At 41.0% G+C, this 144,179-nt stretch overlaps 4 protein-coding genes across 4 annotated transcripts in view; 1 reads left to right on the forward strand and 3 right to left on the reverse strand.

Moving 5' to 3' along the window:
• Positions 1–4,431: 4,431 nt before the first annotated feature.
• Positions 4,432–92,433, forward strand: xylt1 (xylosyltransferase I). Its single transcript, XM_038714232.1, has 11 exons — positions 4,432–4,774; positions 54,345–54,927; positions 60,151–60,323; positions 60,480–60,682; positions 65,526–65,606; positions 66,969–67,185; positions 67,622–67,798; positions 71,799–72,064; positions 76,446–76,644; positions 82,321–82,654; positions 89,281–92,433. Exons 1-11 carry the CDS (start codon positions 4,505–4,507, stop codon positions 89,601–89,603), a joined length of 2,826 nt encoding a protein of 941 aa, XP_038570160.1. The 5' UTR covers positions 4,432–4,504; the 3' UTR covers positions 89,604–92,433.
• A 29,817-nt stretch (positions 92,434–122,250) lies between these two features.
• rps15a (ribosomal protein S15a) lies at positions 122,251–126,444 on the reverse strand. Its single transcript, XM_038714233.1, has 5 exons — positions 126,361–126,444; positions 125,327–125,464; positions 125,024–125,103; positions 124,524–124,609; positions 122,251–122,380 (listed from the first exon to the last, which is right to left on the reverse strand). Exons 2-5 carry the CDS (start codon positions 125,457–125,459, stop codon positions 122,287–122,289), a joined length of 393 nt encoding a protein of 130 aa, XP_038570161.1. The 5' UTR covers positions 125,460–125,464; positions 126,361–126,444; the 3' UTR covers positions 122,251–122,286.
• Positions 126,445–127,396: 952 nt separating this feature from the next.
• Positions 127,397–134,082, reverse strand: notum2 (notum pectinacetylesterase 2). The gene is made up of 11 exons (XM_038712693.1): positions 133,769–134,082; positions 133,526–133,578; positions 132,828–132,923; positions 132,647–132,707; positions 131,751–131,863; positions 131,530–131,632; positions 130,935–131,123; positions 130,651–130,751; positions 129,553–129,700; positions 129,375–129,422; positions 127,397–128,600 (listed from the first exon to the last, which is right to left on the reverse strand). The coding sequence occupies exons 1-11, from the start codon at positions 134,080–134,082 to the stop codon at positions 128,297–128,299; spliced, it is 1,530 nt and encodes a 509-aa protein (XP_038568621.1). The 3' UTR covers positions 127,397–128,296.
• A 10,039-nt stretch (positions 134,083–144,121) lies between these two features.
• coq7 (coenzyme Q7 homolog, ubiquinone (yeast)) overlaps positions 144,122–144,179 on the reverse strand; it is a 3,737-nt gene continuing 3,679 nt past the window's right edge. Inside the window, exon 6 of the mRNA XM_038714235.1 lies at positions 144,122–144,179. This exon is cut by the window's right edge and continues 157 nt beyond it. The gene's annotated coding sequence lies outside the window, so the exon portion shown is untranslated.

Here is a 144,179-nt window from a genome sequence, read left to right on the forward strand (position 1 = left end):
CATGTATCTCCTCGCTCATTCCTCCCTTCCTCTTCCTCATCTTTGTTGTAGCCAGGCTCTCTCTCCCTCCTCCTGTCCCTCACTTTCATTGATGAAGTAAGAATTAACATTTATAAGATGCTCAAATATCTTAGGAGTGTCTGTGAGCATATAAAGACATTTCGAAATTCAATGCTACATTTATCTATCAGTGGTCTGCAGCCTTATCTCTGCAGCGCTGGCTCTTTTTGCCTGCAGAAATACCACCAACTTAATCATTTGCCAAAACACTAAGAAAGCTGTGTGATGAAAATACAAATTAAACACTTGCACATGGATGGCAGAATGCTTTAGAAACTATCAACTCTTCTTTGTGACAAGTGCAGCAATCCAACAGCAATATATTCCCGCCTACCCGGCTGTATGATAGTCTGCAAAACGGATAAACAAATTGCTCCCTCTCATTTTGCTAAAGTTTGGATAGACGTGCTCTACTGCTTCTTTGACTCTTTGATGGGGGAGAAGTGTACAGGGATAAGCTTAACAAACGGTTAAGCTGAAAATGAGCAGCTATTGTAAAAGGCCCAGATGTAATTCCGGGAATGTCTAATTGCCGTGTTGACTGAAGAACCACAAGGTCAGCGGCTTGCAGTCTGAGAGATATAGCCGCTTTTGTCTCCTACAGAGCTGTTGTTTTGGGCTTTGCGTTGTTATGCTTTGTCTGCTCGTCAGTCGAGGCATTCATGAAGATGAAAACCGCACTATGGTGCTCACAATGATAACTTCTTTATCTGTGTGTTTTCCAGCAGCCACTACAGTATATAATTCACTTCCCAATCCTAGACTTGATATATGCAAAACCTGTCTGTTGTTCACATCCAGCAATTTTCTTGTTTTCCTTCCCCAATTATCTTATTTTTGCCCATCATTCAATATATAACCAGCTATCAATGTGTCAGAAAGCTACATCTACTGCATGTGTCAGGTCTAATATCTTATTTATTCACCTCAATGGCTTGTTGCTCCAAAACAAAGAAAAAAGACCAAAATGGATTTGACCATGAATGGCTTTCATGAGAGTGTCTCTTTCTTCAGCGTTGTTAAATAAAGTGTGTGTGTCCTCTGTCTTTAGTGTTAAATAATACTGTATGTTGTGTCCTAAAGGTTTCTGAGTCTTGGTTTGCAATTAGCCAGGAGCTGAGTTCGCCAAGGTTTACCTTTAAACATGAATCAAAGAAAAGCGAGCTGTAGAGAGTACATCAATTCAAAGTTTCTGCAGTCAGTTCAAACTCTTTAAATTTGGGCTTTTTGTTTTTGATTGGGTAATAGTCATTGCTCCCATCTGCCGACTTTAGTAGCCTAAAGCTCAATCACTTATTCAACACCATAGAGTAAACATGATAAATGCTTCGTTTACCAATTCACAGAGTCTGATGTAACTATCCCTTGTGGATCTTGGTAAATTAAAAACACTCCCCTCGCAGAATGGCGGCTTTCATTATAAGCTTTAGTTCTTGTCTGAATATAAGGCAGATGAAACTATAACCTTAACATCAGACAAGGCTCTGTTTTGAGTGGTAAGGCGAACCAATATTGCATTTGGTGGAGCTTTTCCATTAGCAGGCTCAACACCTTTAGATCGATGGGTCTTGTTTATCACAGTGTCACAGTTGTCACTCTAGCTTCCTCATGGGGTGTGTATAAGCTCTAAAGCTGCACTAATATTTGTATATAAAAATGGATCAAAAGACTACATGTTACATGAAAGGTGTTGCTCTTAGTGATGAACCAACAGACAATTATCCCTAACCCTGCAGTTCCCCTCATCTCTACAAAGCATTTTAGCATCTTTCATTTCATTGTTTTCATCTTCTGACCAACTGTACTGTGTCTGTAACAGACTGACAAAGTTAACAACTAGCTGGTGAACATAGTGGAGCTTTTAGCAGCTGCTGAAATTTAGGTATTAAGGTATTAATTAACATACTGTGGTTACTGGCAAATACAGCCTGTTCCAACTAATTAGTGGAGGGATAATATTACATATAGGTATTCATATTGCAAATTAATAGTTAGACATTTCTTTCAAACTATCATTTCTCTATGACATTAAAAAAAGGTTTGGATAAATCATTTTGCATTATGCTTATTTAAATTTAGAATGAATGCCACATGTTGTTAAGACATCAGCATATAAACGATTTAAGAGAGCACAAAATGTTCAATAACCCAGTTAGTAGTCATCCACAGACTTTCCAATGCAAAAAAAGATGTTTTGGAAATGTATGATGAAACAAAGTTGAGTTAAGTTAGATGGTCTGTCCCACACCAGAGCTCTTTAGTACATCTTTGTGCACCACCAGATAAGTTGGCAAGCTAACACAAAGTACACTTAGCCAATCTTGATTGGACACTTGCTGTATAATAATACATCTCTCAATGAGAAATTAGTTGTTTTTTTTTCATGCATGCACACAATGCACTTTTGACCGGCCCTCCACAGATATTTATCACTTACATTTGAAAACATGGCTTTCTTTAACTGATTCAAGTCTAACCTAATCATTATTGTCGGCAAAAGTCTCATCATACAGTATAAACGTTCTTATCCTTCAATTTATTAGATGAACATTGGCTATAATGAGTGATGAGTGGGCTTTCAGAGGTGTGCACTAAACCCTGATGAATGGTGTGATGCAGCCCTGACACATAACCTTTGGAGGCCTGCGATTGGCTGATTCAGTGCTTGAGGGAAGAGCATTTTTGGTAGACATCACTTTTGTCCTCATTTAACAACACTCAGGAGTCACTGCCGTCAGTATTTGAGTCAGATTTAGATGGAGCTGTAAGTTTATTTTAGCACATACACAAAGTGCCTAAGCCCTATTTTTGCGAAGAATTTCTCGACTCATAAGTCAAAGTTTAAGATTATTCTTCGTGTGTTCTTAAGGTGTTTTCTATTCATTTTATAGCTGGCTTAGGTCTTAAGCTTGGCAGCATCAACCTGTCATCATCCTGTTACTATACAAACCAAGCAAAACCCAAATTACCATCTTGGTGTAGGTGAGGTGTTGTGCTGTGTATCCGCCAGAGAAGCTTTCTGTCTCTGTTACTCATTGCGTTTGCATGTCAGTGGAGCTCAGGAAGCGGTTTTTAACAAGCATCTCTCTCTCATTCCTAAGAAGTTTGATTGGACTAAAAATATTCCCACCTCAGAGTACGAGTTGAGAGTTATTTATGAAGCTTCCTACACAAACTCTTAGCAAGTGCTAGACAGTCTCCTTTCAGTGTGAATGAAATCATCATTTTAAGATGTCTTGTAGTTTTTCTTCATAATTACCATGCACAGTTAAGACCAACAGACAGCTAGTGCATAATCTGATGCAGAACTTTCATGTTTAATGTATGTATTAAATGTGCTTATAAACCAATAAAACACAGTTGCAAAGGACCCAAAATCCTCACTGTTGTAACTGTGTTTCCTTGTTGCCAGTTAAACTTAAATTTTAAGAATTTGTTTTCTGTAGAGCAGACACAGCATTGTGGGGCCAATACACTCTCTGTCCAATAAATTTGAATCCATTCAATATCTTTGAAGATGCTTATTTTATATCAAAATATCTATAGCCTATTATGTATTTCCACACATTGTATGAGTTCAATTACCTCTGCTCTCTGATCATGTCCAAATAAGGTCAGCTAAAAAGAGAAAGTGAATGAATATGTGAAAAATGTGATGTGTGGATGTTGGCAGGGGGAGAAATAATACTGATGCCAAACGCAAGAGTCTTTCCAAGAGGACTGAAGTGGGGGCCTTTACAGTGGCTTGGATCATTCAAAAGAGCAAGAACAAATGACCAGGCACACCCAGCCAGGGAGGGGCAAATATCTGAATTCATAGCAGCGCTACCACACAGCTGTAACTTACATCATGGGAGGCAGAGAAGAAAGCATTTTCCTTATTGGATTGCAGCTGGGATCCAGCAATTGGGGTTTAAAATTGAGATAAAAATATTTCCAAAGGCGAAGGCCGTACAAAAATTCAACTGGGATGTTTGAATTAGCTAAATGGTTCCCGGAGGCAATATTAGCCTATAGGCCTATCAGGGGACCCAGAATTCCAGGCTACGCCCCTGTTGGAGATTATCTGTCACCCCTGGAGGCCAAGTAACACAGCTAATCTGCCTTAATAATGATATTGAGCATTTGAATATTCAGCATTTGCAGGTATTTTGTTATTATCAGAATCTTGGAAAGATGAACATTTAGGGTGAATTTCTGTCATAGAGAGAAAAGACACGAGTCCAGTAGCCTGGAGTATCAAGTCTGTCGCTGAACACGCGTTTCACCACATGGTGGCCCTGTGCTTCTCCTCCACGATGCTCCTCCTCGCCTCCGCCACCATCAAGCTCAGCCTCCCTCCCTCCCTCCTCCTCCTCGTCCTCTCTCTACTTCCAGTCCTTCCTCCCGTCGCGCTCTGCAGAGCCACAGACGGTCCTCCAGCTCCGTGCAGCCCGGTGCGAAGATGGTTGGCGGCGTGTGTGCTCGCAGGTTGGCCCGCCGGTCGCGGTCCGCCCTGATAGCTGCCCTCACGGTGCTGCTGGTGCAGACGCTGATTGTGTGGAACTTCAGCAGCCTCGACTCCGGCGAAGACAGGGAAAACGGAGGCTCCAACGTGCGGGAGAAGAGGGACAACAAAGCCGCTGGCAGCGATTTCCAGCACGGGGTCCACCAGCGGCAGCGGCAGCATCTTCCTCCGCCCGGGAAGGGGACGTCTCGCCACATACAGCAGCCGGTAAGACAGAGGTGCTAACGATGCATTCACATCACATCCCCGCTAAAAAGACACTGTCTCGCCGGGGATGAAGCCCGGAGGGGTTGGCAGGCAGGTCAAAACATCTCCAGTTTGCGCTCTTTGGGAGCTCACGGCCGGGCCTCAAAATTAATTCATGTTTGAGTGTTGTCTCTTGAACAGAGGCTGCCTCGCAGGGAGATGATAGGATGTCTGAAGCAAGACAGATGTAAGCGAGCCCTTTTAACTCGAGCATCCTCCGCCGAATGCGTGCTGAGGACAGGAGCCACATTGCGCCGTTTGAATGAACGCACTCCGGTCCAGACTCCAGTTTAAAATGCCAAAGAGTATGAAATCTGAACTCAGCGTGTAGTTCACACTCCAGGGCAGAATGATAGCATGGCAGGGCAAATCCTTTCAGAAGGTGGTAGCTGAGGAGGTGCCTGAATAGCAGAGTTCGCTGACTCGGGTTGCAGCCTATAGCTGTCACGGTCTATTTGGTGTTTTAAGTCAACAGTAGCTGCGTGCCTCAGCAGTACTGTCTGAGCAAGGCCAAATTGAAACATAACCTAATTTGCAGAGTTGTTTTTGATGAGTGTACAAAGATTAGAGTCATCTGTTGTTTGTGACAACACAAACAGTTTTATTGGTAGTGGCAACATGAGACGCAAAGGTCAAGTCAGATGTGATTATGGAGCCAAAGCAAACAAGCAGACCTGCATAATGAACATCTTGCACACAAAATGAATAATTTAATATTAAGACAGCCTGTGTATCTGTGTCCATTCAGGAAGTAGATGAGCCAATGCGCTGCTTTGCTCACTGAAAATGTACGAATTTGCTCCCCCCCAAAACTCAAATGTTTATTTGTAGGCTCCACTGACTGCTCCCTGCGCCCCGGAGGCTGCACAATGAGCAGGTTTTGTATTTGTACAGTGCTCCTGCGCCGCATGTGATTAATTTTCACAACCTGATGGCTGGAATTAAATTCTCGAGCTTCTTGCTCGCATGGTCTCTCAAGCAGTTCGGCTGCCCTAAAGAAATTGGACGCAGTTGTTCTTGGCAAACATGCAGCGCTTTCCCTTCACAAAGCTGCCAGCCATTCAAGTATAGCCTACTCTTCAGCCACTATGCAACCGGTAGATAACCGGCTTTGATGTAGTATGATACACTGTGGCCTCTGCGCTCAGTCAGTCACACTGAGCAGTGCACTGTATCATCTGTCTCCTCCGCAGATTTTACAGTGACTCACTCACTTCATCTGGTAGGACTGTTTGTCCCACCTGCCGGCATCTCCGCAGTACAAAGTCATGCAAAGGACGGGTTATATTCGAGTCTATTTTTGGATAGTTGGAGAATCCTCTAACAAAATATCATTCTAACAGTCTACCACTGACTCAAAGTGTGTCTTTAGTGCTCCATAGTGGGTTTATGGTATACCACTTTACTACTGTTATTATTTGTTGAATGGATTTACTGCAATATTGCGATTAGACTTGTACTTAAATTAGTTATGCAGTGACATAACAAGAACTGTGGTTCTGTTGGATCAGAACCTATTCACGCTGCGTCAACACCGATTTGTCCAAATGTGTTTCACTATTAAAACACACAGTAGATCTGCACCGTGACCTTTTAAAGGAGGGCTTTCATCCCTCATCGCTGTTAGGCACTTCACGCAGCCTGTATGCCAGTCAGTCCACCAGCCAGTCAGCTCGCCTTCTGCTTGCCTGTCAGATTGTCGACTCACTCCCTACAGTTCTGTGGCCCCTGGACTTATAACATTCAACTGGTCGTCCTCAGCCACATGCATTCCCCCTCAAATGGTTAATTACTGCATTTTCATTCTTTCTTCCCTTGTGGGTGGTGTGTGTGTGTTTGTGTGTGTGGCTTGGTGAGTTGTCCAGCCTAAGGGTGACGCATAAGCGCCAACTGATGCTATATGAGGCACCACGTCTGAGAGAGGGGAGAACAGCAGATCCAGAATAGAATGAGCCAGAAGCTAAAGTGTGACAATAGCAGAATTTCTGTGATAACTTGACTGAATGGAAACATTATGCATAGCTTTGGATGTGTCATCCCAGCAGGCAGGAGCTACATTTGTCATTAGTGGTTGTCTCCTGTTGTGTCTCTTGAGGGAAATTCTGCTGGAGAGCTTAGATGTTTTCTTCTTTAGTCCAACAAACACCACAGCTTGTTTTTCGCGTCTTCATAGCTTTATAAATCTGGATATAATCATATGAATGATATTAGCTGTGAGAGTTAAGACGGTGGGTACCTGTTGCAGACTGCAACAACCCATCAGAAGTGTCCACACTTATTAATTAGTCTGTCTTGTTTTGCCTGACATCAGTTTATTACAGGAGATAGCATCACAATTATTATTAATAGGTACTTATTAAGGCGGTCCTGGTGATGCATGCAAAAAACTGTTAATTTGCCAGAATTAAACCAGGCTACTTTCAGAAGGAGAGGCGTAAAGCTTTGAAAAGTGTCCAGCTCCTTCACATCTGGTCGTCAGCGTTTTCTTTCCATCTGCCGCGGTAGTCATATACTGTCATGATCCCCATGTGCCCAGTGGGTGTGCAGCTCACACATGTTGTAAAGACTTTCCCTATTAGTCATGCTATTACATGTAACACTACCTCAGATGTACACTTTTTCCATTGCACAGAGTTTTCCTAATGTTTTCCTATGGCAAAGATGGTATTATAAACCATCTGAAAATGCACATTTTCCTCTGCCTTTATTTTATACGGTTTCCCAGGATGGTGATAATATATACATGATAAGTGTACCCAAAATAATATACCATATACAAAATATTATATATTATATTGTATTATAAAGATGTTCACCATAGTTATTTTCCCAGAGTGGCTTACTTGGCTTTGCTGCAAACCTAATATATACAAAGAAATGAGATATTACATTTATTACATTTACATTTATTCATTTAGCTGACGCTTTTTATCCAAAGTGACTTACAATTGCTATACATATCAGAGGTAGCACAACTCTGGAGCAACTAGGGGTTAAGTGTCTTGCTCAGGGACACATTGGTGGATGGGTTACAGTGTTAAGTCTCAGACTCCTGTGTCATTAGCTCATAAATAACCTGATATTAATGTTTGTATGTAACTTTAAATAACACTTCTTACTCTCATATTGTGGGGACTACTTATACTGACTGCAGTCAAAGTCTTTGAAGCTGTTGTTTAGGATTTAATGAGAATAAATGAGCCCTTAGATGTTTGTCAAAGACTGTCAGAATGAACATTAAAGGGACTGAAAATGAAATAACTTAGCAAACACTCCAGTCATGCTGGGATGATCATTTAAATTGTAATCATGTACAGTACAAGAAACAATGGACTATACATATGTTTCGCATTTAGGAGTTTTGCTGAAATCTATTGATGCTACCAGTCTATTTTCCAACCACCGCCACAACCACAATGTGATTCATCCCACTGTGTCCAGGATCACAGTGCTGACTCACACAGACACTCATACTGTACACACACAAGCACTCACACATACACCCAAAATTATGTATTTACGTACATAGATGAAGGGAAGCAGCTCCACACAAATGCACCCACATACAAATAAACATTTATAGTTACACACACACACACACACACACACACACACACACACAAAGTGTGAGGTTTCCTTTTTTGAATCGGCACATAGTGCTACGACATAGGTTGTGACGAGGGCTTTGGACAGTCATAGCTAATGCAGTCCTATTAGCTGCAAGTTGTGTGTGAGTGTAACTTGTCTGTTTGTGAATATGTATTAGGGCTGTCAGCTTGAAATCTAAATTTTGAATGTAGGAACAAATCAAGTATTTTGTTTTTTTAATGTTGTGGTTAATTGCCAGTTTCACAATATGTGTGAGAAAATGTTCTCCATCCACATTCACGGTGAAAAATGAGCTTCCATGCTCAAGATTTAACAAAAGGCCATGTCTTGTCCTCCATCAAGGGGCTTTTGGAAAATGCACAGTCACTCTTATCTATTGTATTATATACCCTGCTGCCCTCAGAAAAATGTGGCTATTGTTGCTCGCTTTGCTAACGTAAAATGGAGTAAACTAGCAGGCTGAGAAGTAATGTGAGGGAAGAGGATCCCATCTTCCTCAACAAGGCATAAGAAAAAATTAACAACGACATAATGAAATACCATTGCCCGTCAAGGAAAGGCCATACATGTCTAATTGCAGACAGATCACAGAGGTCCGAGTCAGCCAACACATCTTCTCCAAAGATGAGAAATACAATGAAGATTATATTAAGTACAGATTATATTGAGTGACATCATCAAAAGAGGTGATGTAGAGAAAGCTCAGGATGATGGACTTCATGGGGAGAAATGGTTTCCACATCATGGCATTTATCACCCAAAGAAACCAGAACAATTGTGTCTTTTACTGCTCAGCTAAGTAAACTGGCTCATTGGAGCATAGAAAGGGATTGCTTTACATTCAACATCACACTGAAAAGACCAACTTTCCACACAGCATGGAATATTATCCGGTGTTGCATCTATTTACAACCTCCTGGGATCTATTGCCCCCTATCTTCTCAGTGGGAAATCTTCAAGAAATGTGTCATTGAAGTGTTGGTTGGGATGACCTGCCTGAACATCGGAGACCACAGAAAAAATCTCCTCCATCTGGGGAAAATACAGATATCCAGATGTTATGTGCTTGCCAACCATGGAAGGGTGGTGAAAGGGGAGCTGCATTATTTCTCAGATGCAAACACATTTGAGTATGGACAGTGTTCTTATCTGAGACTTAATAACAAGGATGGATGTTCACTCGGTTTTCATCATGGGAAAATCTTGCATGTCTCCCATAAAAGTCATCACTATTCCAAGGTTAGAAGTGACAGCAGCAGCAGTCTCAGTCAAAGTGAGTAACACAATCAGAGAAGAGCTAGTTTATAGAAATGCGAAAGAGTTCTTATGGAAAAACTCTGAAGTCATCCTAGAATATTGAAGCAAGGCATTTTTACACTGGTCCCTGGCGATCTGATTGTGTGCAATCGATAGCAGCTATGTACAGCATACTAACCTCGACAACCGAGCTATATACATGTGTTAACATACAGTTATCCTTATTAGCTAGACTCCTTACATGCTTGCTTATAACTTATTTGAAGGTGGGTCTCCAACATTGACAGCATTGTGTTAAGAAAATAGATAGACTGACTTCTCAGAGTGAACCTGAATGCATTATTTTTTCTATAAACAAACAGCGAGCAAGCAAGTGGAGGTGCTGAGCGAATCTATGCGCCGTGCGCTGCTCCACAATGAATTATGATTTTACCAATATTAGATCTTATATACTATGTGGTGGTCAGCGTTGATTGGCATGGCGTGGCGCCACAAATAAATCAATGAATGGAAAACACTGCAGTGTGGTGCAGATTCTAGAGATTGTTTTTATGTCATCTTAGTTCTGATAGTGAGTTAGTTAAAATTGCCTTAATATCGCTGATCATCCCTTTAATCGTCAATATTCGATCCAATCGGCACAGGCCTAATCTCCACCAATGAAAACCCTGCAGACAATGCGTTCTGGGGAATAACAGTGAATGAGCTGCTGTCATCCAATTGGCTCATGGGTCCCAAGTTCCTGTGGGAAAGGGAAATACACCCTCCAGCAAAAGAGAATATTCTGGAACAAAGACTGCTGAATAAGTGAGTTGGTAGCACATCTCTGACGGCGACTCCCAAAACACAAATGAAGTGCGCACTCTACCTTAAATGAACATCATAACACAGAGCTTGTGATCATCAAAGACCTGCATATCAAGAAGAAATTAAGACACTAAGCAAAGGGAATCTGCTGCCAAGTAAGAACAAGCTATATCATTTTGATATCTTTTTAGATAGAGATGCTGTGCTCATGGTGGGAGGAAGACTACATTGTTCAATCCTTCCTAGCTCATTCAAGCACTGACAGTCATCCCCAGAGAATATTATATCATAAAACTGACTTGCATGCTACCAAGAAGGTTTGAACACCAGGACAAAGGCTGTACCATCTATGCAATCCAATCCACTAGCTATTGGATCCAAGGATTAAGCAAATCTGTTGCAACCTACATTCACAAGTATGTGGTCTGTCGGAGACTAAGGAGACCTGTGGAAGGATAGAAAATGAGTGATCTCAGTGGAGAACGAAGAGAACTCTCACCACCTTTCACATAAAGGCATAGATTGTTTCAGCCCATTTATGACCCAACAAGAAGATAAGAACACAAAAGATATGGCCTGTTCTTAACAAGCTTTTGCTCTCGTGCCATTCATGTTGAGATGCTAGAGGATCTGTCAACTGATGTTTTCATCAGTGGTCTGCATTGCTTTATTGCAATCAAATTAAGTGTGACCAAAGTAGGTGCCAAAACTGAACTGAATGCAGCTCTACAGGAAGTTGATGCTGAGAGAATGGCAACCTTCCTTGTAGAAAAACTATATGATTTTGTCTTGAGCACACATCATTGAAGTCACACTGGTGGAGTGAACAGAAATGTCCTCAACTCTACATTGTCACTCTACCCTGGTAGACTCAGTGACACTTCACTAAGGACTTTATTGTATGAGGCTATGGAAATGGTAAACAGCCGCCCTCTTACACAGACAGCCTGATTGATCCAAATAGCTTGGAACCATTCACTCCTAATCACCTCATCACCACAAAAGCCACTACTGCCCTACCACCCTTGGGCAAGTTAGAGAGGACTTGTATGAACCAAAAAGTTGGTGCCAAGTGCAGTATCTGGCAGAACAGGTTTGGAGCCGTTGGAGGAAGGAGTACCTCCATCACATCTAGGTCAGACAACGAGGGCACATGCCTGAGAGAAACATTCAACCAGGTGATGAAGTGATAGACACAGATGAACCACAGTCAAGATCTGTGGAGACTTGGAAGGGTTTCAGAGACTGTATTGGGCAAAGATGGACTTAGAAGATATAAATTTAAACAAAGGAGATGAACACACAAGTGAACACAAAGTATCTTCGGTAGAACGTCCAGTTCATAGGTTAGTTATGTTATTAGAGGCTTCTTAAGTATAAGGGGAAGTTAAATACAGCAAGGATTTCTAATATACATAGCATTCTATAAAATGTAGTTATTATAGGAGGAAATCATTTGTGTTTTAAGTTAATTTGTTTATAAAACAATAATTTGGTGGGGCTGTAAATGAACCGATGCACAGTGTGGTTTACACGTATGGAGTTTGAGGTTGTTATGTATTTGTTTTGTTGTTCTTATTTTGTTAGTTCCTGTGAATAAGGAAGTTTGGTTTCAAAAGACGCTGTATGCATGAATGGAAACTGAACGAAAACAGATTTAACGGCATTAGACCATCAGTCAAAGCTTATAATATTTCAACTGGAACACTGCAGGAAGCATTTTGGATTCTATACCATAGATATAAAAATACAAATAATATTGTGGATAAAGGCAAAGGCTGTTAGACTGTAAAATGCAACTTCCTTATGGTACCATTAGCTTAACGTCACTCAAGTGGAGCAGCAGAGTAACCATGTCAATTCTACAACATTAGTTTAGGATTAGGCTATGTGTTTTGCATTTAAATTACAGTTTATGTGTTAGTTGATTTTTTTTAACAGTGATCTAATATGTACTGTACATGACTACTACTACTACTGTTGTGTGATGTGATATTTTCAATGGTGCAAACATTTTGTTCTGATTTTTCACTGGATTCGCTTTACATCAACAAAGTGTTACTTTAGTAATGAGTGAAAAGTGAAGTACAGCCTGCCCATCAGTCCATCCATCTGTCATGATTTTGCACACAGAGAGCTTCATTTTAAAGTGCCGTTAGTCTCCGAGAGAGGTGGAAACATATTGAGATCTGAGGGGAGAAGCGTGCACCTCAGACTTGAAAGAGACACATCAAAAACTGAAGACACTTTGATGTTTAAGTGTAATTTGTATACATGACGCCTTCCTTCTTCAAAATCTCAACGGGAAAACATTTTATTATTATCATAATGTAGAATAAAACCTGGTCATGTTATTTCAGTGAGATGATCCTACTCATATGTGAAATATCAGTGTCAATATGGTATCTTAAAACTTCAGACTATGTATACTTTGTAGACTAAACGTTTGGATATCCATGGCAGCTTAAACATCACCACACAGACACTTACCTGCAAAACACTCCTTCTAACACAGGTGCTGAATAATAATAGAGTAATAGAGGCCTCTTCAGTGTGGTATCCATGTAATCTGTTTACAGAAGAGCCAGTAGCCTGTCTCTCTCTGCCCCCCCCCCCCCCCCCCATTTGCCTCTTTTTGCTGACTTTGTGTAGAGGAGGAATAGCCATTTAACTATTCAAGTGTCACGATGTTAGAAATACTAAACATACACTCAGGAGCAGAAAACTCTCTGGCATGATTCATACAGCCAATTATGTTGACTCTTGCTTAGGAGATGAGAGTAGAGCAAGTTCCATTATTGTATTGTATTTAATAGGGCAAATGGATAACTGCATCATCAAGTAAATAGCAAAGGGTTTAACATCAGCACAGTATGGAAAGTATTCTACTTAAAAATGGCTCAGAAAGTAATGCACTCATGAAGAATAGGCCTGGTGATGTTTGAAATTTCAGCATGGGAATTCCTGTTTGATTTAAGAAGAAGAAGACAAGAACTATGACCAAGCAGTCATTGTCCCTTTACACTACTACACTAGTTTTTGATAGTCTTTGCTACAGACACAATTTAAGAAGGGTATTGAGGTGTAATATACAGGGTTACAATGGGATGGGAATCATTTGAAAGCCCAAATGTTTATCACGAAGATAGAATGTTTCTCTTTATTGATGGCACTTTTTGCCGCTATAGACGATCAGCAGAAAATGAATTTTGGCTAAGGCATTTAACAAACAAAAAAAAGCCAAATATTATTTTGTCCCAGCTTCAAAAATGTGAGCATTTGCTGCTTTTCTCTGCTTTATTTAATTGTAAATGAAAAACCTTGGGTTTTATGCTTCTGGTTGGGCAAAACAAGCAATTTGAAGATATCATATTGGGCTTTGGGAAAATCTGACAAGTATTTTTCACAATGTCTTATTGACTACAAGATGGACCAGTAATCACACAAGCACTGAAGCACCATTTGCAGGGTTTGAAGAGAGTCAACATGGAGCTTTTCTGTCACAGAGAGCTACAGATGGGTGACATATGAAACTCTGAGTGAAGTCTACATAAAGGGTTGTAGTAAAGTGTTGGGCCACCACAAGCCTCCTGAACAGCTTCAGGGCCCTGCGTCATAGATTATCCAAGTCTCTGGTTCTCCAGGGCACTAGGCAATGATCACAAAAACCAGTATTCACTGGAGGCAAGTTGGCTGAGAGTTACAATCTGGCAACGAGTAGCAGGCGAACAATCGTATTTGAATAGGAAAGAGACACACACATACACAGGGATAGACAAAAGAGAGGAGGGGAAAACAGGGTCGGAGTCACCCTCACACTCAAATAGAGCTCCCTTACCCGCGAAGGGTATAAAAACTGCAGCCAACTTTCGGACGAACTACCCTCTCCCCCCAGCGTAAATAGGATCTGATGTTACCGCTGCACTCGCTGCTATAATATAATAATATGTGTATCAAACAAACAACAGTTAGATGTTGAGGAAAAGCTTGTTTTTTGCAATAACGAAACTGAAAGAATTTGTCATTCATGTTCTGTTTGTGTTTGTGTTTGTGTCGAATATTTCTTTAAGAACATGATTTAGATTTTGCGAAAAATAAATATTATTTATTTTATTATACAACAGTTGTGTTATCTATCAGACAAAAGCATTGTTTATTAAACACAATATAACCTTGGGGCTACATTGTTAACCTGTGAATGGTGATATGAAATTTTAGTGTAGTTTCAGAATTTAAAAATCCTACATGTTTAAGGGCGTAGTCACACGGAACTCACATTTGAAAAACAGTCCCCCTTCGTGCAACAAACTAGTTTACACACCTTCAACAAGCTGGCAGAGGTGCTCACTCGGCATTGGAGGGTTTAACAACCCACTACCATTCCGCCCTCATTCGGATGGCACTCAATCTGGTGGACCCTCCACATGAACGCGCAAACGGAGTGGAAGTAGGTAGGGAGAGGGAGAAGCAAGAAGTTTCAGAAAGGCCCAGTGAAAACACTGGACTCACAGCCAGAGCTTTGACACTATATAGCGTACCACTAGTAAAATAGAGTTAGAGCAGTGTAATTTTTGTGGGTTGTTTTCAGTCATTAAAAATCGTACATGAAAAATGTGTTAATGCTAAGTGCTAACTTGTCAAATAATAATAACCATTTGTGCATAACAATGAGCTCAACATTTCAAAAGTTCACTGTAGCGCGTCAACTTTTTTTTTATCTCCTGCCCCATCCAGGCATTGAATTGTCAGTTCACAAAAACTGATGTTGACTTTATAAAAAGTTTATATACACGTTGCCTCTCCATGTCAGACTGGCACCAAGCCTTTCGGTTTTTAAATCACGACTTAAAACACATTTTTATTCCTTGGCTTTTAATCTGGCATGATAACTGTATGTTGTATTTGTCTGGTGTTGTATTTTCTCTATTTTTTGTTTCATGTCAATGTACAGCACTTTGGTCAACCTGTTTTTTTTAAATGTGCTTTAGAAATAAAGTTTGATTGATTGATGTTCCAACAAAAGTACCCGATATAGCTATATGGCCAGCTAGCCACACCCAAACCTTGCATATCTTATCCGTATTGTCTTCTGTCTTATAGCTTCATCTTCCAGTGATGCATCTCTCTCACTCTTGTTTGTGTAACGGGCGCCTCAAGCGGCCCACAGAACGACAGGCCCTCCGGGATTTCTCCCGGTGCTCCTGATGGTCAGTCTGACTATGTTTTGAAGCAGGGGTGGTAGGGTCGCGGGTGGTGAAAGGGTGAAGGGCAAGTGAAATACTCACATTATCGTATATGACCCCTCATATCTTGTATGGAAACAGTGGCATTTGCTTTTCCACTCATCTATACAGGTCTTTCCTTTAATTTGTCACTTGTCTGCATGTTGCTGCATGTAAGCCCAATACCCATTTTATACAGATATATGAACATGGACATGTTACGGATGCCATGTCTGACAAGTAGGAAGAAATCAACTCAGAGACTTGTTTGACAGTAAATTTACAGAGTAAAGTGCATGCCTGAAAGGGGCTTAACAGACACACAACTTAATATCCTTTCTCCTCTGTTAGACTGTGTATATTCCTGCATGTCTGCTTGTGCTTTGTGCACAGCTTGATGCCTTTGTATGCCTCAACTGTAAAACTGCAAAATCAAAGATCATAACTACTGTTCATCTCTCTCCTGTCAAGTCTATTCAAACAAACCTCACCATTACAACCAATTAGAGCGGCATCGCTCTGTGTCAACTCACCCTCCACACACACACACACACACACAACAAAAACATCATCAACACAACTTCATCTCAGCCGTCTCTCCTGCCTCTGTGAGACAGCCCCCCCCCCCCCCCCGCAATCCTCCCATCATCCTCTGCCTGTCGTTACAGATGGTTTCATTCCCCAACACATTAATAACGCATCATCCAGATGAATGAAGCTATATAATACCTGGCGTTACCAATAATCCCAAAGGTAAGAGGCTTAGCAGACAGCCTGAGAGAGAGACAGAGAGGTGGGGGGGCTGAATTAGTTTTATCTGAAGTCGGGTATCCATGTTGATATTTAGCGCAGAGCTAAAAGACTGCACACACATGCACACACAGGTTTGGACTAGACAGTCACCATATGGTGGGGTCATTACGCCAACCACTCAACTCCCTTGCTGTTTAGTATATGTGGGGTTATCCCTTTAAATAGATCTGCTGTATTTTAGAAAAAGAGCTCAGAGCCAACTGCTGTAAAACACTGTATATCCTTAAAGAAATATCACCATCACATTGAGCTACTCAATAAAAAGAAATGTTTTTAACACATTTAACTCAAAGGACACTGTGGTAAATTTATTGCAGTGGTTTGAATTTTAATCAGATTATTGTGGATTTAAACTTTGATCTGTCTCTTCCTTAGTACAGATTCAAAGATTCAGTGTCTGAACGTGGGAGAATGAATGGGGCCAGTTGCAGATAGGATATGATTTTGGGTGCCCAGGTACAATTTTGAGTTTTTTTTTTTTTTTAAATAGCTTAACTAAGACTCACAGTACTGCATGATCAGGTTTTTATTTTTAAGCCCATGCACACAGCATGTGTCTCAGAGCCTAATGTGAATTCAGAGCACCTGAAAATGTCTTTTCTCAGTCAGCTACTTATTATGAGCAACGGTCCTACACGAAGCCTGCCAAGTTGTGTAGTGTGAATGGCACGGCCATCGGCTGACACTGAAAGTCGTGAAGTCTGCACGAGTATTTTAGCATAACTTGAATAGCACTCAGGTGATGTTTGTTTTTGTGTAAAGCAGCTGTCTGGTTGTTGGTCTGATGTTTGCTGTATGACACACTATGAATTTCCGAAAGGACCTATCAGTATCTATCACCTATAAACATGCACAGCTGATCCTGTTACGCCGCCGCCGCCACCAAGCAAAAGTACTTCTTAAACAACGCATCAATGAATTGTTAAAATAATCTATAGAAGCTTTGAATACTTAAATTATCGTTAGCTGCAGCCCTAATCTTGACCCATACAAGGCACTAAAAATCAGCGATGAGTGAAAGCTAAATTTGAATACATTTATTTTCAGGTCATTAAGTTTAATTTGTAATTATGGCTCACAAACTCAGATTTTGAACTAATGTATTCAACAAATGATGTTTTAAATTTCACTGACTCCTTCTGCGCATGAGACATGGAAATTTCTACAACCAAAATAAATCTCTGGTGACACTAACCTTTGTTTATAGCCAGTGGAGGGGCAATAAGTTGTAAAAAGTGTAGTGTTTTATTGATTGTTTTGATACACAAATTCTGTGAAGACTTGTACTTTAGGGAAGATTTGTTTTCTATAATGGATCATAAGTGAATTTTCTCTTTATGGTGTAATGCTGCCAAGCTGGGAGGTGTGACATGATGAGAAGCGGCACTAGCCTGTTCCCATCGGGTAAGATTGCCTGGTAGTCACCTTTTCAGTCTTGGTCACATTGAGTACTGTATCTAAGTAAGAGCCTAAGTCCCTCCCCTTCCGGTGCAATTACCATTAGCTAGCCTTACCGCGGTAACATGTTGGTGACGTATACTGTGTGAGATGAGAGATGTAGTTTATTTAACAGTTTTCACACAAAACGACATGTAACTTTTACGGATTTATGACCACAAACTGCAACTTTCTTGACGGACAGAATTATCTTTTAAATTGACAAACATCATGTGTGTAATTCAGGACACAGTTCAAACAGGATAAAAAAATAAGTAGTCTCGTGCCATTGACTACTGTACATATTCTTTCCGAAATAAGGTCCCATGGGCCGGAAGCGGAAGCGAGTGACTTATAGCTCTTACTGCTCTCTATAGCATCTGTAGTGTACCCCCTGCAGCACTCACCACGAACAGACTTCTGTAGGGCATGATTAGACAGTAGGGAGTGTGTGTGTGTGCGTGTGTTTGCCTCCATAATGGTCACATCACACTGAATAACACTTGACAGCCTTGTCATTGGGGAAGCATACGGGAGATTGCCCACTTCTCTGAAATCGCTGCCGTGCTGCAACACAGACATGCAACATGCTGATCCACATGTAACACCCAAATGCACATGAACATGTATTCACACCCACACATACTAATGACACTGAGCATGAGCCACTGCCTTGCTATCTCCTCCTCAACACACCATACACTAATCCCCACGAATTGTGTTATTCTAATAAGACAGCGGGATATGTGACAGAAAGAGAAAGTAGTACGTGCCAGTATGGTGAGGACACAGGGTGATGACACGTCGGCAGGGTAGAGATAGGGGTGATCCGGCCTGTCAGGGAAAGCTTTTGTCCTTCCAGTCCTGTGGAGCACGAGGAGAGGAACTGACAGCAGCGCTCTTCTTCTTCTTCTTCCTCCTCCTCCTCCTTTTTTTCTTCTTGTCACTGCTGGAGCTGAATGCCAACAGCCCAGAAGACTTGTCTCTATCTGTGATTAAGAGAGAAAGTGAGGGGAGAAAGAAAGAAAGAGAGTTAGAGACAGGCAGAGAAACAGAGACAGATATGCAAGACAGAAGAAAGCTGGAGGAAGAAATGTTGGAGGGGGGGGAGATAAATGTCTCATCCCTTCTATAAATCCGACGTCGACTCAAATCCCGGCGTAATCCTCAGGGGAACCCGGTTTGGTTTGAAGGCTTGTTAGTGTAGTTTGGGCCCGGCTGGCAAAGACTTTGTGGTTGGAGACCGTTTCTGGAAACTAACCTAAGTCCAAATGGCCTCCACGTATGCAGGGATCAGGTCTGTAATTTTCCCCTCTGTTGGTGAAGTTAAAGGTAAGCTGGAAACACTGATCAAGCTGGTTTTATCAAGCATCTCTTAACAGGAGCTCTGATTTAGGGTTACACTGAAGAGGATGGTTGAGGGAATCTGACCAATAATCCCAGTTCTCAACTGCCACCTAAAACAGGTTGGGATTCCTTTGGTTTGATTGTTCACCCTGATGGATATTTGTTTCTGTTAGATATGTGTTTGTATTACCCACATCTGAATAGCATTTCAGTGTGGCCCATGCTTTAGATTAGGAGAGAATTTGTTATGTTTCATAATACTATTCAACACTAACACACTCTTAGACAATGATATATATATAATAATGATCATCGTCGTAAAGGCAGAGAAATACATAGAAAATTATGCAAAGGGAATTTATAATTTACATTTCAGCTCATGTTTTTTTTGGTAACAACCACATTGTGCTAGTAGCACAGTATTGGTGTGCGATCTCTAACATATATTGCAACTGTAAGTCGCTTTGGATAGAAGCCTCAGCTAAATGAATAAAATGTTAATGTATTTAAAACTGTCAACACCATGATCAGATTGTTCCTGTTCCTGGAAGTCTACTTGTTTGGACAACATTTCATATTTTGAGTATGACTTCTTTAATGAAATTTCTTATTTAAGTAAAATATTAAACCATTTTGTTATTGGTACCAACACTGGAATTGTTTTTAAATGTTGCAGCCAAAACCAATTGGATTTGAATGTTTCACGCACAATGAGGAGTAAATATAAATAGGGATATATACATCATGTCAGAAAACATTAATTGTCGCCTTGGGGGCACTGTAAACGCAACCTTGACGCATTATTAAGTTGCTGACACATCCAGCACACACCCAGAAATGTTGAATTCTTTTGGAGTTGTGTTTCTGGCCACCTGATGAATGTAAGTCCAATAATCACTCTCCTATTAGCTCTGTTTTTGGTCTCCACCATCTCCTTATCTGGCTCTAAAGTTGCTAAATGCTCCACAATGTTAGCTAGTCACTAAATTTGCCTGTCTGCTATTTGTGCTGGGCACATAGCGACTAACGCATTCATCAGAGCTTTTGCGCTAAAAGCAGCTGCCTGCTGTTTCTGGAAACGAGGTTGAAAGACACTAAAATGCTCAGTAGAGCAAAGGGGAACTGCAGAGTTGGGTGATAATAATCTGTGGGTTCGCCACTACAAGCAACACCTTTCACATTACACTGTCATTTCCATTGTATATTTGAAAATATTCTTTAGTGTTGCTGAATAAAAATATGTTTAAAGGAACCATTGGTAACAATAGGATTCAAGTGGTTTATATTTCCTGTAAGAATACCTTAAATGTGGTAATAGGGTGGTGTTTGACTTAGAAGGTCATAGCTACACAATTACCTAATAGTTCACTCTTTACATACTCATGACACAGTTGCCAGTACATTGTATGTGAGAGAATCAAGGTTTGTGTTCATGGTCACGGTCATGTATTCCCATTGCTAGGAGGTCAGGAAGCAGTTCAGCTGAGGTTGCCTTTGCCTCAGGGGAGCTACTGTACGGGATGTTGGAAGGAACGCTGGAGACAGTCAGGGCTTACTTGATGTACACACCTGCAAACAACCCACACAAATGCATACACGTGCATACCCACTCCGACGCACTCTTCAGTGTTCCCAGGGTGCTGAAGGCGCCCACCTACAGAATGCATAAAATCATAAAATACTCTTCCTTCCTGCGTTTCAAAAAAACACTCACCCACACAATCTCCCTCTCACAAACATGCAAGTACAGAAAGGTCTCTCTCTCCCTGCTCCTTGGCTCATGCACGACACACACACACACACTCTGAGGGTAAATAAAATTATAAAACACTCTGTGCACCACATGAATTGCTGCTCTTCAGTATTCCTGTTAAACCACCAGGACCAGCCAGAGAGCTCCTACACATTACTGAACAGGTGTTTTTCTCTGTCAGCAGTGCATTTAGATCCTGTCTGTCCTTCCTGCCTGCCTGCCTCCACCAAATGCCTCAAGTGCGGAGCTTGTGAGGCCTGAACATGGAGAGACACCTTAATGCTGTCACGTTTGCATCCTTCTCCTAGACTACTTCCTCATCCTCTTCATCCCTGCGTGCTCCCACTCCTCCTCTTCCTGGTCTTCCTCTCCTGCCTTCTTTTCTCCCATCTCAAGTGGGGATGTCTTAGCGCACCGCTGGGTTGCTTACTGGTCCTCCAGACGCCGCAGGCCTCCCAAATAAAGCTTCAATGAGGAGCCCTGCAGAGGCTGTCGCTGCCAGGGAGAAATTGCGCTGTAATTGAGCTGCTTGATAATAATACGTTCTTCTCTCTGATTTCCTACAAGCGGTGAATCATCAAAACCATAATCATCGTGCCGTCACATCAGCAACGCTCCGCAGACGCTTCCACGCCGCCGCCGCCGGAGTTGACCTGCTGTTTCACACGACTCTCGCTGCCTCTCGCTCGTCAATTGCTCTCGTTCCACTTATTTTATTCCCATTTCCTCTCTCTTTCACTTTCCTCTCGCTCTGTCCTCACCACTACTCCCTCCTCTCATCTGTCTCCAACCATCCTTCCCATTTCTGTTCCATTTCATTGGGTGGCATGCCTCAGAGGTATACAGAAATTACAATGTACGAAAAAAAAACGCGCGCGTGCGTGTGTGTGTGTAGAGGGAGGGGAGGGGGGAAGAGAAGATAATTAAGATGCGTGATTGTGTGAGCGCAATGTCAAATGCCTTTTTGCTAGGTACTTAAGGCATTCATGGCAGGAAGCGGAGAGGCTTGATCATTTTTGTGCAACAGTTTGAGTTTCCTTTTTCGAAAATGATCTGAATTTTAAACATTTTGAACATTTAACCCATGAGTGGCCGCTTCTATTCTTTCTCTCTCCATTCTGCAAAATATTCTCATGTTCCTGCATACACATAAAACTTTAATAGCACATGAAGGCCTCTGTGTTTCCCTCCATGGCATTTGCAGGCAGTTTGTTGAAGGTGAGGAAATGTGTGTGTGTGTGCATGTTCATGTAAATGTGAGAAAGGATGAGATTTGGATGAAATTGTAGCTGAGCAATATTGGAAAGGAGGAATATAAAAAAAAGGCTTTGTGGCATGAAGGAAAAAACTGAGACAGAGGGTTAATCGACTCCCAGACAAATGAACTCAGATGTAAAGAAAAAAATGTTTAAACCACTAGGAAAAGTGAAGCTCTTGCCAAGACAGGTTCTAGACTTGTGTGTATTTTTTGTGTGTGTGTGTGTGCTGGAGAGCTACAGAACTAGTAGAGGGGAGTGAACGCATGGCTTTCAGTGCTTTAACCATCCTCATGAGAATTGCCTTCCCATAGATGAGAACCATTAGAAAAATCACTGGCTGCTTATTGGTGTCAGCACTCTATTCGTGTTTGTGTGCGTGTGTGTGTGTGTGTGTGAGAAAGCTCAAACAAAGAACAATACTACTCTTTTTTCTCACTCACTCTCTCCTCCGAATGACCAGTTTAGCTTTTTTTTTTTGAGGGGGGGTTTGACTTCTCTCTTTGTCCTCAAGTTTCCCCCTTAACTGCTATGAGTGAAAGCCGTTTTACTCCGGCAAATAGGCCTACAGCAATCTTTTTATGTAACTCTCATTTTATCCTCAGGATGGATGAATACGTCTTTTTTCACAGAGGCCCGAGCCGGTCTCACAGCACTCCTCCAGTAACTTTCATACATGCTTTTGAGAGGCTATCTCTGAACAAGGCTTGGCTGCTTCTATGGGGCTGAAATGTGAGGACACCGACCACATATCATACCTGTATGCAAAATAGTAGCAAGTAGCTGGTTTACAGTATAAACTGCATCTATCTTGAGTTAGTGTGTTTATTAATATTAGCCTCCTGCACACATGCATGTGTTCCAGAGGTATATAGAGTACGTGGACATAATTGCCTTAACTGCTGAGAAAGAGATTTGGTCACGGCAATTATAATCCAGCCAGGCCACATCTGCTTGCTTAGCACTCAGTCTATTTGCCTAAAAGACACAAATGACTGCTATTTAACAGCAATAGAGGAGGACTGTAATGAGTTGGTAACTGTTTGCTTAATGTGAGTGTGTTGCTTTAAGGTGAGAAGAACAATCAAAGGAATAGGACTATATTTTCTCTGGCTTTAAGTCCAATGGCAGCAATGAAGATTAATGAGCATGAGCTTTTTTAGTGTCTCAAAACTATAATGCTACCTTTTTCATTCTGAATTTTCTTGTTTCCTTAAAGGTTAACTTTGGTATTTTTCAACCAGGACCCTATTTTCACATGTTTTTGTGTCTATGTGACTAATCGGGACAACATTTTTTAAACTGGTCCAGTATTGAGCGAGCGCACTGCAGTCGGCAGCAAAGCGACAGGGATGCAAAGTAATCCTTGCGGGTAATTGCGCCCCATCAAAGTCCGTCCACTAAAGTGCTTGTTTTTGCCACTGACAGGCTCAGATTATTAAGTGTCTGACAGTATTATGGAAATGATCACTACAGAGATAGAACTTTTTTTTTTAAGAGTAAGATCCTTTTTGTTTAGCCAGAAATAGCTGCTATAGCGATCTTGTCAAAGCCAACTGACTCCCTTGACAAAAATAGAAATTTTACCTATCTGGTCAACCAGTGCCGCGATTGGTTAGTTTGTGTTATTGTGTGACTTTGGTGTTTTTAACCCTTTAAAACACCAAAGTCACACAATAACACTAACAAACTGTCCAACCAAGTTGGCGGTAGACCACCAGCTTTATTCTGCAAAGTAAAATTTTTTTTTTTTATGAATGGAGTCTGTTGGCTTTGACGAGAGCACTATAGTGGCCAGGGTAGCTATTTCCTCCTGTTTCCAGTCTTTATGCTAAGCTAAGCTAACTGACTGCTGACTCCAGTGTCACCATCCAGACATGAGAGTGGTATTGATCTTCTCGTCTAACTATTGGCAAGGAAGCAAATAATTGAATTTCTCAAAATGTCCAACTATTCATTCCTGGTTTTGATCACATTTAGGACATGACATTTATATAGGGCATAGGGAAACCTGATTATAGTTATTCATATCCCTGAATACATGAGTATGTCATTAACCAGGCTTCTGGTTGTCTATGTAAGCATGAGTATCTGTCATTTGTGAACCATTTGAATTGCCTCAGTCGTTGAGGACACTGCAGCTTTTACCACTCTGCTGGAATTTGAGACAGGAGCAACAAGGGACACCTATAAATCTTTATTACATGGTTTATTATCATAGTTTTTGTTTTTCCGACAACTACTGTATGTGTTTTGAGTGGAGGATACACCTTCACACATAACAGACAACGATTAGAAACCTGTAAACGCTGTTCACATCCCTCAGTGTCTCAGTTTCTCTCAGAGCAACTTTTTTTTTTTAAATCGACATTAAGAACCAGATTTCTAAAACCAGTATATGATATAGATTTGAGGTTTTAAACAGCACTTGACTGAATGATCTCAGCTCAAGGGCCACTTACTTCCTTCTTCTGGAGCTTACAACCGTATCACATAGTCCTCATAAGAACATGGAGTTTGCTCAGTGAGCCATGGATTTGTAGATGCTCGAACTTTCCGTTATACTGAGCACCATCTGCTAGTGAGGATGGGTTGATACGGCCGAGAGCTCCAGAATAAGCGAGCAAGTGGACCTTGAGACTAAAAAGATAATTATTGGGATATTAGTCTGTAAACATACTTGGAAATATTACACCTGAAGCTACAAGTCACAACTTGAGGAGAACTACAGCCATTATCATGGAGATTATTTATTTGAATAAATAAAATGTTTTTTGCATACTCCCCCTATATAGTAAAGTTGGTGTTAGTACAGTGTGTAGCTACACTGCTCCTCACAGTCACGTGTCTGGAACCCTTGTTGCATGCGGTGCTCTCTGTGCAGTGGGTGTTAGTGTACACTACTGACACTAGTTGAAATTCCTTTACATTTATTTGGTTTTTAAAAAAAATTTAGTAAGACCATAATCCCTGTGAGTACCACAATACTGCCATATGCTGAATTATAAATGCAGTGTGTTAGTGTCAGAGATGCCTGAGGTCAAACTAAGATCAAACAGTTTGTGTCACACATGTGCATTGCATACTGTATATAAAATGTGCAGAAATGCAGTACAGAGTTATGTTACTTATGTCTAGTGAAGGGTTTGGAGTTTATGATGGGCTGTGGCTGTGCAGATTCCTTATGTGCATGTGCGCGCGTGTGTGTATGTGTGTACAGACGTGGGGTGGGAGTGAGGAGATAAGTGCATGCTGCACAGAACATCAAAGGTCAGGTAAGGTGATAGTTCTCTCTTGTGTGTGTGGGGCTCCACATGGCGTCCCAGCCTGCAGCGGGCCCGATGATTCAGAGGACACAGGCTGCATGATGTGCACTGTCTTTGACCCTTCTCTACAGCAGCTGTTAATATAACGCTGCAGTTGTGTGTTTGTTTATGTTGTTGTGGTGTGGTGATGAGGGGAGAGGGCAGTGTAAATGGGACTAAATGTGCATGTTTGTCACACACTATTCATGTCACTGTTAGTATGCATTCGTTGTGAATGATATGTACATCTCTGTAAGTTTTTCATATCGGTGTACAGCTGTGTGTATTTATTTAGTGCCCGCTGGGTCACCCCAGGCCCTCTATGCTCTTGCCAGTGCCCTGATTTGGCTCCCAGGGGGCCCTGGAGAATATTTGCTGGGATATGCTGACAAATTGACGCTGCCGGACTGGCTAACTGCTCCTTCTGCGGCTGGCACCAGCTGCAACGTACCCTGAATACCAAGCGATGGCCGTGAGCACATTTCTCTCTGTTTCCCACAGGCACACACACGCACAAACAATATGACATCATTGTGCAAACCCAGAATTTCAGATGGGCCCAGCTTGAGGAAAAAGCCCCAAATCCAGCCTGAAATCTGGATCAAAAACCTAATCCTCAACTCTGGGGGATCTGATGTGAGTCGCTGCGGGGTCTGGCTATTGACCATTGCTCCATTTATCATTGCCCCTGTCTCCCTTTCTCTCCTTTTCTCTCTCTCTAGCTCGCTTTCTCAAAATTTTGGACAGCTGTTTCACACTGTGAAAAGGGGGAAAGTAGCTTTAATTTTGCCAATAATGCCTCAGTCTGTGCATCTGCTGTGTCGGAGTGATTAGCACAGCAGAAGCTGTCTTTACTTTGGTGACATGCCCATATGGTTTCCGTATGTACTAGTAAGCATTAGGCTTGATCTGTCACTTTGTATTAGAAGTTGTTTTACATGGAAATATAATTGTTTCCCAAATCTTTCCCACAATACAGTGGGAACAGGGTACCTTAGAGTGTTTTGATGGAGGTATGTGTGCTTGTGGAGTTGATGTTGTTTTGGACATCAAAAATGGTTTAGAAAACCATTTAGAAAACAGACATCAGTGTAGAGGCCTGTATGTTTGAGTGTGTGTCTGTTTTTTGGGGGACATTGGCTACTTAATTGATACATGTGTGATAGATTCTTAAGTCTAATCTCCTATACCAAACGCATACACAAAAAGCAGTTTTTACATTCAAAGTGTGACTGAACCCAGTGACCCTCAGCTATACTCCTTCTCGCTGCATCACAAACTCAAACATACGCAAAACACACACACACACACACACAGGGGGCTCTGTATGGCTCTTTAACAATTTCCTCTCAGACAGAGGGAGTTTAGCTCCAGCCCGGTTTCGGTTGCCACACAGTGCACCACTGTAGCCGGATAGCTGTGCCTTTAGCTTCCGGGCCTTTAGCTGCACCAATAATCAGCTAACCTCCACCACTTGCCAAGGCTAACCACATAATTACTGCACTCATCTGGCTGAATGCAGCGCAGAAGCATGATCCTGCAGTTGCAGAAAGCCGCTTTAGCCAAACCCTCGAGCACACAAGACTACAAGGCTAGAGCTCAGCCCTCATAACCCTCACTGCAGTGTGGTGAAGATAGAGCAGACTTTCTCAGCTTATCTTTCGCAGAAGGTCATGGATTAGCAATCCTGGGGCCTTGTAGCTCTGACTCATTCTTATGGATCAGCATCGAGCACGGTCAACAAACCAGTATCGCAGTATGAACTGCTCGGAGTCGTGGTAGGAAAGTTTGATTGGTGGTGGTCGGACTTTGTTGGAACAGGATCGTACTGGCATTCCTTTGGAGGGCTGGAGAGTCACTCTGCTACACCAGCTCAGGAGAGGGGGTCAGACAGACTGAAGAAGCTAATGAATTAGTTTTTGGGTGCGTGGGAATGGCAGGTATTCATTCATTTGCCTGAGTTTCCTTTTACATAACCTAGTTTGTGTATATAGTATGTATGAGCGAGTGTACATTGATGACATGAATTTCCCCTGGCTACGTCCTGTCCCCACAACAGAAAAAGAAGAAGTAGACATAACCCAGCCAGGAAATTATTTAATTCAATGTCTCTCCTTGCAGTCATTCATGAAACACGGGGACTTTCAGAGCCTTCTGTTTTTTCCTGCACTGTACGTCAGTAACAGTGGAAATGTCATTATTGTAAGATCTAAAATAACAGGATTAGTGTGTCAGCTAAATAAATAATTTGCTGTTTTCCTGTTCAGTCGCCTCTCTCTGCTCGACCTCAATGTCTGACCATCAGCTTACTCCAGAAAGACAAACCCCACACATCCCACAACGTTAAACAATGCTATAGGGAAATAGTATAGTTGGTGCTGCCTGTGACATGTAGTCCTGTCAACCATAAACTAGGTTGCTCTCAATTTAATTTTTCATTTCAGTTTTCTGCTTCATTAACTTTTCATAGATCGGGCAAATTAGAAAGGTTACACCACTCATCAGTGGCTACAACTAACTTTTATTTTCATTATCCATGAATTACTGAAGTTTATATAATAGAACAAAAGTAGCTCTGTTTTTAGAAATTTTTAAATCACTTGTTTTGCCCGGCAGTATAAACCTCAAAAGATTTTCAGTTTACTGTCATAGGAGACTAAGAAAATGAGAAAATTTCTGAAACTAGAACCAGCACATCTTTGACATTTTTTGCATAAGAGATGACTTATTTGGTTAATTGATTATCAAATTTTTTATATCAATTTTTGGTTGATTAACTTATTGATTAATTGACTTATTGTTTTAGCTCTAAACTCCCATCATCTCCAACATCTAAATGCACTCCATTTTTAATGAAAAAGACAGCTGTAGTCTGGTGGTGTTCTGTGGTTAAGCAAAGCAAACTTACAGAATGGCAAGTATGTGAAAAAAAAGTGATGTCAGTGTGTTGCTGTGATGATAACACTCAAACAAGCTGACCTTAAAGGCGCTGGCACATTCAAAGTGATCAAATGCTTTGAATCTCCCGCTTCTGTTCAAGTTGCACTTGAACACACCAAGACCAGAGCTGACACGTAACAGCACACACACACAGCATACACACCACCAAAACTCCAGACGATTGTCGACCAAAGATATTCAACCACGGCTCAATGGCACCCAGTAGCCCCCAGTCAGCTTGGTGTGGCGGGCGCTTACGCATACTGACTGTTAAAGAGAATTGCAACCAGAAAGGTAGTACCACAGCAAAGCACTTTAGTAATAGTAAATGTCCTGCTATGCCAATGGAAAACATGTAAAAGTTTTTGCCTTGTCAGACACTTTGTAGAAAAGTAATTTTCTCTTGTTTCTGTTGAGGCTGGAGATAAGCCAGGACTCCTGGTGCACTGAGGAACAACTTACAGATTATATACACTTTCTGTTATAGTAGAGAACAAACACAATCACACAGTGTTTCCATCACTTTCAAGGACATTACATTGACTTACATTTGTTTCCTTACTGTAAGCTTAACCTAAATCTAACCTTAAACCAGGTCTTACCAACCTAAAATGTAATGATGTACGTTATGGGGACCTTTAACCCCATAAGGAAGGCGGGTCCCAGATTTTTGTGTCCACAACAATATACCCCCCCACACACACACGCAAACATATACGTGTGCATGCTATAAGCTTAAGGAACATTGTGTAAGGTCTCAGGAATAGTCTTATGCAAAACATGAACTTAGACCCACACATAGCCTACTATACATACTGACCTACACAAACATATACAGTAGTGCACATATACTTTGTCAGCTGGTGTCAGGCGCAACGTATAGACATCTAAAAGCTGATAGGAGCGCGTCACAGTTATTTTTTAAACAAATCTTGCTATTTCCTTTCAACACACTTATTTAAACCTTCCCATTTATTTAATTCCACGATTCAATTATGCATTTACCTCGCAGTATTTACTTTTGGCAAAAAAAAACACCGTACATTATTAGTAAGATAACCCACTGTGCAAAACTGACAAGTACGAAAAAGAAAGGAAGAGAGAGGATGAGAGACGAAGGAGGCAAATGACAAACATGATGAAATAAAAAAAAGTTTTTTGGAATAACGCTGCGTGGGAGGAGATTTGGAGTGACCTAATTAAAATGTTGGAATCCTGAGAGGAATAAATTAAGAAAATGTCAGTTAGGCTGAGCCGGAGGAGGGGAGATTAAGAGGCGCAAGCTTGAATGCTGTCTTATTTCTGCTCTTCTCTTTTATCACTGCTGCATGGAACATTGGTCTTTAACGACAACATAGTCAGTTGGTGTAACATTAACCATTTGGGTATATGTAGAGTTTGCAATGGCATGTGCGAAAAGAAAAGGAATGTTGCAAGTCGAGACAGTTTTGAGCTTTAGGTGTAAAAAAAAAAAAAAAAAAGAAAGTTGAATAGGTGTATCTATTCTTCAGATTTCCTGAGGAAACCTTGAAATGGTATGGCAAATCTGAGAATAAAAAAAAGAAAGAGAGAGACAGGAAGCTAGCAGTTTAAGCAGCTTAAGGTTTCTACATTGTTAAGGTATAGTTGCACCATGAAAGCCACCGGACTATTAGCATCATCTAGCTAGCATCCTTGCTGACTTCCTCCAGCCATCCCAGACACATTGCCCCTGTGGGGAAGCTCCATATGGGACCAACATGTTTCTTCTGTGCTGGGCAGGACAGGACCATACGGACGCTGTCGGACTGCATGTAGCGTGTATTAGAGCAAATGACAGCAATGGCAATGTGTCGAATGTGAACACAGAGGAGGAAAGGGATGGCATGAACAATGAGAGGGGGCTGAGCAGAATGAGGAGGGAGGGAGGAGGAGGAAGAAAGGACAGCTGGTACCAAGATTGGTGTTAGTTAAGGATGACTAAGTGACATGTTGACAAGAGACAGATAAGAGGACTCCATGGAACAAAGATGAAAAAGGAAAGTATCCAAGAGCCTCTGATGCCAGTGCGCTTTAGTAAAGTACAAGATCTTTGATTCTACTTCCCTTTGAAGTGATCCATGAAAATAACACCATGTGGCATGCATGAATTTCAGCATTGGATGGAAAAAAGATCCAGTCTGCCGCAGCGTCCCTAATGCTGAGCCTTCACAACCTACATTGACTTGCACAGCCGCAGCGTTCCATGTGATTTGATAACATCACACCGGTATGCACCTTCACACTGTTTGTGCAATAAGCACTCACTTTGCTTTCAATTGCAATCAATTCAGAAAGTTGGATTTCATCAAAGTTTTAACAATGAAAAACTTCTGCACCGAAAAGGATGTTATATCTAATGTATTGGGCAATAATCGCTTGCAAATGAACAGCAGTTTCAGTTTACATTTTCAAGCGAGCTGAAATGAAAGTGAATTGGCCCCTAACGCTTGCGTGCCACACTCCAGCACCCAGACCCAAACTATAATCCAGGCGTGTAGGGTTTCTTCAGAAGGCATCCATTTCCCTGCTGCACTCCACAACAACAACAACAACAGGTCATTTGTTTCAATCTAACAAGAGATGGTTGCAACTATCTTTCTCTCAATTCCTCCCAAAACCTTGTGTCAGGCGGGGGAGACTTTACATAATTTCTGTCATCATTCCTTATCACAAACTTAAATCTCCTGTGGACTGTGGAGGTGTGTGATGCTCTGCTCTCCTGTGCAGTATCATGCAGCAGTGGCTCTGTGTTGGTGGTTAGTAGTGTAACAATGGCTGTGGGGCTGCACTGTCACGCCTGTAATGAACAGCAGATCTCAGTGTGTAGCAGCTCATCTATTGGGATGTGTTTGTGTGTGTCTGTGCAGGGAACCACCGTTTCTGTTGAAAAAAATGTTTTGCTACGTTTTGTCGGCGCTGAACTCGCCCCAGGCTGGAGTCTTGCTTAATGTCCCACCCACGGCTGATTGGTTACAAGTCGCGGATAACAGCCAATCAAAACTCACGAGACTCCGGTGAACAGCGGAGCTGTGTGTTGAAGGGAAGGCTGATATTACTAAAGCTTTTCATGAAAAAAACAAAAAACATCCCCCCCCCTTTGTTTTTTACACAAATTGCTCCCTGGACATTCCCATCAGCCTCTGCTGTTCTTTGTGTTTAGTGCGAATTAGCATATGTTAGCACACAGAATGATGCCGGGGGGCAGTCGTTATTGACTAGCAGCTGTAACCTGGACAACACAGCTGTATTCTAACGTTAACACTAGCTTGTTACACGCTTGCTATTAACGTATTTGACAGTGGGTCTCCGACATTGACAGCGTTGCATTAAGAACAGAAAGACTAACTTATCAGTTAACTTGAATGCTTACAGGAACAGAGTTTTGTAGACTGACAAATAATTCATGTTGTGCTGCCACCTAAAAAAAAAGAGAAGAAGAAAAAATATATGTTCAAGGGTGTACGAACTTACACTGAAACTCCCCAGACAGGAGGCTCTGGTTGCATGTCAATACCACCTCCCATTGCTATAGCTGCTGATAGAAACATTCGTAAAGAAAATACCCTCTTAGATGTGTAACAGCGATGAAATGTCATCATTTATCAGAGTTACTTGTGCTCAATTAATTAAGTAATCTTGTGATGTCCTCCTGAATATATTCAATTCCACGGTAGTTGAAGGAAACATTTTATTTTGCAGAAATGTCATTGTAATGAAAACATAACAAGCGAGGGTGAACAGGATGCTGTTGTCTGGCAGAGAAAGAAAGCTGTTCTATCTCTCTCCATACCCTTTCTCACTATTGCATTTTTTAAAGCATTTTATCTCATTTGCGCAATTCCCTGCATCTTTTCTCCTCCGCTGTATGTCTGTGTCTCATTTGTCTATTTTTCCTCTTTCTGTTTTCCTCTTATTTTTTTTACTTCCACTTACTTTCACACAGTAGCTATGTCGCCTCAGCACTTCTCCCACTGTTTGTGTCTGCTGCGCCCAGTGTGTGTGTGTGTGTGTGTGTGTGTGTTTCTTTTCCTAGTGACATTTCCGTGCCAGGTGTGACAAATGGCAGGCAGAGAGGAAACATTTATTCCCTGTGGTGAGCTTAATTAGCCTATCAGCTAAGCCTTGGCACCAGCTTGTTTTGAAAACCACACACACACACACACACACACACACACACACACACACATTACATGGCACACATTTATCCTCAAGTAAGAATCCACCATCAGTTGCATATTCAGACACACACACACACACACACACACACACACACACATAGACAAATCACTGTTGTACACGTTGTACACGAACTACATAGATAATAGTACAAAAAAAGTACAATTAAACAGTGTCTAAATCACAGCTCCAGTCCTTATTTTTCATCTCTGGCTTCACATCCAGAGAGACTCCGCTGTAGCCAACCTCATCTTTTCTCTATTAAAAGGTTAAATCATTTACAAATTACAGCTCTCTCCCTGCAGTTAGCATATGGTGGGTGTGTAGAGGCCATACATGGCCAGCAGGCAAGACTGGCGGAGAAGAAATCGTATGCTTGTCTCTTCTGTGTGTGATTCTGTGAGCCGAATATCACATTCAGTGCAGTTGTACATCACCTATCCATCTGCGTGTGTCTGTGCACGCATGTGTGTACGTCTGGAAACATCTGCCCACTTCTGTGTTGGTCCATTGTTGTGCCAAAGCCAACATCTATAGCTAAGGGAAGTTTGGGGGGCGGTAGTGGTGGCGGTGGAGGAGGAAGAGGAGGAGAAGGAAGAGAAGAAGAAGGAGAAGGAGGTGTGTCCTGGTGTCCAGTAACCCTGCAGCCAAGCAAGAGAGCTGTAACACAGCACTGCTAATTACACACATACACAAGTGCATAAATGTGCTTTCAACTGAATGAGCGGTGTCTGAGGGCCTTTCTTTGTCTCTTTTTTCCTCAATCTGTGGAAATTACAGACATTATTGGCTGCAAAAGAGACTCCCTGTCTACCTCCGTCTTTTTTCTCTTTCTCACTGAGCCGGGGCCCTGGCATGTCCCTGTGTACCCCCGCTGAGGAGAAGGAAATGAAATCCAAAAATGTTGCTGATGTGTCTCCCTACTAAGCACTGGGTTTCTGGGCTTTGATGCCAGCCAGGTGGTGGAAGGGATATTAAGGTGCCCTTTAAGGGTAGAAATGGGGGACGTGAACATTGTAATTTGACCAAATTGTGTTGCGACTTGTTTTGGGTGTAGCCTGGTCCGGCAGCCCCGCTGGCAGCAAACGTCTTTTGATGTCAGGGTTAAAAGGTTTGGTGGGATTTTGGAGAGACTCCATGCTGTTCTGAGGTATGATTAGTGTTGGAAAGACACGCACGGTGCTTGTTTTTCTCCAGCACCTCAGCAGTTCAGCTGATTGCCATAATTGCTGGAGAATTGGATGCTATGTTTGCATGTAAATGATTGTTTAAATGCATATTAATGTGTTCGTAAAGTCAGGGTGAAGTAGGACCTGGGTTCAAGCATATTTAAAAACTGATTATTTTGTGGTGATGTGAAGCAAGATCAAAAGTGGGCGTACCTACATTTTGTAGGTCGTTGCTGTCTTCTTTATCAAGGCAACAGAAACATCTCTGTTTGTCATGTTCTCTGCCTCTGCAAATTCTCTGGCATACAGCAGGAGTGGGCTTGTAGCCACGGTTAAACAGGAGTCTAAAAGTAACACGTGATCAACTGGTTAATGAAGACAATCCACTTTGTCCAGTCAGGGTTTGGCATTTGTAAAAAGCCTTGCTGCCAGGTGGTTACAGTAGGAGTCATGATAAAGTCATGACAGAGGAGAAGCACAAAGCAGCTATGATTTGACATTTAACTTGTACATTTTTGCAACGCTGGCAACATGGCTCTTGGGATGGCAAATTCGGTTGGTCCGTCCGTCTCCGGCTGGTCCACCACTTTTTACCATACTGAAATATCCCAACAGCTATAGGACAGATTGCAATGGTCATGCTGATGATTCCTCATGACTTTGTTGATCCCCTCACCACCATAAGGTTGACAATTTGGGTTTTAGAGAGAAATGTCAGAACAGGGATGGATTGACATGAAATTTGGTCCAGACATTCATGTCCCCTTTTGGATAAATTGTAATATCTTCTAATAGCTTCATTCAGCACCATCATCAGGTTAAACTTTCAGTTTGTCCGATGCTTTGATTTATGACCAAGTACATGCATCACTGACATTTCCAACTACCCTTCCAGTACTTTGTGTTCAGTGCCAATTAAGAATTGTTAGCACTCTAAACTATAGATGGTGAACGTGGTAAACAATATACCTGCTAAACATCAGCATGTTAGCATCATCATTGTGAGCATGTTAGCATTCTGACTTGAGCATTTAATCACCACTCCACCCATAGCCATACAGCAGTATATGAAGTCATTAATATCTCATAATGACTTCAATATCAAGTTGGCACAGCTAGCTACTGTTTTAGATAAACTTCTGTGTTTGAATAAGAGCTTTACTGATTTTGAACAGTTGCGCTCTTCCCCCTCCTCATCCCTGTCTCTCTCTGTCACTGATATTCAATTGGTTTACACTTTTGAGTTATCACTCACCTGCATTATCTCTATAAATTTAAATAAAGACATTACATTTAAGAGCCAGTCAAATCAATCAAATCCTTATTGGCATGTCTTTTCTTTTAGACACAAAAAGATTTGAAAAGTTGGGAATCTAGCTGTACCTTATCAATGACCTGAGCCACAGAGATCTACTTCTTTGATTGGACAACACTTTTCAGAGCAGTGTTTGAAAAAAGAACTATAGGTAACTGGTGCCAAAATTAATACTTGGGTCAAGCAGGGAAATCTCTGGCAGTTTTGTTACAAATTGGATAAGAATGAATCAATAGCTCCTTTTATAAATATGTTTACTATATGTATTGGGATAGAGAAACTCATTTTCACTGACAGATACTAATGACTTGTTTTGTTGCTAAATTACCATTTTACATTTTCACCCTGCACATGTTATCATTAGACTGCTTTATCTTTGGATCCATTTGAGATCCATAAAACCATGAAAACAACTTAAAGTCTGAAATCTTCTTTCTGCCTCAGGATCTGCTGTGCTGGACAGTGGGGCCTTCAATCATTTTGAAGGTTTAATGATGCCGTTGTCAGACCAAAAGATCGTATCAGCTGTCTCTCCACTCGTTATTGCTAGCTTAGGTGCTTAACTCCTCCCCTTCACTTTCTCCTCCTCCCCGTGCTTTCCCTGTTTTCCTCTGATCTTTATCTCTTTGCCATTTCATCAGACAGATAACTCGGTAGAGTTTTGTGACTTTAGAAATTTATCAACTACATTCCTCTGAAACCATAGATTTTTATTGGAGTTTTCCTTCTTTTATCCCCATATTGTGGTAGCCACGCATGACTGGCAGTGTGTCGCACTGTACAACCCCACAAGAGTATCACAGCTGTTTGGAGAAAAGCCATTAGTTGCTTGCATTTGTTGTTTAAATGCAAATCTGACCACATGATGTGACTTTCAAATGAATTGATTATAATCATTTGGAAAATTATATTCAAGAAGTTTAACTGCTCAGCATGCAAAATGCATTAAGCAAATGTAAATGTAACAACTGGCCCATTCATACTTTTGAAAAAGTAATTTGTAGCGTATTTCTGCTTCAGTTAACATTTGTTTACCCCAATTCTCTCAGCAGATATCCAACCAACAACTGTCTCCACAGGCTACTTCTGATTCCTGCAACACAGCCTGAACTGTTTTTGTCTGACAGCCAAGAAGTGATTATAAGACTGTGACCAGATTCAAAAAAATTCCCTCTGTAAATAATTGGAGTCATAGGGGGTTCCTCAGTTACACATTAGTGCATCATGCATTTATGCATACATGACACCTATGTAAATGACTTGTCCTGGTCCTGGTGCCTGTACGATTCCTGGGTTAGCCTAAGAATGCTACCACGGTATAACCCTTAGGCATGTAACATGTAACATTTGAAGCTGTTTGAAAGGCTTTGACAGAGCTGGACTGAAATAAAAAACAAGTAACAAGTGAGTTAAGACATTACCCTTGCTGCTGAGAAAATAGTAAAGCAATGTAATTATTTTCTCAATGAGTTATGTGTAATGAATGAGTGAGTGAGTTTTCAAGTAACTTTCAAAACATTGTCGGTGAAATATGTGGCACAGCATAGACCTCTAATTCACTGGTTGGTGCATTGAGGAGGGCCTACCTTTTGTCTTATGGAACAAAGTGTTTTCAAGTACATCAGGACCAGAATCCTCTACCTGGCCCCTCCTCCCCACTTCCTTGACTATCTCACAAAAGACATCAGTATGCTTCAGTCTTGTCATGCTTGTCGAGTTGTTGAACAATGTCTGAAAGCCCATCCACCAACACCATTTCAATGTCAGAATTCAGGATGCTACAGATGAACTTTTTTCTAGCTTTCTGAAACTGACAATAATGCCCACTTTGGTTTGACAGTTTGTCATTTGGCCAGGGGTACATAGGTTAGAAAATATGCACGGTTTGAACTCCTCTCTCAAGCAGTTTTTTCATCCTTACATAACTACTTCCATCATTGTTTGTTGCCTTAAAGGTGAGACTGTCCGAAATTGTGCACCATTATCGGCGTCTATATTTGTATGATTATCACGTCTTGCCTCTATTTCTGTTGCCAGACTTTCCGTCCTGCATTGAGTGGGGCCATTCAGACCAGCTATAAACCATTTTTGCTTTTAGATGTAGACAGTTGACTTTTCATACAATCTCCTTCCTTTCAAGCATACCCATGTTTTAAGGCCTTATGTAAGATCTACAAGCTTTGTCTCACATAGAAATTTACAAATGTAGGTGTTTTAATTAAATTGTGCCCATAATGTTTCTAGAAACTAGAGCCAGAATATATATGATTGACATCTTAACCAAGCCAAGTTTATCCCCAAGCTTCCTCAGCAGATATACTATGGCTTGCATGTATTGTGACTCTAACTTGAACTCATGTCTAGACTCTCTAAGTAACCTGCAGCTGTCTGTGCAGTTGGGCTCATAGGAGAAGATCCAGTCAACACACATAAAGCCTTGGGTGATTAACGTTGTAGCTCTTCCCCATCTTTCATCTTGTTTTTCACCCATCATCATTCTATCTGTGGACAGAAATTAATTTCCTCTGCAGGTGTAAACAGAGTAGATAGGGTCTTAACCTTTGTGCACAGTACATGTGTTCGTTGTATTGTTCGAGTGACACAGGTCACTGAAAATTTATGTCATTTGCAAAACTGTCTTCCCAGAAAAATGCCTCTTATTATTGCCTTGGCCTGATACATTCAGGTGTTCTTCTCCAGAGGTGAATTCTTCTTGACATACAGATGAGAGAGAGATAACTCTTGTGTGACGAGGCGTGAGCCTCATTTGAGCCCATGTTGAGATGCATGTTGTGCATATGAGTCACCAGACCTACCAGGAAACCAAAACATCATTAAAAATGTAATTAACAGGTGCCTTGCATTCCCATGACAGCAGAGATGTAATAAGAAATACACCAAACAAATTAAACCTATCCCCTGACTGTTTTTAGCTCAGGTAAGGAGGAAATGTGTATCTCCTGTTTGTGTGTCAGTAAGCAAAATATCTCAGAAACCTTGACATACTTGACCTTGGAAGTAGCAATTCCAAGTAGCAAGTAGCAACACAACAATCACAACTGAAGTTCTGCTTACTGGCCTGTTCCTGAGCTTTTTACCATATTAACTATAGATGTGATTAAACTTTCCATGTTTCTGAGCACTTTTAGGGCTTCTCATCTTTGTCTGCCAGCCTAGTATGTAGTATAGCTGAAACATTAGGAAAAAGCCAGTAACAAGCCAGCAGTGCTATGAGCTAAATGCCAGCGTCAGAATGCAAACATGCACACAATGACTATGCTGATGTTGAGCACGTAAAATGTTTACAATGTTCTCCATCTTAGTTTAGAGTGTTATCATGCTAACATTTACTAATTTGCACTAAACACAAACTGTGTTTGCACATTGTCTTGAGACTGATCAAAGTGCTGAGTGAGACGCATTGCTCTTGTCTGGACTAATAAAAGATCATTGGTAATATTTCTACAAATTGGGTCTACTCTCTTTTTTTTTTGCTAACATGATGATATGAATATGCACAAACTACAGCTGCGGCTGAGGGGAATGTCATGAGTTTCACAGGTATTAGGTCATAAACCAAAGCAGTGTACAAAGTGAGTTTTGACCTGATGTTGGTCCTGGTTGAAAAACCAAAGGGATCACTAAAGCAATTGCAATTCATCTTGAGGGGAACATCAATGTCTGGAAAAAAATGTACTACAATCCACCCAATACCTATGAAGACATTTTACTTAAAAACACAAATTTCAATCTCATGATGGGGCTAGAGGGAAAGTCAGGGGATCACCATAGTCCACAGGATCATCCTCCGTAGACCATTAATGATAAAACAAAATTACATGGCAGTCCATTAAATGGTTGTTTAAGTCTGGACCAAAGCGTTGGGCAGGGCAACAGACTGACAGATAGGATGACGTTGCCATCCAGCATGGCTAAATGGCCAACATGAAATTTCTCTAAAATTGTGAAATTTCTTAAAATTTGGAAAAATAGTTATTTAATAAAAAATAAGGGGTTTTTTTTCCGTAAAATTTAAAAAAAGTTTCCCGTCAAGTTGGTTATAAGGAATTCATATTTTCACTTCTTCAAATTATTTATGTTACACAATAATGCGCATGTCGACTGAGCGTCTACCCATTATCTTCTACAGCGCATTTGCAAGCTTTTCCTGACAGCAGAATTTGTGGTTGCATTGTGGAAGTGAAACCAAACCTCTCGCTGATGTGATATATTTGCACATCATTAGTATGCTGTACTCAAACACAGGCACATGAGTGAAACACACAAACACACACACACACACACACACACACATCCGCTCCTTATTTCACTCGTCCTATACAAGAATGATACAGTGGATGAATGAATCCTACATAAATTCAAACATGTCATTTTCTATGTGCCGTGACATGAAGGAGCTGACAAATTCTGACCTCTGCATCGGTGTCACACCGGGGTCATGCCGTGTCACCACTATGTCACACAGATGCCTGGAATCTCAGCTATGTTCCCTGACACACTCGCTACAGACCTTACATCGCACATTCACATGTCGTTCCCACCAGCACATTCATGCAGAAGACAGAAAGAGAGTTTGGGGCCTTTCCTGTGAGGGGTCTCTTACCCCATCTCTCTCTCTCTCTCTCTTGTTCTTTTCCTCATATCCACTCTTCTACCTTTTCTCTCAGGCTTTATCTTACTCTGTCTCCTTAACTTGTAATCTCAGCCCCCTTCTCTCTTAACCCCTGGTCTTTTTAGGGTCTCTGTAAAATATACGAGTGAAGGGCTGTTCTTCTATGGCACATACAAACACCCCTCCTTTGAATCCCTATAGATCAGCTGTGGGATCCCACTGTGCTGTCTGACCACGTTGCCTCAAAACACAGAAGCGACCCTCTGTTGCGGTGCCATTGAGCAGGGGCCCAAGATGTCACACACACACACACACACACACACACATGCTGCACAGTGTGCAGCCCCTCCCCCGCTCTCTTTTCTTCTCTTCGCCGTGGTGAAAGGAATTGCATGGCTGTGCAGTTCAATCACTGTCAAGTGCAAAGAAAGGGGTCTCTTGTGCAAAATTTCATGATTCACAATTGATTAAATAGGGGTGTCATTTCATGGCTGAACAGGGAGGTGTGTGGAGATGGGGGGGGGGTTCATGCCCTTGTGAGATATGGCTCAGAAATCGCTTGATGGGCCCCCATTCAAAGCTGGAGATGTAAAGGTCTCGGATTTATTCACAGAGGAAAATAAGAGGCCGGTATAAGTGAGAGGAGGGGGTAAAGCGACACAGTAGGAGAACTGCCAGGAATCTTCTCATGGCTTGTTGAAAGGCTTTCATGCCCTTGAGAGATTTAGACCTAAAATATGGTATGTAAGCCATGCGATTTAGATTCCTGTTGTCATGTGGAAACTCCCAGGGTTCACCCAGTGGAGTGGCAGAGACAGAGGACAGGGACGGGTGTTAAAATACAAGGGAAGAGGATGGTTTTGAAGGACTGAGTTGGTACCCATGCAGACACAGGGAGACCATGCAAACTCCACACAGAAAGGCCTGGGACGACCAACATTCAAACCCGAGGCCTTCTTGCTACGAGTCCACAGTGCTTTCCACTAATTGACAACTAAATCTACCATCATGATGTTGATGTTAACCTTGCCAAATGTGACTTTTGACAGGTCAAACTAAACATTAGAACGGTTTACAACACTTTTTTTGAACAGAAATGTATTTCTATGTAATATTACACAGCACATATGAAACAAATCTATAATGTTTTCTTAAACGATTAGCCATAGATTTCAGTTTGCATTTCATTGTAAAATAGTACCAAAGAGATAGAGTTTACTTGTAGTATAATTAGCAAATGTTAACATGAAAAGTCTGTTTAGTGAGACAAAACATTGTTCCATTGGTGCATCTTTTGAAAGCTTGTTTGTAACCAGATTAATAACCCTGGTAGAGAATGCTGAAATATTCAGATATTTGCCGGGATGCAGGTCATCCAGCTTGAAACTGGGAAATCTGGTCACCGTACTGTAGTTATACTTTTACCTAGCCTAGCTCACGTAGCATTATGTCAGGTTTGGCTAGCTGGGTAATGCTAGCTGTTGACAGTTCAGGAAACATTGCTAATTCCCTGTTACAGCACTTATAGTATGTGGATTACTCACTCATTCCCTCCATAATTGTTTACAAAGTTTACTCTATAGTCAGCAGTCAACTGAGATTGTAAACACTTAAGAATCGTCATCATGTTCTTTTCTTCCCATAACAAGCTATCATTATAGACACATTTCTATGGATACCAGCTATACTAGTACATTTTGGCCATGTCAAAGAACCATGCCATAATGCCCATAGAAATGGAAATTCATCAGGATAAAACTTATGTTATTCTAAATAGGGGTTGACCAATAATCGGCCTAGCCGATTATCGGCGCCAATATTCAGCATTTTTCCAATAATCTTCATCAACAATTTTAAAATCAAATAGCCGATATAATCAATTCTTAAATTCTGCTCCTTTGGCTCTGCTGCAGATTGCTGGGCATCTGCTTGGCTTGAGCAATGTCCCGCCCACAGTACTAGGTGAAGTTACGAGTAAAAGCCTATCAACACTGAATATAGTGCAGAATTAGCCAATAGAACGAGCGTCCGTCATGCTGCAGCCCCACCCCTCCTCTCTCAGCAGAACTCCGCATACACAGAGATGCACATGCAACTAGGGGGCAGGAAGCAGTAATCCACTTTACTGGAACAATAATTAATCTGAGGAGTCAACAAGCAGCTGAACAGAAAACACTGCAGCCTCTCAGACCAGAGGATGCTGTATCGTCTAGAATATGGACATAGTCTATTTTAAAATTTAAATAAACATTTTAACTAATTGCACATTCATAACAGCATCAATGAGTATGATTTTTACAATACATAACGTTTCTTAACAGCACAGGCAAAAATAGCAAAAACAAAGCAAGTCTCTCCCCACTTTTTAAACTAATAGCATATTCATAAAAGTAGCAATAAGTACGAAACATATAACGTTAACGTTTTTAATGCTTGGGGAGCAGCTTTTTTATGTCTGAGATAAAAAAAATGAAGCAACTCAACTTTAGAACTAATATTACTGTTTTGGACATGCATTTAAAAGAGAAGTATTCAGTGGTTTTACAAAACACAAATCGTTGATTAACGCCACTCTCTCCTGCCTCTCTCCTGAGTGGATGCTTCACTGGCAGTTGCGGCCGGAGTTTCTTTCTACAGGCTAAGTTTCATGTTGCTGTGCTGCTTTAGCAGATTCTTCAGTACTGAATTGTTTGTGGTTGAAACCTTCTGATGGTTGCACAAAGTTTACAATGGAAGACAATGTTCTTTGCATCTCGGAGTGTGACACTGTAGGCCTAATGGCAGTACTTACAGCTGTGGAAGTAATCTCCCTCGTTCTGTATTCTTCCTTTAGATTGACTTTAACAACGTAAGGTCTGGTGCCACTGACCTGCCATGCAGTCATGCATGTTACATTAATAAACAAATGAAACACAAGCAAACAGATACAACTCTGAAATGGCAGTTTATTATTGAGTCAACAAGAATTTACTAACTATGCGAAATCTAAGTTGATTACAATGGTTGACAACAGTCTTCTGACTGGCTACCAAAGGGCTTATGCCCCCTGACTGCGTACGCATCCAGTAGTGTGTGCATACAAGAAAACCCGTCTACACACACACAGCGAAGTGAGCGGAGATCAGAGTAGATTACACAAGTTGACTACTACGCCCGTTACTGTAAGTAAATGCTGTTACTGCACCAGTACAATAAGCAGAAACGTGTACAGAGCGATACTTTAAATCTGCTCTGTGTCATCCACCGCAGCTGTGTTTTGGTTTTACACAAGCACATGTGCTAGCTCGGCTAATAGCTAGTTTGTTAAACAAGCTAAAATGAAATCTCTCTGTCTTTAGGCTGTTTAACATAGATGCTATTTACCTTAAAATTGAGCAAATCCTTGTAAAATCAGCTGTTTGTTCAGACAACCCAGCAGGAAGAAGAGGAGGACTGATGTCTGTGCTCTTCATTTTAAACTTCACTTAGTATTTTACTATTGTTATCTGATCTTATATAGTGACTTTGCTGCTGTTTGCTGTTGCTTTTCTTGCTGCATTAAGTTTGATTACTGTTCGGAAATTATTCTTTTTTTTTTAAAATTATAGATATTTTTAAAAGGCAGTTATTTAGTAATGAAAAACCAATAAGAGTATAGATGAAGAACAGAAACAATAAATAGTATCAATAAAATCCTAACAATATAAAATACATACCATATAAATGGCAGCAAGTAACTTTACAAAGTTTATGATAATTTATCACTTATAGTTAACAAGTCCATCTATGGGATGGATCTGTAATTCATTTAATTTACTATTTATAAGATTAAACATGATAATTAACTTTAATCTTTTTATTTTCAACATTTTTTGTGTTGGAGTTTGTATTATTCTAAATTTTGACACCAAGATTAAAAATTTTACAACAAATGTATATTACAACAAATGTATATCGGTTCCAAGGTACATGTCAGACACATGTGCCACAGATTGCACTTTTAGAGCTGATTTTTTTTACACTTCAGTCCAGTCTCTACTGTACATGAACACGCACACCCTCAGATTCAATACCCTCCTTGGTTTCTGGCTTCTGCCGACTCCACAGCAGAGAAATCATATATCACTCCACACACAGTCAAAGACACACACACACACACACACACATACACACACACACACACACACACACACACGCGCACACACACACACACACATAGATACAAACAGACAAGCCCCAGGATAAATGTGACTTGCACTAAACCAGTCTCGCAAGTGAGTAGTAGTGTGTGTGTGTGTGTGTGAGTGTGCAGACTTGCGTGTGTACAATATGGTGTGTGTAATAGTAACAGAGGACAAACTGAGTCTGGAGATGCAGGTGTGTGTGTGTGTGTGTGTGTGTTTGTGCGTGTTTAGTAATCCATCTATGTAAGCTGCTGGGATGCCGAGTAAAGATTTTTAAGGGGAAAAGGCAAACCAAACCTTGTGAGACTCAGGCACTTTTCCTACATACTTTGGGGATTTTAGCTCTAACATTGTTCCCAGTGTGAGTTTCCTTGTTGTTGGTACACACACAGAATAAATCTTTGGGGTTATTTGAGGTCGCCTCTCAGCTCTATTTCTTCATAATCCAATTTAGGAGGAAAGTTCCAGAAGAGAACAATTTTGACATCAATACATTCATAGTATTTATTATTTTTTCCATTGTAGCATTTACTTCCGTTCATTTCCATAACAGTAAGCAGATTCTAGTTTAAATTATGCCCATTACACTCGTTTACATTTCAAGAGTGACTTATAGTAAGTGCAATAAATGAATTAGGTTGAATTACTTGATATCCGATGCCTAAAACAGCCAAGAGTAAGGAATTTAATGGTTAAGAGTGTGAGCATAGAATACTAATGTGTGGTAGTACTACATGAAGTATTAGTGGCCAGGAAGAACAAAATACTTTTTGCAATGCAGGAGGAAGGTAATTAAACATATAAGTGGCTATATGTCACATATATAGCGAATTATCACTAGCCAAAAACAGCTTTAAATGATTTCTGCCTGGGGAGGAGAGGAAGTTCCTATGAATCTCTTTTTATTATCCTTAACCAAACCTGTGTTGTGTTTATTGATAGGTTTGCATCACTTAGCAATACTTTTTTTGAGCTTTTGCACACTCTGGCAACATAGCAACAAATTTTGGCTACCTTATAAATAATTTATGGGGCTTTTACTAAATACAGCCACAGCAAACATTACATTTAGTGCAACATTTTGTGAAATATGCTCATCTGCTGTTTGCCGAGAGTTAAATGAGAAGATCAATACCACAAACAACAAATTGTGTTTTACATGCAATCTCTGCTGGTTAATTATTGGGTTAAGTACTGACCTTCAGAATTGCTGTTAGGCAGTTTAGCTAGAGCAAGCTGTTTTCCAGTGGAGTGGTTATGCTAAATGAAGCTAATGACTTGCTGGCTGTAACTTAATGTTAAGCGTATAGGCAGGACTGAAGGACAGTAAATCTTCTCATCTAACTTTCAGCAACAAAGTGAATAATAATATTTCCCAAAATGTCAAACAATTGCTTTAACCTGCTTATGAAATCTGTAAAATACCATCATCTTACTTTCAGCTAAACAAGATCTAACCCTAACCCTTCATTAGATACACCTTACTAGTACTGGGTTGACCCCTTTCCCTTCAGAATTGCCTTATTTCTTCGTGGCATACTTTCAGCAAGGTGTTGGAAACATTCCTTAGAGACTTTGGTCCATGTTGACATGATAGTATTACGCAGTTGCTGCAGGTTGTATCCATGCCAAGCCATTGGAGTACAATGAACTCATTAATCATGTTCAAGAAACGAGTTAGAGAAGATTTGAGCTTTGTGACATGGTGCATTATCCTGGTGGAAGTAGCCATCAGAAGATGGGCATTCTGTGGTCAAAAAGTGATGGACGTGGTCAGCAACAATCATCAGGTAGGCTGTCGCGTTTTAAAAAAATGACCAATTGGTACTAAGGGGCCCAAAGTGTGCCAAGAAAATATCCCCCACCACCAGCCTGAACTGTTGATACAAGGCAGGATGGATCCATGCTTTCATGTTGTTTACGCCAAATTCTGACTCTACCATCTGAATGTTGCAGCTGAAATCGAGACTCACCAGACCAGGCAAAGTTTTTCCAATCCTCTGTTGTCCAGTTTTGATGAGCCTGTGTTAGCTGACAGGAGGGGCACCTGGTGTGGTCTTCTGCTGCTGTAGCCTATATGCTTCAAGGTTCAATGTGCTGTGCATTCAGAGATGGTATTCAGCATACCTTGGTTGTAGGGATGAAACGATAACCGGTTTAATGGTAAACCATGGTAAAATTCCCGACTGTTAATATTACCGTACACAATTTAATTACCATGATAACCGGGTACGGTTAACCGTGCTGTTGTAATCTCACGGCAAACACCGTCCAGCGTCTCCCAGAAGCAGGCGCGCATGCGCAGAATGCAACGTGGGTTTGGGTCAATGACAACACGGCAGAAGACAACGTTGCAGAGATTTTTCAGTCACTCTGAAGTCATATTTTAGTTTTTATGAGAGTGCTGAGGGAAACTTGATTGAAGAAAATATCCTTATAGTGAACGCAGGGTGAGTTAATTTTTAGTTTTGGTTTGTCTCTCTGACTTGCTAACAGCATGTAAACTGAAACTCTCAGTGTTAGCTGCTCTTTTAAAAACGCCACACGTTGTTCTGTTGCTGTGTGTGTCATGTGTCGGCAGAGTCTATTCGTCCACTGCACATGATAGCACGTTACGCAGTTTAGTCAACCAACCAGCATATCTAGAAACGCTACAGACTCCTCTGTATTTATGTCAGTTTTTGGGCTCATTACTATCTCTGTCTTATAAAGTCTTATTTGTTTTCATGTAATTGTCCACGGGATCATTGTATTACCTATATAAAATAAAATCTTGATAATGCACACTTGATGATTTTCATATACTACAAATACAAAAGGTATTTACTGTTATTTTATTTTTCAAGCAAACAAAATGGCAATTGTAGCCTATTTGTAGTTTTCAATATAAAACTTGTTGAAACGGTTTCAGTGCGTGTATCAGTTCATCATTTCAATATTTTTTGGCACATTTTTACAATACCGTGATAATACTGATAACCATGATGATTTTGGTCACTATAATCGTGATATGAAATTTTCATATCGTTTCATCCCTACTTGGTTGTAACGAGGTTACTTGAGTTACTGTTACCTTTCTGTCATCTCGAACCAGTTTGTCCATTCTCCTCTGGCCTCTGACATCAACAAGGCATTTTCATCCACTGGATATTTTCTCTTTTTCAGACCATTCTCTGTCAAACCTAGAGACGGTTGTACGTGAAAATCCCAGTAGATCAGCAGGTTCTGAAATACTCAGACCAGCCTGTCTGGCACTAACAACTATGCCACTTTCAAAGTGACTTAAATGATTTGACCACGTTTGCATGCCTAAATGTATTGAGTTGCTGCCATTTGATTGGCTGATTAGCTATTTCTATAAGTGGCCGGTGAGTGTATGTGGGCTTCATATATCAACAAGCCATCAGAGAACATCAGTACTTTGAGTGGGCTGAGCGTAATGTGTACACAAGGGGAGCTCTGGGAAAAAACTATTGCGAGAGATCATGATTGCAATGGCATGCAAACACTGAAGCAGAAATATTTTTTAATTCCTCCGTGGCCTTGTAGGAACTCCTCAAAGAATCCCCCACCCCCACAGTTAATACATTTCTTCATAAGTATGTTTGTGTGGAGATTTTTACGTAGAGTTCTGCTGTATTTAAAAAGGGTATTTTTTTGAGGAACAGGAACTCCATGTATCTTCCTTGTGTCTGTGGTTGTGAGTGCAGAGGTCAGGGTTTTTTGTTTTCTCGCCCAGTTGAAACCATTCATGCAAATAGTCTGTGAAGCCATGTAAGTGTAATATAAGAATATACATCAGAAAGAAGTTCAACAGCAGTTTGTAAATTCACCTCTGCCCTCTGTTTTTAGTAAACACCCTTGAGTCTCAACCCTAGGATCATTGTCTCTGGAAGACTTTGATAATTTTCAGTGGTTTCTACCTTAAGTAGCCAATTGCAATAATTCGTCTATTTCCCAGAGGTGTGGCATATTTGTATCTTTTTGCTTTGTTTACAGATAATGCATCCTTTCTTCAAATTTCATTTGTCAAACCCAACCTTTAGCTACTGTTACTACATCACTGAGGGAGAGATTTAATTTCAGCCAAGCACCCAGCAGCCACAGATCTGCCTGGGCCAGTCTGCAATTCTAGGTGGCTGGATTTGTAAGTAGTTTTCAGAGGTTCTCATTTTCTCTCTCCTTTAGGTATACATTTGCGCGCTCACTCACATACACACACACACACACACACACACACTCCCTTTTCAACACTTTTGCTCCGGGGCTTGTAGCAGGGCACACAACAAGAGGCTTCTGTGCATACCAAACCCAGATTGTTCATTCAGAGCTGCCACTAATCATGCATTTGCGCGCACACACACGTACACACTTACATTACATGTGACCAGCATTCCTCCGGTTTTAGCCCTTGGGAGAGAAGGAGACTGAAGGAATTGAGCCAAGAGAGAGAGAGAGAAAAAAGACAAAGGTAGCAGAAAATCAGGAAATATTCATAACTACAAAATAGAGTACATTGGAAATCCTAGAAAGTGAACCTGACGCCTTTAATGAAATCCACTTGACTGAGGAATCTGCAAATATCTTTACCGTTTCCAGCTTGATTGTTCCCGTCCCGTTTAAATACATTAAAAACGTGTTAAAACAGAGGAGCTAGCCTATTACTTTAATATGCTTTCAGAAGTTAATAACTGAATTAAATATAATTAATTTATCATTGAGGTGAAAAGGTGCCACAATCACATTTATAGAAGTTACTTCCACAAACAACAGACACAAACAGGAGGGAAGGCTAAATCATGTGTGTTGACTCAGCAGGGATCTACAGGAGAAACATATTATAAAGCTATAAAGAATACCTGAGAGCCTGACTGCATTATATTGTTATATTTTTATATTTCGAATTGTCATCTTCCGCCTGAATATTGTATTTCCCTTAATAAAATAAAAAACATTTCCACCATAAATTGGTGCAGAAAAGGCAGACATTTTCACCAGAATGCAGGAAATTAAGTCTTTAATGCTCAAAATCTTCTGGGGGAGGACCCCCACACCCCACACTTATTAAGTGCCCCATCTAAGAATACGGTCTGTGTGTTTACAAAAAGTTTCTGAGAGGGAACATTCACTTATTAATTAAATTTAATCCCTATTGACATGGCTTTTTTGTTACCTGGGAAAGTCATAAAATTGTTGTGTATCATTCACTTATGTGCTTTTTTCATGTTTTTAATAACAAGAGTCACAACAACAACGATGATAATAATCAACAATATTCAGGACAAATAGCCAACATCTTTTTTGATGGGGGGCGGTAAGGGACCTAGATAATGGATAGGTGGGCGCTGGCCCAAAAAAGGTTGAGAACCACTGGTTTAGACCCTTTGAAACTCTTTACCGTAGGCTATTTTTTATTAAACTAAATCATACACTTTGTATGAGCATTTCAGAAACTGCAAATCTAAGAAAGCAGAAAAGAGCAGCTGCTTTTCGCCTCCAAACTTTACAGCTGATAAGCTACGATAAGTACGACTTCTAAGAAGTCACTAAGCATTTAGGTCGTCCCGGCTCTACCCTGGCTCATTTCTCCGCAAGGTGTCCTGAGGTGCTAGAGCAGCTGTGAACAAAGTCTGTCAGTGTATCAGTCTCCTATGTCATGCCAGACGCCACATCTTGCTCTGAGTATTGCAGGGATTCAGTCCAGGTGATTAATCTGAGCTCGTTAGCCACATGGCAGGCAGGTCGTAGCAGAATCTGGCCTGCTCACCGCCGTAGTGACTGAACACCCACCTACTCACACATATGCAGTTCTGTATTTCAGCACATATCAGTACTGTATTTACTAATAAACTTTACTGTATCTTTATATACAAGGTGGTATGGTTGTTTGCATGGCTGTCCATACACCAGCTTGTGTTGACAGAGTACACACTGTAGAAGCTTATCTCAGCTCGGCCCCATAGGAATGATGTCTTTTAAAGCAGGCTGGGAGTTTGAGGTGAAACTGATATGTGCTGCTACCTCGCTCTCCCTCACATCTACCGGGGGACTGCAACAGTAAATGATGGCATTAGGAAGGAGGGGAGGGGGCGGAGCAGATGAACTGCTTTCCTTCCTAGAGCGAGGGATGATACGTGGGCCAAGGCAGGAGGAGGAGGAGGAGAGTGGTGAAGCTGGACAGGTGCTGAGAGAGAGATATGTGCTTTTTTTCTCTGCTGCACAGGATATGGGGGGTGGAGAGAAAGGGAGAGAGAGAAAGAGAGAAAAAGGACAGGTGAAATATTTCCCCCTGTGGCAGTGGAAATAGGGGAAAGTGGATAGGGCCAGCTCTGTATTGAGAAATGGACTAAACCATTCCCTGAGGGGATGTTGAGACTCCCAGCCCCACAGGCCTCTCTCTAAATGTACCTACCAGTGATGGATAGTATCAACGTTTACCCCCTCTGCTTTTTCCTCACTCCTCAGCAGAGCTCAGGGAGGGCTGTTTGTGTGTGTCTGTGTGTTTTTGTGTGAGTGTGTGCAACCAGCATACCCCATGCCAGGCAATCCTGGCTTGCCTCCTCGACACTCCCAGGGAGTAGAAAACATATCCCCTGTAACAATCAATAGCTACCCCCAGCTCCCAGCCCCATCTGCAGTCCAAAGCAGTTCCTATCTCCAGTGGCCGCCACTACTATTAATTCTGTGCCCCACCGCTTCCTGCTTAGAGCCCGGTCCCTGAGATTAAAGAGCAACACAGCTACTGGAGTCCTTTGCTCACAGGAGGAGAAGGAGAAGGAGGAGGAGGAGGGGGAAAGGGGGCACAGTGTGAAGATTGTTTATCCAGAGGAATCTCCTCAGTACCAGCCTACAAATACTACTCATTTCCACTTCAGGGCCACATGGGGCTAACCTCATCTGACTCTTATCCGTGTCAATTAATTTGCAACAAATCAACATCTTTGTGATGCTTTCGGCTTCTTTTCCCCCAAAGAAAACAATTATAGCCAGCTGGGATGCAGTCAAAGAAGTAGTTAAAATACAACAATCTAATGCTCATGTGATCAGTCGATTTATCAGTCAGTTGATCAAAATTAATCTGGAAGAATTTTAGGAGTCTAGTAATTGTTGATGAGTCATTTATCAAACACAAATGCAACAAAAAAACTGGTAAGGAAACTGGTTCCCAGCTTCTCAAATGTGAGGATATGCTGCTTTTGTCTGTCTTGCTTGACTGTGAATGAAATCTCTGTGGGTTGGACAAAAGACACATCTGCACCTGATTGTGACTAAATGGGCTGTTTGTCTTTATTTCTCCCAACTTTCCTGAATTTTTTTTTCAATATTGCAATATGTTACTCTGATAAATTACTGCAAGCAAACATATGATGTGATCAATCAAAATAATGTCACCTGCTGAGCTGAATCAGACCTTTGATGTGTAACGTAGCACTGCTGCTTGCTAGATTTTTTTCATGAAGGTTAAAGGAATCGTTTGTTTTAATTACACTTCTAGCAAAGAGCTGGATTAGAAGAGTAATAACACATGTCTGTACTGCAAATATAAAGCTACAGCCAGCGGCTGGTTAGCTTAGCATAGCATTAACTGGCAGCAGTAACTGTCATTTTTACACGTTTTTTGTAAGGTTTTTAACAAACAAGATACTTTGTATTAATTATTGAGATTCAGAGGTGCTCTTAGGCAGATTGTATTGCAGCACAGAGCCAGGCTAACTGTTTCTACCTGTCTCCAGTCTTTGTGTTAAGTGTGCTAAGATAACCATCTCCTAGCCCCATTCATATAAACCAAACAGCCACGTCAGTATCGATCGATCGAATTAGTGTTATTTCATGCGAGGTCTCCACTGTAAAATGCTGTGCAAAATTGTCCGTTTTTGTTTGTTGGTATTTTTTACAGTTTAATTAATCATTATTTCGAGTAAAGGATTAATCAAAAATAGTCAGCTGTCAAGTGATAATGAAAAAAATGAATAGTTGTAGCCTTACATCAATCCCTTATTGACAGCGCAGACAGACATGCCTCAGGTAAGCTTCACTTGGCCTTGCTGTGGCAATGAGCATACTAACTTGAATTCTAAGAATTCTGTGATAAGAGAATATGGAGAAAGCTTCATCAGCAAACGTTTGGCATTTGTCTGCTGTAAGAAAATTAGATTTGTTCCATCAGGATGTGTTGAGGGACATTTCAGGTGCTGTTGTTTTTATTGTTTATCTCATTTGGGCATTGTTCCAATTTAACTGTGTCCCTGATCTTCTCATGTGTCTCACAGTGGGACTCAAAGTGAGAGTATCCGTTTCTCCAGGGCAAACACATGCTGCCTCTACTTTACTAGCTCTCTCCCTCCCTTAAACACACACGCATACACTCATACACACACTCTCTCACACACACACACACACACACACACACACACAAGTGAACACTTTTAGAAAAAAAAAAACACAAGAAACATGCACTGTACACACATAATCATGAACATACACAGACTCATTTTACCTCTGCAAACATCCAGTGACTTGCACTGCATGGATTAGCCCCATAAAGCATTCCTTTTGAAACTCAGCAAGTAGGGATTTCTTTTTAGGTGATCACTGGCCTAAGCAGCTGTTACACGCAGGATTAGCAGGTTCTGCCATTCAGACAACATGGTCTGTTTAAACTGACAGGGGGAAGAAAGTAGAGAAAGACAAGGAGGGGAAAGGAGAGGTTATGACAGGCAGGAGCAGAAATGATGCTGAGAGAGAGGGGAGGGAGGGAGAAAAGGAGGTGTGAAAAACTTGAAATAGGCAACAGATGACAAGAGAAGGGGAGTGAGCATGTGGAGCAGAAGGGATGAGAGGTGAAAGGAGCAGAGAAGAGCAGTAGAATTAGGATGTGTGAAGAGAAGTGTGAAGGGAAGGAGACGCATGGAGAGAAAAGAGGATAGACTGTGAGGAAAGGGGAGGAGAGGACAGGAGCGGACAGGAGAGGAGAGGCAGAAGCTTATCCAGTGTTGTGAGAAGTAGGACTCTGCCAAGAAGCAGCTTAAAAGGAGCTGACAATGAGAATATTGTTCCTCTTCTGTTTTTCATCCAGTTTGTTGTTTCTTGTTTTACTTCTATAATATCATCCTCCTCCTGTCTCTCCGAGTGTGAAAGCGTGTCATCCAGCCACCTTTTGTAATTGTGCTAGTACAAGGTGTTTGCAAAGAGGGTAGGTTGATGGGCTGATAACAGGCCTAGCTTTAGGGGTGGAAAGACATTTCCATTCTGGGCAGCTGGCTCACAATAGCATCTCTCTTGCTTCCCTTGTGTCTCTCACCTCTCTTACTTCCATTCTCTCACATACCTCATTTTGCATTTAGCGCTCCCTCCCGCTTTCTCTCCTTTTTTAGTGTGCATTGTAAATGGAGGAACACATCAGGGACCCCTGTTGTTATGAGCTATGTCTTCCCACGGCTGCTGTTTGTCGTTCCATTCCCCACTCACTTTTTCCCCTCCGCCTCTTCTCCTGTGTGTCTAGCAAGGTGTGCAACCGTGGTGTGGTAGCCAGGCAGCTTTCTCCGTTTGATGCATCGCGGCATATTTCACTGGAACAAGCCAGCGCTTCCTGGGAGCAGAACTCATGCCTCGTGTCAGCGCTCCTTCGCCTTGCACTCGCCACTTTCACTCATTACCCTTTTCCTCTTTCTGCTCTCCCCTGTGCCCCTCCTTCGCTTTCAGCCTATCCTGCTGGAAAGATAGGGAAATTGTACATTCAGACGTTCACACACACACACACACACACACACACACACACACACACACACACAGACACTATCTCATATATGCAGACACACAGCACAGACAAGTGCAGCCTTTCCAGTCACACGCCACACCACTACAATTTCTTCACATTTTCTAAAAGGAATTGTACACACACACACATGCATAAACACAAACACCCACACAATCTCACAGTCATATTCTGGCCCTTTATCCCTTCTTGGTAATCTGTTTACGGAGTGCTGGGCACATTTGAGGGGAATTTAATTGAAACCAGGGCTAATCTGATGATGGCATGGCGCGACAGAGCCCTCAGCTCTGCATCACCTCTAGTCAGGTTGCACCTTGTAGTTCTCTCACTCAATACCTTGCTACTTCATTTTATGCCTCACATTTCAATGCAGCGCTGCCCACTCATACGTACCACATTCATTGTTAATCCGACATTTGATATGCACCACGCTCACTGAATTCTGATCTTGTTTTTCTTGTTTGTGTCTTCCCTCCTCTTTTTTCCTCACTCCCCACCATTTACCCAACGCTTCCCTTGTCTCCTTCTTCCAGGATGGATATTACTCCCACAGGCCGAAGGAGAAAAGTAGAGTGGACAGCAACAATGAGAACTCTGTGCCCAAAGACTTTGAGAACATAGACAATAGTAACTTCGGTGCGCGCTCACAGCCACACCGGCAGTCTGTAGGGGCCACCATCGGCAAGCGGGAGAATCTGCAGGAGAAGGCCCACGCCCAGCAGCAGGCCTGGCGGGACAGCTCCCCAAGTCTGGGCCGCAGCTCAAACGAAGTGCTGCCTGTAGGCCACCAGCCGCTGGTAGTGGGCAACAATGCCTCCTACCCAGGTGGTCGGGGCATCGCAGGAGAGTCGCAGCAACACTACCATACCTCGCAGGCCCAGCAAGCACAGTCGCAGCACAGACATCAGCACCCACACAGGAGGCAGTCGACTGCAGCACCGCTGGAGGTGACTTACGACCAGCCACCTAAGTGTGAGATCAGTGGGAAGGAAGCCATTTCAGCTCTATCCAGAGCCAAGAGCAGGGAGTGCCGGCAACAGATTGCTGAAGTGTACTGCAGACACAAGGAAGGGCAGTTAATGCCCGAGAAGGTCACTCGCTACTGCCCCCTCGAGGGTGAGTCATTAATCATTGTAATTATTTGATTTTAGTTAATACAAATGGATATGTCTGTGATTCACTTTGTATTCTGCACAAAAATTGTCTAACTGAATGGGTCAATATCTATCAAGTTTCCCATCTTGGGGACATCTGATAGTTTAATTCCAAATGGTTGTGATATGTGAAACCATAATATTTCTTTACATTTTTATGGAATACTGAAATAAGCAACAATCAAGTTTAAGATCGGAAAAAAACATCCTAAGTTACTTTTTATTGTTAAGTGTAACACTCAAAAACGTTGTCTGCTTCATAAGGTATGTGTGGATTTGGTTCAGATTTCATTGAAACTGCTGGCAAAATGAGCAACACTCAAATGTTGCTAAACTGATTGGTGCCCGGAAATACATGGCATCACCTTTTCCCAACTTAGCCATGCCCACTTATAACCAGTAATACAGAAATCTCTGATGTGAAATAACCAGAACTATTCAAGAAAAGTTTCGGTTCATGTCGGACCTACATTGCTCATAGTAAGAATCTGCCTCACGTCGCAGTATAATTAGCTGTGCGATACCTAAATGTCAAGTGGACAAAGAAAGACACTGATGGCCTTTGCACACCAAGTGCATATATTTTGTCCTAAATTGTCACACAAATAAATACAACCTCACATTGTGTCAATCAAGTTTACATACCAGCTATGAAATCTTCATCTGTCATTAAAGTTTTCAGAAAAGGTTAAATTTTCTGCGTTTTTTTGCAGCCGTCAAAAGCAAAGTATCATTTGAGAAATCAGATCTACTCCTACAGCCTACCTAAAGCTATTTTGTCCATTTTGTCTTCTATTGTGATTTTTTGCAACAAATAGAATAATAAAAAACATTGGACTCGATGTGCAAGGTTTCTATGTATAACGATTTTTAGCGGATGAAAAAAACACAGAAGAAAAAAACTTGGTGTGCAAGGTATGGGCTAGAGGTTGAATTCCTGCTAAGGCCTGTCTGGCCAAACAACATTTATGTGAAAGCAGTGAAAATAGATGACGCTCTTAAGAGCTATTCACTACAGTGCTATTTAAAACAATTGTTCATCTCAAATCACTTTATAAAAACTACACAAATAGGTTAAAAATCAGGATATCAAGAAGCTAATAGATTTTTTGCTTGTATTGATTAAGTACAAAACACAAAGAAAAACTTCCTGGAAATAATGTTGACAGGTTGTCAATTGTCCTCATATAGTTTGACATTTAATCTTTTCACAGTATTTCTTCCTACTCTCTGCTGTTCAAGCTTTTTTCATATCAAAAAAAGAAAAATAATATCCGCAAAGCTAAGTACAAACAGCATAGTCTGACCAGTCAGTCTTTAGTACATGGTAAAATATTTCCTGTTCTTGTAATTGTAATTCTCGTCAAAGGCAAGAAATGTCGTTTTTTTTGCTGATGTGTAATTGGTGAAGTAAATTGTTGGAGAAAATGGGGATGCTGTTTGTATTCTCTCCAAATTGGTTTCCAATTTTCATTTGTTTTGTCAAGCTGGCCACAGACCACAGGTTCTTCTTCTCAAACAGACGCACACATTTTTTCTCTAAGAATTTATGGTTGTGGGTTCTGTAAACATAATTTGTTGCGGCTGCTGCCATCGGTGAGCAACCATGTTTAGCTAGTGAACAGCACATACACACACATGCATTTTTACTCATGAAGAATGGACTGAATGCAATATGAGCAGCAGGGGAGGAGGAGAAGGCTATTATACATCCTGCTTGTTCTAGTCAGATACCTTCCCTGGCCTGCGCTCATTTTATTAGAACTTGAGGAGGCACTGTGACTTAGCAACTTCTGTGCATTCCCCTTCCCAAGAGCAGGAGTATCGTTTCTCTGTGCCTAAGCTCCTGTCATCTCACACAGCAACTCACCATCCCACTCAAACTGACAGTTTGATCAAAGGAGACAAAGAAATTGAAAAGGGCTTTCCCCTGGTGGCTGAGCTGTAACAACACGACAGCTAAATTAAATCACTTTTCTTTCTTACTCGCCGTCTGCCTGCCTGCTGCCTGCCAACGTGTTATCTCCCCTTTTCTCTCTCTCTGCCCCCCCCCCTTCTCTGTTCCCCATTCCAATTCAAGTCCTAACCTTGTTAGCTGAAAATTGTCCAATTTGATTTGATCGGCATTCTGTCCTTGAGGCCTTGGCTAGATTAGCAATTGTGTTAGCTCTGGTATTAGCATCATTGAATACAGGGAGAACATGTTCAATCTCTTTGCCTCCCATATGCTAACTTGGCTAATAATGATATGATTGGGCTGCATTGCTCCAGCAGCTGGCAGTCAGTAACCTTGCACCTATGTAGCTTCAACCTAGTGGTCTTGTACTAACAAGGATTTGTGTATACATAAATCGTACATAAAGCTGCTATAATCACTATATTTATAACAGAAATTAATCAAATGAGTAGTTGTAATGTGAGCAGTCGCTCGAAGTGACAAACCCATAGAGAATTAACTCTGAGAACCCAACTCTGAAGTTTTCCTCAGATTTATGATCTTCTTTTAGCTCATTGCCTTGATTTTCTGGCCTGCAACTTTACTGCTTTTGTTTGCTCTTATGGCTTAATTTTCAGCTGTAGCAGCCAGCTGTTTTTAGCAGCTCCAATATGCTAACTGCCCAAAACCAAACAGCAGACAGAGTTAGCAACTGCTGGTGAACCTAGTGGAGCATTTAGCAGATAAAGAGCTAGATATTTCGCTCAGCTGGTTGTTGTTGACAGCGTGTTGTTAGCTGTGTCTGTTGGATGCCTTATTAAGTAACTGTTTGCTCAGAAGTTTGCCATACTAACTTAAAAGGTGATCGTAGGTGCTCGTAAATGTTGTGTTCAGTGTTGTGTTTGCTCTGCTCTCAGGTGGCTAAAAAATCAGTTATTAGGTCTACAGGTTTAAAGGGGGGGGGGGGGATGTGTTATTGTATTCATATAAATCAAACTCATGTATATGATTTATATGTCTGCAAACCTGGCTTTGTGGAATGAAACCATCCCCGAGACATTTTCAAATGCAATTTGATACAAGCCCTTTGGGGTAAAGCTCAGCTCTTGTTCTAACCTCTCATATGAGCAGTTAAGATGGAGGGTGGGTAACAGCCCGAAGTTACACAAGATGATGGAGGAAGAGAGTGGGGTGATAGCAGATGAGGGAGAAGCAGTTTAAAAGATTGATGGGGATGGGAAGGATGATGAAGAGTGATGAGCTCAAGAGGAGGGCTTTTGTTTTTTCTTTTGGAATAGGCCTGCGGTCTCTTCAGGTGCAAGACCTGTTCAAAAAATACAACATTTTCTGCAGATAAACACACTTGCTCGAAAAAACTGAAATGTAAGTTTGGGCACACACACAGTAGTGCTCATTAGTTCAGCTAGCTAGCGTAGCACACATTCTCAAAGTACTTTGTGAAGCGACTGGCCAATTATCCGTGTGCAAAGCAAACCAGTGAACCTTCTTAGCTGGCCACCAATTACCGTTCAATCTGATTTGGCCCACAGCAGATCTCCCCCCTGAGCTGTCTCACACACACACACACACACACACACACACACACACACACACACACACACAGAGTGAGAAATAAGTATGAGTGACTGACAGGAGCCACGGCCAACTGGGGCCAATTGAAGCCAAAGGAGCGGGTCATTAACCCCAACCTTGTGGCCAACCTTTAAACAAAGCCATGCTGGACACCTTAAATTAGAATGAATGAGATTAGTTGATCAGGAAGGACTAGGCTTTCTTAGCCTACCCCTTTCAACTCATAAAGAGAAGACATGTCGGACACTTGCCCTTAAATTTTGAGTAATTACAGGTCCCTAGAGCCAGACGTGGAGAGGAGGCGGGAGGAAATGTAACCTCAGGCGAATAAACAGCCCCCACCCCAGTATTCCCTCAGCTTCCTCTACTTCTTCACCACAAACAGGCTCTTGGGAACTGAAGTCCCAAATTATAGTCATTAATCTCCTTAAGGCACGTTCTGTGAACAAACATGTCTCATAAGCTGCGTGTGCACATTGGCTGTAATAATTGAAAATTTAAAAACAAACAATGTCTGAGATAATGTTGGGACTTGATGGTGGAGAACAGCTTCGAAAAAAGGTTTTTTTCAGATTTGAAGTGCAAGTGTTTATTTTTGAGCAGTTAAGTGTGGTACAAAACCACATAACGGAGCTATGTGAGGTTACCAATGGCTCTCCAGAGATTGTTGGAATTGTTTCAATTGATAGTGGCCTGGCAGGCCGCAACCAAGGCAGTGTTTGCCTATATGCTTATTGTTGTTTGTGTGAAATCCAAGGCATCTTCTGGGAGTTTTGCCTGAGAGGAATTGTGGCACACTGTCAAACCGTGCTCCACCCTGAAAGCCTCAGAGGAATTGCTTATAGGATTCCTGTCTGAATGAGGATACTAGTTACAGTGTGTGTAGTGTCTGGTTAAATTGCCATAATTCCAATCAAGAAAATGGATGAGCGAGTCATGGTTTTGTGGGTATGTTTTGTTTTTGTTCCCCAGCAAGGCTGAAGTATGACATTGTTGTTTATATTTATTCATTTATTCATTATAACCTCAGTTGTAGCAAGGCTTCCTTTCCCTGTGCGTAACACTGACCAATTTGGACGCCTGAATTACACAGTGGAGAGCAAAAAGAAGTAACCCATGTTATAATAATGCTACAGCCAGTGTCAAGTCTTACAGTATATCTTCAAAAGAGCATCTTGATTTGTAGTTATAAAACAGGTACTTCTACAGTTTAAACTGTATCACACAATGAGACACAATGTAAAATACCCACTAAATGTTCACATTGACAACACTGGCAGTTCATTATTATAAATATGCTAATCATACCACTCCAATGGCTACTTACTTTGTTGCCTAGCAACCTTGTTGTTTAGTCATTTCTGTTTATTGTTTAATAAAAGAATAGCATCTAATTATTATTAATAAGTATATTCATTATGCTTTGGCATTTGCTTTCTGTGTCCCTGGAAGATATCCCATCATACAGTGACTAATATTTTGTGCAGCCTCTCATAGATGATCAAAATAAATAACAGATTTGATTTGGTAATCAAACAAGCGAACAATCCCTGATTATATTACTGATTAAGAGTCCATGCAAGGTTAATTCAAGATTTATATTCACTGGTATGATTACATAAATATAGACATGTTGTTTTCTTTATTCCCTAACAGGTAAAGCCAATGCTAACGTCCAGTGGGATGAGGACTCCGCTGAGAGCTTTCCATCAAAACCAGTGAGAATAGCGTTTGTCCTGGTGGTCCATGGACGAGCCTCTCGCCAGTTTCAACGCCTCTTCAAAGCCATCTACCACACCTCGCACTACTACTACATACACGTCGATCAGGTGAGCCACACTTCAATGTTTGGTCAATGGAAGCTTGGTTATATTATTATATTATATTGAGATTTTCTTTGTTTTTCAATTACATTAACTTGTAAAATGTATGTCTTGGTATAAGACAGAATATTAATCAGTGTGTGAACATTTCCTTTATTCCAGCGCTCTAACTACCTGCACAGGCAGGTACATGCCTTGGCTGCCCAGTATACGAATGTGAGGGTGACACCCTGGCGCATGGCCACTATCTGGGGCGGTGCCAGTCTGCTGACCATGTATCTTCGCAGCATGGCGGACCTGCTGGCCATGAGGGACTGGAGCTGGGATTTCTTCATCAACCTCAGCGCTGCCGACTACCCCATCAGGTAACGCGGATGGATCTCACAACACAGGGAGTTCAGTGAAGGATGGTGGGGGGGGCTGATGGGAAGACAGTCTGGTAATGAATTTTCCTGTAAGGAAACGAAGCAATGTGTAGGGCCAAGCATCCAGTATAGGTGACAAAGGCAGTCACCTGGGCAAGACAATACAATCAATATGGAAGAAATTCAATACAGAGTTGTCTGGGCTCCTGTGGTTAACTGTGAGCTTTAAATAAAGAGTCACTCCAAACCAAACAGATCAATGATATTGGACCTCTGCTTCTCTCAAACACTATTCGTTAACACTTTCTCTTCCAAGTCCCTGCTTCCTTGCTTGTACTCCATTGAATGGGTTACATGGTGAACTGATTACAATTTAATTACCCAGTGTCAATAGCTATTGGCTTTCCAGGACTGTTGTGTACTGTACAGTCCGAAAATCATCTCTCCACACGTAAATATCCGCTTTAAATAGCTGCAAAAGGTCAGTAAAGCCACAAAGTCTACATAAACTGGACATAAAGTCATGGAAATAACCAATTGGAGGAGAAATTTTGTGACATGTTCTTTTTTTTATGTGAGTTTATAGTCCTTCTGGGGGTTTAGGGTCTGCTGGGTTTTTGATGTAGCTCTGCAGCAGCCAATTAAAATCCTCCTATTAAGGAGAGAGTTATCTCTTCTGCGCAGCCAGATGTCCACCCGTTGAATTTAGACAAGCTGTAATGGCCACTGGGTAAAAGGAGGCTGGATTTGATGTCTCCACAGCTGGAGCCAAGATGCAGGCGCAAGTGTGGATTTTTTTTCATAGACGGGTTCAGTCTTGTTGTGTTTAGTTCTTTTCATCATATCGATGAACGCTGCTGACGTGCTGTCTGTTTGTCTGTGTATGAGCGTCTGTATCTCTGCACCAGTGTGTGCATGTCTGAGTTCATGTCTTGCCGTCCGCTTAGTTCGGCGTGTCTCAGCACCTGTCTGTGTATATGGGTGCATATTTATCCTGTCTGTGCTCCCGTCTGTTTGTCTGTCTGCCTGCATGATTAAAGGTATTTGCGAGTGCGTGCACCGAGACGCTGTCTTCTTCCCGTCTTTTGCCTCCTCATTTGCATAAGGGTGATGTTGTTGAGAAAAAAGGCTGACAGTGGAGGTTTTAAGCCCCATCTGTTGGGAAACGAAACGATTGATGGAGCGAAAGAGGGAGCTGAGAGGCAGAAATGACAGGCAGAGAGGCGAGGGAGCGAGAATAAGCAGTTAGGGTAGGGGAACAAGAGGGAACTGCATGTTTTGGATCCATGCAATATGGAAATATGGAAATTGCACTATTTGCTTAGCAAGTGCATTTGTAACCACAGCTTGGATTTGACCAAATCTGTGCACTGCATATTTACTAAGTTGAACTTGCAAATATGGTCCTTTTAAGTGGCAGGCCTGGGTTCATGCCTGTGAGAGGGAGCATCCGTGCTACTCGAGGGTCCTCAAGCAAGAAACTGAAACCCATTCGGCTGTTTTGTTGCTGACAATCCATTCTGATTTCTTTGGGCACAGGATCAGGCAGAAAGACACATTCTCCCTCAGAAATAAACACCTCAGCATTCCATTATCATTATAGACATACTATTGCACACTACAGCACAGAAAACATGTTGGAATAAGCAGATGCCTCATTTTTGCCAGACTGCAAATACAACTGTGTATTAAGCTGCCGGTATGCTTCATCAGAACTGTTTGTCAGATGGTTGAATAGCTTTGGAGACCCCCTGACCCAACACCTTTCTGACGTTGGATTCGGGGGGGGGGGGTCAGTGTCCTACTAGTTCTGTTAATTTCCAAAACCAATAATGACATTCATACCCACTACACCGTGATTGTCCAGCTGTGAGGAGGTGAGAAACTATTTCTGTCACTTTTCATGTGAACAACCGAGTGAACGCCAACACTGTGAATGCCTTCCAGGACAGAAAATATAAAAATGTTACTTAACAATGTCACATCTCCCCCCTCCACCTTTGAGTGTGACCATTATGTATGTATGTATGTATACCATATGTTCTAATTCTTTTCAAGCATAACCTGACCCTTTGTCAAATTCATTTTAAGCTGGAACCCTGGAATTATTTATATTGATCATACTACATTTATTCAGCTAAATATATGTATTGTGAACCTGCAACAGTCTTTCGTGAATTTAGCTTTACGTTAGTGTTTTTGGGTCAAAGACTTTCCAAATGCCACTTGTTTTGACTGTGCCGTGCAAGTGCAGGCAGGAAAGAGGGGTGAGGGGAGGCTCCCACCCCTCTGCCCCGCGCTGCCCTGACTACTGCTGTTGTTATCAGTAGGACTGGAGACAAGCATTATTTCCCCTCTAATTCCCTGATAATGTCTGTCCTGCCGCATGGATGGCTCTCAAAGGCAAACCCAGAGCCCCTCACACCAGCAAAGGGGCTGTGTGTCCAGGGGGAGATGTGTGTGCCTCTGTGTGTGTGTGTGTGTGTCCAGAGAGGCCAGAGGATGAGTTACACGCTTGCTTTGTCAGAGTACAACCCTCTTTCCCAGCTTTTATCTACACAGTCTTCTTGCTTATACCTCTTTTTTATTTCTTCAAAGCCCCTTTCATGGACTTTACAGCAGCTTTTAAGAAGTCTGAGCTTTGTGAGACAATGACTGGCTGCAGGCACCATATCTTCTAATCTCTTTCACTTTGTCATCTCTGTCTGTGGAAAGAGATGTATCTCATATTTTAGCTTTGTTCCATAAGTGATGTGTGTCATTTTCCTCTTGTGGGAAAAAAACAACCTTTATAACCTGTTAGAACTAAGCCTAACTCATTTGAATGTAATTCTACTTCTACTTCTAAAATGGAAAAAAAAAACACTGCAAAACCTGCAGGATTTTTAAATTAAGTTACAAAACTTCTAGTAGGTTTTTCCAGGACAAAGATGGTGAATGTATGACCCATCATTCATCTGTCTGAGTGTTGTTAAGAGTGTGGGTTCACAACCTGTCAGCCATTGAAATTCAACTATTCCCCTCTGGAATGAAAAAGGCACATTATTAATTAATACAAGACTGTGGACGTGAAACAAGTATAATTGGTAATGGAAATTGAAAGGGTGCACATTTTTTAGTTGTCAGGTAGAGTCGAAACTCCCAGCAGTAAATCTGTGTGTGTGTGTGTGTGTGTTACTGTATGTGTGCATGTGAATACCACTGTGAGAGAGCAGCCACAGGGCTGACAGTAAGCAAACTAGACCCAGTGGACAGGGTGACCACTCAGGTGGCAAATCTGGAGCTTGACATGAATTCCCCTCGCTCTGTGTGTGCATGCGAGTCTGCGTGCCTACAAGCATTTGTGTGTCTCTGTGCATGTATTTTGTACTGTCAGTGGGCATACTAGCAGATACTAGTGTATGCATGTGTGTCTGGGAAGGAGAGACAGAGATGACTGCATGTGGCTGTGCAGCACATCATCAGTTAGGCTTTATGGCTCAGGACCTCCTAAGATAAGCCCCCCAGGCTGTGAAATTGCTCCTTCAAGAGAAAATGACATTAATATGTGCTTGTCCCTCCCCCCACTGATCCTTGAGCTTTTTACCAGGGCCTCAATGCTCTTTTAGAAAGGCAAGCCAAGCCATCATGAAAGGCTCCACCACAGATGAAATGTTAGAGCCATTGACTGGGGCATAGCCTGCAGAGCAAAGCTTTTAGCCTGTCTGGCCTGTGTATGAGGGAGTAGACTGCTCTACAATGTAGGAGCAGCATGAAGTCATTCATCACAAATCATGGATAGCACAATCTTTTGTATAATCCCAAATAGCTGTAATGGCTTCAAGGAACAGAGAGACTGACACTGAATTCAGCCAAGGTCTTTAATTGATCACTGCTTGATTTAAAGCCCCTGAAGATGTATTTCTCCATAACATTAAAATCCCCTTCCACACAATAATGTGTTTTGCTTATTGTTTCTTCACTTGGATGTTTGAGCTTCACTGTACAAAATGATGTATGTGCAGAGTCTGTTTTTTATATTCACCTGCTGAAGGGGGAAAATTGGTCTGTGGTCAACTTAAATCTGATTGTAACACATGAATCTACCAGCATGATTTCACACCTAGTTTGGAGCCAATCCTGGTCCAGTATGCAACTTGTACAAGTGTGATGTTTTCACACAGTTGTGAGTTTTCTCCTCCTACATTTCCGCTTTTTGGCGGAGATATGCATTCTGGGATACCTGGCTATCCGAAGTTCACAACAGCTCGCTAAAATGGGCGGAGTGAGAACACATCCAGGTATTTGATTGTATTGGCTAGATGCGGACTTTTGTATTGGAGCAGTACTTGGGCTGCGACTGATGACGTTTCACAAGTCTACAAGAACACAAGTGCAGACCGCTTGAGATTCAGTGGAGCAGGAGACTGCTGTGTCTGGAAGTTAATCTGTTTCAATCAACAAAACAGTTTGAACTTTGGAAGAAAAAATGTGTGTTCATGTAGGACCCCATCACTCATAGTAAGAAGCTAATTGAGAAAATATCAGGGCCTTTAAAGAAACAGCAAAACAAAAGTTGGAGCACATTTGCTATATTTCGAAGGGAAACTAAATATGTGGGCAGGGTTGAGTATACAAGTTTTTTTTTGTTGTTGTTTTTTTTTTATCAAATTATCATTATAACTATTTCACTGTGTCTTAAAGGACTTTTTCTATAGCAACTAGTAACAGGTAGATTCATTTGCATAAGTTTCCTCCAAAACTGACAACAGAATGCACTGCACTGCAAAATCAATGTTCCACCTCCAGCTAGGTCTCGCCATATGTTTCCCGGTCAAAAGTAAGTCATATCCTTCCATTTCAGGACCAATAACCAGCTGGTGGCCTTCCTGTCTAAATACAGAGACATGAACTTCATCAAGTCCCACGGCAGGGACAATGCCAGGTGAGACGCAAATGTTGAAATTTCATTTTAATTTCTGCGCCCTTTCTCTTACTCTGTGGCTAGCTCTCTGTGTTTGTCTCACTTACTCACACACAGCAGCACCTCTGCGCACAGTCAGCACGCTCATGCCAGCAGCACAGCGTGGTCACTGAATCATAATACAATTAGCTCCCATCTGTGGCTTCATTAATTAACCTTCTTGGTGGGGTGAGCTAGCGAGGTCGCTGCCAGAACTCCTTTCTCTGCTGCCGCCACCACTCCACCCTCTACTTTCTGCCCCATCAAACCCTGGTGACAAACCAGTCATCACCCGACACTGTGGGCAAAAATTCCCCTGAAAAAAAACATGGAGAAACAAAAAAACATCGGCCAGCATGGATGCATGACTCAGCATGACTCAGTGGTACCTTTTTGTATTTGCAGTCACAGTATTTTATTCAATGCTGTTTGATGAGAGTGAAGCTGTTTTGTTTCTGATTTAATTCTGTATTACCAGCAATAATGATCCTGGTAATCCACTTCTATATGCACGTATGTATACGTGGATGGCTGAAACAAATTGAAATGCTGGAAAAATGCATGAGTACATTTCAAAAATGTCATCAGAATATGTATGTATGCGTGTGCCACAGGGTCAATACCTCAACGGTCTCTGTCTCTGTCCAGAGAACAGAAGGAACAACCTGACCTGGTTGACCTAAATTTGACTCCCTCTATCTGACACTCGATACATTCACAGGAGTAACACCATTATGCATGCGTGGTGTCACTCTTCTTGTTGCTGATAAAAGTGTGTAGTGACAAGTGCGAAAGACACATTTGACAAGTTATTTAAGGCCAAGGACAGGAGACAAATTCTTCTATAAAGCCAAGGAAATAATTTAATAATAATAATAGTTATCGTTTAAAATGATTACTCTGTCATCTCTTTAGCCGAAAGTTGAGTTGTGTCTACACCTACCTGAGGATATTTTCAGGGTGCTCTTTTTTAGCTAATTTTATTTGTTTTGTTTTTTTCATTTTCATTAAAAAAACAACAGATTGCTTTTAGATGGAGCAGATCCAGAGTTTCACCCTGATTTTAAAACAAGCACTCAAAGGTTTCCTACTGAAAGAGGACAATGTTCACTAAATTGTACAGTCAACAAGGGCCTCTTGTGACAAGCATTGCTCAAATATCTTGATGCTGTTTTGCTGTTTATAGAAAGTAAAGAGAAAAAGTGGAAGAAAGCACATACAGTGAGCTACTGATTATGCATATGTGTCCTTCTAACTATAAAACAAGAACTACAGAGTACTTTTATCCCTCAGATATGTTCAGTAGTCAGTGGTATAACCACAAATCATGTGCGTGTTTACTAGGTTTATCCGTAAGCAGGGTCTGGATCGTCTGTTCTACGAGTGTGACACCCACATGTGGAGGCTGGGTGACCGTAAAATCCCAGAAGGCATCTCCGTGGATGGTGGATCAGACTGGTTCCTTCTCAACCGCGTGTTCATCGAATATGTCATCAACTCCAAGGACGACCTGGTAACCAACATGAAGCGCTTCTACGCCTACACTCTGCTGCCTGCTGAGGTAACACACACAAACAGACACCGCTTTCACACGTTCAAGTGTTTGTTAACCTTTGACTGACAGGCTATGCTTTGTACTGACACCGCATCCCTTATAGAAACAGTATAATATTCTTGTTTCATTGCCGTTAGACATGCAGGGGGAAAAAAGAACTCGGAGGAGGACATAAAATCATAGAGTGAACGCGAGATGTGAAGTCTTTCTTTCCAGCCGTATACAAGGATTGGATGAGAACTGAATGATCTCTTTGGGGGAATTGGATTTTTATCATGAGCTACTGTGAATCTCCATTCTCTGCTGCTACTCCATTTCCACTCTGTGAATTGAATTGTGTAAAAAATAAAAAGTATACAATTTTCTAATTTTGTCTCAATGTCTCTGATCCCACCTCCCCCCGGCTCTCTATCCATTTTTGTTTCTGTTTCTCCATACCAAGTCATTCTTCCACACTGTGCTGGAGAACAGTGCCCACTGTGAGAGCATGGTGGATAACAACCTGCGCATCACCAACTGGAACCGCAAACTGGGCTGCAAGTGCCAGTACAAGCACATTGTCGATTGGTGTGGATGTTCCCCGAATGACTTCAAGCCTGCAGACTTCCACCGCTTCCAGGTGATAATAACACACAACATGAATGTAGAGAAAATGTCTTTTTGATCTTGCAACCTTTTATGATCAGTCCGCTGGCCACAAGCAGAGCTAGTGGCACTAGTGAGCCAGACCCCAACTTCTAAGTATCACATTTAGGAGTTTTATAAAGAACTAAAACGTTTGATTGTACAAAAAGGGACTAATTAATACTGAAGGCAGTGTGGTAAAACAAACAATTTAAAACCTGGCTCACCATTTTGATAGTTATTGTGAATTTACTTTTTATGTTGACTTTTAATGTTTTTATTATTTGGAATAGAAAGTAATTGAGATAAGATAAGATAAGCCTCTATTGATCCCTAGAGGGGAAGTTCAGGTTTTGCAGCAGCCCAAGGGGAGAAATAAGTGCAGATAAATAGAGAAAACTAAAAGATATATGATAATTTAAAGAGAGTTATATGATACCATCTACTGTAAAATAGTACACCACAATAATATATTATATAATGAAGTAATGATACTTAGTGTTTGCCGTATTCATATATAGAAATATCATATAGTTCATAATGTATTAAAACAGAATAACATATTAACATAAAATAGATTAAGATGGTGCTGTATAATATACTGTAGTATGGGATATATAATATAATGTAACGTGAAAGTAGTATAACATAATGTATTATACACTACAGCGATATAGCATAGAATATAACATAATGTATAATATATAATAAAATTGCAAAATCCCAGATAAACTTAAGCCACAGGTTGAATATTTCTTTAATATACTTTTGGCTGCATGCAGAAATAGCTGCAGACAAGCCTTCCAACCAAGGATGATTGGACTGCAGTTGCCAATGAAACTGAATGGAGAAATTGGTCTTCATCTCAAGAATATGATATGAACATTATGTAAAAAAAAAAAAAAGATGCACAGAAAGGACTGCAAACAAAATCTAGATCTGCTTTAATCATGTCATTTTCACCTCTAAGGAGCGCACAGAAGTATTGTAATATCCTAGGTTTATTTGTCACATACACAAACAATATGTGTAGTGAAAAGCAATGTGGCGTGCTCTAAAGGAACAAGGTACATTCAAGAGCCATTAAATTTGATCAATAAGTTTTATTCTTGCATCTGTTAGTAGTAAAAGTTAAAAGTTTTTAATTTAATTTAAGCCCATTTTAGGTGTTACGCAAGTGCTTCAGATTAAATATCTTCCAGCAGATGTTCATCAGAGACATCAGACAAACATCAGACAACAATGTGAAAACATCAGTTTTCAGCACACACATCTCAGTGAGTCGTAGGAAATCAGCAGCAGTCAATATCTAAATTCTCTGCCCTTAAGGTCCGTCCTCCTCAGCATCCAGCCTGTTCCCACAGCTTTCACAATCAATATGGGCAAAATTATGTCTCGATTAGTATGACCCTGAAAGGGAAAATAAATTAATAGTAATTAGATTCTCTTTGCAGTGAGTATGAAGAGAGAAAAGAGGCTAAGATAGCTTTTCAAAATGAAAGTGAATGAGTGGCAGTGACTCCAGGACCCCAGAGAAAGTCAGTATCGCAGTTTGACTTTAAATGTCTTCCTAAAAAGTAAAAGCTGCAGTACAAAGTGAAAACGTTCTGCCACAGTTAAGTATGACTTCAAGTCATATCCTTTTAGTGCTGTGACTCACCTCGGCCCTCCTGTCCTTCACATACCAGTCAGAGCCTTCATACTGACCTCAGTTCTCCCTTTGCCAGAGCCGTCTGTCTCGCCTCAGTCTCTGGCGGTTCAGTGCCAACACATTACCACAGGTCCTTGGCACTGCCGCTGGGTCTGGTTGGCACCCTGGTATCAGTGAAGTCCAACCCTGGGAACAAAGCAGCCTTTCCAGAAGCCAGCCAGCCATTATTTGGACTTAATATCCCATTGAGTTCACAATCCGAGTTTCCCTTTGAACATTAGCATTGGGGAAGATACAGACAAGCAAAGTAGGCTTCAATTTGGTTTGCAGATGAGAAGAATAATTCAAGGGACAACTGTCGAGTTTCCCACATAGTGATTTTGAAGTGCACTCACCAGGAGAGGGGGTTATTCTGGAGAGGGAGAGCTACGATGTGCCTTTTCGTCTTAGTGCATCATTGTTTAGTAATGTGTTTCAGAATGAGGTGCATTTGGGAAGTCTGTTGGAAAGACAGGGTGTGACAGGTTGGTGCTTTCAGGCGACTGCAATGAGGGCATGTCAGAACGCACAAAAGCTGGGAATGTGTAAACACTAAAACCTCCCTCCTTTGTGTTCCATTTGTTTCATCTGTAGCCGATCACAGAGGGTTAACGCATCATCTGGTGCCGTGTGAAGCTAGCCCGACATCTCACAGTTGCCGCTCCAGCATGAGAAAAAGCTCAAGTGTGCCGCAGCTTGATTAGTCCTCCTTTTCTTTTTCTTTTTTTTTTAGCAGGTAACACGGAGGTGTTCTGTGCTGAGTAACTGTCGGTAAATAGTTCTGTGTCTGGGATTGAAAAGATGTCTTTGTGCGTAAGCCAAGCTGTGGAGGCGACAGATTTCATGAAGCACCATCAACCACACAAGCAACAGTGTGGCAGGGACATAGAGGGTGAGAAAGACATGGGTGGCGTGGAGGAGGCCAGACAGAGCGACAAATACAGAAGTGTTGAGAAAAGACATGATGAATGGATGGATAAAAACAGAAAGGGAAAAAGGACAGTACTGAAAGCCACACAGCTGCTGCATCGAGTTACAAGCAGATGCTAATGGGGCCTTATTTTGTGCCTCCGAAGAGATGTACAGCATCTTCTCATCTTTCTTAGTCAAGTACCTTTAGCCTCTAACATTGACTATAATTCCTGTAATGAAGCTGTCTGACACAGATGCCCTGAGTGATTTGCAGCTCCAGCAATGCACCCACAATCCTTTCATCAATAGTTGCATTGGGATGTGATTAACTTTTTTTAGACCTCTCTCAATGGGTAATTTATTTTCTCCTTTATTTCTCCTTAACCTTTGAGACCCTGGCCTGCAAGATAGCAATCACTAAGTCGTTCTTCTGCTCAGTAAATTACTGTAGTACATTATGTTTGTTCCCCATCCTGTCTGCAGGAGTAAGACAGGGTATTTAAGGGTAGTTTCTTTGTTCAAATATGATAGTGAGTACATTGTTTTGACAAGCTGGTATAATGGGCAATTGACTCATGGGAACCACAGAGAAGAGTTGTTCCCGAACTTTTTGGCTTGTGACACCTTAAAATAAAGCAATGTTTAGTTGCAAGCTTTCGTCACCAGTTGTATACTTGTACTAGCTGGACAGTTTCAGAGTCTTGAAGAAGCACATTTATCCAGTAATTTACAAAAATCTGCAAATATTAAAGTCTGAAAAGGACTTTGTGTACCAGAAATGTTCCTCTTTCTTTAAAGAAGAACTGTGACAATTTTACACGTCAAAGTCTGTTTACAGGTCTTGGGCTCTAACTTTGCTATTATGTGAAAAAAAAGTTGTATAAAGCCTTTTGTGGCTCCAGAAGGAGTCTGTTAAATTGCCTCAAGTTGTGTCAGTGTAGATTTAGATAAAAGTGAGCTTACCAAACCTCTTTAGCTTCGACTAGCATAGCACGCTAGAATCTCAAAACAAACCGTTGGCAGTCGAGTTGTATTGTGGGTAATGTAGGCACCAGATTACGACAAGGAAGCAGAATGTGTGGAATATATATATATATGTGTGTGTGTGTGTGTGTGTGTGTGTGTGTATGTATATATATATATATATTTGTTTTATAAATTATGTAAAATAATTCACTCACATATTTATACAGAAAATGTTCACTTCCTTTTTATCTGCTACCTTCTACCTTCTCTTTTCTTCTCTCTGCCCACACGTCAAAACCACACACATCTAACACATCATATTTTTTCCCCTGCCATCCTGGCACACCACCATTTGCTAATCTTCTTTTTCTTCTCTTTATCTCATCCCTCCCTGCTTTGCTGTTACGTGCCCCCTTTCCCTCTGCAGCAAACGGTGCGGCCCACCTTCTTTGCCAGGAAGTTTGAAGCCAGCGTGAACCAGGAGATAGTGAACCAGCTGGATGCCTACCTGTTTGGACCGTTTCCCCAGGGAACGCCAAGCCTAAATTCATACTGGGAGAGCGTGTACGACGAGCCAGATGGCGTGGCCAGTCTGTCGGACACGCAGCTCACATACTACCACTCCTTCTCCCGACTGGGCCTGGCCAGAGCTGCCACCTCGCTGCAGGGAAACCCACAGGATCACAGCTGCAGGTTAGTTTGTTTTTGGTTCATTAAACCCGGGCATGTTCACCTATGCAAATATTTCTTACTTTTTCTTTCTGTTGTCCATCTACAAACACTATCATCATCACAGGATCAGGACGCACCTGCGTCTCCAACCACAGGTGCACTCCGTTTTTTTTTTATTCTTAAAAAAACAGCCACACCCACATTAGCATGAGAAACCACATCATATATAAAAAACCTTTTGTATCTCTGTTGATGCGTCGTCTATGTCTGTCGTCACACGTCATGGAAATAGCATAACAATGAGAGGTTCCAATCAGCAGCTAGGAACTCTGGGTAATTCTGTTCATTTTGTAATATGACACTCGGACAATTTATTCCAGAGATAATGAGGCTATATGGGTCATAGCACTGAAAGCTGCCCCTTCAGGCCAGTGTATTATTAGTGGAAATGTATAAATTCCAGTGCTGTTAACATACAATTTGTGGTTAAAATGAAAACTGAACAACCCACTATGCTATGATGTTTAATGGCCAAAACATTTCAGCTTCATGTCATGCTTCAGTGAGGACTTTCAACAGCATATGCTTTCAGTAGCAACAGGTGAAGGAGCATTTTAGGTTATCTCTCCCTTAGTTTATTTGCACAGCGATGAAGCCCAGACACAAAGAGATTAAAAAGCAGTAATAAATGAAATATGCTGATTCAAAACAGAAAGCAGAGTAATTGCCACATGCATCTCATAAAAATCACTTACCTTGGAACAAAAGATAAAGCAAACAAACACGACACCTACAGTAGCAGCAAGCATTAAGATGACATCTTTATGTTAATCTTAATGACATCAACAAACATCAAGATGACTTTTCCCCACATGAGGCAGCATAACAGAAAATAGATGGGGCACACACACACACACACACATAAACACACACTCACTGCATTGTGGGTGTTCTGAAAAGTCCTGCGGGTAAAGCCGAGCAGAGAAAAGGAAGCAGGTTTCCATCTGTCAAACCTCAAAACCAGCTATCAGCTACAGCTGTTTCTATTCAGACGCTGCATCTGTTAAAAGAGCAGACCAAGGGAAAGGTGGTTACATACATGCATGTGTGTATGCGTGTGTCTTTGCATGTCTAACAGAGGGGGGGGGCCTGCAAATCTCTGTCATTGCCAGGAAATGAGTCTGTGAGAAAAGGCATTTCCTTCAGGCAAACGAGCAAACCTCAGTCTTTAACATTTACATGTAAAAGCAGTTTTAGATAGCTGAGAGGCCAGAGGTCAAACAGCAGGGAATATAGAGAACTGTAAATGTCAGCATGTACGTGTCTGTGTGCAACCTACTCAACAGTGTTGATGTGTATGTATTGCTACCTATTAACATAAACACACAACTTGAAGTGTCACTTTATGTGTGTGAGTGTTTTTGCACATTTGTAGGTACACAAAACCTAAAAATGTGGACAGGTCCACTCTCTGTGTCAATACAGGAGTGGCCCAGTCAGTGTATCTGTGATAAGCAAATGCAAGCAGATTGAGTGTCACCTAAAGTGTGTGAGTTGTATTAAGCCTTTTGGGTCTAGTCTCAAGTCCTCATATGTAAACTGCGAGTCAGGATGAAGTCTGTGAGGTGTCTGACAGCTTGCAAAGCTGTTTTGATGGTGTTGTTACATAGCTGAGTCCAAATTCTTTCATTGCCTTTTATTTGGGGTGGAGCTAATTGAACACAGATGAGAAGGCTGGTTCATGATAAAAAGAATGATTTAGGTGGTACATGCCCACCTTTCTAAAATGACCAATAACACAGCAGGAAATGTGAAAAAGCAGGCATTGCTTTATAGTAACGTGCAACATATATTTACACAGTGAATAACAGACTTAGGGAAATGTGCCCTGGTTTGTGCCTCCCGTGTATTCACATACGTACAGCTAAGGATTTCCCCGAAACATAAGTACTAGGTGATCTTTAAAAATCCCAGTATTTTGTTTAAGATAACTCACATTTGTTCAAAAAAAAAGTATTTTAGAGTTCTGGAAATTCAGTCAGAGCAGCAGTAAATGTAGTTAAACAATCTTGTGGGTTTTTCAGGCACCATGTGCTAACCTAAGGGTAATACATGAGAGGCACAAACTGGGGCTAACCCAACATATCCATGTTATGTTGTGTTACACATGCTGCCATATGATATTGAAGTCTACATTTTCCACGACTTAATAGGATGCATCATTTAACACAAAGAGTCAGACATCCTTACTGTGTGTCCTCTCTGGTCTATGACATGTTCTCTCATAAATTGATCGCTACAGCATTACCCGGGTGGAAGCATTGAATGATGCACAATTTCAATTTCAATGTGCTTTAAGATAAGTATACTAGCTTGTGAAGTATATAAGCAAAAATCAGGACCTCATACATAAATAATGTGAGCTACAAGTGAGTCAGAGCTGCAGTGAGGCATTGTTCAGCTGGGAAAAAAGGACAATTAAAAAGTAAAATGAGCCTTGTGATTCTCTTTTAATTCGGCCACGTTCTGGTTTATAGGCCTAATAATTAAATACACATTGTGTGTGGCATAACAACACAAGCCCTGCATGTCTCATTTATGTTTTATTGATCTGGAATTTTACTGATCAAGCCAGGTGATTAAAACTGATTAAAGGTTTTAGTATGAAGTCTAAGCTAAGTCCCAGAAGATGAGCACTTGCTTTGGCAACTTATGTCTCATTATGGTGTGAATGTGTGGCCACATATTATGCATGCATGTAGAATTCTGATGTGCTACCAACGTATGGACTGGCCGGCCTCAGCATGAGACTGGAGCAAGAGAGAGGAAAAGAGAGAGCCAAGAGAGAGGGATTTGGCTCTTTTAGCAGCCCGCTGTGACTCCAGTGGAGACTGTGGCGTAAAAGCTTGAATGGAGCGTCTGTGCAGGCTACGCTCCGACCCCTTCTCACTGCCTCTCACACTGGCAGCCACGTCTCTTTTGGGAAAGACTGAGCAGGGGGGAACGAGAGCTGAGGGACGAGGACAGAAGGAAGGATGAAAGAAGGAGGAGAGGGGAGAGAAACAAAGAGGGGAAAGCAGATAGGAGAATAGAGACGAGCAGAAAGGGAGAAAGACAAGGGAAAGGAAGCAGGAGAGGAGGGAGTGTGCACTGCTATCCTTGTGGGTGTAAATATTTGCTGTTCTGCTTGTCAGGGTAGCATTTACCAGGACGGGTTGACTCTTGGTCCTTTAGTAGAATACTGATGAGGCCGTGGGCACTGGGGAGCAGGGCGGGACAGCGTGTGTGTTAATCTGTGTGTGTGTGTGTGTTCAAAAGACGAGGAATAAAGACGAATTCAAGGAAGCAGAAGAGACGGAGGATGAGAAATCGGGGAGAAAAAGAGTCAGGATGTGTGCAGAGAGCAGCTGTGGAGCGTTCCCCAGCAGTGCCCACCCTGGCCCCTTTTTTGTTTTTCCAGAAGTCACTCGGGCTGGCTGCCCCGAGGGCCGGCCCTCTGCCACGTATGAAGCGACACACAAACAAACAACAGACTAATCAGAGGGGCAAGACCTTCATTCGGCTTCGGCTGACTGGATGACCCAGTTCAACTTTGTTCAGCAGACTTGTAATGTGTTTAGTTGGATTGTCTGTGTGTGTGTTCAGAACTCTGACTAATCTCAAACTGCTGCCAATACAGCCCATGGCTGTTCTGTAATTGTCTGTAGCCAGCAGAATGCTGTGGTCTCGACTGTCAGGTCTTCTTTTACCATCCCTACCACTTAAGAACTAGAGTACATGTCGAAGCAAATAGCACATTTTAAAGCAATAATTAGCATCTATTTACTTAGAAGTTCTCAATGGTACACTGTTCACTAATCCATTACCTTTTTTACACTTTAATAGTTATATACAAGCATAAAAATGGTTTAAAGCCATGTCTATGAAGATTCTCAGTCATCCAGGTCATAGTTATCCAACAAAGGTTAAAATCAAGGGCAACTGGACTTGGTTGAAGATACTGGAAGACGTTTCGCCCTTGATTTTAACCTTCGTTGGATGGTTTAAAGCCATGGTTACCAAAGCATGGGAATAGCAACCAACAAACAGTGCTTAATAGGAATTATCAGCATGGTCTACACATGTCTTTGACCAACTGTTTTCTGTTAAAGGTCATTGAATTAATATCCACCATATGGCACAATTACAGACAGAGCACATAAACGCCCCACTAATTGTCACTTCGAGCATACATTAGCATTCAGACACATTAGCATGTCCAAAGCTGGTTCCTTGCGGACGTTGTCCAGATGAATCTAGATATTCTTCTCCTCTTACACTTTTGGCCCTGCAAAGCGGCACAGCAGCTAGGTCAGCAGGTATTAGGTTTGCTAATGGTTTTTCACTCTCGATGCTCCGCCAGGTACTTCCCCATGGGCCACCCGGTGTCAGTGCATCTCTACTTCCAGTCAGACCAATTCCAGGGCTACCTGGTCAAGCACCATGCCACCAATCTGGCCACTAGCAAGCTGGAGACAATGGAGACCTGGGTGGCACCCAAAAAGAACTTCAAGCTAACCACCCCTCCCAGCAGCACCTTCAGCAGGTTGCAGTTTGCAGAGGTGAGTCAGCATGTTGGCTTGCATGTTGTAGCATTTATATTTCATTTACATTGAAGTCACTGTCTGGCATGACTCACAAAACGATCAGTCAGCAATTTTCAGTGTTAGGAAATGAGTTCCATTAAAACCCTAAGCACCACACAGTTTTTCCTATGTGGTGCTTATAATTAGAGGTAAGATATACAGCTCATTGCCATGGTGACCTTATATTCACTGCTATGGCGACCTTGCCAAGCCTCATAGCAGCACATCTCCACAAAATTAAACTGGTGCCTGTAATGGCCTTGTAAAATGTAAATTGATTGAATTCATCCAAGTTTATAGGGATGAGCGCTTCATGTGCTGCTTATTTGTTGTTTCCTAATAGAACGTCTTCTCACCTTCACACTGGAATGCTTCCCTTGATTGTCTTGTTATGTTAATCTGTGTTTCTGTTTACCACAACGCCTGTTTGGGACACAGCAGCTCGGCTGTGATGTGACAGCCACAGAGTGTCTTTTTACAAAGGACAAAATTAAATGAGTGAATGTATATTGACCTTTTTCTCTGGTTTATCGTGCACAGCTTTGTTGGAAACAGAAATGTCATCAAACTTGTGAACAAATTTGTGTGCTTTGTTTGTGCCTGTGGGGACCACACTCATACACCTGGACACCCTGACCCTGTTTGACCTCTTCCAGCAGTCACAAAGTGAACTCAAAGGGATCCAGGCGGCCAGTCGCCTCGCCGGTCCCTCTCACTAAGCCCATGTTTGTGTGTCTAGCCTATGAAACTGTGAGTGACAGAGAAACGATGTGAGCTGTGGCTTTTATCTGGATGCTCAGCCTGAGAAAGCATTCACTGTCTGGCACTGTGCAATGGCTGTCAGTCAGTCAGTTTGTCCATCTGTCATTCAAAGTGCAGAAAGAACTTCAATAAGACAGCACAGCGTAGCAGCAGTAGCTCTGTGCTTTTTGTCAACTTAGCAGATATGACCCATTATACTAAAGCTATGCTGGAGTTTGCTAGATAAACCATATGGTTGGCTTAACAATGTGTACCCTGTCCTCCTTTAGATATAAAGGAAGACAGATATGTCTTTCTTTCACCCCTCTACTGCCGCCTCCCAGCTGCTTTTATAGGCCTTCTTACAGCATGATTTAGTGTGGGACCACTTACTGTTAAACCATGTTAAAATTAGTACATCAGTTCACCTCAAGTCAGACTTGACATTGAGAGGTATATTACCCTTTGTTGGACAAATCTTACATAGTAGAATGACTTTGACTGATAGTTTAGTCCTTATTCTACCACAGTTAATATAATCGTGTATATGGTGATAGAGGATATACGGAGAGTGACAACATAACAGGAACACATTATGATGTAAAGTAATCCAAAAGTGTAACATTACAAGCTTTAAAAAGGTGCTACAGCACCATAGGACTGGCTTCTGTATCTCTAATTTTGTCCACCTTTTGTTTTTATAGGGTAAAATGTACACAAAAAGTCATATGCTGTATATCATAGTAGCAGCCATATGTGGCCCTGAGACAATTTCATAATGGTCCACATGCTTAGTATTTATTGTTGTTATTATTATATATGTCATTTTGATTTCCCGCAGTCTTTTACTCAAGTGTAATCATTCAATTCACTAGCAAATAAAAAAAACAAAGCCTAAAAATTAATTTTATTTCATGTGTTATATTAGGTATTACATTATCAAGCTGAGCCTCTGTAAAAAGTGCAATTTTATCCACATAATGTAAACCAGAGCTGTTAAATGATGGACCTGACACTCAAGTGTCTTTCTTCTAAACCTAAAAGAGACCTAAAAGAGAGGTTGATCTAGAGCACAGACATTTTCAGGAGATGTGGAAGTTAAATGTGACTACTTCCTGTTTCATCTGCAAAGAGGAAGTTGTTGTTGTCCAGAATACAATTTCAGAGTTTTCAAAGGAAAGATTATTGGCTCAGCTTTGGAGTGTACATAGTTGAAATGTATTTTAGGAAAAAAAACTGGGGGATTTTGAGTCTTCAAACCTAGGGAGAAAACAATGTGGCAATGTGTGGTTCATTGGATTTATATCAACAGTTTAAACAAATAGACATTTTGGGAAATACACTTATTTGCTTTCTTACCTAGAGTTAGATGAAAAGATAAATAACAAGTCTGTACTGTAAATTTGAAGCTACCGTCATCAGCCAGTTAAGTTAGCTTAAAAACAGGAGAACAAATTTTATGGATTATTCCGACACATCATGAATGCTGGGTAATTCTCTGTAAGAAAGCGAATAAGCACATTTTCCAAAATGTCAAACTATTAATTTAAGTCTCTTCATTCATATGTGCATCTCACATCTCTCGGCTTGCACATTTCCAACAGAAAAGAGCTTGCTCTCTGTGTTGCACTCTCAATTCTCCACCCGTCCTTCCTCATACATCTCTCCACAGTGTATCTTTATTAGCAAACATCCAGCCATGTAAATTCTCAGTAGTATACGGTGCCCCAGGGGAATCCTCTGGTGCTGCTGGTGAACACCTGTGTTCGGTTACCCCTGCAGAAAGTGCCACTAATAAGCCTCTGATTTGAGCCTCTAGGGGCATTCATGCCCTATGGTTTTAAGCAGGGCCAGATGTAGAATGGGACTGTCCATGTCACTGCCTGATTAAATTGACATCTTATTTAATGTAGGTGTGGGCACCGGCAAACGTGACGTGGAGAAAAGGGTTGTAGGGTTGCAAGGTCAGAAGGAAGAAATGGAATAGAGGTGGATTATGAGATGGGAACATTTTATATTTCCTATTAAGTCAGGTAGGGGATTGAGCAGAGGATGAAACAAGTGAGATGGGTAATCTGCATGAATGATGAGGCATATGTGGAGAAGACTAAAATGTATAATGTGCGAGTCATTTCTCCTTCTGTTTGTCAGGTGAACAGCAGAGATTAGGGTTTAATCTGCCGAAAAATAACAATGCTTGTTAGTTATTGCTTGTTACGAATGGAAAATCTGAATAATTGGTTCAAGTGAATGGAAAGATTGAGCAAACAGGCCAATAGAGAGATGGGAGTAATTGAAAAAAGGTCCCAATCAATTAGGTCGCCCGATCAGCATTAGTTCCACAAAAACATGATCGTCTAAGTATAGCTATAAGTGAGAGAAGATCCTGAGCCTCCAACTTGGTAAGCGGTCATAAGGCTTAATTGGATATTGGTCTTAAGCCAAAGCTCATTGGGTCGAAGCAGCAAGGGGCAGGTTGAGTGTGGAGGTCATCGTAAGCTAGAGCCTAAGGCTAAAATGGGCCAGAAGTTAATCCCTGTTTGACCTACTTTCATATAGGAAGAAAGAAGTGCTTGCTACTGCTGGCTTTGTCTATTACCTGCAGATATACCTTGAATTGAACTACCAAGAGAGAGATACCTTAGTCACAAAAATAAATAATTGCAACATTTAAAGCAATAAATGTTGTGAATGTGTTTAAAAATATTTTGGCAAACATTCAGCTGATGTGGAAACAATGTTGTGTATTCTTGTGTACATAAGGACCTCAAGCTCTGCATAAAAATACGATAGGTCAATGTGTAATACTATGTATTTAGCACTTTTTTGTATAAAATGCCCTGCCCATTAGCTCTGTGGTAAGCAGGGAAGGAATTTATCTTCTGTCATGTACGTCGTGTGCGCGTGTGTGCGTTAGTGCAGAGAGTGAAAAGCCTGTAGAGTGAAACAGGGAAGCGGCCCATTCGTCTGGCATGAAACTGCTTGAAAAAAGTGGAACTTGCACTGCTGCACCAATTGTGGAGAATTTATGTTGCATTTAGTTAATGTTTGTTGCCGAACAAACTATGGGGAAGAACCAGAAGCAAGTCTACCCACGGCATGTGAACACTGTCAGAATCTCCCTCTCACAACTCTACCTTTAGTCGGCCTTCTGCGGGCTCTCTCCTAGGGGATTACAATAAAATTCCTCTGTCAATACTTCCTTCATTTCTTTCTGGGGCTGAGAACGAGAGTGCTGCCAATCAATCGGGGATGTAGTGTGTGCCAGCGAGTCAGCCTTGAATGAAGTAATGAGCTACAGAGGTGCCAGACAAGAGAGTTGATTAGTAATTTAAAGAGAAGAGAACCAAGGTCTAAGGGGCAGAAATGGCAGAGGTCAGTCCAATAATTGAGATGAAAGTGAGGTGTCTTTTACGGATGGCCAAGACACACACACACACACTTACTCATTTATACAAGTAATGCCTATTTATACTGTATATCGCAATCTCAATTCTCAAAGGATGTAATACAGAGTCAGTTCCAGTCAGCCATTGATCGTCCAGCAGGGTGAGGCTGTGTTAATCAGCTACCATTGTAAGGATGAGCGCTTCCTAAAGCCGCCATCCCTCTCACATTTCTGCCAAAAGCCCAGACATCTTTCACTGTCAGTGTGTGTGCGTGTGTGTGTGTTGCCTCTCTATCTCCCCGTCTCCCTCATAAATCTCGATCGCGCCGTGTCTCTCATTTTGCATAACACATGGTTTTGCAATCTCTGCGATCCAACATACACCGATCACACCTCTTCAGTTACAGTTCTGACCGCAATGAAGACATAAAAGGAAATTAGCTGTAATTATGCATTCTTCTTCTTCTTTTTGTAATTTCTTCTGTATTCCTTTGCTCTCCGTCTTTTTTTTGCTTTATTTCATTTCAATTCAAGAATCTTTGTGACAGAATCAGATTTCAAAAGACATAACCTATAAATCTCAGTTCAACCAAAAAAACAAGCCTGCAAACATTTGTATGCTAGATGTTAATTATGTAAGCTTATAGGGCGTAATAATCGTAATAATAAATTAGCTCATGGCAGCTAGTCCCGTGTTCTGCAGCCAGAGATGCAGTAGGTCTCATAATTAACCAAAGATATATTGACTTATGGTAAATCTGTTACATTTTATATTAAGTTTATTTGTCGCAGAAAAACTCTCTCTTTGTTGAAGCACTAAAACAATATTTTTATGGAAGTTCACTCCCTAGATTACCTTTTTTTCTGTCAAAAGGCCATGTTAGGTCAGGTTGTGATCTCCCCCTGTAGTTTCTGGTTAGGTTAAGTACAGCTCACACTGGATGCTGCTGTTCATTGCCTTCAGTGTCTCCTTTTTATCTCTCTGATATGTGTTCAGAGAGCAAACAGGGATGCATTTGATCTTCACCCCAAGGGGATATGGTTGGGGTCTAGTCAAACGCCTTCTTCTGCCTGCCTCTCACATTGCTTGTCAAAGATATACTGAGGCATACTGAGCACCAGCAACTGTGGACAAATAGACTCAAACATGCAGGACGAAACAATCAGGCCTGTCAGCTTCTGCATGTTATTACATTATATAATGCCTGAGTGGAGGGCTAGGCTGGAGTGCGGTGCTGTTTGATGAAAAATGCATGCTTGAGATTATTTCCCATGATACTTCATTGCAGATATTGGTTATGTTAATAGTATGTTCAAATGGTCATGCGTGCACAGAGTATGTTACTTTTTTATGAGCTCTGTGCACTATGTGCAGTCACAGGAGCAAATATAAATACCCTCATCTTTTGTGCATTTTGCTGTTGCTTCTCTCCTTGTATTTCTTCTTACCTCATTCTGTCACTCACTCTTGTCTTTCTGTTTTCTCTCCCACTCATTTCCGTATTCTCCATTGCCGTTGTCAGATTGGTACAGAGTGGGATGCCAAAGAACGTATGTTCCGAAACTTCGGCAGTCTGATGGGTCCCATGGATGAGACGGTGGGAATGCAGAAGTGGAGTAAGGGTCCTAATGTCACCGTCACCGTCGTGTGGATCGATCCCACCAATGTCATCGCAGCCACTTATGACATTCTGATTGACGCCAGCGCAGAGTTCACCCACTACCGCCCACCGCTCAACCAGCCGCTGCGGCCTGGTGTGTGGAGCGTCCGTATCCTGCACCACTGGAGCCCTGTGGCAGAGATGCACTTCCTTATTGCCCCGTTGGCTTTTAATAAGCACCAGCCCATACGACAAGGTGAGAGAGAGATTCAAATAGCCTCTGTGATTGTCATGACACTTATTTGTATTAGCACATGCCATTTATTTCAGCTTTATCATAACACAAAACAACTATTGATTGCATTATTTGTACAAATAACCTTGCTGGACAGCTGCTGTGCTGATCCTCAGCAACAGATAATCATTCATCACAAAAAGTACTTAAGGTCTCAGTCTAACTGCCAAACACAACACTACATATCTAGATTGGGTTAAAGCCCCGCACTGCATGGGTAAAATCACACTGTGGAATGCAATACGAAGCAGTCCTATAGCTGTATTTTGTATCATTATACTGTCAAGTGTAGTAACAACGTGCATTTTCTCAGTCATTTTGAAGGTCCTTTATTGAGCATTTCTGTTTTATACAACTAAGCATCACTTTAAAGTAACTAAATAACTAGATATAATTTGCTCCTCCCCTCATTCTTTTACTTGAGTATTTACGTTTAATGCTGAATGTCAGATATTGTACATTTTATACACATAATTCACAAAATCTCACATATAGTTTTTTTCATAATGAGATCTGAAAGTTAAAACATAAACGGTAAGTAAAAAAACAACAGCCACTGCAGTGGGACAATACAGCTTGTTTAAGAACAAGTTTCATGAATTTTCTAAAATAAACCATAAGAATAAAAAATAAAAATAAAAAGTCTTAACATAAATTGAGTATTAAACCTTACAAAGGAAGGTATTGTTGTAAGTTATTGCAGAGTGGAAGCCACTGCATGGTCACTAGCATTTAAATAAATAAATAAGTAATAAATCCTTGATGGACAGGCTTATGTGAACTATGAATCCCACCATCTTCCCCCCCCCCTTTATCTACTAAAGATCAGTAGTTCATGTACATGTTGAAAATGAAAATACAGAGCTTGAATACACATATTTGACAGACAATTGGAGTTTAATAAATTGTTAGTATTTGTTAGTTCTTTTCAGTTGATGCCAATATAGTGTCACAGAGTAACATTGCGTTCACTGTGAAGCCACTCTTGCTAATGTTGGTGCTCTAAAATGTCCGCGCACACACACACACACACACAGCCTTGTATTTGCAGTGATGCCCTTTCTAATCAAGCCTCTGGGCCTCTGCAGACCCTGGTTGTTTGTCATCAAGTCACCCTTAATAACCCAGCGAGCTGCTCAGACACACTAAACAGAGTGTTAAACAACAGCACACTTAGCCCTCCAAAAACAATGACACAATTAAATCAATCAGCCAACAGAAATCAGGGGCAAGACTGCATTGTTCTAGTCCGTAAGCAGCCAGTTTGCTCTGAAAGTCACATGAGAGTTGCATAATCGTGCCTTTCTCCGTTTTAATAATCTCACTGGGTCGTTATAATGGTGGAGAGAAAGAGCAAATAAAGTTACAGGTTTTGTGTTATACCTGAATCTCAGTGGGGCTGTGGGGAATCTGTTGTGCGAGTGTGAGTAAATTATGCATCTCTGGTTTATGGCTGTGAAGGTTCATTACACAATTATGTCCTGGCTTTCTAATAATGAATGGATGGAGAAATTTGCCTGGTACTAATTTATATACAGTGTACAGGAATATTCTTGCTACCGCCTCACTTGGCCTGGTATAACAAGTAGCTTATGGTGGCTAATGTTATCAAACTTTAGATAGATGTGAACTGACGTCACTGAGTCAGTTCACTAATTTAATCCCTATGTGCTTCTGTTACACCTCATTTTAGCATTTAACAGATAAATATTTCAATTGTTTTATGACAAAAGTAAGGCATAGCCTTCGTCATAAGAAATAAGTGAAAACTCAATGTTCTGACACTGTAAATGCCACTGGTGGCCTCTGTTCAGCAAGTTATATAGTCATACTTTAAGTACATCACAAAACTTTAGGTAGTTGCCTTGTGTTAAACTGTGTATTAAAATACCTGTCAATCGATTAGGGAGTGCTAGAGGGATTTTAAAGGTTCAGTAGATAACTTTTCTAAAAATAACTTGTTTTCATATTTGCTAAAACTGTCACTATATCCGATAATCTGTGAAAAATATCTGGTTCCTTCCTGAGTCTCTAACGCAGCGTCAATCACTGCTCATCCCCCTCCTCGCGCATGTTCTCACTCATTCAAGCTCAATATCTTCAGCGTGGCTTCAGAAGCTTTGCAAGCACAATGGTTGAGAAACAGCCAGCAGCAATGAAAGAACTGCCTATCCCTCTTTTGCCAACCACAGTGTGTAGCACAAAACACGTGTGCGAACATGTACTGGCTTGTAGGATTTGCATAGTCGAATCAGAATCGTCAAGTCCTGCCTATAGTCGACTGAGTCAAATCATGTGTGTTTTTGTGCGCGGCAATTGCGAGCGGGGGGGCACGGTAGCTCCTCTTTAATCTTGAGAAGCTGCAGAGCTGCAGTCTCTGTTCATTCAACTTGTTCACCGGCCTTGTGTGAGTTATGCGCGCATGCCGTGCTGCCGACAACTATTCGCGTCGCGGTTCCTTGCAGGTTTATTTCAAGTTAAAAACGATATAATATTCTTTGTGTGGTTCATGAACGGTGATATATTATCCAAAAGTCCCGCGAGGTGCGGACAACTCAGCACAACTCAACAGTGAAGCCGGGGTCTCTTCAGCAAGTGTTCCTCTTCCGCCACCACACACACACACTGACGACCCAGGGTTAGGAAGATTCGCAGCGAAACAGGGATATGGGGGTGCTCAACGTCTGATTTTACATAGAACTACCAGTTTTCTCCCAATAAGTTAATATATAGCCTATTACAATATAGAGTTCAACGTTTAATGCTGTAAATAAACATGTAAAAAGAATAAAACTATCAATAAATGTTTTTAAAATGCGTGAATAAATCCAAAATTGTAACCGACTGTGAGATTGACAGTCGAATCAGGCTCCACCCATCGAATCCTTCGACTACTGGGGGTCAGCCCTACTGGCTTCAAATGGAGTTTCCGACACATTATGCTCGATGCAATGGCGCCTATATCGACGAATGGCAAAGAGGCAACATGAAAATAACTTTTCATCCTGCTGTTAGACATTGTTGCAGATGCCTGGGGCGCTCTGTCCTGGCCTTGGAGGGCCATCTTTGAGAACATGACTCTTGCTTTGGCAAGGCTCTCACTGTATTATTATAATGATTAGTCAGCTTTTTTGTGTTTATGTGGTATTTATTGTATGGCTGTGCAATTACTCAAATCTAAATCTCAACTAGAATGGGCATTTCCATAAGAAAATGCGTGTGAGAGCTGTCAACTGTTAGCTGTGACGCCTACTAATGCTGCTGCAAAGTACTGCTCCATCAGAAATTTAAAATCCTTTAGTGCTACCTACTCGTAAAAGAATCACATGCCACAGACTAATTCAGTTAAATATTAAAGCAGAAATCAGCTTTGGACAGCCCTCACATTTGAAGCGCGATAGGTAGTCTTGCTCTGAAGTGTCACACACTTTGGACGCTGCAAAAAATACTTAAAAGTCACTTCCTGTGTCCTATGTGGTGCAAAGGAGCACCCTGTAATGATACGTTATGTCCCAGTACATCATGTTGAGAAAAGTAATTTTAATCGCATAATGGGTGTCAAACAAGGCTTACATCCTGTTGCCAGTGAGGCCAGGTGGAGCTATGACTATAACAGAATTTTGGCATGTAGATGTGTTGGGGGCGGGACCATTATCAATCACATAAAGTTTGGTACAGATGTGAGCATGTACACTTTAGTTGTGACAACTTCCTGTTTTGTGGCAAATCATTGCAATTCCACACCACGGACTGCCCCGGTCCACCAAAACTCACCATTTGTACAACATGTGATTGATGGGATAAGACTGCACAGCAAGAATTTCTGGAAAGTCGCAAGGACAAATTCTCGAGGAGTTTTTTTTAAGTGTGGAGTGTGCAAATCACCAAATATGACAATTAAATCCAAAACGGCCGGCTTCTTGTTGGTTTTTGACCCTCCTGGCGTGTGTTGAAAGTTTTGTAAGTTTTAGGCTGTCAAAAATGAAATAAATTAGCAGAAACATTTTTCAGTCTAGTATTACAGTCAACAAGCCTTGCGCTGGACTTGAACTGTCAACCTTGGCATTGGCAAGGCAAGCGCTTAACCACTGCACTACTGAGACACACTTTTACAATGCTCATTTTAACTTTCTCCATTTGCTCTGGTTTTCATGGACATGAAATGCCTGTGAAGCACCAACAGAGGGCGCTCAATGGCCAAACATTCCTGGCACACCAGTGTCAGGAACGTGACACTTCAGAGCAATACTACCTGTCATGCTTTGCACGCAAGGCTGATTTATAGATAGAGCTATCAACTATTTTAAGTAAACACTGATATCCAGGTAAACATTGATTGCATTTAGAAAGACTAAGATTCAAATTTAAAAACACCACAGCAAGTCATTGGGAACTGAATGCATTTTATGCTTCAAAGCACCAATAGAGGGCAATCTATGACCACAAATGCGTGGCAAAGCACTGTTTTGATTGTGCTTATATTTTCTGTGACGTGTAGTCCAGTTTTGCAAAATAACGTGAAGACACAGAAAACCACTAATCTTATGAAAAACTTATCCTATGTATACAATTACTTCATTTAGAAAGACTAACAATATATACATTTAAAACCGACCACTGCCAGACGGTCTCCACACAGGTGTTTGAAGTTGAAAGTATTTATCAATGCTGCAGGAGGTGGTGTTCGAACTTGGGTCTGAATGAAAAGAGATGGTTGGGAAATCAGCATTTTAATCAAGCAAGCTATAGAGGAACACATCTGAAGAAGCCACAATTTGATCATTTGTAGATGTTACAGTGCATTTGCTTAAAAAAAAAAGCTTTTCAGCTACCATTTTGGTGTTTTAAGTTAGAAGACATCTCATCATTTTTTGTTATCATTAAGTTCAAACACCATTCAGGTGTTTAAAGTTGAAACCAATTATCACTGCAGCCGGCTGCGGGATTCGAATAATAAGAGGTGCTGCTCCATGGCCTACAGTTACAGCTCTCACACTAAATTACAATTTTGGCTTCCAACAATTATAACAAGTTAATCGAGATAAAATGATTATTGTGTCGCATTCCGTTTTGCAATAATGCTCTCATTTTGTCCTGTGTTATAAATCCAGTGCACCCTTTTCCTATACAGCATAGTTCAGTGCAAGCCAAGACGACGGGGGTTATAACTGCTACAACTTGCTAGTCACCATTATTAGCTTAAGCCTATTGTATTTTATGCTGCATAAATTAGCCTAGCAGATAGCAGACATTTGCTCTAGATAGCTTAACTAACTAAATATTATTTATACTTACACTAAACCAGGTGTGTTCAGTGTTGCTTTACCAGGTCCGTGCTTGTAAAATGTCCTCTGTATACGCATCTTTTAACGTAATAACGTTATATAGTTTTCATACTCACCGTTGGTTTATGTCACTGCGTCAACCTAGGGGAAACACTGCATTGCTGTCATCCTCTTGCGCTCTAAGATGCTGTTTAAAGTTAATAATCTTGGATAACAATTCTTAATTTATGAGCTATTTGGGATTTTGGGGTAATGCATAATAATTTTTAAAATGAAGCATTACATTTTAAAGGTTCAGTTAATGCATGATGTTTTCTAAGTCAGTTAGTAATCGTGTTAAATAATTGTGATCTTAACCAAAATAATCGTATTATGATTTTTGCCATAATCGAGCGGCCCTAATTTATAGTCAGTATGTAATAATCTTGTGTGTACTTGGCTTACTGTGTGTGTGTGTGTGTGTGTGTGTTGTAATGTGTGCTCTTGTCTTAGCTGTTCCATCTACCGCCTTACTTTACTGCCATGTCTGGCACCGGGTTTCCCTCTTACATGCAGTGCCAGTAAAACTTTATTACGTGGCCTTTTACCCACATTGGCAGCAGCAGACACATGCATACACACACACACACACACACACACACACACACACATTCACATATTTATACACAAACGCGAAACTCTACACAGATGCATGACTTCACAACACATTCTGCTACCACAAAGAAAGCTGGCATGGGTTGGACATCCCCTTGCCTAGTGCACCACCTCATGTCTGACTGCATCTTTCTGTTACCAGTGCATGAAAAGCGCTGCTGTCTTCTCAGCCATGCTTAGAAAGGATGGCTAGCGCCCCAGTTAGAGGACCAGTGAGGAATTTACAGCTTCACTGGAGCTCAGGGTGGAGAAAGTGTTGTGTCTACGTTTGCTGTCTTCCTGCCGGGCTTGACCGTTTTGGGAAGAAAGAATGAGGGCACGTCTGAGTATTTCTGACCTTTTCCAAAAAGTCAGCATTGCAGTGGCTTGACATACCACATCAAAGAATAGGATTTAGGGAGTCCAGTAAAAATCAATCCAAGCAAATTAGCAGCCAGTTTAAGCTTTTCAGATAATAATAAAGCAGATCACGTTCTCTGCTTTGATATTTCACCATTCATGAATCCCTTTTTTCCTTTTCTCCTTTTCCCTTCAACTCTTTTCCCCTTCTACAATCTCCTCTCTCTGTCTGACCACTGATTATCAACTCTTCACACATCATCTATCTCCTTCTCTGTTCTGTCTGTCTTCCTTCCCACGTTTCTCCAGAGGATACTCTGAAGCTCCACAACGGGCCAGAGAAGAACAGCTACATGGAGCAGAGTTTCCACGGCCTCAACCCGGTGCTCAACATCCCTGTCAGCCTGGGCTACGTGGAGCAGGCCAAGAGGAATGCGGCCCTGACCGGCCCGGAGCTTGAGCGTTGGTTAGACAGCCTAGTGGGCGAGTTGTGGGAGGCAGCCGACGTCTGCGCCGTGGGCCCTACCGCCTGCCCTGTCATGCAGGCCTGCCCCAAGAACCCTTGGAGCTCCCTGAGCCCAGACCCCAAGTCCCAACTGGGAGCACCACGGGCTGACGGTCGTATCAGGTAGCAGCAGAGGCCACGGCACAGGAGATTCACTGTTGATTTTTATTTATTTAAGGGTTTTGTTGCAGGGGGGGGGGAGTGTGTGTGGGGGGGGTGAGGATGTCTGGACAGAATGATTTTCACATCCTCCCACGGGGTTCCTCCTTTTAGGGGATTATGCCGGCTTTGCTATTTCAGTTTCTCAGTGTATTTATTTTTCTTCTCATGGCTGAGTTTTACTGTGATCAAACGTTGCAATTTCTCGAGCATTTATTTTGCTGCTGAATGAATTATGAAGTCAGCTTTTAAAGCCCTGCACGGGGCACAGCGGTCATGTGAGTGAATTGTCAACGCTGGTATTAGATGATGGTCTGCTGCAAAAGGGCCTTAGCTGTAAGACATATATAAGGAGGTACCCCCCTAAATGTGCCTCCTTACATGTATGTCAACATAAACTAGATGATAATAATATCTGAGTGTTCAGATACACTCAGTTACCACCAGTTGAAAAAAGATTCTCAGAAACTTTGAACAACAAAGATTTTAGGATTATTAAAACCAGTTACATCAAAACTCTTGAGTGTCTGATAGTTCACTGACTCAGTTTGTAAATCAGTAGAATAAATCAGTAACAGCAGCACAACTTCTTTCAGTTCAGTGCCTGATCAGGATGTGGAACTGACAAAGACAACTGTGGCTGGGCAAACCATCTGCTGCAGCCACACTGCGTAAATATGGGGAAAGAGAAATGCAAATACAGAGGCCTTCTCAGAGTAATTAAATCTATTTGGATTATAATAGAATTTTAATGTAGACATTTTAGTGTTCTAAATTCATAAATGTATCATTTGTGGTTGTTGTACAATAGTATTTTAAGGCTTAACATTCACATAGTGTAGGTTTTCTTTAATAAAACCCAGATGTCGTGACAGGCAGGGGACAAAGAGAGAATTGTTTTGTCCGTCTTGGTTTTCTTACCAATCTGCCACAAACTTGAAACACAATTATCTCAAGCAGACCTTAAATTCTCATCCGTGTTCTCGCTGTGATGTTTTTTGTTTTGTTTTTTTTACTTTCAGTCATTTCAATGACACTTTATGTTGTACATGGTTATACATGAAGTCTCAAAAACTGTGTGAATGAGGGGGTGAGTCCAGGAGTCGCTATTTATTTCTAAGTTTATATTAATACTGATATTTTTAGTCAGTGACTAAATAACTGCAACGCTGCCTTGGCAGCATGATAAATATTTTTTTGTAAAGAAAGCCGCCTTTATTTACAAAGGCCAACTCCCCATTAATTATGCTGTACCTTTTTATGGCCCCTTACCTGCGTGTTAGTCAGTGTTGTCCTGTCTGAATAGATCTTCTTGTCTTGGTTTCTTACATGGCTGTTTGCCAAGTGCATCACAACAGAAAGCCACCCTGACCTGTGAGGTCAGAGGTGAGCTACCCAACAGCCTTGCCAAACAGAGAAGATGAACAGAAACTCTCTTCACAGCTAAACACATTCGACAACGTCTGGATCGAAGGAGAAACTGTGCGTTTTGGTGTTTAATGGGTCCTGTCAGTTTCAGAATGATCATGAGTGGTAGTGATCTTCATGCTGTGACGATAATGTACAATTTCAAGTGAGTATTATATTGTGTCTTGATTGCAAAATGCATCATTTATTAGATTGGGTCCATGGCACCTTTTTCAACTCTTATCTACATTGGAAGTACCTTTTCTGCCATTAAGACAATCTCTGGACATTTGAGACAACACTGAGGGTAGCACTGTACCCCAACACATACTAAACAAGAGGTACAGTCCGATATTTGTTTTACTTTGAAAAAAGTTTCATCTGAAGCCAATTAGGAGTTCAATCTGTGATTGTCAACATTGTTTAGCCACCATATGCGCTAAGTGAGTGTTTTTGCACAGGCTAATTAAGAGACATTACTGTTCATTAATGTCAAGTTCACCTTGCCTCTCTGTTGGATGTGTCGATTATAATTGCTATCACTCCCTCCCTCTCAAAACACAGTTTCTGGGGTTGTGCTGTAAAGGACTATTTTTGTTTTTCACTGGCCGGCTTCTGCTGCCAACTTTTAAATTACAGTGCCACCGTGCTCAGAGCAGTTACTTCACACGATACATATTATTATGTGAGCTCAATGACAATTTTGGAAAAGGTGAATTAAATAAGTGTAACTCATTGTGGAAGTCCTATTTTGTAACAAAATGATTAACAAATGAAGAAGGTGTACATAGGTATTTTGTATTGAAATATTGTTTAAAAGGTATTGTACATGTAAATACAGAAGTGGTTAAATGACATTGAATTATTAAGAGTTTTTGAAGTGTCAATAACTGGGCACAAAGAGTGAATTGATGGTGTTTATTGATCAAAATACATAACCTGTTTCAGTGTTTTTGGACAGCTGTGACGACAACCGTGTCCTATTTGCCTCAGAGAAAATCACATGCCAGATTGTTGTTGTACTTGCTGGAATGTAATGTTGAGCAACTGTTGCACAAATTTCTCTGAACTGACGTTTCCCCTATTATTTTTTTCCGGGGGGGCTCTGTGTGCCTTAGCTGACTTTTAGAACCTTCTCTGTCCATTAAAAGAAAAAAACTTATTTTGATATTTGATTTGATCTTATGTGAAGAATACCATGAGTTTGTTGAGTGAGTCACTGGTACTGCAACACCAAAAAGATGTCTGCTGTTGTAAATATCATCTGGCCTTCTGTCTTGATCAGCTTTTATTTTGTTCTTCCCTTTGGGGGATTTTGTTTAGTTGTATTTGACTGGCTTGTTTTACTTTTCTCTGACTGCTTTTTGGAAATAAAATTCTATGGAAAAACAGCTCATGTGCTGCTGCAGTGATATACTAGTGAGCAAGTTGTGGTTGATAACAAAACATTAAGCCTGCTGAAGCGTCTTTCCGACATTACTCTGTTGTTGCTTATTAAATACACGTTGCTTTGCAAGTCTAATTAACTGGGTAATACGATGAATTTATACAGTATATTTTTATTCACTCACAGGGATTATTGAACTTTAATTTAAGGGAAGTTCATATAAAACATTAGTGGAAGGATATTAAGTTTGTTTCACATCCTCATGCTTCTCAAAACAATGGTGTTTACAAATTGGGATTTAAAGTATGTATTCAATTACATTACGTTTCCGTCAGGTGGTCACGTTAGCATAACAACTACAATGTGAATGAAAATGTCCAAGTTTCCAGCTTTTTGCAACAAGCCAACAGGTTTAAAATAAACGATGAGAATAAAAACATTTAATAATACATAAATACAATACGATAAATATAAATGAAATAATAAAACATCTCAAAAAGCTTTGCTATTAAATTCAACTCTTGAAAGATGTTGAAAGTCCAATCTCTGTAGGGCTCACAGTTGGGAATCATTGGCTTTAGCCATCACTTCATGCCTTAAGTATTTTCCTCTAACTGAGGTAGTTAAATTGTTAACTGTGGGTACAGCTAGTTGCTCCCATATGTTTTCCATCAAATTAGCTTCAACAGTTCACCTCTCACAAAGACCCTCACCAAACACACACACCATAACACAGCTCTTTAATATGCAGCTACAGGGAAAGTTAAAGCATTCCAAAGGATTGATGACTTCCTATAAACAAAACAATCCAAGTCATACCATACGTGCACCATGCACTATGAAGTGCAGCTCCGCCTGTTCTGCTGAGAAGAAAAGCAGAGATCTGTCAATAGGTAGAGAAACAAATTTTTAGATCACTCTTTATATGTGTGTGTGTGTGTGTGTGTGTGTGTGTGTTCCTCAGTGTCTCTCTACCACGCAGCTTGTTGAGTGTTGAGGTGATAGGCCTAGATCAAAGGAATGCCACAGTGCCAACAGATCCCATTCATTGTCCCATAATACTTGGGACATATAGTACTCGCTTACTCTGCAGCGCATTAAGTGTGTGTGTATGCGTTTCCTCAGCAAGTAAGCAAAAAAGCAGAAAACATTGCGTGCACATTTACATCCTCGTGCGGGTGGGCCGGCTGAGGAGGATGTAAAGGGAAACGTGAGCTGCTGACCTCACCCGCAGCAGGATGAGCGGTACTGTGTTTGTTCGACTGCGATGTGAAACACTGAAAGCTATCCTGCTAATGTCGGGAGCAAATGACTCGGATTAATGGCAGATAAACACTTTGATGATCGTTTTAAGCTTTTCACTGTAGCTCACTGACACACATGCTGCTTGATTAATTAGTACCCCTCAAACTGAGAGATTGTAATAAAAAATAAGCATCTCTCTCACTACTGTAACATGTTCATCTACTCTTGGGGGGGGTCTCACCACTGAATATGTTTGAATTGACAATACAACGAAAAATTTATTTTCTGATAAATAACGTCCCAAGACAACCATGTTAACTGATATTACAGATACACAATATGCAATAGAGATGTGGAAGATAATTGGTTTTACCTACTACACTCTTACCCTTAAGGATCAGTGTTCAAATTCTATTTGTCGTGAATATAAAACTGTTATTTAATTTATATATAACACATATGATTCTTTAATGATAGGTAGGTTTCTTGTCCTATAAAAAAGACCAAAACCAACAATCAATCAGTCCGTTTAACAAGTTTCCCTACATTAAAGCCTAATATAGGCCTATTGTATTCCTCTGGCTCTGTGGTTGTCCAAAAACTATTAAAAACACACCAGTGAGCCACACAGTTGCACTGGCTGACATGTTCCTTTACCACGATAAACTTGGGCACTGTTGTTTATTTTGAGTGCATCCGACATCCACAGTGTCCTGCTGCCGTAAATACTCAGTAATGCACCAAATGTGTATTTATTCACAAATGAAAATAGTCCACACCAAACGCAAACAAATGTACACCTGTTTGAGAAAGGTTTGTGGGAGATGATCAGGCAGGCGAGCTCTGTTTCTTCATTTAAATCTCTATTAAAAAAAACATTGACTGTCAGATTGAAAAGGGAAACGAACAGCTGCCTCAAATCCAATGTTTTGCTGACCCATCCTTCCACCCCGACCTCCTCCTTATGAGGACTTTGTCGTTCTGTAATACCTTCAGCTCACTTCCCGCTTTGCTTTCCATCATGATTACTGTGGACGCTAAAAGGCTTTGTCAACTGTCCTTTTAAAGGCACTGAATGAAATGACTCACACTGTCATTCTTCTGGGGAGGAGAGTCTCATCTTTTGTGGCGCCATCTCCTCACTCTCTTTCCTTAGAAATTCTTCTGTTGCCTCTGATTTTCTCTCCTGCCCTCATGTCTCTGCTGTCTTCTTTAAGTCATAAAGTATAACTGCATCACATGAAGATTTATAAATGTGATAGACAGTTTCATACATAGCATGTGCTCTCTCTCCAATAATATTTACTTAAATCCAATGTAACAAGCAATGGGTTATATTTAAAGTCTCTAGCTCACCATCTAATAGTGAGATACTTGATGATTGATTCCACCTCTCATCCCTCATCCTCTATCTCTGTAGCCTGCAGTTCTGAGATACAGAGCATCAAGATTTTCACATCCCAGCTGGCAAAACAGTTCTGCAGTCAAACCTATTTTTAAACCAAGCCAGCATCCTCACACTAAACTAAATGCAACTTATCAAAAACGTATGACAATTACAATTACCTCTGTATAATTTTCAAGGCCCAAACTAACAAAAAACAATGTTTACTGTAATATTTATTGTAACTGTAAGTGAGCCAACTGCTTCAATGGGAAACTAGCTGACTGTCATTTAAAAGAGACAATGTCTGAAACAGAAAATGTTTTCATGAAAAACTTTTATACAGAGGAAATGTATCAGCAAAACATAAATGGAGCTGAATGTTACAGTGAAACTTATGAGTGTTCTTCAGAAAACAGAGAGGTTTGCAGTGTTCCAATATTACTCTAACTCTAGCACAGATATTGTGCTCTGCTTGATGTCGAAAAGCCACTTTGCTTTTGGAAACAATGAAGACTTTATCAGTGAAGCTTGCAGCCATCTAACCGTGAAGCTCGCAGCCAAGTCAAGTGTCCATCTGGCCACTTTGGCCAGTCGGCCTGCCAACACACAGATGGATGATTTTTGAGTCAGTCACCCGGTAATCCAAACCCAGCACGTACATATCTGACATTATTTTGAAAAGCATGTTAGAGCCACACATCTTTCTGTGTTTCTTTCTTTCTTGCTTTGTCCAAATCTTGGAGCCAAACTTAGTAAAATTACGTATTATGTCTTTCTTTACTTTTTTTCAAATGGTATGCTGCCACTGGCACAAGTACACACACATGCATGCCAATCACAGACTGAGCTTGGGCTGTGTCCTGCTATGTACAGTACTTCAGTTCACCCGAAAGCTGCATATTAATGCTGCCTTGTAAAATAACCAGCCCACTCCCAAATTGAAATGAAACTTACTCCACTGTCATCCACAGCGCAAATCTAAGTAGACAGAACAAATTTACGGAGTGGACGGAACAGATGTAGAGGTGGAAAACTTCTCTAACAGTACATACTGTGTATTTCCCAGTCATATAATTTATTATACGAAAGTGAAACTTCTTGTTACCATATATATATAGTAACAAGAAGTTTCACTTTCATAATTTTAGAAAAATTAACATTTTTCAACTTTATTACAGTTTTACAGGTTTGCATTAACCCTCTGGGTTCTCTCTGGAAGGGAGTATGAGCCATTAACTTACCTTCTGCTCTAAAAATGTGCAGTAATTAGTTTCTACATCCATTATCATACAACATGTGCAATATATTTACTGCCTCACCCTTATTTATACATCACCTGTAAGGGTTTTTTATTCTTGTTTTTAAACCAAATGCACCTTCAGTTGTGGCACTCCCAATTTTAAGTTGTCTGTGCACTGACAATAAATGCATTCTTATCTTATGTTATCTTATCTTATCACAAAACAGTATTCTAGTTTACAGAATGTACAGCATCTGCAGTTATTTAATGTATGAATCTGGTTATTGTGTATATTTTTCTTGTGTTTAACAAATCCCATGAAAAGACCAAAACCAACAATAAGCTGATCCTACTAACAAGTATTGTCTGTGAAGCCAAAGCATTACCACAAACACTGCAACTGTATTTTATTTGTGTGAGTATGTATTGTGTCCGCTGCTAAAAATAGTCCCCAATAAATACAACCTTATAATCTTGTTTGTGTAACATTTAAATGAACAATAAATACAATGTGTTTATTTTCTTGTATTTTAATATTAAAATGGCATTATATTTTCTTCCTGGATTTGTTCACACTATTACACTCTTTAACAATTCACATCAATCGCATCCACCCTAAAGCTTTTAAAGTGACACTGCATTTTTTACTAAACGCCCCCAAAATCTGATTCCTTTTCCTAGGAAACATGATGCATCTGGGATGATGAATTTATTCAGTTTGAAAAATTGGTGACAGCTCAAGGGTAAGCATGTATTCTTTCGCCAGTGATCTTCAGTGACTTTCTTCTTGCGTGTTTGTTATGGTCCAACCCCACTGTTATGCCTTTTTGTACAATTCCTCCTTGCAACATTTTGCAGCACCACTGAAAATGTTGTTTCCTTTTGACTTTTAACAATCTACACTGCTGCCAGTGAAACACTCAAGCTGAGATGAGAACTGATCTGAAACCGCGGGTTGGGGAAACTACCATTTGAAGCCACTTTCACCAGCTACTAAGAGATTTAAAAGAAATGGAAATGGCTAGACTTTGATCACCAGCTGGCTGGTAATGACACTTATCTTTCCTATCTTCTTTCTAGTGAACAGAATAATGACATCATCTTTCAGGGCCAACATGCTCCTGCTGCTCCGCAGCGAGGGCTTAAGCAGCACATCCACCAAACGCAAGAAAAAGATCCTTAACAGTTAAATCTGATTTGAAGCACCTCCACACTGCACAGCTCCACCTTATACTGCCAAGACAATATATTTCCAGCCAGGCAGAAGAAAGGCTAGGCATGTTTGTGAGCTGGAGTGGGCGCTAAATATTTCAATAACAGCTCACTGACAGTGAGAAAGAGAGCGGGAGAGCAGGAGGTGCAGCAGGGCTTGGTGCTAGACGCTGTGGGAGCAGCAGTGAAGGGTGACAGGTTGGTGCCGGTGTTACATGAGGAAGTGTCTGAAAACATCAGCAATCGGACGCATAACAACACCAGGAACGTTAAGAGCGAGAAGTGGACCGAGGCCGCATGGCACATTGATAAAAGAGGCAAAGGAAGGCATCCATTGAGTCTCCACTTATGCTGCTGGTACAAGGTGTGCGTGTGAGCGGTAGAAAGACAAGAAGAGACGAGCTTTTACTCTCACAGACAACATGACCATAGCTGAGGATGATGTGAGTTCATACATAGTTTTCATAAATGTATGTATGGAGAGGAAGAAAGGAAAGTGTCTGCAGAGATCTGCTGTACATCAAGCAGACATGAAATCTTTAAAAAAACAAAAAACGTGAAGAGAGTTTATGGATGTTGGACAAAGATCCCATTTTCTTTGAAGAAATAAAAAAAACTCTCGTTTATTATCATGCTGCCTGGTTCAGTGCTAGTCATACATTTCAAAGTCTGGACCCAAATCATGAAGAACAGTGTGGGGAAGCAGAATGTAAATGCAAGTCTGGTAGTTAAATTTCCCCTGCCTACCCATTCTTCACCCAGAGTCTGCCCCCTGTGTGTCCCAGAAAGTTCGACTGTGCTGGAAATCTGATCCACACACATATTTGTGTATATCACACATTGTTCCTGGATTGTCTTGACAGTATTGACCAATAAGTCCAGCTTGTACCACGCTAAATTTCAAGGGGAAAAAAGGAACAGTATCTTTCTTTCACATTGATCTTGTTTTCCAACCCAGGGGTCATTATTACAATAATAGGTCTTACAAGTAAAGCTGTTTATAGGCTTTATAGCTAGCTTATAGGCTTGTCACGCGCCAGCTAGCTATATACTTAGGTATAGGTTAATGTAAACCTCTGTGAATCCCAATTCTTGAGACCCATTGGTTCTTCAAATATGGGTGATTTACATGTTTTTGATTACCTGACTGCTTGTGTCATTTGTGAGCTAATAAAAGGCTATTTCTAGGTTTGGTGGGATGATGCTACAGCAACAGCAACTTATGTAATGAAGTAAGAATATATTATTGGTTTGGTGCCATCAAGCACCTGACTCAGAGACAGATGAACAAATAATGAAGCAAATAGTCTGTAAAAGTATCAAGGAAGTACTGTAATCTGTCTACACTGAAAAACACAACAGCATTCATTCAGTCAGTATTCTTTTTAAGATTTCTTTTGTGCATGTCTGCTTTACTTTACAGTGACAATGGAGAGAGACAGAAAAGGCATGGGAGAGAGAGGGTATGATATGTATCAAAGGGCCAATGGTGGCCTTGAACCCAGGCCACTGTGGTAAGGACGCCTTGAGCCAGGTGAGCTACCGGGGCTTCTCCAGTATTGATGTTCCCAATCTTTCCCAAACCTTAAAGTGAAACTATGTAACTTTTGATAGAAGAAATAAAAACAAAAGTCTCCTTTTAAGTTGAATTAATTCAATTCAGTACTCTAAGGGGTTTTGCTACTATAGTTGGTCTGGTATGACCAGTATCTTTTTCACCGTGGCCACTTTGAGTTGATTATACTAAACCAAACTAAACGGTTTTAGGATTCACTGCCAATAGTGGTGTCAGATGAGAAAAAACACATAATTTTGGAAGGCAATGACAAATAATTATTAGTTGGTTTGATTTGATCTGACCCAGGACTTTGTGTACATTATTATTGCATTATTGTAAGGGTCTGTCCAATGGCAAATTTGAAATGGGTACATGTTTAAACTAGTCAACCTGAGCCCTGCATAATGCCAAAAAATGCAATAATAAGCTGCTGCTGTTTATTTAACTGAAACAACTGTATAGAAGAAAGACAAGAGGATGTTGTTTTTAACAGCTTTTGTTTTTTATCAGACATTTTCCCTTAGCCCACTGTGTTGAATTAACATATTTGGATTATTCAGTCCCAGTCTAACTCAACTATTGATTCACTCGCAGCAAAGAGCCTGAGGTCGATTTTAAAATGCTGATCAGCTGTGTGTTCAAACTAAAATGTACGGTGGAAATAAGTAAGGAATGGGGGGGGGACTGAGAACAAAGCATAGAGACGGAGACAGAGAGAGGCAGGGAAGGAGTGTGTGCATGTGTGTGTGTTGTGCATGTGTGTGTGTGTGTGTGTGTGTGTGTGTGTGTGTATGTGTGTGTGAGGAGAGTGAAGCAACTGAGAAAGAGACAGAGACAAGGAGACAGCTCCCAGCAGAACTCTAAAACAACAGCGTGTCTTGCTGACGGATGATGCGCTGAGGCCGGCTGGTCAGCCATGCGAGCAAACCCATTCCCTCCTGAGCAACCCGTCACAGAATAGGATCCACATCAGCAGAGGAGAGGGAAGGAAAGAGAGATGAGAAAAGGGAAAAGGGAAGTGGAGAGGAAGGTCAGAAGAGAAGAGGAAAGGGTACAAGAGAAATAGGTAAGAAGGGAGGAGAGGGAACAATAAGGGAAAGACATAGATCAGGAGGGAAGAAAGACGAGGGAGGGAGGCGCAGTGAATTAGAGAGGAGGCCAGGGAGATTTGAAAAGGGCAGTTAAGCTGACTTTCTCAATTATTCATTTAGAAATCAATACAACCCCCATGCAGCAGAGAGGGAGGTTAAAAAGAAAGAACGTCAGAGAAGAAGAAGGTAGGTGATATTTTTTCCCGTGATTTAGTCTCTAATCTGCGATCAATTATTTAGCTTTGGATGTGTGTTATTTCCAAACAGCCTTACTGTACTTTGTGACAAGTTGGCTTAGTTGGCAAGTTGTTTAAAGAAAATGTTGAGAAAAGGAATGTGAATGTTGAGGTCAGGCTGTCCTCGGTGCTGTTTTACTGCAGAGATAGAGTTAAGCTGACAGTTGAAAGACAAAAGAGTGTTTTGCGTGAGGAATATGTTCTTAAATGACCTGCCTGGATTAAGGGAGAGGGTAGTAAAAAAGAAAATGGTTGTAAAAATAACAATAAAAATACGTCATGGATTTACCTTCCAGAGTGCACTCTTCCTCTCATTTTTAATGTGTAGTTGTAAGTCTAGGAAAGCTGCTGACTGGTATAACAAGAAAAGTTGCACATTAAGTGAGGGCAATAGCCTTTTGTGTGTAATCATATCAACCCATTAAACTCCCTGACTCATCAGGTCCTCGCACCTTCCTCTACAAACTTTTCCTTAGTGTGCCGTGGCCAGAGGGATCGAGGGATAGATCTCTTAAATGTCATGAAGACTGATGGCGGGTGTGTTAAAGTGTGGTGACATTACTGCCTCTCCTCTTCCTCTTCCTAAGTCAGGCTTGTCAGCCTTCCGCACTGACATTTCACCGGCCGTGTTTACGTGGGACTCGTCGGCCAAAATGCCACTTCAAGATTTATAGCTGTGAACACTGGCTGGTGGAGCGTAGAGAAGGTGTGCACAACCAGGTAGAGAGAGGCAGAGAACAAATGAGTTTGAGCATTCATTGGTTCTCCATCGTCTCGCTTTTCTTTTTTAACTTTCATCTCCTCCTCCTTCCCTTGATATCCACTGTCATCTCCTCTGTACTGTGAAATGCTCTTCCCCTCCAGTCTAGTTTTATTTTGTCCAAAACAACTGATTCTCAGTTTCAGCTTCTCTCTTCTCTTCTCTCATGTACTATTATAAGAGAACATTTGCATTTTATGTTTTTCTTTTCACTCAGTTGTTGTTTAAAGGATAAGGCTGGCAATGACCTATATGTTTGTTATTGTCAACAAATCCCATGAAAAGACAGAAATAAGCAATGCATGTCTGTCTTTCAGGACTTTCAGAATTCCCTACCCCAACTGTGGCACTCGACATCAAGCCCATTTGTTCCTGCTGATGATGTCATAAAGGTCACAAATATCTAGTAAAAAATGTTTAAATGCTCAGTAAAGTACAATAGAAAATATCGCCAGACTTAAGGCGTGGTCACACCAAGAGGTGGCTCATCAAAACTTATACGCAAACCAACAAATCCTCATACCTAAACGACAAAATATTTTGATTTTAATTGTCCCAAAACGACATGTACGACGAGCGTTAGAAAATACCAGTCCAGCTAAAGGCATACCAGACCTTAAGTACGTTACAAAAGTCATATGACCTAAGTTACATAATGTTTAACATGTGAGAAACCGTACGAAAAGGACATAGTTTGGTTAATTAAACACAACTCATATGAAAATAGTCACCTACAAAACAGTTTAACTTAACTTAATAAGTTAAGTTTGACTGTCTTTTACACAGAACTCAATCTTCTGAGTGAAAGTCCTTTACTTGACACATCCACCCCCCCCAACCAACTCCTTACATGGATCTTGTTGTATGTGGATCTCTGTATACTACATCAACTGACTTCTTCCTTTGCTACCATCATATGGCCACTAGAGGATGTGGCCTAACAATAAACATAAATATGGGTCAAAATAAGCTGCTGGATAGTCCACCTATACAGTAGTTTTTCTAGTGGGGATGGGTTGTGGCGAACATGTCATTCTAGCAGCTTGGTGATGCAGTGACCTCTCTTTTCGGGCTAGTTGGTAAACTACTGTAGCTGATGGGACCTACAGCATGCTGGGCTAGCACTAGTCAAAATAAGCTGCTGGATAGTCAACCTATACAGTAGTTTTTCTAGTGGGGATGGGTTATGGCAAACTTGTCCTTGTGATTGTACATCATTTATTCAATAAAGGGTTAATGAAAGAAAAAAATCTCTCCAAGATGCAGCTAACTGTCAGTAAGCAAGAAAGCTAGCTAGGTTGATAACAGGACGACAAGTTCACACAGTTTATTAAAAGATGTATTTGTGGCATTGACTCCTGTCTCATATTTGTATGAAAACCATTCCTCTTTCATTGAGTTGTTTACTTACTGACAGAGAAAGTTAAATAAAACTGGATGGTGCAACAAAGCACACTCTATTCTTTTCTCTACTCCATCTTTTCAAGAGATAATCTTTTACAAAGGACCAAAGTTTTCCTCACCATCATATTTTTATATGATTGCTTACATGAAAATGAAGTTGTGATCACATCATCAAATATTACAGTTTCTCCTAGCCCTGTTTCATTCTCTGGAGAGAAACACAACCCATATGATATCTAAAGCTTACACTTGCAATGCAACTTCCCTTCTGCTTTACACACCTCACCTTCTCTTTAAAAGACTCAACTGTTTTTCGTGGTTCAATGTCATGGACGTGTACCACATAACTGGTGCGTGGTGATTTCCTGTGAGACAAGAAGTCACATCTCAAGGGCATTGTTTTTCCTTCTTTTATAGGTTGCATGAAAAACATCCTTTCTCTCCTGCTGAGCCCCAGTATGCCGTGTGTGACCCACATAAAACAGAAGGAACAGCCCGAGCCTATGTGCTTACTGTTTGTACACACATCATATGTCACACCGCACTAAGTGTCATCATCGCATGGTGGGGACATCAACCTCTGTGGGAGCAGCTCTGCTGGATAATGTGCGGGATGCGTCATTCCTCAGCCGCTGCACCAACCTCCAGCCACCACAATCTCTCAGTGTGAAGAAGTGATCTGTCATGCTGGCAAGGTGGCACACTGAGTCCCACTAAAACATGCGCTGTGAATTGTTTTTTTATGTGACTGGCGCCACGTAGGACTGTTTGCTCTGAATATATTTATCATGTATCAGCACATGTAATTGCTCCACATCTCCTTTCCAAGATCCACCTTTCAGGAACTAAGATCAGCCTTGATGTTACTTGGATGAAAATGCATTTTTGACATTGTTAAAAAACCTTTGGAAAGACTTTATGAGCACAGAGGGTCACATAAACATCTTACACGCTCTCCTATAATATCTGAAAACCTGTAAACAATTACTGAGACTGGAAACACAAGGTTTTCAACAGACAGCAACATCATGGTGGTATAGGCCTACTGTGAGCAAATAGACACATTATGATGATCATTGGTAGACTTTCTGGGGAAGACCTGGTCTGATCCGGAGAGACGGCATCCATCCCACTTGGGAAGGAGCAGCTCTCATTTCTAGAAATCTGGCCAAGTTTATTAGTGGACCAAATCCATGACAACCCAGAGTTGAGACCAGGAGGCAGAGTCGCAGTTTAACACACTTCTCTGCCCTTCTTTTTCAGCAGTTACCCACCCAAAACCCTACGCAGAGTCGCAGTCTAACACACTTCTCTGCTCCTCCATTTCAGGAGTTACTTAGTGAAAATCCTATAGTGACGGTGTCTGCCCCCCGACCATTGAAATTATTTAAAAAGGTAAACAGAAGAGGAGCTGTGCATAAAAACCTTATAAAGATTAAAACCACAAGAGCAATAGTGCAAACGAATAGGAGAGTTAAATGTGGACTCGCTGTACTAGTAAATGAACTAATATCAGATTATGATATTGATTTATTTTGTCTTACTGAAACCTGGCTGGGTGATGGAGAATATGTTAGCCTAAATGAATCCACCCTCCCAGTCATATTAATACTCACATTCCTCGAGGCACAGGCCGAGGAGGTGGAGTTGCAGCTATCTTCGACTCTAGCCTACTAATCAGCTCTAAACCTAAACCAAACTATAACTCATTTGAAAGTCTTGTTCTTAGTCTTTCGCACCCAAGTTGAAAATCACTGCAACCAATTCTCTTCGTTATAGTGTACCGAGCACCTGGCCCGTATTCTGAATTCTTATCTGAATTTGCAGAGTTTTTGTCAACTTTAGTCCTTAAAACGGACAAAGTTATTATTGTAGGGGATTTTAATATTCATGTGGACGTTGAGAATGACAGCTTTAGTACTGCGTTTATCTCTCTGTTAGATTCCATTGGCTTCTCTCAGAGTGTTCATGAACCGACTCACTGTTTTAACCACACCCTCGACCTTGTTTTGGTGTATGGTATTGAAATTGAACATTTAGTGGTGTTCCCACAGAATCCCTCTTTATCCGACCACTGTTTGATAACTTTTGAGTTTGTATTGCTGAACTACACGCCATTGGGCAAAAATTTCTATACAAGATGTCTGTCTGATAGTGCTGTAGCTAAATTTAAGGATGCGATTCCATCAGCTCTAAATACATTATCTAGTCACATAGTAACGGAGGACTCCTATGCTAGTTTCAGTCCCTCCCAAATCGATCATCTTGTTGATAGTGCTGCAGGCTCGCTGCGAATGACACTGGACTCTGTAGCCCCTCTAAAAAAGAAAATACTAAAACAAAGACGGTTAGCTCCATGGTATAATACTGAAACTCGCAAATTAAAGCAAATATCGCGGAAACTTGAGAGGAATTGGCGTTCCACCAAAGTGGAAAATTCTCGTTTAATTTGGCAAGATAGTCTTAAAACTTATAGGAAGGCCCTCCGTAATGCCAGAGCAGCGTACTACTCGTCATTAATAGAGGAAAATAGGAACAACCCCAAGTTTCTTTTCAGCACTGTAGCCAGGCTGACAGAGAGTCACAGCTCTATTGAGCCAAGTATTCCCATAGCTCTCAGTAGTTACGACTTCATGAGCTTCTTTAATGATAAAATTCTAACTAATAGAGACAAAATTCACCAAGACCTGCCCTCAACTGGCACCGACTTATCTCTTAACTCAGGAACCGCTGTAGAACCAGATATATGTTTAGACTGTTTTGCTTCACTCAATCTTTACCAACTAACTTCTATCTTCGATCAATCTATCTTTATCAACAGGCTATGTACCACAGTACTTTAAAGTAGCTGTAATTAAACCTCTTCTGAAAAAGCCCAAACTTGATCCGGACGTTTTAGCCAACTATAGACCTATATCTAACCTTCCATTTCTCTCTAAGGTTCTGGAGAAAGCAGTTGCTAAAAAGCTGTATGACTTTCTACAGAGCAATAGTTTATTTGAGGATTTTCAGTCAGGATTTAGAGTTCATCATAGCACAGAGACAGCACTGGTGAAAATTACGACGACCTCCTTATTGCATCAGACAAAGGACTTGTCTCTGTACTGGTTTTATTAGATCTTAGTGCTGCATTTGATACCATTGACCATCAGATCCTATTGCAGAGACTGGAATATTTCATTGGCATTAAAGGAACCGCTCTAAGCTGGTTTAAGTCCTATTTATCAGATCGATTTCAGTTTGTACATGTTAACGATGAGTCCTCCATGCATGCCAAAGTTAGTCATGGAGTTCCTCAAGGATCTGTCCTCGGACCAATCTTCTTCACTTTATATATGCTTCCTTTAGGCAATATTATCAGGAAACATTCCATAAGCTTTCATTGTTATGCAGATGATACTCAGTTATATCTATCGATCAAGCCAGATGAAACTCATCAGTTAGCTAAACTTCAAATGTGCCTTCAGGATGTTAAAACCTGGATGACCTGTAATTTTCTAATGTTAAACTCAGATAAAACTGAAGTTATTGCTCTGGGGCCTAAGCACCTCCGTGACGCATTATCTAAAGATATAGTTTCCCTTGATGGCATTGCCCTGGCCTCCAACACCACTGTGAGGAATCTTGGAGTTATCTTTGATCAGGACATGTCGTTTAAGTCTCACATTAAGCAAATTTCAAGGACCGCCTTTTTCCACCTACGTAATATTGCGAAAATCAGGAACATCCTGTCTAAAAATGATGCAGAAAAACTAGTCCATGCATTTGTTACTTCTAGGCTGGATTACTGCAATTCCTTATTATCAGGCTGCTCGAAAAAGTCCGTTAAGACTCTTCAGCTGATCCAGAATGCTGCAGCACGTGTTCTGACAGGAACCAGGAAAAGAGATCACATTTCTCCTGTTTTAGCTTCTTTGCATTGGCTTCCAGTAAAATCCAGAATAGAATTTAAAATCATTCTTCTTACCTACAAAGCTCTTAATGGTCAGGCACCATCTTATCTTAAAGAGCTCATAGTACCTTACTACCCCACCAGAGCACTGCGCTCCCAGAATGCAGGGTTACTTGTGGTTCCTAGAGTCTCCAAAAGTAGACTAGGAGCCAGAGCGTTCAGCTATCAAGCTCCTCTCCTGTGGAACCAGGTTCCAGTTTGGGTTCAGGAGGCAGACACCATATTTAAGAGTAGGCTTAAGACTTTCCTCTTTGATAAAGCTTATAGTTAGGGCTGGCTCAGGTTAGTCCAGAACCATCCCTTAGTTATGCTGCTATAGGATAGGGGATTTCCTATGATGCACTGAGCTCCTCTCTCCTCTACTTTCTCTCCCTCTGTATGCAACCTCATCCCATTATTGCATGTTACTAACACAACTTCTCCCCTTTCTGGTAGTCTTGTGCTTTCTCGTCCCTCTCCTCTCTCCTCCTATCACTTCCTGCAGGTTTTCTGGCTCTGGAGCTGTGGAGTCTGGATCTGTGGCTGCGGGTCACCTGCTGCCCCCGTGTTCCTGCTCGGCACCCTCTGCTACAACAACTATTGTTACTAGTCCTACTGTTATTATTGTTATTATAAATCATTAACATTACGACTGTTACCATTAACACTACTATAAATATCTGTACCATTTTTCATTTAGTCTATAGCAACATCACCTTTACTGTCTGTACCTCTGTGTGTATATTGTCTAGGCTGCCTCCTCTCTCTCTCTCTCTCTCTCTCTCTCTCTCTCTCTCTCTCTCTCTCTCTCTCTCTAACACATCTAGATGTGAATACCAAGAAATAAAAACTGAAATTCTGAACTCGTCGCATACTCATCTTTTGATCTTAAACCCAAATGTCTTCAGTGAACAACAAAAACAAAGGAATTTGCCTTACCGTTCCAATACTTTTGGAGGGGACTGTATCAAGTCGTTAATACTGGCTACAACTCAAACAAGAGTAAAATGCTGCTTGTATGTATTAAAAATCTTTTAATGTAATGCATTATAATATAATAATATATGACTCACAGGAACTACTTTATGTACATTTTGCTAATAAAATGTCTGTACTTTTAACTTTAAATCAAGGGTTTTATAAATTCTTTAATGTTAGAATATCTAAATGATCCATGGTTATCAATGCTTGCTCTCATTTTTCTCATGAGCTCCATTACGAGGTCATCTCTTGTCCTTGCTCCAAAGCAGCACAGCCCACTGCAGAAGCCTTGTAAGTAAGACAGACCAACATCATATCCCCTTCCATCCCTGTGAGGTTTCTTCTTGTTTTCCCTCCCTGCCTGCCAGGCTCTACCAGTCTTTCAGTCCAGCCTGCTCTCCAGACTCACAGGCCCAGGCAGTCATGATGAATGTGGAACAGGGCCCAGCCCAGGCTCCTGCCATTACCCCATGACAATTTATTACCCTTTATCTGTAGGCACAATTAACCCAGGCCCAGGAAATAGGGACTTATCAGTCCTTCATTACCAGGACCTGCCCATGTCCCCATCCCTCCCTGTCACCTGATACACACACACACACACACACACACACACCTCAGTCTATGTGGGCTTTCAGTTTCTCTTTTGTGTATGGCTCGCTGTTTATTTTACCATCTCCATAACTCCCATAGACACTTACTCTCTGTCCTTTCTGCATGTCCTTTTCGTTCTCTGTCACACACAACAATTTACCTAAAATAAATAAAACCAATATAAGAATAATGAAAAAGTCCTCACTGTGGACAGATTTCTTTGGAACTGTGTTATACTGAAGAAATAGTTCCTGTGAATTTGTTGGAGATTTGTGCTGGGCATTATCCAGAGTAATGGAGACACTGTTTCTGAAAACAGATGTTGCAGTGGATTTTTTTCCTCCCAATGCTGTGAGCTTAAGAAACTAAATTTATCTCACTTGAACTGGGTATTTGGCTAGAGGCAGAACTCTCAAAGCCCATCCAAATGAAACACAAGATATTTGAATAGTTGGATATCATAGAGGTAAGTGAGAACATTTTCTCTACTAATCTCTTTTTGTAATTTGGGGGAACAGAACCTTTGTGATACAGATGGGCCAAATACACATCTGTTTCAAAGCTGTGGAACTGAGCGATTGTCACAAAAATACTAGCAGTGACTTAATTACTTGACATTGATACTTTGGTGGATGACTGGGATTTTCTATGGAAATTTACAGATAGTACATTTTTGAGAAGTAAACAAATTTGGATATAACTAAATTTTTGATTGATTTTACACAGCTTTTTTTACACAGCTGGCCTTTAAAGCTGCAATCAGTAACAATTGAACATACATCACAAAACCTTCCGTGTCTGTCTTTGCTGATTGTATCACTCCGCTAAACCCTAAGTTCCTAAAGCAGCAGAAGGAGCCAGTTGCCCTGTGAAACTTTGACCTGCAAAGGGCTCGTTCTCCACAGCCAGAGTCTCGCCAGGTCCCTCTCACTTCAACTCGCCTTTTGAGAGACGCCACTCCAATGCTTTGCAGCCCAGGGCAGAGCGGCACAGGCTTCATAGGCAGCAGTGACAATGTCTAACAGCAGGATGACAGGCTAGTACACCACTGCACCCCCCTCCAGAGCACCCGGAGAGAACCTGGAGAGAACCTGGAGAGAACCCACACGGACACAGGGAGAACATGCAAACTCCACAGAGAAAGGCCGGGGTGGCTGGGGAACCCATGACCTTCTTGCTGTGAAGTGACAGTGCTAACCACTGCACCACCGCACCGCCCAGCTGTATAATGTGTTTATTTTATTTGGCTGTATTTTTAAAACTAGAGGTGACAAAAGGCGATGAACACTACTGCTTTTGTCCACAGGTGTCGCCAGAATCAGCACAAAATGAAAGTTCTTTTTAGTCGCATTAAACTGTTTGGATATGCTGACTAGTATGACAAGAAGCATTACACATTAAGTGAGGGCAATAGTCTTTTGTTTGCGATCAGATCAACCCATATGGAGCTTTAGAGCCAGTTTCAGCTCATTGTTTAGCTGTCTAGCCTGCAATTTGACTGTTCCGGTTCACTCCTACCACTCTCAGCTGTTTTCAGTAACACAGCTCTAATAGTACACTACCTGCTTAAAACCAAATGGCAGATAAACACAGTTAGTGACAAGCTGGTGAACATAGTGGAGCATTCAGCGGCTAAAGAGACAGATGTTTGCCTCAGGAGTTTTTAGAGACCAAAAACAGAGCTAAAGTATATAAATAAGCAACTGTTTGCTAACAGGTTTGCCATATCAACTTAAAGTGTAATTATTCGTCAATGTTGTGTTCACACCTTGTTTTCACTGCCCCCAGGAGGCCAAAAAAAAATCAGTTATAGCAGATTTAAGTATTTCTCGTTGAAATTAAATATTCCATGACTAAATGAGCAACAATCAAATTTTATGGAAAACAACACAATTAGGAATTATTTATTAAGGCACCACCACTTAGCCTTGCTGCCTAATTGACCCAGTTGCCACTCATGGTACTGGAACGAAAAAAAAATCCCCAAAAAGCATTTTCCTTATAAACCACCATTATGAAAGAGACTGTACAACGTTTGCCAGTACATCTTGAACTGCAAGGTCAAGGTGAATTATTAGTCTTTGTGTTATGATTTTTAAACAGTGGAGGTTTTATATTTGCAAAACTTTCCCAGAGCCTAGAAATGCACATTTTGTGTCATCCCAATATAATGTCTATGGAATGAGTATGGAGTATGTTGCCCTCTGCTTTACAGGTACCACAATCTGTAAGGAGCCCCTTTGTATGAATGACATAACTAATCTGTCCACATTATCCATGCGTGTCAAGCGGATATCCTCTTGGTGTGCATCCAGACATCAGACAATAGCCTACATGTACAATGTACACCACAGACCAGGTTGCCATTCAGGCTTTTTCAAAGCTAATCAGTTCCAGCCTATGAGCAATTGCCAATGGCACCCGTAAATGGTGACTGCTGACATTTTAGGCTGCACTGCTCTCCTGCAAAATGGAGGAACAAAATAAAAGCCATAGTCAATGAGGTCCAAGGTGAGCCAGCTCTCCTGCGGTCAGCGCCCCGTCCAGGCTTCTCTGGAAGCACCCATTCTCTGCAGACACATATATTGCTACTTGTAAATGTTATGTAAGAGTATGAAGTTGACTAATGAATGCGAGCCCTCTCCAGTTTGCCAGGAGCAGGAGGATGATGACAGCCAGCCTTAACGATACAGATATTTAGGAGAGCTGTTATATATTTGTGTGTGTGGGTGTGAGTTTGGGAGGTGTTCTTCATTTGTAGCCTTATGGGCTTATAAAGTGAGCAAAACTAAATTCATATTTTACATAAACCAGAGATGATGGACGATGGTTTTAAAATTCATCTGCCCTTTTTTTCTGACACTTTCACTCTTTTGACAGCAGCCAAAAATGTCTCCTTATCCGTCTTGAAATCCTGAAGCTGAAACAGCTCCCCCGCCTATAGAGAGCATTGTCCATGAATGTGTGTGCATGTATATGTCGACATACATAAGAGTCACATACAGTATCTAAATACGTTTTGACACTGATAACTTTTCCCGTTTAAGCTGGTGGGGAACTGATTGAAAAGCCGGGGTCCATGTGGGAGCTGACTCTGGAGACACAGAGTCGCTGGAAGCAAAGAAGAATCAGAGAAGCCAAGACTCCTGCTGCTAACTGATAAGAACATAAACAAATAGTCCCCCGCTATACATCCCTCTTGCCTTCCTCTCTGCATCATATATTTGACTGCATGTGGTTTACAAAAAGAACAAATTAAAGGGTGCATATTTCAAACGTTGAGAAGAGTAGGCACATGCTAAAATGTGCTCACTTGCAGCCTCAAATTGACCAGATTTGCTGCCTTGAATGGATCTCCTCAATAAAAATGGTATTACAGACTTTACTTCCTTTTCTAGACATGTCCCCTCTGTAGGCTGCAGACAGAGACAGACAGCGATCTAATAGAGCAGGCAGTCAGTCATTTGATGAATTCAGCAAGGAACACATTTAACCCTGAAAGGACCTGGAGCCACAGCTTGTTATTCTAACAGAGATGTTTCCTTAAAGGCGCAGTTTACGTTCAGAAAAATGCCTCAGATTTCATCAGGAAATAAGCAGGATCAACATATGAAACTTCTCGGTGAAAACAGCTTTGAACACTATTCCCATCTACAGAGCTTTGAAAATGTGGTGTCTTGACAAACACAAAATGAGGATCTTTAAGCTCATAACTCCATCTCCCAGAGGCACGCCACTAAAGCTGCAACAGCTTGTGTGCTACTTGGTTGTCTTGCCAGGCGAAGAGGAGGTAGCAGGCATCAGGCATGCTGGAGGCAACATGCCCAAACAAACGTCCACTGGCAGACAGCGTTTTCTTTACAACTTACAAACTGCATCTTTAAGCAAAGATTAGCTTAAGGATTACAGGGCTGGATGCTTTTAGCTCCTTGACAGCGCTCGGTGTCTTTCCTCAGAGAGTGATCCTCCCTCCCTTTTCACTCATCCTTTATACTCATTAAACAGATTGGAGATGTTTGATAGAGTAGGACGGGACAGGGAGAGAAAGACCGAGGGAGAGGGTGAAAGAGAGAGAATTAGATTCTCTGACACCCCGCTAATTGAGTGATCTCCTCTGTGCCCGGCCCAGTCTGCCAAGTTTTAATTAGCAACTAATCAAATCAATATGGAGGCTGTCAAGCGAAGAGGAAGGTTCCTAGATCAGGGGATGGCTGCCTGGATCACAGCTGCGTCTGACCTTTGCACCTGGAGGTAGATTTTCAAGGCTGTAAATGATGAGGGCCAGTGGCACTGATGGTCGGTAGAGCTCTTTGTGATAGAAGGATGGAGCGATTCTATGATGAGATAACGATGCCTGGCATACTCGGCTGCTTCAACATTAAGATAATTGAACAGGGGGATAAAACCTGGAAGGTGAAGTTCAGAATGAAGTGTTGTCTTTTAAAATGGCCATTTGCAAGAGAGGGGGAGTGATTTTCTTTGATAGCGGAAATGTCCAACTTGCAAGCATTTATATCAAGGCCATTTTTCATTTTCGAATGAGACAAAGAGGAGGCCATAAGGATCTTCTCTGCATGTACGCAGACAATAAATAAATTTGGGTATTTTTACACAAATTAATGACACATGCTTACACACACACACCTTCAAGCCCCCATCAGACACATACCAACCCTTCAACAAACCCTTGAAAAGTGTTAATTACAGAGAAACCTGGTGTGAGGTTTTGTGCCATCTTCAGAGACATCCACATAAGCTGGAGATGAGAGGCAGGACCACTTCTGCTCTCTCATCTGCCACAGGAAGCTGTCAACACACCCTGACCTCCCCTGGAGGCGTCCAGCTGGGTCTGACGTCTTCTAGTGCCCCGGGGGCCCCTGGCTCCTACAGCTGCTACCTCTCTCTCTCTCTCTCTCTCTCGGTCAAACACACACAAAATACATAAACACTTACACGCACTTCACATAAAAACACAAAAGAACAAACATCCACATGTGCCCCAGTACACTAATATCCTTCCAGTTGTACTTGCTAAAGTGCGTGTATGCGCACGCATCTTGTTACACGGGCCCTCAGACCACTAATGCTCTTCACTCTCATCAAACACAAAGCCAAAGTATCCATCGGCTTACTGGCCAGCAACATTCATGTGTTTCTTTTGCCCGCAAAGACAGGATGATGTAATTGGGAAGTGATGTCATTTCTCAAAGTCTTTGGTGTTGAGAGGGCATTGACAGAGGCCAAATTACACAAGCATCCTAACTGAAGTCTTACCACAAATAGCCTCGGCAGCAGTGTTCTGTCTGGCTAAGTGGTTATAGTCAGTTGGTATAAGGTTCAATTCCTGTGTGTCCATCAACTGCAGTACTTGAACAGAATACTGAACCAACGTTCACTGTAAGTAAGTAATTCTGAATAAAAGGATCAACAAATTTCACAATAAATGTAACTAAATACTACCAAAACAGCAACAAGTGTGCTCACGGCAGATTGTTCTAAAGCAAAGATAAGACAATGTGGTAAAATAAAAGAGGGACATTTCCTATCTTTGCCTTTTAAGATAAGATTGTAAGGATTCTGTTCTGTTATGGACCCGAATCTCCAGAATGCTTAGAGGGATGTTGAAACTATTAACATTTTTAGTAAAAATCCTTGGCTTTCAGAAGGCTCTGGTTTTATTTTGATAGGTATTTTCATAATCTTTGTAAAATAAAATGCTTGTATTCGAGGGGCATAATAGAAAAAAAGGTTTCATTTTTGAGATGCAGAGAATACACAACATTCAAGAGGATGATTCACCACCTGTGAATAATAAACTGACTCAGATATTGGCAGATGGGTGCCTGCAGCGGAAAATGTGCAGAAAATGTCCATCAAGTACATGATGCAAATAGAAGCTGAGGACTTGTAGGAGATGCAAGGCCAAGCTTTGTGACCTGCACCTTTTTTTTTTTAAAGTAAAAATAATGTACTAATCTTCCAGTATAGTTTGATGAATGCAGAGTCTAAGATTTGATGATGCACTGAAATGGTAGGGATGAGATGTGATGCAGTGCTATACAATATGGCACTATGGGTATAATCATGGTTGATCATTTGTTCAAATGCATGAAATGGCCTATGTTAACATTTGTCTGACAAATATCTCTTGTGTGAGAATTACAACCATTGTCAGTGAGGAGCTCAGCTGGAAATAGTGTTATGTTGTTCTAATGCTGCAAAAGCTTTTAGGGAGGTCAGGGTGGATGGGGAGCACAAAGTGTATTGCATTGACAAGGGAGATCAGTATTCGCATCTCGTCCACCATCCCTAAAGACATGCTAATCAGTCGAACCACCACTTTGTTCCAGACTGAAACTTATCAAATATATGGTGATCCCCCTATCTTTCCTGAAGTGCCACAATGAGGTTGACATTTTACATTGATCAACTTTTGAAAAACTATTCTCAACTACTGGAATTGCCATGAGATTTAGTACAGATATTCATGTTCCCCACAACATAAATTGTAATAAATTGGTGAACAAAGCAAAGCTCATCTAGTGACATTATCAGTTCAAAACTTCACTTTGAAAATAATAGTGGAATAGCTGCTCATAATTTTGATGCATTAATTTCAACTAATCATGATCAATATTTCGGCACACTGCCTTCTTGAATGAAGAAAATGTTACTTTTGTTTATGACCAAATACCATAAATTAAAAAATAATGACATTCCCACTCCTCAACTAAGGTAGCTGGAGCAATTGGTCACCTCCGGGGCTGAAAAATGAAGCCAACGTGGAAGTGCCAAAAACTGCTGTTCATCAAATGGCCACTTGAGGCAGCCCCAAGGACTTGTTGCATTTCATCGTGCTTCCTGACCGCTCATTCCTCCACTACCTGTACTTTGTTGTGTCTCTAGCCATCACTTCATCTTCCCTGTCTCTGACTGGTCATATCATCGTTGTCTGGGCACACACAGGAGGTGAAGCACCCCGAAGCATTGCCCACTTTCTTTCGGCTCTCATGTTAACCAATTGGGCTGTTGAGAAAGAGCGCGCCGGCAATCTGCACTCATATTTTGCAAATCTGTCAAAAAAACACTCTCATAATCTACCATAATTGATATAATATATATAAAATAATGTGATATATTATATATGTTAAAAATTATCTGATTATGATAAACTGTCCCTCTCCCTGCTGTTCTCCTGAAGTTTCAATTCCCCACGATTTTCCCCCCACATGATGCAATATCAAAATCCTCCCTTCCAACTGTTAGAAATGGTATCACTGCTGAAAAGAGAGGCCTCTCCCTGCAGATCATCACACAAGGCGAAGGTCCTTTTAACTTCTTAGGTACAGCCGCAAGTAAATCTGGCAAGAAAACGCACTGATAATCTACTAAATGGTATAAATGATATATGACAGAGAGGAACAGACACACAGAGGCAGGAGAAAAGCCTTTCCCAGCAGATCATCACATGGTCCTTTTAACTTCATTTTTGCGAAAGAAGCAACGCCCCACATAACACACATAAAAAGCTTAATTTATGAGGTTATTATAAAGATAAGCTTTACATGTGAGTAGAAAAGAGCAGAGGAGCAGTTTGGAGCATGTGGCCAGGAATTTCACATTGTACCTTTAAGTAACATTACATACTTACTCATTATTTATTTAAGCCTAAACAGTAATCACTTCTTACGCTGTGATTTACTGCAGGGCATACTGTACATCATCCACATAAGAGGCTAAACTGCACAGTAATGCTCAAGGTGATCTATAGAGGACAACTGAGAGGCCTAATTAATAACAGCAGCCTCTCGCTGGCACCTCTTGGCCTCCCTGTTATTATATGTACATTAGCAGCTTGTGTTCATTGCCTGCTAATTAACCGTTGCTTAACATGCAGTGAGGAGAGCAGGAGGATGGCTGCTGCGTCATTTACTCGGATGACCCGGACGTTGTTTCCAAGGCAACAGCAGCGGTGGCATCCCCATTGAACCACCTAAGATGGGACCCGGAGGAGCACCGTGCCCTTGAGGACAGCCAGGGACTGCAGGGCAGAATGGATGGCTGCATTCACAACCATAAATTCACTACTTCCTAACTATCTCATTCATCATGTGAACACACCAACACACACAGCCAGCTACCAGTCCTACCTCCCTGGTTCGTCCTAGTAAATAAGGCATACAGACAGAGATAGGACAGAAAGTGAAAAACATGAGATAAGTGTATCAGTAAAATGGCCATATGACAATGCACAGCCCTCTATTTCACCTTCGATGTGTGAATTCATTCGTATTGGGGGAAACAACAATCCTCCTCTCTCTCTCTCTCTACAGAAGATACATTTCCATATCTTCCTCTCAGCTGGTCACCATTTATTCCAGAATTTCCCCGGGTCTTTGTAGATACGGCGTCTGTCTGAGCTGTGTTGGGTGGTTGAATAAATCACATGGCTGGAAGTAGAAGTGCAATGCAGAATATGATCTCATGCAACACCAGTGTGGTAGCATAAAAAAAAAAAAGATCTGTCTCTTTTGGTAAAAGAAGCAGCGCCGCGGGAGACTGTAACCTTATAAATTGAAATCACTTTTATGTTGTTGTTTACACTGATGCAAATGGTATTGACTCCGTTTGATTGAGGTGTCTTATTCTGCTTTCCTGTAGCTGTATTGCGACAGAAGACGGCGCTGATCAAAGATCAAAATTAAAATAATTACGCTCCTTTTATCACATTTTTAGTTAAAGAAAAGAAAGCTGACTGAGCTATATTGTTTCTTGAAAAAACTCTTGTAAAGATCCATCAAGGAGTCAGATTTAATATCCAGACTACAATAAACCGACATTGCTTCTCCCCTTTTGAATGTTGATATAAAAAGTATATTCAGTGTATGAATTTATAAGAAAATTGCCTCTATTCAATGTTGCACATCCACTTTCACTTTTCTAATCGTCTTTGTTTTTCTCTGTCATTTCACTGTGACCCACTGAGTGGTTTATGGCGGCATGAGACAATGTAGAGCTGAGTAAAAAGAAATTTCTCTCTTTTGACTGAATCCACGATTCATATTTCTACTGCTATTCCAATATTAATTCTGTTATCTCTGAATCAATCATAATTAGTCTTGCTGCTTGCCTACCAGCCTGGCCTGAATGCAATATGAGGACCAGGACTGGAATAGTGAAGATGAGACATATTTCTACTGCCCTCAAGTGTTCAGTAGGGGAACTTCAATACAAGAACAAATAGAGCTACTGGTGTCAAACCTTACTAACACCTTCAATTATCCACAGTACAGCTGGACAAGGGTGCTCTGTGAAAACTGATGCCATGATAGCATGCGGCTAATAAGTTTCCAGACTCCAATGGTCAGTTTCTCGGCTTTCCGTGGTAATGGATGTGATGTTTGCACAAGGACCTCGGTGTCAACTGTAAAATGCTTTCTGCCTGCCAGGAATTTGCAGCACTGAATTGCTTTGCTCAAGCTCCATCACCATCACACTGGGAAAGAACACAGAGAGACCAAATCATTTCACAGTCCTCTCATTTCTCAGCCCAAGCCGAAAAGAGAATTATTTGAGGCAAAGGAGATTTTTTCTATAGGAATGACAGAGGTTAGCAAGTAGAACAAAATTCAATGTGGATAATGCGGCACTATTTCAACACTGGAGTGGAACAAAAAACAAATATCTTCCATTTACTCCACACCTTTTTATATATGACTTTTAAATGTTTGAGAAGCAAAAACAAAATCCATTCAGCTCTGATTTTAGAATGTGCATATCAAAAGATAACTAGATGTCATGGCTAAAACTGGGCTAAACATGGTTGAATAGTATTTAAAGTACTAGTTGCAAAAAACAGTTGTTTCAACAGCCAATAAATTGTCCTTAGGCGTGATGTCTGTCTATGTGTGGCCCTGCGATGGACTGGCGACCTGTCCGGGGTGTACCCCGCCTTTCGCCCAATGTAAGCTGGGATTGGCTCCAGCCCCCCACGACCCTGTACGCAGGATAAGTGGTTGACGATGGATGGACCTGCATCACATTGGAAATATTTACATTCTCATCAATGCTCATTGGGTATTCTGTTAACACCTATTATATTGGGTTGTTGACATTTTTCAAAGGTGGATATCTCAGAAAATGAAATTAACTTCTGGGCTACATACAACAAGGGTTAAGCTGGAAATGAGGGTTTTTTTTGTGATTTGGGTGCACTGACCCTTTAACTTTCCCACCATTTTTGCTTCATTCCACCAGCAGGTTCAACCACCTTTTTTTTTTAGTTTGTTATTTTGCTTCTGATCTAAAGAAAATATTAAACACATAAGCATGTCATCACATTTTTTGTAAGAACAATATATTCGTTCCCCATACATTCAACACAGACTCACAGAGACAAACCAAGATGCTCTCCTGCTCCCTCTGGCTCTTACTCTCTCTATCAAAGAGGTCCAAACAGCAGACTTTTTGTTTCGGTATTAATGTATTCCATTTGTTTTGAGAGCTGCACGTCTCCTCTTCTCCTGCACAGTGATGCTTTAAACCCTTCAGGGGCATCTCAGGGATCCAGCTGACATATGGTGAAGACTGGAGAAACATGTTGGAGGCTGCCAGGCTGCGGACCCCGATCCCCAGATGTATGATGGCATATTGTCTTCAAACAGACTCAGAAACGCTGAGAGGTTTGGAGAAATTTGGAGGCTTTCCAGAATGCCTTTCTAACTTCTCGTGTTTTCTTCCTCAAACCATTTTCAGTTTGAAAGAGCCTCGGGACTTCAGCCTCTACTCAGGTGCTCTCAGCTACTTATTGGTATGCTACTTATCGCAATGACCTAAAACGTGTTTAATGTGTGTTTATACTGCAATATCCACATTTTTAAAGACTATTAAATAATGGAATGTGATTCACTCGTTAACAGAATACAGGGAAGGTTATATGGATGCTTTAATTATAATAAGCCACTGCTCCACTAGCTTCTCTAACTCAATGCTATGACTCATTTAGCATTTCTTCGGTATACACTTCAGCACTTGTTGTTAGAAGTTTGAATCTTTGTAATCTTATAATAACAAAGTCAAACAACAATTAATTTGATGGCATACAAACCCCAATATACCCCTCACTCAATATATTTTTATGTGGCTACTTTAAGGTCCCCCATTACCTCACCTGGACTTGTGACCTCAGTTTTGGAAAGGCCTGGCTACGGCCCAGGCCGTGTCTGAAGTAGCCACGCCACACTTGCTTCATTTTGTGAAGCTGGTGACATGTCACTGGCTTTGGTCTCACGCTTATAGGACATGGTGTTCATTAAAGGCCACTAAAACAGAAACATTAAATGAACGATACTAGATCATTAAAAAAATATACGTACCGTCATTATCTAGTAATGTGGAATGAACCACATGTAGCCTAACTCTGTTAAGGCATGTTATGTTGTAGGGCAGGATTTGTAGTCATTTGTCTTATTAAAATGAGATTTTAATAAGGTTCTCTTTCTTCTGTAACAAAGTCCTCTCTTCATTCATTCAGTTCAAATTCTGGTAAAAAAAAAAATAAAAATAAGTGGAATTAAGTGGAATTTTATTTACTGGATACCAAAACTATTTTGAAAAAAACAAATAAAATAATACTTCATAGTTTCTGGAACTTCTTTGGTAATTACATAGATTCCTATTGATATTTCAAACTTCTTCACTTTCCAGTGGCATTTAATTGCATACCTGTATTTTTAGATTAGTAAGAACATACTAATCTTGATGAGCTGTAAGAAATTAAACTGTATTGCTTTTTATCCCCTTGAAAGGGTATGTAAATGCCACTATCCAGGGCTCACCAGAAGTTAGTTTTTAAAAGCAGATTTTCACAAATTTCTCCCCAGGGGAGCATCCTTCCCCCGGAGTCTGACAGGAAAGTGCTCTTTCAGAGATTATTTTTAAAGGCATTTCTGCTTGATTACAAAGTTCAAAGTAAAAAAAAGGACAGCAGAGACAGAAGAGAGGCTTTCAAGGTTCCTGACAGATTTCAAACTCGCAAAATGGTCAGAGCCTTTGACCAAATCAGACAGTAAGTTGCTCTTTGAGAAAATTTGCCTCTTCCCTCTTTCAGTCTCTGGACGCTAAAGTAGCTCTTTGATACTTCACAGCATCTGCCCACTTAAAAAACTACGAGTACTATCAAACTGTTTACAAGCTATCTGAACAATTGGTTTATTTCTTTCTGTCAGAACAGCTGACCCCAGGTGGTTTAATGTCTAAAGGCTCACTGCTAACAGAGCATGAAAGCAGTACTTCTGCAGCCCTTCTGAACTCTCCAAGCTTGGCATCTTGGCTGGTATCCCCAATCTTTAGAACTGCAGCAGTATTAAGAGTTTGGTTGTTTTTTTTTCCTTTTACAAGGCAACGCTTAGGCCTAAGTGCTGTGAACTCTTGAGGGAGGCAGGCAGTCTGTGTTCTCTTAGCCGACAAGGAGCACTTGGACAGAGCTGTTGCATTAACAGGCTGCTGCCTCGCTTCTTCAGTCTAATGTGAGGCCAGACTCCAAAGAGGTTGGGGACAAGACAAAATCCACTGAGGACCCCAGAAAAGGTCACACTGGTGAGAGGATTGCAAGGGCACAATGCCAGGGCTTTTTACAAGCTGGCAACCGTGTAGCAAAGATGTAGCAGCTCTTAATAGACGCTGGGGCCTCCGCCAATACATGGATGTGCTTATTAAGGGTTTGTTTGGATGGTCAGGTATATAGTGTTATAGTGTTAATGGATGTGGCTCTGAGGGGTGTATGCTCTGCTCATGTCACAAAATTCAGCCACTTGCAGTACAGCTTCTGTAATGGTTTTGCAGGTCTCAATAGGCATGCTGTGTACCTTTGTCCTCAACAGTTGCTGTCAGAGGGTTGACTGATAAATGTATTATCACTTTCTCAGTTCTATACACTTAAAGCCTCAGCAAAGGCAAATCAACGGGTTGGTAAAGATTTCATCAAGCATACACAGTTGATATTGTGCTTTTGATGGATATACTGTTTTGTTTTAACAATCCAACAAGCATCCCATGTAATCATGTTGTTCCCTAATTCAAGTCCAACAAATTCCAATACATCTTGTGTGCACGTGCACTATTTGGACTATTTACCAAACAACTGCTTTGAAAACTGCCAATATCTTGTAATGGCTGATACATACCTGCAATGAACGTTTTCTACTTGTTTTCAGGTATTTGTTTCTTTTCTTCCTTCTGGGGTCTTGTCTCCTTTTGTATATTCTTTTGAGCTCCAATTGTTGACACCTGTGACCGATAATCCTTTTTGTTTTATGAAGATTGGTGTTAACATGGGTTCCAGCCACTTGCTTTTCAGGTTGGTCGCCTGTTGCACATTGACATCTTGATACGCTTTAAAAAACGGTTCATTTGTGCCTTTAGATCATAAAGACTAACCTGGGAACCACACAAATCTGCCAGCTCATGTTTTATTCACTCCGACATATGTACGGCCTCTTTTACATTCAGATTTCCACCCCTGCAGGATGCGGTCGGTCCAATGACAACCATTTCTAATATCGTGCATTTTTATACGATGGCTGAACAGAGGAGCACAACTTTACTGCCAGCTGAGGTAGTTTCTTTAAACAAGCAAGATGGTTGTCGCTGAATCCACCGTCAGTTTTAAACAAACTGAATGGTGGGGGTTTTTTTCCTGTTACAAAACAGCCCTTAAGCTTTTGTTGATGTTTTCCAAGAAGATTTGACAAGTTTAATGTACCAACAACGCTACATCACACGTTTCATTGCTCTGATTGACTGTAGGTCTAAAATTAACTGAGATGTGAAATCAGTCTGGCAATGCCAGGCTAGGAAAAACAAAATCTACTAAAACAGAAAATTTAACAAAATTAAGAGAACATATTCTTTTTGCTGTGTTCATCATGTCAACCTGCTTTTGTTTTAATGTTCAAATCTGATTAAGTTACTGGTGTTTCCATTTTGTCTAATCCATGTTATTTGTGGTATGTTGGTGTCAAGTTGTGTTCTTATGAGAAAATCAAAAATATCAGCACCTTAGTGTTATTCTGAGGATTTGTCTTCTCCACAAGACTGCTATTTAACCCGACAAAAGCTGCGGCTCTTTTAAAGCGCCACCTCTCACACCTTTTGATATGAAATAGACAGCAGACCACCAGCGTTCCCCTGGCTGTTTTTTTTATTTGCAGTTTACATTTTAGAAAAAGAATCCAAGGATTTTGCCTCCTGTGTGTTTCCGTCTGGCCTCTTCATGGTCCATGATGCCAGCTGAAGTGGTCAGCACAATGTATCTGTGAAAATAAAAGTCGGGAGGTCACCATATAAACTCAGATGAATCCCTCACAGTGATTACACAACCTGGTCCAAACTATGAGATCAAGTCAACCAACCAGCAATAAAACAAAACTTTTGGATTGTCTTGACGCCAACTGTCAGCCTCGCTCTCAAAACACACCTATTACACACTATTAAGACATCAAGCCACTGATTTCATAGCTAACCATTTGATTAACCCTTTTAAGTTTTATAAAAGTTATATTGTAACTGCTATAAAAACCCATTTTATGATCTCCATTACAACCGTAGAGAAATCTGTGATTTTCTGTGACATGCGGGACAATGCTCTCTACAGGTTACGGCAGGCAGTGTACTCTCCAAGAGTGATTATGTTTAATGCATAGACTGCATCCTACAGACATCCTACGATGAAACAAACGTGCCTCATAAATTGCAGAGTAAAGACTTACTAGGACTATTTAATACTGACCACACGAGGCCATCTATAATAAACAGAATCATCTTGGGCAGCATCAAGTGTAAAGAACTCAGTTGCTGTAGTGAGTTTCAACAGACTAACCCCCTACTGACCATAGCTCCTGTAGCTATACTCAAAAATTAAAGTTAAAGCAACATCCCACATTCTCAACTAAAACACGCCCACAGAAACAGCAATTCAGTGTGTTCAACGTCATTATTAGTAAATGGGTTTAAATTAGTCAATAGCAGTCGATATTGACGTGTTAGCCTTGAAAACCCTGCTGCTTCTAACATTAACTTAGCTCTCCTTATTAGCTAGGCTCCTTTCATGCTTGCTAATAACTTTTTTTAAAGCTGGGTCTCCGACATTGACAGCATTGTGTTGAACTGATTTGTGCAGCTGTGTTCATTAGGGAGAGCGAGAGGGACGAGAGGGGATGTGCTGTGCGAATACGCACTGACTGCAGCTCTGCAATCAGACAATTTTAAATAAAATCTAAAATCAATGTGGCAGTCAGCGTTGATTTGTGGCGGGCTGCCACAAATAAATGAATGCATGGGAAACACTGCCCTGTATTAAAAAAATCTTTATATTAGCATTAAGTTTCAGCCTGCCAGTCAACGTGGATAGTAGGTCACAGTGTGTCTGTTAGCAGTTTCCCCAACTGCTGGAAAAATGAAGGCTGTTAGCACTAGCCAACATTGTAATGTTAGCTAAATTAGTAACAAAGTATATTAATTTGCTTAGCTGTATATCACACAAGGGTTGAGAACATCAGGTACAAGCTTAGACTAAAACTGGTGTACAGCTCTGTCCTGTACACATACTGTACATCCTGCTAATTATATTTCAGATGAGTCTGACAACAGGTTGTTAAAGAAATAAGGGACCATGGAGCTGAGGTTAATGAAGTAAATTAGGGGGTGCAAACTAGTCTTTTTAAGCCAATTAGTAGATGTTTCTTTTTCATGCAAATAAATGCTTCATAAAAAAAAAAAAAATAGATGCATCAATAATCGTTTTATAAATCGCAGCCCTCTGGATCACAATCGAATCGTGAGGGATTCCCACCACTATTCAGTACACAATCAAATCACGCTAATTGCCTACCATTAAAGTGCTATTATGCTCACAATTACATGAATTTTAGCCTCTTGCATTTAAGTGATAGTAATGCAGTAACACCAGCCACACTCCACACCCCCAAGAACTTTAATGATTGATGCAATTATTTAAGGTTTCCTCTCACTCTAATTCCCTGTAGATACATATCTACACAGCTTCTGTGGGATTATTCATCCCTACTTAGAGCCTCTCATTAGCACCTACTCTAACTCCGCAACAATGTCAAACTAACATTCATCAATATAATTCCCACTGTTGGTTAAACAGACAAGTGTCCAGTACTTGAAGCGCTTACAGATAGCTTCAAATATGAAGCCTATTTGGATTCTGAGCATAAAAGCATAAACGCTACCTTCAACTCTCAAATGAAAACCAAAAATAGCAAAATTAATTTCCAAATCAACCACACGGGACGACCGAGCAAAAGTAAGCATCACAGCATGCGAGAGAGAAGGACTGGAGATCTAAAATGTCTAAACTCTTTCCAGTTGGCAGTCACACTACATTACTGCCGCTATGCAGTTTTAAAAGTTGGTGTATCAGATTCTCACCCAAACTGTCTTGAGGGCAGCAGGTTGTTTTGCCACTTCTCCAGGTCCTTGAGTTGGAGATCAAAACGTGGACTGATCACACCACACTGAAAGACAAGAAGAAACACTGGTTTACCCTCCACATTCACACATACGGTAGTAAGCAGGAACTAACTAAAAGCTACAGGTTGCTTATTGTAAGATGCACCATCTGGGTTCCCTCAGCTCAGTTAGAAGGTAGTTGCATTTGCCACTTTCCAAACAGAGCTGTGTTTTGTAAAATGCCATCTGGCCCATTACAAGCCATGTGACCAAGGACACCCCACTCTTTAAAGTAGCAACTTTAATAAAAGCAGCTGTTCACAAGTATATTTTGTTATATTTCATGTCTGGAGGCATTAGGAAGAGCAACTCTTAGTAGTTCTGAAAGAAAGCTTTCGAAATGTCTAGTGTAATTTGTGTTCACATTAATGCCAACACAGCTAGCATTGTATATTTACAAACAACGATAGAGACTTTACCTTGTTCAGCCTGCCTGTGAGATTGACGACGATTTTTCCGGCCCTGTGGTCATCAATGATCTCAAACTCACCAATGTAACCTAGGGATACAAATGACAAACATCAAGTTGAACACACTTCAAACTTGTCTTTCTGACCAGAAGAGCTCTTTTGTAAGGTGTGCTTCCTTCCAGTAGCTCTTAACAGCATGTATAGTAACTGGACCAGAGCACTGCCGCTGTTACATGGACGAAGTATTAGCCAAGTGTTTCTTGATACCAGTTTACCATTCACACACACCAGAGAACTGTCTCAGCCACTCACCGTGCTTCATCATGACGGTTAGGAAGCGCACAATAACCTTGGAGCAGGGCCTGATGAGGACCTGGCGTTTCCCACGCTTCTCAGCATTGTTGATGCATTTCAGAGCATCTGCGAGAACGTTCATGCGCACCATGATGCCTGCAGACACAAAGTATTAGGAGTTGAAGATGCCTGTCTGAACAGAAACAAAGCTGAGCCTTATTTCATATCGTTCTCTGGGACTCTACGCTATGTCCACACACAATTCAACTGCAGTCGGTTCTTTACAGACTTGAGGGGAGCCCGTATTTTTTTTCTCCATATCGCCAAATGATGGCCCCTTCATCTGAAGACTGGAAAGTTGTTTTAAAGTAGCATCGTGCTCTGTCTCAGGTACACATCTAAACCCCGCACCTATTAATCTATCTAAGTTAAATGAAGTTAGCAAAGCCTGGTTAGCCCTGAATAAGTCACGACGCGTTCTTAGTGTTAACCACCTGGCTAACATTAGCAAGTTACGTTTAGTTAACACTTTTCTGATGCCGAATTTCACTCGTAGCAGGAAACACTGTTTTTGTTCGACTCAACACTGAACACGTAAAACGTACAGACTCTCTCCAAAGCATGGTCCTTCATCAGCACACAGAATAGCTACCTAGCCTAGCCCACGAAATGGTCAAAGCAAAGCATCGCTTAACATCTGAAGACACAACGTTCAACGCAGTGTCGACCACGTATGAAATGTGTAACACCCGGGGTTTCAACAGGCAGCTTACAGGTGTTAGTTGTTTAAAATTAAAAGACACTCCTGTGGTCGCAACGCTTCAGCTAGCGGGGCGTTTTGAACGCACCAATTCCCAGGGCCGGACAGAGGCTCTGCTCGATGAAGTTTATAGTACAACTGTGTTGGACTCGTTTCACCAATCGAGACGATAATCGTCCCAAATCATTAGCGTACACTTTCGCTTCAAGATCATCGAATAATTTGAAGATTTACCATTTAGATGCTTCAGATACTTAAAAGATTGAAGGTGACAGTGTAAAAACCATCTTACCGGTTCTGCAATATGGCGGAAAGAGGAAGTCGAAAAAATCGCAATGCAATATGGGAACAAAATCCGAGACTTTTTCAACTCGAGATGACCCACACCAGCACGAAATGACAGTCTTTCATGTCTTCGATAAAAATCCAAACTAAAAAAAACGACGCAGAGAGAATTTGCACATTTAAAAACGGTTTTGTGGCTTAAATTTGTTCAGCAAGGGTTTATATGACTTTCATTTAATGTGAAATATTTATATCTTAGAAATGTATTAATATATGTATAGCCTGCCTACAACTCTAAAGGAGCTGTACTGTACTTTGCCAATTAAAAAAATCTTAATTTTGGAACCAGGTGTCACAAAGATCAATATAAAAATACTAGTAAATAAGTATCAAATTTAAAGCAGCGTCACCCAGTGGTGAGGATGAATAATCGCATGCAGTCGTGTTTGCTGCTTTCATTATGTCCAATGACACAAGCTTTTTCTGTTCAAGACACTCAAAGACAGTGTTTGTATTTCTAGATTATTTATTCCAGGCAGAGGAAATACTGAGATTTAAATGCTCTTCTGACTGGTTTTTAAGTCTCTGTGGCAACTCAAATAGTAGTTATCAGTGCCCTGGTATTTCTGTCTAATGCATCTTCTCATTCCATCCATACATCCATCATCAACCGCTTATCCTGCTTACAGGGTCGCGGGGGGCTGGAGCCAATCCCAGCTGACATCAGGCGAAAGGCGGGGTACACCCTGGACAGGTCGTCAATCCATCGCAGGGCATCTTCCTTTTCCACCTTCTCACATATAGATTATGATTGCATTATAATAAAGACTTCAAGATAACGAACAAACAGAATAGGATGAACCACAAAAGAAAGGAAAAGTGTTCATGTTGTTAGAGCCAGTTAATATATTTATTCCCTGTTTCAACATGTGCAACAACTCAGTCTGATACTTATTATCAGCAGGCACAGTCCTTATCAAATCCTTATCGGTTGACACAGTTATTACAGTACCTAGATGAAAATCAAACAGTTACAGTAACATCTGTAAATGGCTTGCAAAACAACCATGACGTGAAAAAGCATGATTTTTAAATGTTGACAATTATGTCACAAGATATAGATCATCCTGACAACTGAGCAGTAAATAACCACAGCGTCGTTTATCTTTTTTTGGGGAGATTTTCTTTTTATTGCAGACTTCACATGTCAAGTATGTGAACTCCTGCTGGCCTTTACACAGAAAAATATCAATAACTAATCACACTTTTGTCTTACATGCACAAAAAATGGTATATATATTACATAGTATATATAAGTTAGCATAGCATCAGGAGCTACAGACAAAAAAACATCACAAGAATCACAATCATTTTCTATGGAACTGTGAGTGCAAAGAAATTATTGTGTTAGTTTTTGTGCATTTTGAGTTGTCTGTCATCTGAAATAAATGACTGTTGGATCGAAAGAGTCAATAAACCTTCAAATGCTGACAACTTCAGTATATGGTCTCCAAACATTTCTTTTTGAGTTCTGCCGAAGAAACATGTCTGTGCCTTGGACATTTTGAGGGAGCCTCTATTCGTTAAAAGAATTTAACTCTACTACCACGCTCTGTTTAATTTTCATGAGGATGAAAGTGTGTTGTAGGAGATTCAGTATGTCCACCCATCTACTAAAACTCAAAGCTATTCAATCAGTACAATTGAAACACATTTGGTTTAGACCCAAAGTCCAGCAGAAGGACGGCCAAGCCACTCAGACTCAGTGACATACCAACTAGTCAAGTCACCAATTTAACAAGCACATGAAGCATAATGGAATGCTGAGCAGCACAAGACAATGTAACCAGATACTGTACTATTTCTATGGTTACATTAAAACAAATTTTTCCTCTATTAAGCCTTTGCATGGCTGTCTCTTAAGCTCCGACTCACTTTTACACTTAGCCACCATTGCTGACCATGCTAGCCAGAGAATCTGCATCTCCCTGGGGATCCAGGCCCAACTTCTGGAGGTCAAGGCCCATGGCTGCCAGCATCTGGAGCAGGGTGAGCTCTTGCTGGGTGGCCTGATCCACCAAGGCTGGGCAGGTGGGGTTGCATTGGGGCCACTGGCAGGTGTCCACAAGGTGAAAAGGACATCCTTTGGCAGGGGTTCTGTTGTTGCGGGTTGCCTCCAGACTCCTGTCCCAGCAGTTTAGGGCCCGTGGCAGAGAGGTGCCTCTAACTTGGAAACTCATCCAGTTACTAGAAGACCAACAAGACAGAGGCAAAGATAGAGAAAGGGGAAAAAAGTAAAGTAAAGGGAAAAGTTGTCAGAAAGCTAAGGGATAGGTAAGACGATGGGGTTAGTAGGACCAACAATATTATGGTCTGATCACAAGGTTTGAAATTAGCTTTGTGTAGCAAGTGTAATATCACAGACCTGTCACTACCTACAACGACCATGGACCTTCATTTCCCACCACTAAAAATCCTCGCACTAAATAAATACAGCTAAACTTAGCCTGAATCTGTAAATCTCACTAAGACTGCACTGAGCCATCAAAAAAAGCATGTCTCTGTGGCGCACTCGGCTGTTAACCGAGAGGTTGTTGGGGACAGTTAATGTTCACTCCTCTGTAGCAGGAGGTCTATGCGTGATCTTTGAACATCTTTCTCCCTTGCGATGGAGCAGCGGATAAGACACATGCCTTTGGTGTTCGATCCCCACTGCAACACTGTGGGACAATGTGTCCCTGAGCAAGACACTTGAAGACACTTGCTTGTAGTTGCTCCAGTGGCGTGTGAAAAGTCAGCTAAATGTAATGTAATGTCCATCTGTACAGCAAAGAAGTGAGTGCATTGAAGGGGTACCGAGGGGTTAGAGAAAGTGTGGAATGGAATTTGGCGACATGAAGAATATGGCATGACGAACGAGCAACAAAAACGGCAGCATGAGCTCACTCTGTAGAGGTAACTACTGGTAGTGGAAGGTGTAAAAGTGCATTGCCACCACAGGTGTCAAATATCCATTCTTACCTCTTGGTAATCACTGTGTGGGAGAGACAGGATGGAGCAAACACAGCCCTAAAAAACACACACAGAAGAGTACAGTCATCTATGGGCTTTAGTCTATCCTTTATTTTAATCACCTTGTTTTAATTAGATCTACTGTTATTATATGTTACTCTTCCAAACAGGTTTTTTGGGAACTTACGTGACATCTCTCAGTGAGTTCTTGAGCTCCCTTCCCAAGTTCTGTATGTACTGCCACTGCTCCTCGGACAAACTCTGCCCTCCCATGTAGATGTTCTCCACTCTCAGCTGCTCCTCATCAAACAGCCACTGCACGACAAACAGAGGGGCTACAGGGAAAACAAACAACAAACTTTACTCTTTTGTTTCTGTCTCACAGCGCTCATCAGTTATCTGGACACAGCAAGCAGCTCCAGACAAAGTTAATGACCAGCTAGTGAACATGTGGGAGCATTATCCAATTCCTTCAGTCTTTGGTGGAGAACAAAACAGAGCTAAAAGGAGGGTGAATATTGAACTTACATTCATCAGGTGGCCATAAACGTGACTCCAGATGAATTTTAATGTTTGGATGTGTAAATTGTTTGCTAACATTTATTCGCTATAGCAGCTTTACATTTTGATAATATGTCAGAGATGTGTTTACAGCTTGTTACATTGCCCCCAAGTGGTCAAAAAATAATTGTCTTTATTTAGTCTGTTGAAAAATGATAAAATTCCCAGGTTAATTCTGTGTCGCTGTCTCCACAGTGTATTTTTTGATACTAGCACTATGAGTCACCAGTCAGAAATAATTCAATCCCATGCATGGGGGCTTTAAACTTACATGTAGTAAAAAGGAGGGGTGATGGCGCTGGTTGCTCCAGAGGCGTGCGACCTCTGACATATATAGCAATTGTAAGTCGCCTTGGATAAAAGTGTCAGCTAAATGAGTAAATGTAATGTAATGTTGTGGGGATTTTACATGGGTCCTGATCAGTCCAATGATGACGTGCATTTCCACTATAGCCTCTTCGTAGGGGACAAAAATACATGTACAAAATATCAGCTGTCCAGGTATTGAGAAAAATTGCCAACTTCCTTTTTTTTTTTTTGATCCACGACTTGCATAAGTTGCAAAACAGAATGTACTTCTTCAGCTGAAGTAAAAGCATGATAATCATCAACACTGAAGCCTGTTCGCTTTTCACTCACACCTCTCATGCTTCAGTGCATTACATTACAGCTCAGGTAAAATCTAAAGCAATCCAAAGTCATGTTAAACTTAGCCAGCACTCACACGTCAAGGTAGAGTACAGTTTGTGACCAAAGAAGCACTGCCACTCCTCTCCTCTCTTATAGAGCTGCCGACATCTATCAGGCACAACCCCATTCCACAACCTGAGGAAGCAACATATACTGTCAATACATGCACACATCTATTACTCAGTCGCTTCAACACATCACATAAAAAAGCTTAACAGTAGTACACTGTACAGCAAAAGAGATTCCATGATTCCATATGTGGCCCCTGTTTCTGTACATAAAATCTATGTAGGCTGGCTGAAGAATGCATGACTTTACCTGAGTCCTATCTTGATAGCGTCTTCAGGTGAGCAGGAAATAGTCTCTGGGCAGTTAGGCGATCTCTGCTGTTTACTTTCTAGAAACCAGCCAGAGTCCACGAGGCCGCGGACCTGAGTCTCTGCACCGAGCTGCTCCAGCTGACTGGCCACCCTCTCAATGTTCAGCAAAACACCTGTTCCGCCAGCACTGCAGGTGATCCAAGAAAATCAGTGAATAGTTTGGGTTTGAGAGTGACATTTTCATTAGGGGTATCAAAATGACAGCACATGCCAGCTAATAGCAGAGAAGTCAAAATTTAACAGCTTTGCATTCAGTCAGTGGATCTTGTTTTAGGGCTTGGGGGTGTCCCAATAACCATGTTGCTAACCTGGGAGGAATGGTCACCATTACAGAGCAAGTCCCTTTAATAGACATTATGTCATTGTTCACAGTTGACTGTAAACATCGTTACTGTTGACAAGAGTATGCAACCAAAATAGGGCTTCTCTTGTTTAATGTTGGGCATGGGTATTGTCCAGATAATACATAGGATGCGTGCGCTTGTCCAAAAGCTGTGGACAGCATCAGAGCTCAAGCGATAAAACAAGCTCACCTTGTGCCAGATAGCATTACAACCGTGGCCTGCTTGATTCCTTTGGGGACGAGGTCTTTGATGACCTCTCTGATGATCAGGGATCCCATAAAGGTGTACTCAGCTGATAACAGATACACACATCAAATGATTGGGAGCACTGCACTAAACAGAAAGATTAAATATGTTTTCTTAAAGCCAAGGGAGGCACAGGTCTGTCATTCCTACAGGAAGAAACTTACTTGTATTTGTGTTTTTATCCCTCTCCTTTTCTCTGCCTTGTCGTGGCCTTGGAGGAGGGGTTGGGGCAGGCCCAGTGCCACTCCATACATCACTGGAACAGTACGGGATAAATCTGTAGAAAAGGAGACAATCACATTTGTTAGACTCTAGCTTGAATCTATCAACACAATTCCTACTCTTGGGTTTTAGCATCTTTAAGGTCATTGTTTTGGTTTTACAACCTGCAACTGTATTTTTTCAGTTTACTCTCACCATAGTCATTAACCTTTTCCAGACACAGCAGGTAGTTTTTTTCACAGCAAAGCAAGTTTACAAACCCACTGTGCTGCTGTGCGCTACCTGTCACCAAATGGCAGAAGGACAGATTTAGCAAGTAAATGGTGAACATAGTGGAGCATTTAGGTGCTAAAGAGACAGACATTTCCCTCAGGAGTTGGTGGAGACCAAAACAGAGCTAAAAGGAGAGTGAATATTGCACTTGCATTTGCCAAGCAGACATGAACACAACTCTAAATGAATGCTAATGTTGCCCAGTGTCTGCTGTATATGTAAATATGTAACTGTTTGCTAACACTTATCCATAACAACTTTGCAATTTTACATGCTTAAATGTCAATGTGCTTACACCTTGTTCCAGTCCCAACAAGTGGTAAAAAAAAAAAGTTAAACACTAAATACAACTTTAAGTTGAAAAAAATCTATAAAACTAAAGGCACAAACAAAAAAAGGCTGTTTTAAAATGTTAGACAGAAAATCATATTTTAACGTCTGCAGAACTGTATATTTAGCTTTAACATCTTCATCATGGATGGAACATTTACAACTGAGGGCTGTTTTCATGTAACACCTCCAGTAGCCACAATAAGAAACACAGTGAGGATATACAAGTACTTACACAATGTTTGCATTATGCCAGTGTTGGTTTTCCTCCGCTTGAGAAGACAATATTCCAGTTCCTGTAAATCCAGATTACAGAACAGACGGATGTCATTTTGTCACAATAAGGATTATGTAAAACAAGTAACACTATGGAAACATGTATGACAAGCATTTTAAAACATAGCTGGCTGACCGACCTCTTTTTGTTTGGGGCCAACCTGATGAGCTCATTAGTCGGGGGATATTTTGGTACCTGGAATCACAGGTCTCTTTGCTGTAGCAGCACCAGCCACCTAAAATAATGGATACTAATTTTAGACATTCACATCAGGCACAGTTGTGGAGACCCTTGTTAGCCCATCATTGAGGCCTGTGAGGAATGGCGAGGGAAAGGAACGCACCTGTAGACTGGTCTGCTAATGAGACTATATGTTCACTCCGAGTTGGACAAAAAAGACGAACAATTCCTTTAATTTCCAAACTGTCAGCACCTGAGTTGTTGATTGACTTTCAGCTTGTGCAAAGTGGTTTCTCCCTCAAATACAACAACAGTATGACATTTATAGGGGGGGAGAGTAAAACCAATTTATTAGGCTCTAGTGTTCAGAATAAGGCACTCATAAATCCTGTTAGAAAAATGACTTCATTAAATGTTAGGAAAAGCGATGCACACCTCTTCTATGCTCTCTGAATCCAGACATAAGTCATGCTGGAGGACAATCCACATACATTTCCACAAAACACATAAAAATCAAAGTGACAGGCAGCAACCAAAAAAGGAAAAAAACGGAAGATGACGGTACAAGATGACATCCCCAAATTCCAATGGGGGCATCATGCCAAAACAATCTGACCTTTGGGGACCAAATTAACCAGTTGGTTTTTAAAAACTCACCTTCCAGAAATAACAGCCATCGGCGGCTTCCTCTGAACTCCTTTAGGTAAAACCTGTAGAACCACAAATAAACAGGAATGAGGAGATGGTGAAGATACAGCAACCATGTATGGACACATATGCGTAGCTCCTAAAATCATTGTATTAATCAGCAGACAGAAAAAGGCAAAAAATCTCACAATTTAATTGTAAACAGTTTCAGGAAAACAAGTGAGAAAAAATACAAGATGCACAACATCTCACCCAGCTGCTGTTCCATCATTACACGTAACTTGGGTGTTCTTGAGGAAGTGCAGCCTCATATCATCTGTCTGTTGTCCAGCTTCTCGCGCTCCTGCAGCACTATCTCGTCCTGCTTCAGCTGTGCCTCCAGTGCCTCTACTGCTTCCAGTGCTTCCAGGGGTCAGATCAACCACAGGGGGAGATTGGCCAACATCGCCTCCTTGGTTCCCACCAGACTTCTTAGTGGACTTGCCACTGGCTTTAGCATTACGGTTGTTCTGACACCAGATTCCCCCGAGAAAAAGCAGGAAAGCAACCTGTCCCAGTATCTTCATATCTGACGCAATGTAAGAAAAAAAGATACATGCAATGCATAATTACTCATTCAAAATTTGGCTTCATATTTCCATATTTAAACATAAAAAAATCACTTGTACAAGGACTTCCTCATCTTTTTACATGAAATCCATCCCTCTTCAAGCTGTAAATGAACTTACCTCTCTAAGAAGAATCAGCTTTGAAAACTGTTGCTGAGGCACCCCTGGGGTCAGGAAGATAACTGGTGCTGCTGAGGAGAGACTGAGAAGTTCAGAGCACAGTGGCCAGGTGTGAGAAGAGGATGCCAGTCATGAGTAGTGATGAAGCCTTGACCAATTTTTGATGAAGACTGCAAATCAGCGGTGAGCTTTATAGTGCCACCATATGGATCAGATTTCCTCCCATTTTCCCTTGCAGCTCCCGCCAGGCCCTGAGATAAACTGCTGACGACACGCCGTGAGGGGAGGTACTCGACAGCCAGTGGCAAGGAGAAGAGATAACACACGCGTCTCTTCAACATATTTCAAGTCTTTGCACACACCCACCACCTAGCTCTCTCCCATCTCACCATGGCTGAAGAACGAGCTCTCCTTCCCCCTATTGTCCCTCTTCTTCTCCCTCCCACCATCCACCTATGATTGCCAGTGTTTTGATTTAAACATGGTCAGCATAACTGCATAGCCCCTGTGCATGGTATGTGACCCTGAGGTCATTGGAGCACACACCTCAAATGCTTTCCGACACGAGAATGAATAGTACCGTAAGGTTCCCGCATGGTCAACAATTTCGCGGACACTCTCACGGCACAGGTGGTGGACACTCTAGTTAGCTGTGGCACCAAGCACATTATGCATGTTCCCCAAAGTTCTTAAACAAGGCTCCATATAGTAAGTAACAATAACAGATATTTGCCAAATAACAATTTCTCCATAACAGCCTTTATATGTTCATCTACTGGAGAATAGTCATTACATTACAAGTGCAGTTGGATTTTGTTTATTTTATTTTTATTAGTTGATTTTATTTTTTATGCCACATAAGTTAAAACATTATTTCCTGTGACATGTTTTGATTCATTCTCAATTGTTTTAATAATAACCTTTTGTATTCTTTGATCTTCTACGATATAATAATAATAATTCCACTTCAAGAGAAGAAGGCAAAAGGAGAAAGTTAGTAAACACCATTGTAACACAATTTAAACAATGATCTAATTAGCATATTCAGATTGAAATGTTTTTCTGTCTTTTGTTTATTTGGAGTGATATAGGCCTGCTAACTTTCCAATAGATGTTTCTGTTACACCCTATGAGAAAATATGACTGTAGAGTATATCATTTTAGTAACTTGAATGTAACAAGAATTGCAATATAGGTGCAAAATTGTTAAATTTATTATTTAATACTATGTCACTTTGTGTGACTTTTATTAACCTTAAACTGGTACATACTGCAAATGCACTAAAACGTATGCTGTTCCTGAGATCCAGAGATATAGATTACAGGTGTAGGAGGATGGTTGAAGACTTTCTAGATTATGAATATGTAATAGATATCCGGCTCCACTCTTAGGCCCTTAGATCTCGTTGACCATTCTAGCCTTTTGTTCATCACTGGGGATAAAATTTTGAGTACTTCAAACGATGAGTTGCAATAGGATATTAAGTTAGTAATTCAGATAGATTTGATAATAGTGAAGTTAGGAATGTTGAACGGAGTGTGATGAGGTGTCTTTATTTATGATTGCCCCCGTCCAGCTCGTCCTTTGCTGACTCCTGAATGTGAATGGCAAGTTAGGTTAGTTTGCCTTTGGTGAAGAAAGAAAGAATATTTGAAACTGATTTATTACTGTCCCACTGCATGGCCAAATAAACCTCTTAGTGGGACCCATGGTAAAAACATGTCTTTGGGCTCCTTTTGACCCCCACTGCACATGGCAGTTTCATTATTTCTCCAGGCACCCAGAAAGCAACCACTACTCTATAGCGGAAATGATTAGATGATTAACTGATTAGTTGATTAACAGAAATTAATTGGCAACAATTTTGATAACTGATAAGTCATTTAAGTAATTTTTTAAGCAAAATCTTTTAATAGAAATTCACTGGAATCACCTTGTCAAATGTGAATATTTGCTGGTTTCCCTAGTTTTTAATGATATTAATACATGGAACAAATTAATCAAATTATTTACTGCAAGCCCAAATGATATATAGTGACCTTGGGGCTTTTGGGGCCCCTTGGCAGTTGCCTGCTTTGCCTAGTTGGTTATCCAGCCATGTGCCCCTGGGATGACTGTAGGGTGACGTACCACTGATCGCTAAAGGATCACAAGCCCCAGGTCTCTAAAATTCTCATCAATGAAATGTACACCATCCCAATGTGTCAATCACAGCAAATAATGATGACACCTGGAAGGCCAGAGGCTGCATGGGACCGCTGGGGCTGCTGGGGCTGACATTATATTCGGTCAAAGATGTACTGGAAAATGGTTAGCAAAATGCAAAATTCTTTATTTATTATGAGTATGTTGAGCATTATCTATCTTTTTTGGCAAAAGAAAATAAAAATCATACAATATGTTGTCTGCAATAATGCCCTTACCATTTAAAGACTTAAACAAGGCAGACAGATTTGTCTTATTGCTTTGGCAGAAAAAAATGGTATTTTTGTCTCATTTTCAAGCATTTCATGCTACTTTCAACTATGGCCAGAAAGAAAACAAAGCTACTCAGAAATATGTCTGTGAGATCATATGCACCTACGTGCACTAAAAAGGTACCGTAAGGACATCACTATACTGGATATGATCTACCGAGCTGAACAATTCTTCATTCCTTCAGTTGTCTTGAAGCATGCACACCACCATCTGTCTTCCCAGAAATCAATGCAACAATCTGTTTAACAGATACCTCACATAGCTGAAAAACGAAAGAAGTTGCTGTAAATCTATCAACCATTGCGCTAGAATGTCACGAACAGAAAGATGGCATTGCTGCTATTTTGTTTTTCTTTGATATGGGATTGGACTGAATGATACGTTTTTCACAGCAGGCTTCAGATCAATGGATTAAAGTGAATTTGTGTTCTGCACCTCCAGTGATTCAATTCCCAGAACCCATGGGCCAAACATTGTCCCTCTTAGCATTTACAATAGACTCACTCACATAACACTCCACACATACTCAAAACATTAAGATCTGACACACTACTGGAGTCTATTACATTTGTCTCTTTACCTTTTAAAAAAACCATTAACCCATAGGGAGCTCATGAGACATGTTAAACTTCACCCTGACAGGGGCAACAGCTTGTGCAGCATAGGGGGCATTCTTTCTCCCCTTGTGTTGTTTTTTTCAAAGCCAACCTCCAAGGTCAGGACACCTAAAGCCCAGGTTGTCCGGGCACTTTGTCTGCTGAGTGTCATCACCAGCCTCAAGACCTGAGAGCCAAGCCGCGAGCTAGAATATTTGTCGGCTGATAGCTTCAAAGAACAACGAGCCAGAGACAGCAGTCATATGCAGGATTCTTTTACTCACACTACAACGAAGAAAGGTTGCGACTCACGGTTAACAACTCCCAATCCAGCTGTATGAACAACAGACTCAAACATCAGTTTAGTCAACAAACTATTCTTGTATCATTAATCAAAAGACATATTTGTATCAAAAACTAAATGGTTGTGATCCATGCCACAATCATACCTCGCAGCTCCCTTTGCCTTGTTGCGTGAAATTTGACAATCTGCAACGCATCATTCTGAATCTATGTTGTCATCAGCAGCGGAGGGCATAGCTGGTGAAAGAGGTCCATGATTAATAGGAGATATGGGTGGCATCTATGCAAGACACATGAAAACGAGCCCCTGGCCAGAGTAACACTGCCAGAGCACCGCATTCAATCAGTGAGGACGACAGACAGGGTCTTAGCGGGATCGGTGTAAAGTGCTGGGGCCGCTGCAGGAGGCTAGCAGGTGAGGTGGTCAAAACTATCCCTGAAACCAGGTGTTAAGAGGCTTTGCGTGGTAACCTTCTGCAAACTTCTCCCAATGCATCAGTCTAACGCAAAAGGGGTCGATGGCAGGAATACAAGGTGTTGGATTCAGGAGGATTCAGTGCCACAACCACAATCCTTAAAAATGTGTAAAGGACAAATTGTAAGATTAGAGAACTAAGAGCATCACATTGCATGCAACTTGCATGTATGCTGTTTTTCTCCAAACAATTTAGGCTATGAAAATGTTACCTTCTCCATCAGGATGGTAGGTAACATTTGGGAATAAACAGAGCTTATGGGAGAAAGGTTATGCAACATGCATTTATGCTAATTATTCTAATAGACTTCAAAATATACTCATTTGAAATTGTGTATACATAAAAACCAAATAATAAATACCTATATCGAAAACATAAGCACTTAAGGTAAGTTACCTGTTGTTCACCTTATATTAGAGATCCTAAAATCTCTTTACTCTCCAGGCCCTCAGGTCACAGCCTTTAATACCGTTCTTTTGCCAAAGGGGGCCATCAGTTCTAAAGGGGGGTGAAGTGGGGAGAATGTGCATACAACGCTTGAGTGAAGAGCTTGAAGTGTCTTTGGGGTTCATGACACAGTGGAGCAGCAACGTGGCCTTGGAGTCATGCTGGATGAACCACCGGGCCTGTCAGTGTGGTGATGGATACCAGCGGTTGGGTCATGCTTAACTCCGGCACTCAACAATCGGCCCTGATCAATAACTATTACACAACACTGAGTGGAAACAGCGGCACCCCATCCCCATCGGATAAGAGAAGATACAGACAAATACCATCTTGATGTCTAGTTATACATTTAATATCATGGTTTTATTAAATATATCTTTTAAAAAAAATCCACAACTTAATCACTTAAAAAAGGACAGCCACATCGGGGTATGGGGTGGTTTGATTAAAACTGTGCAACACACAGTTTTTCATCATTTAATAAATGTTATGAAATTTTGTTCTGATGAACCTTCCTCAGAGACTGACCTTGGTGTGTGTTTCTTTCTCCAAAGCGACTGGTAGATGGCACTGTGTGACAGGCCGTAAATCAGAGATTCCACCTGAAGTGATGTCAGCCCTTTGCATCATGTGTTGTCGCTCCACAGTGTGAAGACATGTGGACACGTGGTCACTGCTCTTTCAGGCCACACACTCCTCAAACACCCTAAAGATTTTTCATGGGTGTAAGTACTCAGATGCACATGAACATGCACATATGCATTGTATATCTTTCAGCACAATTTAACAATCATTTACTTGTATGTCACATGCAAATAAAAAACAGAAAACAACGTAAAACCATAAACAAAATTACACTCTGTGTAACACTGTAATCTAAAGCACACAGTGACATCACTCTACAGGCATTTATATAGACATGCCACAGAACAGTAAAAATGTTTACGGTTTACTATTTATAGCTTTGCCTGTCGGCGTGTGGCTGTTTTTCAGTCCATGCTGCTGTATGTAAATAGTTGGCCTGGATAACCAGAAGTATATGAAAAGCTATACTGAGTATGTTCAACTTAATGTCACCTCACTTCTGGGAACCCCTTGTTAAAGAGTCAAGGCAATGCATGCCTTAATAAGCATGCACATGATGTACATAAAAGTTATGGTGACGTGACAGGTAGCATCTGTGTTAACTTTATCACCCAAGGAAGTTAACTGAGCTGAGCTCATCAGACGTAACATAATACCATTATGTCCTCAGAGTTCAGGCTGGATCCATGCTCAGCCATATCACGTCAAGATACAAAGTTAGTCTTTCCCAAGGTTCATAGACTTGACAGCATAACAGGCTTAAAGTAATGGAATACCTGGCAAAAGAAATAGAGACAGTTAAAGAGACAATGTAAATGTAATGTAAATGTAATGTGGACATGAGTTGGTAATAATAAGATCATTATTCTCTTTATAAAGGAAGACTAGGGATTTGAAAATGCAAGCAGATGTAGTGACCAGTACGAGAGTAAGAACAGTGTCAAGTGGGTTTCTTCTCAACACATCATCGCAGCATTATTGTTCAGACACCACAATAAGAAGATTGATCCTACTCTCATGTCAGCTTAACATGAACTTAGCTTAGCCTAAAGAATGGAAACAGGGGCAAACAGCTCACCTCTAAAGGCCACTAACTACCAAGTTATATCTTGTTTGTTTAATCAGGGCTTACGTGCCAGGCTATTTCTTGAAGTTGACACTGGTTGTCTGGCAAAAAATATGTTGAACGTTATCAGACATTAACTGAATACAATCACAATAAGACTTTCACAGTACTGGTGATTCTACAGTGAAGCAATATCTACTCAATCCCCATAGCTATTCAATTCTACAGATGGACCTTGTGCTACCTATTAGTTACCATAAACCCCAGAAAGGCCTGCTGACTGACATTCAGCATATTTCCAAGCCAAGAAGCAATACAATCTGTATCCGAAAGCTTTTATGACTTATAGGGATTTGTATTATTCATGCTGCTCACAATTTACAACCGCAATTATTCACGGGTAGCAAGACAGTCCCAGTTTAGTTGAGTTTTATTGCCCTTTTCAAAGTCTTGTTGCCAATATCTCAGTCAGTGTTTCAGCAGATTCCTTTGGACGAGACTCAGAGAAAACCTATAAAATTCACAAGAATTCCTGATGGCCATAGACGAAGGCAAAAGAAGCGCTCTGATTTAGTGAAATTAAAATTTAAAGTGATGTAAATGATGGTAGCTAATATTGCTAATATACTGTATATGTAAAGTTGATAGTTTACCGTTATTAACACCTGCATTTTGACTGAGTCATCACTCCTGTTTTTATTTACCAGTAATTTCGTCACACAAAATGGTGCTACGGATAGAGCTGTAGATTGGTTGCTTTATTTAAACAGTTGCACCTTGCTATAAAACTGTCAGCACTATTAATCAGGGGCAGAGATAATGTATGATGGTCTACCTTTGATTTGCAAAGCTGCCTACGGTCTCAGGTTTCTAGTGTTTGACCTCCTAGGACTATTGAAGTGAGTTCTGTGCCTGTTTGTTCTAATGATATGAAAACAGGAAAATACTATTCATGTATATTTAGTGCAGGTAAGATAGTGATAATGTGTTTATAACTATAAAACTGTTGCAGCCATAGACTGCAGCCCACAGCAAACATAGGGACTCACTGTGATCAGCAAAAACAAACCAATTAATGTATAGTCAATAAAAAAGAGAATTTCGTAACACAAATAAAAGGGGTCAGGGAATTTCTTGATAAGGAGTACGGTAGTCACTATCCTGAGGGAGTGGAATTGACTCATTTTATTAGCTGATGGTATGCAGAAATGCAAAGAAGGGTAGCTTATGATCACTGAACTAGACTGAAGCACTAAAATACAATGCAGTTTATTTCAGGTTTTATGTTATTAGGTAATTAATTAGCTCATTAGGTAAACAATTAGCTCATAATGTTTACCATCAACAAGCATGGCAGGAATGGGGTTGTTTAAGTTGGCCTGTTGGACAGTAAAGAAGAGCCTATTTTTAAGGAATGGAGAACATGCGGCACATTACTGTAACCCTTGATGTCAGGTCTGATACACAAACCCACCCCAGCTAAAATAACTCCTCTGACCTCATGCTAGGCAAAAAAGATCAGAGCTTGTGAACCTGCGTGAGTAACGACCTTAATATATCAGTTTATCTGAAGGTTATTTATTTATTTATCCAATTGATTGATTGCCAAAAATCAGAAAAAAGGGAATACTGATACCAAATTCCTAAAACCCAAGGCTGCATCTTTAAATTGCTTCCTCTGTTAGACCAGGCTTTTGCAACCTGCGGCTCTAGCGCCGCATGTGGCTCTTCAGCCCCTGTCTAGTCGCTCCCCAAATTCATCAAGACATTTAAATTAATAACTTTGTTATATTTATTTTCTATCACTGTTGTAGGCCCAATGTCATCCTAGAAGTATTCAATTGTAAAATGTAGCATAAACATCGAATAAAAATGTGTTTATATTTCATCAACTAAAATGTCACCACGGCATCAAACTCAACAGCGGTGTCTTCAGTGAGTAGCCTGTTCTTATAAGATAGCTATGGATTCAAAATCCAAAAAATTTTAATCTTAGGAGAAAACAGAGAATTTAATAGTGCAGTGTAGATTTGTATGCTTTCACTGCCACTACTGCTGGCTTACCAGAATGTTAAATCTGCGGTACTACAAATCATTGCATTGGAAATGCAAAGTTACATAAAGTAGCCAAGTAATCATAAATAGCCCAAAGGCCTACTGCAGCCACCTTGTGGTAAAACATATGAATAAATGGTCATTTAGATCTATCAGTAATAAGCTAATTTAGACTAATAGGCTGTGGTACCTGCATTTAAAGGGCTTTTTCCTCTTTCTGGTCTTTAGATAGTAATGGTTGTCAATGTTAGACAGTCCAACAGTCACATGATGGTACTATATGAAAAGTCAGGGGATCACCATTGTCATCATATTTCATCCTGAGGGGGACATTACTGTGCGTACCAAATTTAATGACAATCGATCCAGTATTTGTTGAGATATTTCAGTCTGATTTTCGGTCTTCTTGTGGACTGACATTGCCATCCCTAGAGCAATGCTGCTAGCATTATTACAAATTACTTCAACTATTAATTCATTACAGGCTGAGTTTCTGTTGATCACCTGATTGACTGATTGTTTCAGCTGTAGATTGAGGAGTATGAAAAGGGTGTGAAACATATGCCATTGTTTTCACGGTCACCAGATCTCAAACCTACTTAACACCAATAGGAGATTTTGAACCAATGTCTCAGACAGAGCTTTCCACTATCATGGTGTTTTTTTAAATCCCTCCAGGGTTCCCCTGGCTGTTTTTTCTTTCATTTGTCACCCATCTGTTCATATATATTCTATAATGGGAGGTTTTCAATCTAACCACCTTTACTGCCTACTAGAGCCAAGAGACAAATTACCATCAAAGCACTGCATTTAAGTGCTATCAGCCCTCGCCACTGGCCATAAATCACTGTATCATCATGTCCCCAGTGCATGAAAAGGCTAAGGCCATGGGTCAGTACTCAATGTACAGTGAGAACAAACTGATATTGGCTAGGAGGGGAATGAACACTTTGCTCAACCTGCTGAAAGACCTAATACAGGGGTTTTCAAAGTGTGAGGCGGGTCTCCCTAGGGAGGCTCCAAACAGTTTCAGGGGAGGCTCAGTGAATGGAAGAGAAACAATATAACATAACTTATTGCATTAATTATCAAAAGGAGATCACATAGAATAACCTATATGTGTGAGATTTCAGAGGTACAGTAGTTTGTGGGAACTGTTTTCCCCCCATCAGACAGAAAATAATAAATGCCTTAGGACAGACCTTTTTTAAAACTATTTGGTGGAGTCAGAAGTTACATCAAACAGCAAAATAAGGCTATTTTGGCTCAAATGTTGAGTGTCTTTGGGATCAAATAATGTAATCATGATCCCATAGGCATCCAGGAATTGAGCTAAACGAACCAAGTAAACTAAAGGTGTGGTGGTGGGGGGCGCCATTTCCCAAGCTTTGTCTGAGGGGAGGCCCGCAGTCTCAGACTTTGATAACCCCTGGCCTAATAGATTAGGGGCCCCTAGACAAGCCTCTTGTCAATTCCTCTTTCTCAGTGACCTTATGTACCAAGAACAGCTGTGTGAGGGTGCTTAGCAGTTAGGCCAAGATGACAAGTCATTGCTCAGCTTGATATATGAACTATTACATGTCAAACAGGAGAGGTAGGGTAGTAACAATATGTCCTCATTACATGTATTGTAGGCATTTATATTTTGGTAAGCATAAGATCTTTGCCTATTGTCCTGTCTATTGCTGCACTGGCAGGTACACGATCACTCAGGCATCTTAACAAAGAAAATTAAAATGAAAACTAGTTGAATTACTAAAGTGGACTTGATGACACCACCTACTTCAACAGTCCATATATTATACAATGTACAAGGCGCAATGTATGTTCCTGTAGAACTGTGAATGTTTGTATACAATACTTCTTATAGTACAACAAAGTGATACATCACAAGATGCTTTAATCACAATGGAGAAATGACAAATTCA

Source organism: Micropterus salmoides, unplaced genomic scaffold (assembly GCF_014851395.1).
Source record: "Micropterus salmoides isolate LMB-PRFRI ecotype aquatic unplaced genomic scaffold, ASM1485139v1 Ms_hic_scaffold_12, whole genome shotgun sequence".
Taxonomy (NCBI): domain Eukaryota; kingdom Metazoa; phylum Chordata; class Actinopteri; order Centrarchiformes; family Centrarchidae; genus Micropterus; species Micropterus salmoides.

What these genes read in the sequence shown, in the direction of transcription:
- notum2 (XM_038712693.1), bottom strand. Translation starts at nt 134,082, where the DNA reads ATGAAGATACTGGGACAGGTTGCTTTCCTGCTTTTTCTCGGGGGAATC. An exon ending in GGATAAAAACACAAATACAA is followed by an intron (nt 131,633 to 131,750) that starts GTAAGTTTCTTC and finishes ATCTGTTATCAG; the next exon opens with CTGAGTACACCTTTATGGGA. An exon ending in ACTGTACTCTACCTTGACGT is followed by an intron (nt 129,701 to 130,650) that starts GTGAGTGCTGGC and finishes TTTTCCCTGTAG; the next exon opens with CCCCTCTGTTTGTCGTGCAG.
- xylt1 (XM_038714232.1), top strand. Translation starts at nt 4,505, where the DNA reads ATGGTTGGCGGCGTGTGTGCTCGCAGGTTGGCCCGCCGGTCGCGGTCC. An exon ending in ACACTCTGCTGCCTGCTGAG is followed by an intron (nt 67,186 to 67,621) that starts GTAACACACACA and finishes CTCCATACCAAG; the next exon opens with TCATTCTTCCACACTGTGCT. An exon ending in GCACCAGCCCATACGACAAG is followed by an intron (nt 82,655 to 89,280) that starts GTGAGAGAGAGA and finishes ACGTTTCTCCAG; the next exon opens with AGGATACTCTGAAGCTCCAC.
- rps15a (XM_038714233.1), bottom strand. Translation starts at nt 125,459, where the DNA reads ATGGTGCGCATGAACGTTCTCGCAGATGCTCTGAAATGCATCAACAAT. An exon ending in AACCGTCATGATGAAGCACG is followed by an intron (nt 125,104 to 125,326) that starts GTGAGTGGCTGA and finishes TTGTATCCCTAG; the next exon opens with GTTACATTGGTGAGTTTGAG. An exon ending in CTGCCCTCAAGACAGTTTGG is followed by an intron (nt 122,381 to 124,523) that starts GTGAGAATCTGA and finishes TTATTTTCACAG; the next exon opens with ATACATTGTGCTGACCACTT.